Below are 121,896 nucleotides of genomic sequence, written 5' to 3'. Positions count from 1 at the left end.
CCCCCACAGTGACACACTTCCTGTAACAAGACCACTCCTCCTCCAATAATGCCACGCCTCCTAATACCCACATCCCATTGCCTAAGCATATTTAGATCACCACACACACACACACACACACACACACACACACACACACGCACGCACGCACACGTACACGCCTGGGGGTAGCTTCCCAACTGTAAAGCACACACACAAAGCTTTCTGACGTCACTCTTCCTAATCATCTCCTCACCCTCTTTTTTTTTTTTCAGGTTCTCACGAGGAAAGGAACAATTTCAGAGCTCACTCACCTGCCGTTTTGTAGAGATCCCCAAGCCTGCATTTTTTTTTCTTTTTTTTTTAAATTTTTAATATTTTTTATTGCATATTTTCCTCAATTACATTTCCAATGCTATCCCAAAAGTCCCCCCATAGCGCCCCATTTTTAACGGGACTTCAAGTGTCTTTACTGGGTTAGAGTTAAGAGTCACAGGCAAGAGTCATTAGTGGTCATCTCAGAGGGCACACTAGCTGGCTGACAGTATAGCCACCTGCTCAGCAGAGTTTATTGCACATATGATACAGGGCCTGAGTTCCAGTACACAGAACAAGCCTATTTCCTGTCCCGATGCTGTGTCTGTGTTATGGGCAAGAGGAGATTTTGCTCGTTTTCTTATAGAAGGAGAGAGCTAGACTGTTTAATTGGCCAAACCCACGTGATTTGCTTAACACAACTCAAACGTGGTTGAAAGCAAAGAAATAACCACTTTAGGAAGAAAACCTCAAGAGAGTGTTCAGTTCCGCAGTTGTCATCAAAAGAGGCCCTCTCTGTCAGCAAGAGGGCACAGAGGCAAACTAGAGCACAGGTGAGCTCACATGGGCCCAGGTGCTTAGAAACCATGGAGACCCTAAGACAAGGGGGAAACCGAACTTAAAAAGTCCCACGCAGAAACGCTGCCACTCGTGGCTTAGGTGATTGCGGATGGAATTTGTTGAAGTCAGGCAGGTGACAAGGCCACAGTGCTGTGAACAAGGCTCTTCTCCTCTCCAACTTCGAGTGACCCCGGAGCCCAGACGCCATCAATTAATTGAGCTCAGGCCTCTCTCTCCTGGGAGGCAGAAGTACGATAGCACTAACCACTAGCCTTTCCAGTTCAGCAACCTGTGCAGGGAGGACTAATCTCTGGAGTCCCTGGAGCCTTGGGGATCAGGTGCTGGGAGGAGAGTTGAGAGGAGGATGCTGAATGGTTCTTCTTGGTCAGGTGACTACAAGCAGCCTTCTGATTGGTTAGGCCTGCAAGTGGTGCTCATACCCATGGAAGTGGCAGGTTGTGGCTTTTGTCTTTAAAGTTCTTGTCACAGCCTGCCTTGGTGAATTGTAAGCTTGTAAGAAAGAGACCCTGTCTCAAGAAACAAGGTGGATAGTTGCTGATGAACGACACACAAGGTTAACTTCCGATTCTACATGGCGTGTGTCTGATGCGTAGGTATACTGGAACACATACACACTCAAAGACTTTGTCAGCCTCAGCCTATCTGTGGGGAGAGTGCCGATCACTCTATTCCATCCGTATCCCCTCCCACTTTCCTGAGCATTCCACAGGATCTTCAATTGTCACCATATCCCATGTGAAATGTCTCCAGTTACCTTCTAGGTCTTTCCTAGTCTTGACTTAGCTAACACATGATTGTACCATGATGGGCTGTTTGTGAAGGTTGGGGACAGTAAATTACGTGTCAGAACGTGTATTTACCCCTACAAGGAAGGAGAAAACACACAGCCCACCAGATGTATGGTAGGCTAACCCTGGCTTCCCATAACCTCCGCCATCTGGTGGCCGTGACCTTGTATGACCATCATGGTCATATCCACGGAATAGAGCTAAGGGATGTGATCAGTTAATGTCTCACATGGACGTTAACATTAACACTTTGTTGTGGAATTGTGGTGTGTGACTGAGTTTATGGTTGTGAGATCTTTTAAGACCTCAGACCTCATGTGGGGGCCTTTCAGACGACAGAGTTTACAGGAACTTTGGGCATGGTCCCTTAGTGGTCTGGGCAGCTGTTCCAGTAGAACATTCATCTCAAAGAGATCTGTGGGTGACACTTTTGTCTGATTGGACGAAGGGCAACAAGACTAATGGGAAACACAGTGTTCAGAATAATTCCATTTGTAACGAGCACTGTCAGGTCTACTGAAGGAACATGGAACGTGAAGGGGTGTCTGGAGCAAGCAGGATGCAGGCCATCCTCAGTAACCTGCAGATACAGGTTACTGGTCCTGGAACATCAGTGATGTGGTGGTGGTGGTGGTGGGGGGGGGTCAGAGCCCAGACTCCATGACGGTTCCCAACACTCCCAAGACACTCCTCTCCCACATGGGATAAGACTGATCTCTGCTGCTACTGGTGTGCATGTGTGTGTGTGTGACAGTTTGTGACACTTAAGACCCACCTCACCCTCCTGGATTACCTGTTTTAGAGGACACAAAAAGCTACATCATGACAATGTTCAGCAGTCATATAGAAATGTTCCTATGACATGTGAGACCTTCTCCTATGTCATGTGAACTTTCGGGGCATCCCGAAAGTTCTAAAAATGAGATGCTATTTAGAACACGTTCTGAGGGGGGCCCCCCCGAGGTGGTGCTCAGCGACAGTGGTAACGGCCTCATGTGTCAGTAACCCTCTCACACAGACATCTTGTGGTACTCCTAGCCTGAAAGCCTAAGATAGTTGAGCCACCTTCCTCAGAGAGCCTAGAGACAGGCTACAAACACACTGCTCTAAGAGCACTGTGGCCCTCGTATTTATGGGGAAGATTCTCGGGTAAGAGCACCCCAACACTCCATCCTTTATGTTCTCAACAAGCCACTGTGAGGCTGACTACTTCACAAAAAGGGCCAGTGTGGTTGGTTCCATTTCTCAGACATAGACAACCAAGCTCTCCAATGGTTGCAGGTACTTGGTAAAGACAGATGATGTATGCCTTGTAGCATTAAGTTCAGGACATCCCTCAAAGTATCCATCCTCCATTCAGCAGGGACCATGCAGCTATTAGATGCTCAAATTCTCCCAGAATAACTGTGTACCGTCCACTGCAACACCCCACCATGCCTCACTACTGCCTTCCTGCAGATGAGACTTCGGCACAGCAAAGACTTTCTTCTCCCTCCTCTGGTTCCTAGGCAACCGTGCAATGTAAACATCTTCCATGGCAGTTCACTGGGTGGCCAGACAATGTGGCTGCTGTTCCTCACTGGAAGCTGCTTTGAGAGCCCACACTCTCCCCAGCAAGCAGACTGCAGGGGAGCTGCCACACTGTGATTTTACACAGTGCGCACTGCGGAGGGCTCCCGGGGGATACTCACAGACATTCCAGAAACTTCAACAACAATAGGCCCTCTGAAGAGACCCATCGGAAGAAACATACCGTGACAATACTGGTAACAATGGTGACGTGCATACATGTGTGTGTGTGTGTATGTGCCTGTGTGTGCATGTGTATGTGCGTGTGAGTGCTGTAAACATCTAATTTAATCTTCAGAAGGGTCCTAGGCAGCAGGCTATCGATCTCTCTGCTTCAACACAAATGCCCTTGTACCACCAAGGGCAGAGGTTTTTAGAGGATCCTAAAACCTCTGCTCTGCACAGCTAGCTACTCCCTGCAATCACCACTTTCCCCTGAGATTGGTCTGCGAGGGATGAGACCCAAGCCTGAGTGTGGGTTATTCCATATCAGTCTGACTCTCACTGCTTTATGCACACGCAGTGTAGGAGATGAACACAGGCTCTTCTTTGGCCTCTGAGACCTCCAAGCTAGAGTTCCTAACCCATCTTATACCCTTTCCTGGCTTCAGGGTGTCTTTCTGCTGCACTTGGCTGGGGTTCAAGGACATAGAAACCAAACTCCCAACTTACCTTTGTGTCTTCTTGTGTCTCAACAGGATCAGTTGAGACAGAGGAAAGTAGTGAATATTTAACTCAATAAGTCATTTTTCCTTTTTATTTATTAGCATGGGTTAAGTATATAAGAATTTCATTATAACATTTTTGAACATGTATATAATGTAGTTCGATCCGATTCACCCCCACACCCTCTTTTGTCCCATTCCCAGTCTCTTCCTAACTAGATTCCTGTCTAAACTGTGTGTGTGTGTGTGTGTGTGTGTGTCCCAGAGAGTTTCACTAAGCTTGCTTACAGGGGCATGGGGCAATTCAGAAGTTACTAAACCACTAGAGAAAGTGTCTCCCGCTCCCCAGAAACCACCAATCACCTTCAGCTTTTCAGGGAGGAGTAGGTATCGTGAGCTTCTCCCCTTCCCATGGCAGGATGGTGATAGGCCTCAGCGTATGGAGTCTAGTAGTGCATCACAGTTACCGTTAGGTCACGAGGACAGTAGTCATTTCATTCTCAGCAGACAGATTCCCCAACACCCGCCCCCTACCTTCCTCCAGCTTTTGCATCCTTCCCACCCCTTTTGCTACAGAGTCCTGTGAGGCTATGAGGGAGGCTAAGAGGATGTCCTGTCTATGGATGAACACTCAACACTCAGCACTTGAACCGGATATGAATCTCAGAAGTCTAACTGGTGCCCCTACGGCAGAGAGAAGCATCTCTGATCACAGCTGAGAGTAGCACTAATCTACAGATATAAACGTATGAACTTAGGAAGCAGCGTCATGGGCACAGCTTCTCTATCCGGCAAAACTAACAGCGGAAGGCCACACTTGGCCTATGACCTCTCTATCCATGAGCCTCTGGCCAGGTTTACAGCACCAGGAACAAACTCTCCCTCCCATGGAGCCAGCCTCCAGTTCAATTCTGAAGTAGTTGGTTATTCCCCTAACAGACATACCACTGTTGCACTAGAGGGTACACCTTTCCCAGTATTGGTAGTGCTGTATGCAGGGTCCACAGCTGAATAAGACTCCAGCAGCTTGTATAGACCCTTCTGGAACTATGAAATCTAGCAAGCAGGCAGGAGGTTTCCAGTTCAGTTCCAGCTGGATCTCTTTATGTGCTTCAGTGAAGGTGTATGGCACCTTAGGCAATAGAGTTTTACTAGCTAGTTGCTGGTGGGCAACCAAGAGCGTTGGCCACAGCCAATACTGCTTTGGAGGTCTCAGGAGTCTCCCTGAGCAACCACTCATCGGGAGGGAACCCATCCCTGGCCACGAAGTTTAAAGACTCACTGTTAAGAAGTAATGTGAGGATCCAGGAGCGGTACCAGATCCTTGTGACACATCTTTCCGAACCTGCATCTTTGAGCCCCATCCCAGGAAGGAGGTTCAGCTCCCGTGGATAGCTTTCCTCTTCACATGGACAGGATGGTGGAAGGAGGGACCCAGGTAAGAACAGAAAGCGCCAGGAGTAGGATCAGAATTCCATCCCACAGCATAAACTCGGAGTCTTGACCTGCAGCCCCTCGGCCGTGACCATGGGCTTTAAACCACTCTACTACCTCCTGCAGGTCAAACGGTTGAGGCTCAAAGCCTAGCTCTTTCTTGGCTTTCTCTAAGCTGAAGTAATGTGTGACGCCAGTTTTATAAACTTCGGTGCGGGTGAGGAAGGGCTGGAAGTTGTAGAGCCTGCCCACAATGAAGTGGGTCATCTCTACCAAGAAAGCAAGGTAGTAGATGAGGGTTAGGGGCAGGCGGGTGGATGGGAATGTGTAGCCCAGGCCCTCGACCAGTGGCCTAAAGAACTCAAAGTTATTGACCGGTCTACCATCTGAGATGAAGTAGGGCTGACCGGAGGCAACATGGCCTTTATCGGCTTTCAGAGCCTCAGAGGCCAGAATGTGAGCCTTCACCAGGTTATCCACGTGGACAAACTCAACCAGGCTCTGAGGATCCCCATACACAAATCTGAACAGGCCCCTCTCAATGTAACTCACTATCCTGGGAAGATGCCTCTGCTCCCCAGCCCCGTAGATGCCGGCTGGCCTGATGGCGCAGGTCCGGAGTATACCATCACCCTGCTTGAAGGCCAAGCCATTGGCTTCCAGGACCTTCTTCTCTGCGATGGACTTGGTCCTGGAGTAGTGATCCGGGTGTAGGTGAAGAGGCAGGTAAGGCAGAGACTCGTCCCCATTTCTGATGACTTGACCTCCAAAGATGACATTGAATGTGCTTGTGTAGACTAATCTGGGCACTCCTCTCTCCAGGCAGGCCCGGAGGATGTTCTCTGTGCCACCCACGTTGACCTCTTCGATCTGGGTCTTGTTCAGTTGCTCCCTCCCAGACATGCCGTAAGAGGCGACGTGGAACACGCACCCAACTTTCTCAGCATCCTGGAAAGCCGTCTCCACGTCAGCGAGGCAGCGGATATCTCCGCAGATGAATTTGATTCCCTCTGGAAGGTTCTGGGCTGGTTGGGTGATGTCAAACAGAATCACACGGACTCCTTTCTGGTTCAGAGCGCAGCCGAGGCTGAGATGAGAAAGATCAGGGTTAGGTCAGGTCAACCTTTGGCTGTGTCTAAAAAAAGTGTAGGAAATGACTTACCAAAAGGTAGGGTTCACCCGTGTCATGTTAACTCATCCTGAGTCACTTAGCATATTCATCGCTACAGGTCTTATTTAGATTCTGAATAAACAGGGATCTCCCTCAACAACGTGAGTCACAACAATGTCTCTGTGATAGAGTGCCTTCTGTGATTTAAAGGTGAGCCATCTCTCCCACAGGCTCAGGTCATTAAGCACTTGGTACCCAGATGGTGGCGCTGTTTTGCGGGAGAAAGTAGGCTGTCGGAGGCGGGCCTTGGGATTTGATAGACAGACCCAGCCTCCTGTTGCTTTTCTGCTTTCTCATTTCAGGGGTGCTGTGAACAGTAGCCTTACATTCCTGCCCTCGTGACCTGTATTCCTTTAAACCATGAGTCCAGCTATATGATTGTCTCTTAAATTGCTTGTTATATGTATATTTGATCACAGTGATGAGAAAAAGAAATGAATACAGTTGTCTTTAAGAATATGATCGATTGCTGGGCAGTGGCACATGCCTTTAATCCCAGCACTTGGGAGGCAGAGGCAGGCGAATTTCTGAGTTCGAGGACAGCCTGGTCTACAGAGTGAGTTCCAGGACAGCCAGGGCTATACAGAGAAACCCTGTCTCCAAAAACCAAAACCAAACAAAAAAACGAACAAACAAACAAACAAGAATATGATCGAGCTGGAGAGATGACACAGAAGTTAAGAGCACTGACTGCTTTTCCAAAGGTCCTTAGTTCAATTCCCAGCAACCACATGGTGGCTCACAACCATCTGTAATAGAATCTGATGCTCTCTTCTGGTGTGTTCGAAAACAACTACAGTGTACTCAAATAAATATAATAAATAAATATTTAAAAAAGAACATTATCTTTGGTGACATGAATAGTCACCATGCCCCAGTTTACAGGTTTTAAAAATAATGTTTCTTAAAGTGGAATAAATCTGTTTTTCATTTTCAAGCCTGAGCAGTGAGTACAAGAATTCACTTTTGTTTTAGAACGATCTAAACAGATACATGCATATAAACAGGAGAATTGAAATCTATCCGACAGAAGAACTCCATGAAGGTATTTTGTAGTTGAACTGACCGAAAGCCAAAATATCCTCCTCCTCCAGTGATGAGGACGGTTTCCTCTGGGAACCTTGGGGAGTCCATATGAGACGGCGAAGGGACAACTGGACCTGCAGGACGATGCCACAACATTATGACCCTGTATAAACATGCTTCTCCTTTGTGAACAAGAACAAGGTGGTTAGCCTGCTGCTCGGCGGTAGCTCATGTATCCAGCATGTGTGAATCTCTGGTTATATGGCCAGCACTGAGAAACCCAGACCTAACAACGGAATACATGAGTGCAGGAGATACTCCGAGACTCGTAGCTCCAGTCACAGGTCTGCCACACTCCCTTATTCCTTGGCTTCCAATTCCTTCCTGTGTAATATAAACATAGATGTGTCTTCCTTGCCTACCGGGCACAGTTAATGTGAAGGTTAAATAAATACACAAAGTGTGTGTGTGTGTGTGTGGGGGGGTACTCTTGAAACCACGAAGCGCTTTTTGGACACGAGGCATTACTGCTGATTTTTGGAACAGATCGGGGCCTTTGGGAAGAATCACTTTGAAATAGGTTGAGAGAAGGGGTTTCTCCTGTGCATTAGAAAACCTAAGACAGAACTTGGGTAGAAGCTTCCAGCATCTGCAGTGCGCTTTGTTTTTGGTTGTTTGGTTAATGCTTCATACTTAAAAACAGGGAGAAAAATTCCTTGCTGTAGCAAATCATGCCCTCCACCCTAGATACCTTGGGAATGAGTCAAGGGAGAGCACTCAGTGCATTTGATGGGGATTGGGGTGGGTGTCTTGCTTCTATCTCCCTCTTCATTTGCTGACTCTCCAGCAGGTTCATCTCAAGGCCCCAGCACTACTTCCTCTCAAGAAAGTGACAGACAGAAACCGCTTAGAGAACTCGTCCCACACAGCAGAGAAATGGTCCCAGAAGTACACATTTACAAAGAACTCCCCAACCACCGCCCCTTCCCAACCACCTGCCATGTTCTGTTTTGAACAAGGACACCACAAGGATTTCGTGGAGCCGCATGGGCTGGGGCAGCACAGGAAGAAGGGCGCAGGTGCGAAGAGCCACGTGACAGTCAGTCTGAATGCACGGGCCAAGATGAGAGCAGTGGTTACTCAAGGGTGGAGGGAGGGAGCAGCTAGGAGTACGGGGGCAGGAGCATCAGCCTTGGGATGGTCTTGGGAGCTCGTCTGGGACACTTTACTTTTTTGAAACCTTACTTTCCTGTAAGCTGTGTTCTGTTCTATTTCAGGACGTCTTTGAGCTGCTAGAAACGCAGCAGTGTACAGGAGAGGCGGGGGGGGGGGGGAGGAGGGGGAGGGGAGGAGAGGGAAGAGAGACAGAGGAGAGGAGAGGAGAGGAGAGGAGAGGGGAGGGGAGGAGAGGAGAGGAGAGGAGAGGAGAGGAGAGGAGAGGAGAGGAGAGGAGAGGAGAGGAGAGGAGAGGAGAGGGGAGGGGAGGGGAGGAGAGGGAAGAGAGACAGAGGAGAGGAGAGGAGAGGAGAGGAGAGGGGAGGGGAGGGGAGGGGAGGGGAGGGGAGGGGAGGGGAGGGGAGGAGAGGGGAGGGGAGGGGAGAGAAGGAACAGATGTGCTTTGGCACTCACCAGAGCAGCTCACAGGGAACTTTATGCGCACACCGAGCTACCAACAAAGCGCCCCATCACTGTTTTCCAGCCAAGAGTAAATAACTCTCCCACACATTTCCAATGGCTAGTGGACACCATGAACCCATAGTCTTTAACAGCCGAAACAGGGACTTTGAGGAAAAAGAACAAGCAACTGGGCCCTTTTTAGTTGTGAGCACTGAGTGCTCTCCCTTGACGAATTCGCAAGGTATCTAGGGTGGAGGCATGATTTGCTACTTTGGATCAATAAATTGCTCTGAGCCTGTGGGGCCATCCAAAAAGTTGAGCTCACAAATTTATAAAGATAAGATGGAATAATGTACACAAAATATCCCAGACATGGTATGGTTGCCCCACAGATGCCATTTCTCGGGTCCTTTCTTTCAAGCTCTGATGGGTATCCATTCAATATTTCCTATACAGCCATAGTTAGAGCTCTCAAGACCCAGGATAACAGAGACCAACATGTTCTAGAAATCTGTGCAGTATATCTCTAGCCAGTGAGGCTAACTGGATCACTCACAGAGAGTCACAACTGGAGAGAAAGCTTACCCATAGTCTCAGAGGTGTGGGGCTACATGGAACAGGACCAAAAACCATTCACAAAACTGGGCAAAATGGTGTGGAGGATGGCAGCTGAGTCCCATGAAGCAAGAGCCATCATTATGCTACAAGAAAATCCGTGAAGACCAGGACATGAGAACCTCTTTAATATATCAAATGGTGACCTTAGAATAGTATATGTGTCTGTGCACATATCTATATGCACGTATTGATTTCTATGTGCATGCGAGTTTTGTTCTTATGTATTCATCTATACATGGGCATGAAGTACCAGAGAGGGTCAGAAGATGTCAAATGCCCATGAATAGGAGTTACAGACAGTTGTGAGCAGCCATGAAGGGGCTGGAAATAGAATCTGGGTCCTCTGGAAGAGCACATGGTGCTCTTAACCTCTGAGCCATCTTATCTTTTGCACTGCTTGGGTTTGGACACAGCGCTCACACAGGTGGGGCACGTGCTCCGCCACCAAGTCACACCCCAGTCCTGTTTTCTGAACACACAATGCTCCCACTTGGAACTGGAGTGGCCATGGAAGCAGATGTCCCTCATGCTGGGGACTACGGACTGATATGTCTGTCCAGACTTCTGACCTTCACGCCATGACCTGCCTCAACCACCCACTCTTCTGCCATCCATGCTCCCTGCTTGAGCAATGCAGATCTTTTCTTCTTCATTGCCACACACTAGGCTCACTGGTATATCCTGTTCTTAGCAGTGTGACCCATGGCTCCTACAGGTCTGGGCTGGGTGTAGCATACACAGGAGTGAGGTTTTCCCCAGAGAGGCCTCAGCTCACACCACCTCGGCTCTCCTCACCCCACAGCTGCTCTGCCTTCTTCAAGGCAGGCTCCATGTCTAACTGGGTGCCTTTAAACTGTTGTGCCTCTTTCCCTAGAATGAAAATTCCACGGAAAAGGGGTCCTTCCCTATCCCACAGGGGCATTCCTTCCCCGAACCCAGAAACTGACAGAGTTACCAGGAAATGTTTGCTAAACTCTTGGTGATTCTTATCAACACAAAACATATCCAGTTTAGTAAAACTGTGACAGACACAAGCGAGCAGGGCCCTGAGGTCTCAAAGAGGCATTATCATCCATGCTGGCTAATGCTACCACTTTTACCTTAACTTCCTAAAGGGTGTTGAGTTACAGAATGGGACAGATGCCAGGCTCAGTGACACAGGGTGCTGGCACTGTGGCACTCGTTATGGGGACAGACTTCTGCTGACATCTAAAGAACAAGTGTGAGACCCCGACTTAGAGCGTCTCTCCCTGGAAGGTAAAGCCCCTGGATGTTCCCCAAGCTTGTTTTCCCTGATCTTTAAAAATACAGCTAGAAAGAAGCTCTTTGTTCTCTATAGCCAGCAAAAAGCCTTTTTTTGTTTCTATACTGTACAACCAGAGATGCCTGCCTTCCTGTGCCAAGGACATGGAGATAGATGCCAGAGAGGAGGCTGCAGCCCCCCCCCCCATCACCAGAAAGGAGCTATAGCCAACTCTCCTCCCAACTCCTCCCAACTCTCCTCCCAACTCCTCCCAATTCCTCAGCTAGCTGTTAAAAGCCCCCTACTGTCACCTCTCCGGGACTCCCTGCCCTGCAGAGGAGGCAGAGGGACTTCCTCCTCAGCTAGCTGATAATAAAACCTCTTGCAATTTGCACCAGGTGTGGTTTTCTCTTGGGACACTGGGGTGCTGGCCAGCTCATCCCGGGACTTGAGCAGAGGCCCAGCTTCGGAGGTCTTACACAAGATAAGTACCTGAGACTTCTCAGGAGGAAAGCTCGGTTTTAGCTCATAGCTGTAAGAATGTAAATCTGAGGCCAGCTGGCTCTGTTGTTCTGGAACCTGTGATGATTCAAACCACCTTGCCAGGGAGTGCACAGGCTCAACCCATGGTGGATGAAAACCAAAGCAAGAGAGGAAGAGGCTGTGAAGGATATACCCCCAATGACCCAACTTCCCCGCTCTGGGTACTGCCTCCCCAAGGCTCGTCCACATCCCTACCATGGTGCCATTGGTGGGATGGAGCCTATAGCATTTTGGACAATGAAAACACAAGTCGTAACACAAGATCTATGGCGAAACAAAATCACCTTTCTGAGAGATACAAGCAGGAAGACAGAAGGTGGGGGCTGATTCGGAGTCACTTCCTGGAAGAGGGAGCTCAGAGCTGAGTTTGGACCACAGGAGGACTCAGGAAGACTCACATGAAGTAGAGGGTTTGTACAGTCTTGGGCAGATCACAAATAGATCAAAGTGTCCTGGGGGAGGCTACGCTAGACAAGTGATGTGGGACCCCATGTAGCTGGGATAGCTCGGATGTCCCCAGAGGCTATCATGTCCGGGTATACTTGGGGAAGGAGGCTAGTTGGAATTGGCACAGAAACAACTTTGTGTCCCCTTCTGAGGAGTCTCAACTCCATTCTGTAGATAGCCGGAAACTTATTGGTTTATAACAGGTTATCCATGCTTTCTGATAAAGAGTGGGCTTCCACTGAGGAAAGAAAGAGGCTTGGGACAGGGTCCGGACAGGGGGTGACAAGGGGCTACATTGGAGCGGTGTTGGCAAGGGCTGAGGGCCAGCATGCTCAGCTGGGACCAAGGAGATGAGATGGAAAAGCCTAGCACATAGGAGAAGCTGGAGGAAGCTGGTGATGGTGGGATCCTGGAAATTACCCACCTTGTATGAAGAGCTTCCACTATGGGGGCTGGGGAGATGCTCAGTTGGTACAGTGTTAGCCTAGCAAGCTCGAGAATCTCAGTTTATACCTAGATCTCATGTAAAAAAAAATAATAGCTGGGAGTCATGGCATGTACCTGTGATGCCGGGGAGGTAGAGAGAAGATCTATGGGGCTCTCTTGTCAGTCAGCCTAGCCTTATTGATGAGCACCAGACCTGGCAAGAGATTCTGCCTTAAAAAAAAAACAATGTGAATGGGACTTGAAGAATGGCACCCAAGGACAGGGAGGCAGGCAGCTGTGCATGTGTAGGACACACACACACACACACACACACACACACACACCATGGCCAGATAACAGGGTTCAAAAAACTATTTTAAATTTCCCCATAGAATACCACAGAAAGGGACTCTAGCAGAGGTAAGGCTAATCAAAACCTTGTAACAGAGAAATAGTTGGGATTGCTCCTTGCTTTTATAGCCACACATTCCAGTTCTGTCAGAAGGTGGAAGGGGGTGGGGGCAGGAATGTCCAGTCACAAGCAAACTCAGAAATTTGCCAGGTCTATTGATGTTACCCCTTGTTACCTTCCAGGTAGTTCCAGAGAGATCTGAGGCAAGAACCTGCTGAACTGATCTATGGGAGGGCCGGAATAGAAAGGTTAAAAGCATTTGTACTTTAGCAAGACAAATATCATTGGGGACAAAGCTTGCCTCCAGGTCTAGAAAGTCTTCTGCGGTCAGGAGCCAACAAAGCAGAGGTCTAGGGAGCGACCTCACCCATAACAATAAGAACATTAAAAAACAGAGAGGGGAGGGGCTAGAAGTAAGAGGTTTGCTATGCAAGTATGAAGATCTGAGTTCCAAGTTCAGATCCCCAGTACCCACCCAAAAGCCAGGCATCCTAAATGTGTCTGTAAGCCCAGTATAGGGAGGCAAGAGACAGACTGATCCTGGGTGCTTAACGGCCAGCCAGGCTAGCTGAAATAGGGAACTTCACACCCAAGAAAAGGCTCTGTCTCAAAATAAGAGGATGGAGAGTAGTGGATACCGGACTCCTTCTGGTTTCCATATGCACACGCATGGGCACACACCCATACCCACACATGCACACAAAACCAAAATCATGTGTGCATATGCCACACATTACATAAATCTCACATTAAGTGTGTGCCCTTTCACACACATGCAAAAACACACACACACACACACACACACACACACACACACACACACACACACGAGAGAGAGAGAGAGAGAGAGAGAGAGAGAGAGAGAGAGAGAGATCTTAGCAAAAACAGTCCATAGAAAATCCAGGAAATCCCCTTGAGAGATAAGCCAGGAGGAGAAAGAGTGTTCAGCATCTCTCCATCCACCTGATGCTTAGGACTTCTGTTTTATGACTTAGCTTCCATCTGACTCCTCCTGGGGAAACACTGTATCGTTGCAACTGCTGGGAGACTCTTCCAAAATGTTGCTTTGCTCAGTAATTGCTTTTCTGTTGGGATGGGGGAGGCAGCATCTGACCGGAGCTGTCTTTTCTTTTTTTTCTCAGGAGCAGGTTACCGTTAAGCACATGATTAAGGAAAAGGAATCTTAATTACGAAAGGGAGGCAGAAAGAGAGAGTTTCAGATCTGCCTGACCTCCTGATAACTAAGGGAAAGCAGGGGTGACAGGGAGTTAGAGGTAGAGGGTGATGAAATATGACCCAGAGTGGTTTCCATTTACAAAGACCTAATTAAATCTAAGGATTGGCAATAAAAACTGGAGATTATGCTCACTGTTCCTCCAGCCTGTGGTTCAAAGCCATGATGCCGCCTGCCCTCTGGCACCTCACCTCAGTGCAGACGTGGAGGCACAATTAGCATTTGGCTAACAGCAACTAAAGCGGAAAGAGTTTAAGATGTCCTCCTAAGGGCTAGATATTTTGTTTTTGTAGTGCTGCAGGGGAAACCCAGGTCCTTGTATGCTAGGCAAATACTCTACCACTGAGCTACGCTGCCTTGCATGCTAAAAAACAAAACAAACAAACAAACAAACAAACAAACAAACACCCCTGGCTACCAACAGAAACTGGGCTGGAGATGAAGCTCAATAGGTAAAGGCTTGTCTAGTAGGAAGCTCCAAATTCCCTTCTCCTGCAATGCATAAACTGGCCATAGCATGCAATCCTGAAATCCCTGTTCTCAGGAGGTAGAGACAGGAGATTCCAGCTACAGAGTTCAAAGTCAATATGTTAAACAACAACAACAAAGACACCCACTCCCCAAAACAATCCATGCATCCATACAGATAAAACATCTACCTGTTATTCTAGTGCCAGGGAGTCAGAATCAGGAAATTCACCACTTCAAGTACATCCTGAGCTACCGTGGAACTGTCATCACCTTATACGGGTCAGGGCTTTCTGGCCAGCCACATGCTCCCTTCACCTGGACAGCTGTTCCACAAAAAGCACTTGCAATTCTTTTACAGCTGACAATAGTGGGATGAGATGGAGTGCTCTGTCTTCTTCTTGTACTTCTATTTCAAATCGTCCTCGTCCTCTCTGCTACACTCTCTGAGTGTCTCCTTCCATCTTGAAGTAAGCATGGAAGCCACTCCATCCTACCTTAGTGGTGTCCCCTGTTACTTCTTAAGCCCTTAATGTGTCAGGCACTACGCTACAATTTGTTTATAAATTATGTCACCGAGTGCTCATCACTGATCTAATTTCAGAGCTCACCCTTAGCTATCCTCCTCCTCCTCCTCCTCCTCCTCCTCCTCCTCTTCCTTCCCTTCCTTCTTTTCCTCCCCCTCCTTCTCCCCTTCTTTCCCCTTCTTCTCTTCCTCCTCCTCCTCCCTCTCCTCTTCCTCCTTCTCCTCCTCTTTCTCCCCTTCTTCAATTTTTTATTTTATTATTTCAAAAAAAGTATGTGCTTGTGTATGTCTATGTGAGTGTCTGCCATGTGTGTATGTGTTCACCAGAGCCAGAACAGGGCATTGGATCCCCTGTATCTGGGGTTACAGGGGCTGTGAAACACTGAAATAGGGTTTGGGAGCTGAACCCAGATCCTCTGGAAGCTGAGCCATCTCTTTTCAGGCCCAGACATTTGTTGTTATTGTTTGTTTGTTTGTTGTTTGTTTTGAGGTAGGGTCTCTCACTGCCTGGATTTATTTATTTGGCTCAGTTAGTTAGGCAGTAAGTCTCAGAGATCCATCTGACTCCACCTTCCTAGGGCTAGGACTTCACATACATGCCACTACGGCCAGCATCCATCTCACACTTGCACGACAAACACTTTATGGCAAATGCGAAGCCATCTTCTCATCCCATGAACATTTTAATAGTCACCATAACCAATCTGTGTTTCAAATCACCATGGAAACTCTATGTGAATGTAGACTCCTGGTCTAGAACAGTCTTCAGGGACAAAGAGCACCTGGTAAACTGGAGCCGAGTGCTCTGGATAGATGAGCACTCCACAGCCTTCTAACTGCCCTCGTCCTCTCTGCTACACTCATGCCTCCTTCTGTCTGGAAGTCAGCATGCCTGACACTCCATCCTACCACCGTGGCATCTCCTGCCATTTCCTAAGTGCCAGGCGCTGCGCTACAATGTGTTTATAAATTATGTCACTTGAGTGCTCATCACTGCCCTAAAAGAGACAGTGCTAACCAGTGGGTCCCCTTTTGCATGTGAATAAACTCGGGCCCAGAGACAGAATGATCAACAGCTCCAAGTCCCATAGGGAGTGAGTGGATTACAGGGTTCCATGTATCCACTAGGCCAAGGGACACCTGACTTCATCACTCATGTCCCAACCACAGCAGTCCCAGAGGGCTGGGCAGAGTCTCTGACCTGAAGCAATAGGTATGGAGTGATCTGGACTGTGTACCGTTTCACAACTGGCACATTCTGTAATGGCTCAGAAAGGCAAAGAAAGAACTACCTCATCTACTCCCATGAGGCACTAGGGCATGTGACACAGCATTAAAACTCTTATATAGGGAATCATGAAATTGGGTCCTGGATTTAGATCTACCATCAGCTACTTGTGTGACCCTAGACAACTTTTTCCAATTTTTTTTTAGGTATTTTCTTTATTTACATTTCAAATGCTATCCCAAAAATCCCCCATTACCACCCCCCCCCTCCCCGCTCTCCTACCCACCCACTCCCACTTCTTGGCCCTGGTGTTCCCCTGTACTGGGGCATATAAAGTTTGCAAGACCAAGGGGCCTCTCTTCCCAATGATGGCCCAACACTATGAACTAACCAGTACCCCAGAGCTCGTGTCTCTAGCTGCATATGTAGCTGAAGATGGCCTGGACAACTTTTGAACTTTGCCTCCTCCTCCCTTAAAATGCAAATCACAGCAACCGTGGTACACTAGTTTATTACAGGCAAGGAGTTTTAAAGGTATACCACTGATGCTTAAACACAGTTCTGAGATGGCGGCAATTAGACTCATCCAATTTGGTGATACTTACAACCGTAGTCCATAGATGTCTCTTGTCACCCTCAAGAACCATCCGTCACCTTCAGCAACTATTAGTTATCCTCAGCTGTCATTTGTGACCCTTAACTACCAGCTATCATCATCACCCACTACTTGTCATTCTCAAATGACACCTGTTACTCTCACTGGACATCTCAGGCTCCTTTCACCCTCAGCCGGCTCGTCATAAGCCCGGCAAAGTGCGTTTAGGACCGCCCTGCCATCCCAGAATAGGGACCCCGTGGGTGACGACAGCCCTTGCGACCCCAGACCACTCACAGAGGCAGACGACAGCGTGGCTTGTAGAAGCAAGACGAAAGAGCCTCTGGTGCCTTACTGCCCCCGCTCTGGAGCAAAAGCTGTCAAACTGGCTCCTAAAGCCGCTTCCGGGTCTCTCTAGGAAGCCCGGAGGTTCCCTCATCTCTATGATGAGCAAGTGGTTTCTCAGTTTTAAACTGTGCTGAGGCAGTTCCCGAGTTTCAGAATCTTTTGAGAGGGTCATCTAGACTCCTCTTCCTACCTCCAGCTTCTGCTTCCAGGCTTCCACCTCTCTGTGTACCCCTATTAAGGAGTGCAGAACTGATCGAAGAAGGGGTTTAGCTCAGCCGGTTTCCTTGGATGGGTGGGTGGGCGGATGAATGGACAGACGGGTGGGCAGGTGAGTAGATGGATAGATGGATGGGTGGGTGGATGGGTATGTGGGCAGATAGAAAAATATATGGGTGGATGGGTATGTGGGTGGATAGAAAGATGGGTAGATGGTGGGCAGATAGAAAGATAGGTAGGTGGATGGATGTGTAGGTAAATAGGTATGCGGGTAAGTATATGGGATGATGGAGAGGTGGTATATGGATAAATAGATGGTGGATAGATGGATGAGAACATGGATAGATTGGTGTGTGGGTGGATGGATTGATGGACTTCTGGCTGGAGAAAGGACAGACGACAGATGAAGGTCTGTAAGTAAGGGAATATTCGCTCTCCATGTTTCTTTAAAAATATTTTATTTTAGCCAGGCAGTGGTGGCACACACTTTTAATCCCTGCACTTGGGTGGCAGAGACAGGCAGATTTCTGAGTTCCAGGCTAGCCAGTACTACACAGAGAAACCCTGTCTCAAAAAACAAAACAAACAAACACACACACACACATATATATATACATATATATGTATATATATAATATTTTATGTATATGAGTGTTTTGCCTGCACATATGCAACCACATGCCACAGATCTCCTAGAATTGGAGTTGCAGGCCAGTTGTGAGTGTTAAGTGTTAGAATGTAAACCTAGGTCCTCCTCTGCAAGAGCAGGAAGTGTGTTTATCTGCTAAGCCATCTCTCCAGCCCCTCCACTTACTTTTTCAAAGCCGGTTTTTTTCCCCCTGACCTTTGGTATCTATATGTGGATACATTTTGTTGTGTTCCTGATTTTGTTTTCCCTGGTCCCTGTTACTATGGCCACTGACTATGTAACAAGCGAAGCCCAACCTTTGTTCCCGAAGGACTTAGAAGCTATGAGGAGAGGAAGTTAGCTTTCTCCCTGTTAGGAACACCGTATGCCCTCTCATTAGAGCTGTGGGCTTAAAGAAAGCTGCATAGTATGTGCATATAGCCCAAAGAGACACGTGCCTTATACGGGACCCAGGATCAGAGAGTTTTGATCTGGAAAAATGAAGGTTTTTGACTCCAAGTGCTTTCCTTGTCAACAGAACTGGTCCCATATTCAGACTCACTCGAATGGGCTCACATGAATGATGTCATCCATAGCTTGGTTTTCCTCATGTATATACATAAAGTAACAAAGGTAGACACAAGCCCCAGGACATAAAAATAAATGGAGGCCAGAAGAAGAAAGCCAAGATGCTGGTGAGACCCTGACTTTCTTGGCTGCCTGGTCTTCAGCTTCCATCTGGCTGTAGGCCTCAGGAGAGGGAAGATAGGGTTGTATTCAGTGGTCTTTAGGGACAGCTTTTCTGTGGCTCCTTGGGATATTAAAAAAAAAAAAAACTTAGAAAAGAAGAAGACGGATACTCAGGAGCTAGGAGCCCAGCTATGTCCTCTTGAGACCAGCAGCCGTGGAAGAAGGGGCCCCTGAGATTTCAATACAGGAGATTGTTTTCCTGTGAGCAATCCCAGGATCCTCCAGGGGATGCCCACATTTCCTGTATGGATAAACACGGAGCGTGCTATATTAAATGTTAATATAATCTTTTGTCCCCTGAGGACTCTAAAAATATAAACATTTACATCTGAAAGGAAAATTACAGACTTTGTAATTACTCCCCGAGTTCTCACTGCTGGTTTGTAGATTTTGTAAAAGCCTAGAATAGGAAATCTACGCTAAAAGTGACCAGAGAAAGAAATTCTCTTAAGCATCGGTTTTCAGGGCAATATGCATTTTATAGGGCATTTAGGAGACAAATGGTGTTGAATGCCAAATGGGGGCCGTGACTTAACTCTTCCTTGTTTAATTTTATAGAAAACGGAATGAGGTGGGGCATATCTTGTATTGGGGCATAACCATCTATGAATATTTTATTTATTACACAAACGAGTATTTACAAACTCTGGCTTTACATAATGACCCCTAAAGAGGAAAAGGGAGAAAAAGAAGGTAGGGTTAGACTCTAGATCAAGGAAAAAGATTCTAGTTCGAGTCTGGAGGTGGCTGTTGAGGCAAATCTGGATCAAGGTGAGTTTCAGAAGGATCACATTTCTGGCAGGCTTCCTTAGAGCTGTGCCTCATTTTCTGTGTTGAGATTTCACATAAACATCCATTAGGACATTGGATTCCCACATGCGCGCTCATGTTAAAGCTCTGGGATAATGAGTGAATACAAGACGCCAACCCCGGGGAACATTCTAAGTATAAATAGGCCAGAGGGTTGAACAGCCGTATGTGTTCCCAGCAATTATTATGGGATATTCCGTAATATCCCCCACATTTTAGTGGCTTCGTGCAATAATAGTGTATTTTTTCCCCCTCTCATCAGCACCAAATTCAGCCTGCAGGAAAGGAGAGAGTGCTGTGAGAGCTACATAAGATTCATTCAGGGACTGAGCTTTCTCCCCCTGCTGTGTTACTCTTTTCAACACACAGCCTCCCCAGTCACTGAGGCAGGGGAAGCACAAACATGGCTCTCCCCAATAATCCTAGTTAAAAGTCTCAAAATTGTCCAATCTCTCTCCTGCTCTTAGGCCAGTTTTCAATTTTGTGAAGCACATACACACACGTTGTATTTCTGTCTGTAGCTGTTTAAATCTCCAAGCAGGTCAGGTATTCCTCTGACCCAGCTTGGATCTGACCCTCTACTGGAATCTGCTGCGACAAACCGGTGCTGGAAGAGGGGTCAGGTTGAGCAATGGGAGTAGGCTGTGAACAGCTACTCTGAACTGGGGCAGTTTCTAAAGAAATCATTGTGCGCACTGGATGAGAGGCATCTGCAGGGAAAGCATACAATGTGCAGGCCTGAGTACCTGGATTTGATTCCCGGGAGAGAGAACAGGCTCTCGAAAGCTGTCTTCCATGCAGATATCCACACGTGCTCCGGAATACATGTGTACCTGTACCCACATAACAACAACAAAAATACAAACGAGATCTTAGTAGGCTTGGTTGACACCTCAAAATCTCAGTGAGATTCTGGTTCAGTGAGAGAGCCTGTCTCAAGTCAGCAAGCCCAAATCCACACACTCACATGCATGCACTCTGGACATGTGCGTATGAGTGCATGTGCACATGCACACATGCATGAATAGAAATAAATAAACTTCCTTAAAAATAGTAACCTTCCCCCAGGCCCCTTGAAAATCAATCAAGTTCAGTGTCTGGTCCAGACACAGAAATCATGAATGATAGGGCTGGGACGGAAAGTCACACTCTCAGGCTCCAACTCCCTGTGCTCGGAGTCCTGTCCTTTCTGCTGCTCTATCTCTTGGAAAAAATTAAAGGGGGTGGGGGGGAGAGAACAAATAGACAAAAGTCAAGAAACATTTAAAGAGTGGTTAATGATTTCAAGAACGAGTTTGTTTTAGGAAGGGAAATAAGCATGTATTACTTACAGTGCGTTTGATAAAATGATTTTCCCCACCACATATTAAAGAACTCTCCGAGCAACTTAATGAATGTTTATATTTCATTTACTCAGCAATTAAGCATCTCCACATTCTTTTATGAGCATTTATAGCACTTATTAAGAATTATCAAGCATCCTATCTGGGTCAATGACTGTTCTTTTTCCTTAAAAAAAAAAAAACAGCTTTGCAATATCTTATTATTAGAACCATTGCCTTTCTCAGCACAAATTAAATGACGTGTTTAAATAGTGCTGATTAAAAACTTCATAAGATTAGCTTAGCTCTCAGTACCCCACTGGGAAGTCTCTTTTGCAGTGGATGACAGTTAATAGAGATACTTGTGAATGGTCAAAGCACAGAGAGTCAGTAGCTCTGGGGTGCTTGACCCTATGCAGGGACATCTATGTAATCCTCTCCAAGGCTCAGGGAATATCATGGAAGGGGTGGGGGCAGAAGATTATAAGAACCAGAGGTTGGGGAGGACCGTTGGAAAACAGTGTCTTCTGGACCTGACTCCGGAACTCAATACAGCTTCCCTGCAGAAGACACACACTAGACCAGCACCATCAACGTTTCAGCATAGAAAGGGGAGGGGCTCATGAGGACCCACCCATCCTTGAGGGACTGGCACTAGTTAAGGATGGCTGGGGGAAGAGGTGTGACTTTTGTTAGTCATGTAACCACTGACAAGTTGCTTATGCAACCACCGACCCATGCAACCATGACACTAATGTACAGACACACACATGCAAGGGAACACACACAGGTACACACTCGCATGGCACATGCACACGCACGAGCACACATGAGAGTAGAAGAGTACTTTTGAGAAGACAGTTTTCACTGGGAGAAGGAGGGGGAAGATAAGAGAAGATTGTGGGCTAAAATTCATTATATTCATGCACAAAAATTTCAACAAGAAAATAGGAAATTTTATGTTATCCCAAGTTTCCTAGCCAGAGGTCCCTCATTTCATACTTACAGTGATTGGTTGAGATGGTCACATGACACATGTCCGGATAGGATCTTTCAGCATCAGTATCACTTATTTCCTAGGAAATAAGGCCACTCAAGCTTTTGGAGTTCTCTGAGGGCACTGCTGAAGCCCATGCCTGCCTCTTCACCCTTCAGTGCTTTCAGGATTTGAGGAGCACAGATACCAGCTATGTTTCTTAGTCAATTTTGAATTGACAATCATACAAATTCATCCTATTACTGGAAAAATCAAAGAAAAAAGAAACATTTTAGGCTCCTGTAACTGGAAACTCAAAAGGTGGATTTAGCCGTCTCTTAGTTCAGCTTGCTAATGTTTGGCTGGCCTCTTTACTGTGGCAAGAAAAAAAATAAATAAATAAAATTTCTTGGTAGCCAAAGCCAGCACCTTCTTCGCTTCCTGGACTCCTCAGAAGGGAAGCCTTCTGTTCTAGTGTAAGTCGCAGGGAAGATTCTGGTTGGATAGCCATGGGTCATGTGACCATCTCGTAATCAATCAATATAGCTGGAAGATATCTCCTGCTGAGTCAGAACTGGGTTATTATTCCTCCCTGCGTCTGCTGTTACAAAGTAACATAAATGTGGCAGCTTACAGCCCTACGTCTAGTCTCTCATAGCTCCAGAGGCAGTCATTGGAAGTCATTCTCACCTGATTAAAGTCCAGCTGTCGATGTGGCTACCCACGAGGGACAGCGGGAGGATTTGCTGTGTGATGTTTTCCAGTTTCTAGAGTTGTGCTCTTTAAAGTTTTTAGAATTACATTTAGCAAGTGTGTGTGTGTGTGTGTGTGCGCACACACATGTGTTTAGAAATGAGGACACCCAATGGGATCCCCCCCCCCCCCGCCCCGTCTTTCCACCAACATATAGGTCCTGTGAATATAACTCAGATAGTCAGGTTTAGTGGAAGCACATAGTTGCTAAGCTCTCCTGTCAACTCGACGCTTAGTCTTTGCATCTCTGGATTCACGGCAGTTTCACCTCGAAGAGCACAGAAGCTGAAATTCTTCTATTACCACATGGCACAGACTCTCTCTCCTTTGAGTTTAATCTCCCTTGTGTGCTCTTTTATTTAGACTTGTGAGTACATTTAGAGGCCATATTAACAACCCTCAATAGTCACTGGTCCAACTTAACCACGTCTTCAAAGGCCCTCTTGGCCATGTTAAGTTATATTTCTGGGTTCCAGACCCTAGGGATATGGATACTTTGGGGGGACATTTTTTGGTCTGACACAGACAGAATTTGCACCCATTCAATGTCAAGACAGAAAAAATATTGTAGAGCATGCCAGAGACTATACCCCCAAGAAGGTGTTTTGGGCACACATCAAAAACACTCTATCAACTAAGGCAACCATTTTGTACTTTATGGAACATCGTTGGTTGTTACCCAAAGTGTGTCTCTCCTTTCTTGCACAGTGATAGTGTGAGACCCCGACTTAGAGCGTTTCTCCCTGGAAGGCAAAGCCCCTGGATGTCCTCCAAGCTTGTTTTCCCTGATCATTAAAAATACAGCTAGAAAGAAGCTCTTTGTTCTCTATAGCCAGCAAAAGACCTTTTTTTGTTTCTATACTGTACAACCAGAGATGCCTGCTTCCTGTGCCAAGGACATGGAGATAGATGCCAGAGAGGAGGCTGCAGCTCACTCCCCTCCTCACCAGAAAGGAGCTGTAGCCAACTCTCCTCCCAACTCCTCCCAATTCCTCAGCTAGCTGTTAAAAGCCCCCTACTGTCACCTCTCCGGGTGGAACTCCCCTGCCCTGCAAGGCGGAGGGACTTTGTCCTCAGCTAGCTGATAATAAAACCTCTTGCAGTTTGCATCAGGTGTGGTTTTCTCTTGGGACACTGGGGTGCTGGCCAGCTCATCCAGGGACTTGAGCAGAGGCCCAGCATCGGGGGTCTTACAATAGTGTTTTACTGCCCTGCATGGTCATTTATATAATAGTCCTCTGCTTTTCAGGCTTCACTGTAGGTAAGTGTGCCCATGTGGCTAAGTTCTTACCACATGGTGTGATTGAAATGATGTGTTCAATTCTTGCATCAGATGTTAAAAAGAGTTGATTATCCCCTACCCCCCATACCCTTTCCTTTTTTTATGGGCTGAAATTCAGCAGTCACTGTGTTGGTTAAGTCTCTGTTATCAACGTGGTGCATATCTAGAGTCACCTGGGAAGAGAAAACCTCAACTGAGGAACTGCCCAGATCAGAGTAGCCTGTCTCCATGTTTGTGAGAGGTACTCTGTAGTGATTGATGTGGGTGGGCCCAGTCCACTGTGGATGGCACCATCCTTAGGCAGGTAGGCCTGCATTGTCCAGTGAGTAAGCTAGTAGGGAGCCTTTGTCAGTGGCTCCCTCCTCCAGTTTCTATCTTTATTTCCTGTCCTGTCTTCCTTCACTGATGGATCATGACTTGAAATAGTAAAGTGTCGCAGGTCCTCCGAGCTGGTTGCGACACCAACGACACAGACACCAAGTCGGGTTCACGCAACAACTTTACTTCGGGCTTTTTCTTTTACAGCTCCCTTCCCCAGCAGCTTCTTCTTAGGGCAAGGACTAAACTACTCTTACTCGCGGCAAGGGCTAAAACTCTCCACTTCTCTACTTCTAGCTTCTACCTAGGGCAAGGGCTAAAAAAACAACTCTCCGCACTACTCGCGACTCCTCCCCTTCTAGCTCCACCCCACCTCATCCAATCAGAATTCACACACGCTCCAGGCAAGAGCTTAGGTCGTTCACAGATAGGCTGACAGGTCTGGATCGCGAGGAACTGTCCAGCCTGCCAGGCAGCTAAGGCATGCAGCCTCACTGCGCATGCTCAGACAAGGCAGTAAACAAGTGGGTTTCCCAGGGCCACCCGCTTCCCACAGTAAAGTGACTTTCTCTTCAAGTTGTTTTGGTCAGTACTTTACCACTGCCAACAGAAAGGAAAACCAGAATAGTTGTCTACTTGCCTTCAACTGTGTGTGTGAAGATAGCAATAAGACAGAGAAGCCTAGACTCCCAAATGGCCTCATGTAGGACAGCCCCCTCATTAGCTTTGCTGATCCAGGTAGTCTAACTGCTATGTAAGAACATATATGTAATATGCATATTATATATAATTTGGATTTTTATTGGAATAATTATTAAGAAATAATACAAAGAACTCCCTATATGTTTCAGTTGGATTCCTTCAGTAACAGCTTCAGTAAAACTATAGAATAGCATTAAAACCAAAATATTAATATTAATATAATCCACAGAGATTAAAATGTATTTTATTTTATAAATTCAAAAATAACATGTATATTATAATACAATATATTTATTTCTATATTTTATAATAAATATAGTATTTATATTATATTACATATGACATTATATTACATGTTATATATAAAATTTATCATATATTATTATATTGTATTTGTATTTATTATAATTTTATATTATATTACATTACATTATACATTATAATGTACTATATTATATCATGTTTTACATTTTTATATTATAAATAAGTGTTTGTGTGTAGCTATGTGAACGTGAGCATAGGTGTCTGAGGAGGCCAGAAGAGAGTGTCACCTCCCCTGGGGCAGCAGTCATGGTTATTGTGAGCCACCTGACATGGCTGTTGTGAAATGAACTCTAGTCCTTTGCAAGAGCACTAAGCAGCCTTGACCGTGAAGTCACCCCCTCCAGCCCCACAAAGCACATATCTTATCTGGGTTTCCTCTTTAACTTGTACCCACTGGTACGTGTGCTTCTTCCTACCCATTACCACTTAAGGAGCAAATATTTTGGAGATTTTTCTGTTTTATCAGCAGTCTGACCTTTGGGCCAAGACAAAAGGGTAAAACAGCATCTGTGGAGAGAGGAAGAAGCATTGGAGGGAGGAAAGTCCTTAAGTGTTCTTTCCATTGCCCTACAGAGCATCCTTATTAAACAGTAGTCTATGCTGGGTACCCAACATCATCCTGAGAACTGGCACGATGCAGCTGGAAGGGAGACAGTCCCTTCTGAGTGACAGTGGTGGTGTTACGGCATGGGTTCTATCCCCCATTGCAATGGCTACATAGCAATGCAATACAAAGATGCTAGCACCACAGAGTATCCTCTGGGAGTCATCTGCTCCTCACTGCCTTGCTCTGAACCTCCTTTAGAAAAGGAGTCACGAGCGACTCTTGCCACAGTGGGAAGGTATATGGGTATCCCAACCAACTCACATACATGCACACTCTTGGGAGGGCATGTCCCTGGATAGTGTCTGCAATGAGATATGGTGCGATTGGACCTTGACCGCATCCCTTCCAAGCTCCTGACCATGTCTGAGTTCTCCTCTTTCCAGAACCAGACCTTGTGGTTAAGAGTCAGTACATAAGGGCTGAGGTTTGCTTGTGATATGTACCCCCACAGGCTGGTGGTGAATCTGAAGAGCTAGTGTCAGGTGATGGGGAGATTCTGGGAAGCTGCGGGACCATGAGGAGGTGAGGTCTAGGTTCAACTAAAGGCTACTGGGGTGGACCTTTGAGGAATGTGTTCTACCTCTGGCTCTGTGTTAGCTTCCTCTGCTTTTTGATCAGTCCCATGTGAGAAGTCAGTTCTAGCAGCTTCTACAACCATGGACCTCTTCTACCCACAATACCTTCTCCATCACGAGGGATTCCCTTGAACCATGAGCTCAAACAAAGCTTTCCTTACGTTGCTTCTCAGGTATGCTGTTGCAATGACAACCAAAGCTGGCAAAACCCTTGAGATTATCTCAGAGGAGATTCCAGAAGGAAAAGGGGACAGGTAACTACCCCGAGGGCTGAGGAGCTTGGTCTCTTGGGAGAAAAGCTCTAAAGCCAGGAACCAACACCCTTCTCAGAGCTATCCTACCTTACAGGTATGACCATTTCTAGTTTGTTCATCAGGATACTCTGGTTATCTTTGAAGGTGATCCTAAGGTGTACTTACCCTGCCAACTGTGGCATCCCACAGAAAACAATACACATACATGAAGGTGCCTGCATTTGAAAGCTGGGCATGAGTGCACTGGTTTGGCGAGTAGAGACAGGGCAGTGGGGGCACCTGTAGTCTCTGCTACACACGAGGAATCCCACAGTTTGGTGTCCTCAGAGGATATCCCTGCAGATCTGCTCTCCAGTGTCTCCTGAGGCTCCTGGTTTCTTTGGGCACAGATCCCTGGATTGTCACAGCTGAGGTGAGATCCAGTAACTGGAGTAGGTGGAGACCAAAGAAAGCACGATAGAAGCCAAGGGCCCAAGAGGCAGGTCGGAGTCTGGTTTGCGGAGTGGCGAGGTGTCATGTCTGCAATAGGAGGAAAGGGGAAGCATTTTTTTCAGCTAGTACAAGCCACACTGAATCTGAAGGGGAGGCCTTGTCCACATGCTGGGATGGTCCAGGAAGATGGAGGAGAGATGGGGACAGAGAAACACAATCCCTATTCCCACATGAGGGTTTCAGTGTATGATTTCGGAGGCAGCGTGAGTATTCAGACTACAGCTTCTTCCTCAGGTGAAAGCCCGATTGCTTCTCAATGCTCTTCCAAGCAACACCTGCCAACACTCTCCTGACAGGGTCGGAGAGGCTCCCTCCACCTGCACAAATGTTTTCTCCCATGGGTCATATGTTTGGGGATGGTGGTTTCCAAACAGGCTGGTGCGATCAGCTGAGAGATGTCACAACTAGTCTTACTTATAAAGAATAGTTCACTTGCAGTAATGAGTGTGTGTGTGTGTGTGTGTATGCATGCAAGTATGGTGTGAATACATATATATATATTCATATGCATACATATATATATGCAAATGTATGCAACCTGTGTACATGTTCACAGGGGCCATAGGAGGACATCAAGTGCTCTGCTCCATAACCTCCCCATCTTATTCCTTTGAGATAACATCATATACTGAAAACTGGGAATTATGCTAGCAACCAGGGATCCTCCTGACCCAATCTCTGCTTGCCCTTGCCCTCCCCCTCCCCCATTCAGATTTGTGTGGCCCACCTGGTCTTTTTCCGTGACTGTGTGTGGAGGATCTAATCTCAGGTCTTCAGGCTTGCGTAGAATGCACTCTTAACCATTGAAGCATCTGTCTCACCCCGTGACTTCCCATTTTAAACTTCTAAACATAGAAGAAATAAACCAAGATTACAAGCACGGGCTTTGTAGCCAGAGCTGAGGAGACATGGGTCCTCGCCCTGACAGATACCACGTCAACCAAACTTAGATGTATGTGTAGAGCCAGGTATAGTGGCACAAGCCTGCAATCGCAGCACTCGGGAAGAAAAGACAGGAGGATTGTTGTGAGTTCAAAGTGAAACAAAAGATTATATGTGTAAAACGTTCACAGGAGTGTTTATAGCAGCGTGAGTCTTTGCAGCTCCAAACTGGAAAGATCTAGAATGGTGAGTGACCAACAAACAAATACCTGAGTGTTTTCTGTTCACTTAGTAGGATATGTTCCAGCCGCAAAAAGCGACGCCCTGCCAGTGCTTGCTACCACATGGTTGGACGGGCCATTAAAAACATGGTCCTCACGCCCTCATTAGCCAGTTCAAGAGGCAAGACACGGAAAAACTACAGGCTGCATGATTTAACTTGTAGAATTTGCCAGAATTCCCCCCAGACAAATTCCCTGAGAAAGAAAGGACATGTCGGGGGGGGGGGGCGCTTGCGGGGAGCGGTGACTTGGTGAGTACAGTATTTCTTTCCTGGGTGGTGAAATGTAATTGTGGTTGCATAACTTTGTGAATGGGAGTCACTGAATTGAACATGCAGGGTGAATAGATTGCATAATGTGCAGAATTATACACCAATACAGCTGTCATAAAAACCTTACTCCAGTCTCATTCTAATTTTAAGGGTGATAGAGTGGAAGCAGGGCGGGATGGCCTGTCACCTTGATACGCCCACGGGAGGGTGCCAAGGGTGTCAGACTCAGCATGGGAAAGAGGGTAGGCGCCAGTAAGCCTACCTGTCCTGCTCTACTGTCTTGAGGTCACAGCTCCCCTGAGGCTCACCTCCAGCCTCCTCCTTTCTCAGGCTGAGGAGAAAAATGCGGGAGCAGGAAGCAGAGGGAGCCTTGAATAACAAGGGGCTTCTAACTGGCTGCATCAAAAACCTAGAGTTGGCTTGGATGGATTTTCACTATCAAATTACTTCCTTTTCATCCCTCTGCTGACTGCAAGGATCGTGTTTTTACACCACGAGTATTTTAGTCATTGCAGTTACGCACGCATCACCTCGCATGTGTTTACTTAACCCACCCCATAGCTAACCGATTTTCCCCCTTGCAGCTGTGACCATAAAACACAGTGTTAACAGATGGTGCGTGCCAAGAGGTAGCCAAGCTCCTTGGCTTTCTGCAAGCTCGTGTGTGAAGAGTTCAGGTGGCGTTTCTGGGGGAACAACGTGGGGACGACTCAGAGTCGATCTGTGCTGGCTCCTCTGTGCTGGCTCCTCGGCGCTCATGCCCGGCTCATTTGCAGCTTGGGTACAGATGTTTCCTGAGGGATTCAGCTCACTGAAACATCCTTGTATTGAGATCTCCATCTCTAGGAAGACTCTTGTCTCCTATCGAACTCTTTGTTTCTAAACCATATACTCTTACTTGTTCTCTCTCTCTCCTCTTCATCCTCCTCCTTATTTGTGTTATCACCTCCCTTCCCTTCCTGCTCTGAAGCCTTTCTTTGGTTCTTTGCCACACTTCCTAGTGGGTTAAAACCCAAGACTCAAACGTCAGCCTTTTCTCCTCATCCGTCAGCCATCCGTCCCCTTACGATGCCTTTGATTGTCTCGTTTTCTCTTAACCGTGGTCCCTAGGCAGATGTCTCCCAAACGCATTGGAGCTTGAGATGACACTGCAGAGGGTGGAGATGGTCCAGTTCATCCAGTATCCAGAGAAGGATTTCTAACCCCCACCCACCTGGGGTGTTGGCCACAGCATCTCCATACCCAGTTTTCATCTTGACTCAGATTATTTAGTTTTGTTTTGTAGTTGTCTTAGTCAAGGTTTCAATTCCTGCACAAACATCATGACCAAGAAGCAAGCTGGAGCCGGGCGTGGTGGCGCACGCCTTTAATCCCAGCACTCGGGAGGCAGAGGCAGGCGGATTTCTGAGTTCGAGGCCAGCCTGGTCTACAAAGTGAGTTCCAGGACAGCCAGGGCTATACAGAGAAACCCTGTCTCGAAAAAAAAAAAAAAAAAAAAAAAAAAAAGAAGCAAGCTGGAGAGGAAAGGGTTTATTCAGCTTACACTTCCCACACTGCTGTGGATCACCAAAGGAAGTCAGGACTCAAGCAGGCCAGGAAGCAGAAGCTGATGCAGAGGCCATGGAGGGATGTTACTTACTGGCTTGCTTCCCCTGGCTTGCTCAGCCTGCTTTCTTATAGAACCCAAGACTACCAGCCCAGAGATGGTCCCACCCACAATGGGCCCTCCCGCCTTGATCACTAATTGAGAAAATGCCTTACAGCTGGATCTCATGGAGGCATTTCCTCACCTGAAGCTCCTTTCTCTGTGATAACTCCAGCTGTTGTCAAGTTGACACAAAACCAGCCAATACAGTAGTCTCTTGGGCTCTTTTGAAAAAGATTTATTTTTTTCACTAATACGTATGTATGTGTTTCTGTGTGAATGCATGTCATGTGTGTGCAGGGGCCCTGAGAGGCCAGAAGACAGGCTAAGATCTGCTGGAGATGGAGTTACAGGCTGTTGTGAGGAACCAGATGTGGGTGTTGGGAACTGAACTCTTCTGGAAGAACAGCGAGCACTCTCACGGGCAGAGCCGTTTCTCCATCCCTCACATCGCTTTAGAAAAATGTTTTATTATTTTGGGGGGGGTTGGGCACATATGCTGTGGTGTGTATGTGGTGGTCAGAAGACAACTTGGGGGAGGGAGGTCCAGTTCTGTCAGGCTTGGCAGCAAGTGTCTTACTCAGTTATCCCCCAGGCCCCATCTTCTCTACAACTTCTCTAGTTTCACAATGGCTTCCTAAGCAGGGGGACACTTCAGAGTGTCAGCAAGGTAGATAAGAAAGAAGGCAGGGCCAGAGTCTTTTAGACAACCCATCCATAGGCCACACTTCAGCTATGTCTTCTTGTTCCTTCCTCCACTCTCAGGTGCCTCCCCTTGCCTCACTCCCCTCAAACTATGGGATGAAAGTAAAGTGAGGCCAAGAACTGGATGAGAGTGAGCCAAGGAATGGGGTGATTCCCAGGGACCAAGAGAGGGCCACCAGAAGCCACCAGGTTTTGGAAATGTTAAAGGGATAAGAGAAATAGAGAAAAGGCATTCTGTCTTGCTATGAGTGGTCATGTGGAGAGAGAGAGAGAGAGAGAGAGAGAGAGAGAGAGAGAGAGAGAGAGAGAGAGAGAGGCTGGAGGTCCAGAGAATACTGCAGCTGGTGCTGAGGGAGGGGAGGGAATCCTAGCATCTCTCGTCTGCTGATGCCAAGGCTTTGTATCTAGGGCCAATCTAGATTATTTTGAACTTATTTAGTGTGTGTGTGTGACACACACTCTATTGATTTTGTGGTCATCTTCCTTATTGAACCTGAACTTGCCATTTCAGCCAGCCCGACTAGCCAATAGCCCCCTGTATCTCTCTTATCTCTGCTCTGCAAGTATTGGGGTTCCGGAGCTTCACTGGCATGCCTGACTTTTATGTGGGTGTTGGGATCTGAGCTTAGGTCCTTATGTTTGCACAGCAAACACTTTATCCCGCCCCAAGCTATTTCCCCACCCTGACAGAGACTCAATAGTTTGTTCTGTAGTGTCTCACCCATTTACTGCCTCCTGGCTGCTGGTGAACTGACCAGCGTGGTTACTTAAGTTGTGGCACAGAACCAGCGTTTATAACCGTAGCAGGTTATATGGGGCAAGAATTTGAACATGCTACTGCATACCAGGAACTCTAGGTGTTGAAAGATTGTGTCAAATCGAAGACCTTTCTTATAAAGTTAGAGTGATTTATAGCTTACACTATCAGAGGTTATGATAGTTTCTGGTACATAGGAATAAAACATTATTGCATGGATAGAGACCAATTCCAACTAAGGAATGGGACTGGTCACATAAGCCCCAACATAGGAGGTAGTTAAAATGGCAGTACTGGCATATCTCTCTACACATAGATGAGAATAGTGCTCAGTCCTCACTGAGTCTGGAGTCATAGGTGATAATAATATATCCGTGCAATATATATATGTATATATATTATATGTATATACACACATATATGTGTGTACATATACATATACATATACATACTTAAACTGGGAATATTGAATAGTTAAGTGATATTGGATAGCTTAAGCGATAAGTTTGTACATTCAACGTGCATTATTCTGAGTGCTTCCTGTGTTCCAGGAAGTGTTCTTGCTGCCGATTTCCTGTGTCCTATAACCAGCATATATGCTGTCTTCAAGTTCTAGTGGGCAACCAAGAGCAATAGTAATAGCCTATATTGGTTTTTTTGGGTGGGGGCAGGATACTCCTAACTAACACCTTGAGGGGAGGTATCCCACCCCTGGCACTGGGCTTTTAATTTAGTGACAAAACACTTAGGAGAGAAAGGGTTTATCTTGGTTTGTGATTTTGGTAGTCCTGCACAGCTGGGGGAAGGGGCAGGGGCAGGGGTGGGGCTCACAGTGGTGGAGCTTGAAGCCAGAAGTCTGCAGCCACACTGGAGAGCAGAGAGAAAGGCGTGCACCTTAGCATTCAGTGCAAACCAAAGGACCGGAGGCCAAGTCTTCCTACATCAATCAACAAAATCAAGATGGCAGTCCCCCAATGATGTGTTCTCAGACCGACATCATCTCGGTGATCCTTGCTGAGACTCTCTTCTGGGGTGGCTAAGTTGTGTCCAGTTGACAGGATGATGTAATGTGATGTAATTATATAAGGATGTAACCGTGGAATTGGGGAGTTGTAGAAAGTGGCTACAACCCAAGCAGGTGGTGGCTCAGGCCAGAAGAGCTGCCATGGAGGTGGGTGGAAATGGTCAGGCAGCGGCTACCAAGACTAGTTGAAGGACCAGGTGTGGGCCAAGTCACTGAAACACCACACTTTGCTGCTACAAGGAGGCAGGCAGCTGCCTTTGCTGAGGTGGGGGAAGCTGTGGGTGATAGCAGCTCAGAACATGGTGGGGAGAGGGAGGGTTGGGAAATAGTAAATTCAGAATAAAGGGGGAAGAGGAACATATGGACAAAAGGGAGGGAGCTGAGCGAACTGAGGGATGCTTAGGAATGTACCTGGGTGGTGATGGAGACTCCACAGAGGTGATGGGAGGGACTAAGGGCCTTGTGAGAAGGTAGGGCTTTTTCTTTTCTGTATCTGCACTAAGGTGATTTTGTGAGTTTCTAGGGATGCTATATCCACAAACCAGGAGGCTTAAACATCTAGAATACATCCTCTTACAGGCTGAAATCAACAGGATGGCAGGGTCATGGCCCCTCTCAAGGTTCTAGGAGAAGCTACTGCCCCATCTCTTCCAAGCTGCAGGTTCCAGGAATCAGATTGAGGCACTGTGTCTAATCTCTGTCTCAACCCCTATGCAGCGTTTACTCTGTGTCTATCTCTGTCTTCTCTTCACATTCATCATTATTATTACATGAGTGTTTTGCCTACACATATGTATGTATGTGTGCTATATGCATGCAGTGCACACAGAAGTCAGAAAAGGTCACTAGAAATCAGAAACCCTGAAAATGAAGTTAGGGATGCTTATGGGTCACCATGAAGGTGTTGGGAACTGAACTCTGGTCCTCTGTAAGAGCAAGGAGTGCTCTTAACTGCTGAGCCATCTCTTCTGTTCCCCTGCAGACCCTTGTGAAGGAACATGTCATTGGGTTGAAGCCACACTAATCAAATGCCATGTAGACCCCTAATTATATCTGCACGATCCTCTTTATCCAGTAAGGCTCCTGGCATAGTGAACTTTCCATTCATGTTACGATCACCTGTCAATACCTCTCTCATAGCCTTCATGAGTCTCATTCCAACTCGCAAACACCAAAGCCAGGAGGAACAGCAGTGTGCTTGGCTTTGCACCTTAAATTCTTTTTTTTTTTTTTTGATTTTTAATATTTTTATTACATATTTTCCTCAATTACATTTCCAATGCTATCCCAAAAGTCCCCCATAGCGCCCCCCACTTCCCTACCCACCCATTCCCATTCTTTTGGCCCTGGCATTCCCCTATATTGGGGCATATAAAGTTTGCAAGTCCAATGGGCCTCTCTTTCCATTGATGGCCGACTAGGCCATCTTTCGATACATATGCAGCTAGAGACAAGAGCTCCGGGGTTCTGGTTAGTACATCATGTTGTTCCAACAATAGGGTTGCAGATCCCTTTAGCTCCTTGGGTACTTTCTCTAGCTTCTCCATTGGGAGCCCTGTGATACATCCAATAGCTGACTGTGAACATCCACTCCTGTGTTTGCTAGGCCCCAGCATCGTCTCACAAGAGACAGCTATATTTGGGTCCTTTCAGCAAAATCTTGCTAGTGTATGCAATGGTGTCAGCGTTTAGAAGCTGATTATGGGATGGATCCCTGGATACGGCAGTCTCTAAATGGTCCATCCTTTCATCACAGCTACGAACTTTGTCTCTGTAACTCCTTCCCTGGGTGTTTTGTTCCCAATTCTAAGAAGGTGCACAGTGTCCACACTTTGGTCTTCATTCTTCTTGAGTTTCATGCGTTTATCAAATTGTATCTTATATCTTGGGTATCCTAAGTTTTGGGCTAATATCCACTTATCAGTGAATACATATTGTGTGAGTTCTTTTGTGATTGTGTTACTTCACTCAAGATGATGCCCTCCAGGTCCATCCATTTGGCTAGGAATTTCATAAATTCATTCTTTTTAATAGCTGAGTAGTACTCCATTGTGTAAATGTACCATAATTTCTGTATCCATTCCTCTGTTGAGGGACATCTGGGTTCTTTCCAGCTTCTGGCTATTATAAATAGGGCTGCTATGAACATAGTGGAGCATGTGTCCTTTTTACCGGTTGGGACATCTTCTGGATATATGCCCAGGAGAGGTATTGCTGGATCCTCCGGTAGTACTATGTCCAATTTTCTGAGGAACCGCCAGACTGATTTCCAGAGTGGTTGTACAAGCTTGCAATCCCACCAACAATGGAGGAGTGTTCCTCTTTCTCCACATCCTCGCCAGCATCTGCTGTCACCTGAATTTTTGATCTTAGCCATTCTGACTGGTGTGAGGTGGAATCTCAGGGTTGTTTTGATTTGCATTTCCCTGATGATTAAGGATGTTGAACATTTTTTCAGGTGTTTCTCTGCCATTCGGTATTCCTCAGGTGAGAATTCTTTGTTCAGTTCTGAGCCCCATTTTTTAATGGGGTTATTTGATTTTCTGGAGTCCACCTTCTTGAGTTCTTTATATATATTGGATATTAGTCCCTTATCTGATTTAGGATAGGTGAAGATCCTTTCCCAATCTGTTGGTGGTTTTTTTGTCTTATTGATGGTGTCTTTAGCCTTGCAGAAGCTTTGTAGTTTCATGAGGTCCCACTTGTCAATTCTCGATCTTACAGCACAAGCCATTACTGTTCTATTCAGGAATTTTTCCTCTGTGCCCATATCTTCAAGGCTTTTCCCCACTTTCTCCTCTATAAGTTTCAGTGTCTCTGGTTTTATGTGAAGTTCCTTGATCCACTTAGACTTGACCTTAGTACAAGGAGATAGGAATGGATCGATTCGCATTCTTCTACATGTTAACAACCAGTTGTGCCAGCACCATTTGTTGAAAATGCTGTCTTTCTTCCACTGGATGTTTTTAGCTCCCTTGTCGAAGATCAAGTGACCGTAGGTGTGTGGGTTCATTTCTGGGTCTTCAATTCTATTCCATTGGTCTATTTGTCTGTCACTATACCAGTACCATGCAGTTTTTATCACAATTGCTCTGTAGTAGAGCTTTAGGTCCGGCATGGTGATTCCACCAGAGGATCTTTTATCCTTGAGAAGAGTTTTTGCTATCCTAGGTTTTTTGTTATTCCAGATGAATTTGCAGATTGCACTTTCTAATTCGTTGAAGAATTGATTTGGAATTTTGATGGGGATTGCATTGAATCTGTAGATTGCTTTTGGCAAGATAGCCATTTTTACAATGTTGATCCTGCCAATCCATGAGCATGGGAGATCTTTCCATCTTCTGAGATCTTCTAGAATTTCTTTCTTCAGAGACTTGAAGTTTTTATTATACAGATCTTTCACTTCCTTAGTTAGAGTCACGCCAAGATATTTTATATTATTTGTGACTATTGAGAAGGGTGTTGTTTCCCTAATTTCTTTCTCAGCCTGTTTATTCTTTGTGTAGAGAAAGGCCATTGATTTGTTTGAGTTAATTTTATATCCAGCTACTTCACCGAAGCTGTTTATCAGGCTTAGGAGTTCTCTGGTGGAATTTTTAGGGTCACTTATATATACTATCATATCATCTGCAAAGAGTGATATTTTGACTTCATCTTTTCCAATTTGTATCCCTTTGATCTCCTTTTGTTGTCGAATTGCTCTGGCTAGGACTTCAAGTACAATGTTGAATAGGTATGGAGAAAGTGGACAGCCTTGTCTAGTCCCTGATTTTAGAGGGATTGCTTCAAGCTTCTCACCATTTACTTTGATGTTGGCTACTGGTTTGCTGTAGATTGCTTTTATCATGTTTAGGTATGGGCCTTGAATTCCTGATCTTTCCAAGACTTTTATCATGAATGGGTGTTGGATCTTGTCAAATGCTTTTTCCGCATCTAACGAGATGACCATGTGGTTTTTGTCTTTGAGTTTGTTTATATACTGGATTACGTTGATGGATTTCCGTATATTGAACCATCCCTGCATCCCTGGGATGAAACCTACTTGGTCAGGATGGATGATTGTTTTGGTGTGTTCTTGGATTCGGTTAGCAAGAACTTTATTGAGGATTTTTGCATCAATATTCATAAGGGATATTGGTCTGAAGTTTTCTATCTTTGTTGGGTCTTTTTGTGGTTTAGGTATCAGAGTAATTGTGGCTTCATAGAATGAGTTGGGTAGAGTACCTTCTGTTTCTATTTTGTGGAATAGTTTGTGAAGAACTGGGATTAGATCTTCTTTGAAGGTCTGATAGAACTCTGCACTAAACCCATCTGGTCCTGGGCTTTTTTTAGTTGGGAGACTATTAATGACTGCTTCTATTTCTTTGGGGGATATAGGGCTGTTTAGATCATTAACCTGATCTTGATTCAACTTTGGTACCTGGTATCTGTCTAGGAACTTCTCCATTTCATCCAGGTTCTCCAGTTTTGTTGAGTATAGCCTTTGGTAGAAGGATCTGGTGGTGTTTTGGATGTCTTCAGGATCTGTTGTTATGTCTCCTTTTTCATTTCTGATTTTGTTAATTAGGATGCTTTCCCTGTGCCCTCTAGTGAGTCTGGCTAAGGGTTTATCTATCTTGTTGATTTTCTCAAAGAACCAGCTCCTTGATTGGTTGATTCTTTGAATAGTTTTTCTTGTTTCCACTTGGTTGATTTCACCCCTGAGTTTGATTATTTCCTGCCGTCTACTCCTCTTGGGTGAATTTGCTTCCTTTTGTTCTAGTGCTTTTAGGTGTGTTGTCAAGCTGTTAATGTGTGCTCTCTCTAGTTTCCTTTTGGAGGCACTCAGAGCTATGAGTTTTCCTCTTAGAAATGCTTTCATTGCGTCCCATAAGTTTGGGTATGTTGTGGCTTCATTTTCATTGAACTCTAAAAAGTCCTTAATTTCTTTCTTTATTCCTTCCTTGACCAAGGTATCATTGAGAAGAGTGTTGTTCAGTTTCCACGTGAAGGTTGGCTTTCTATTATTTATTTTGTTATTGAAGATCAGCCTTAGTCCATGCACCTACAAATTCTTAAAAGGTGAGTGAGGTTAAGTTTCACCTTCAACTCAGGGTGCGAGGGAAGCCACGGCAAGTAGAGATGTGCAAGGACTCCAGGAATCTTGGGACTTGAGCCAGAGAGTCCCGTGACTAGGAGTTTGAGCCAATCTTAAATGGCAAATCGGAGGAACCCCAGCAGATCGTCTAGGTTCTAAATATGTAAAATATGATCTAGCCACATACGCTACTTTGTAATATGCTTTTCTTGCTTTAAAAATATGGCCAACATTTTCTCAGGTCATTAAATATTCTTCAACAATTGCGCTTTTTTTTTTTTTTTTTTTTTATGGCCGCACAGCCGTCCATCAAATGAAAGTACTGCTGTTTATATAACGAATCCCTTATGGCAATCCACTGGGGCTGTTTCTACACTATACATATGATAAATACCACTGAGATGAACAACTTCTGTGATAAATCCCCATGAACATCTTTGATTATTTTCAAATGAGCTCATTTTAAATAACCATGAGCCGTGAATTGATGATTTGCAATAACAATTTCTGCTCACTGTTTTCTTTATGAATGAAAACTTCTCCTTCAGGCAGAAATAAAAAAAAAAATGGGCGAAAAGTTCTGGGAACATCTGGCTTATGGTCTGATACAGTTTTGGTATTCAGCTGGGCTCCCAAATTTTGAAAAGTCTTATCTCTAATCATTTCACATCAGGTTTCATCTTCCTTCGGGAGACACAGGCATGATGCTTCCTAGTGGCCTGGGGCCGCAGCTACCAGAGAAAAGCAGGCTCGAGGTTTGGTTTCCCTCAATGCAGCAATATTTCCTCAGTGTGCAGGAGCAGGAGTTTTTGTTGAAACAGAAAGGACTCCTGAGATAAAAGATGCTTTTGAAATGGTGGCATCCTTTGACCCGGACCATAAGATAAGGTACTTGTTTGTGTTGTGTTGGTTACTATCTTATCTCTGTGAAAAACATTACAGGGAGAAGGGAAAGGAGGGATGGAGGAAAAGCCAAGCAATCAAAGGAAAGAAAGAAGGGAGAAGGGAGGGAGGGACAAAGGGAGAGAGGGAAAGGGGAAGAAATGGAGGGAGGGAGGAAGGAAGAGAGGGGGCAGGAAGGATGGACAAAGGGAGGGATGGAGGGAGGGAGGAAAGGAGGAAGAGAGGGAGGGAGGAAGGAAGGGAGGGAAGGAAGGAGGAAGAGATGATAGAGGAAGGAGGGAGGGAGGGAGGAAGAAAGGGAGGCAGGAAGGGCTCATTCTGGCTCATTGTGTGAGGATAAAGTCTGTCATGATGGTGAAGCCATGGCCACAATCACATCAGAAGGAGAGAGAGAAAGAGAGAGAGAGAGAGAGAGAGAGAGAGAGAGAGAGAGAGAGAATGCTGGTGCTCATCTCTCTCCTTTTTATTCAGTCTAGGCCTCCGTCTCATGGAATGATGTCACCTCCCTTAGGATGGGTCTTCCCTTATCAACTCATCCTTACCAGAAACATCTTCATAGATAAACAGGATGAGATTCCAAAGCCAGTGAAGTTGAGCCATCCTGATGCTATTGTCTCAATCGTTGCTATGTAGGCTGGGGCTCACAGCATGGAGTGAGGTCATAGTGTCGATCAAGTAGCAGAAATGGAAGCTTACAGAACTTGAACCCACCATGGTATATGCCAGTGAGGGCCGCCGTTATCTCTGCAGTTTTGAGCACTGGTGATACGTCAGATCACAGCTTACGGTGTCATTACGTATGCCAGCATTCAGTTTTGTCAAGTTTGTCAGGTTGTCAAGGCAGCAGTGACACTGGGCAGTGGTCTCCTATTCCTGTGATTTCATATATCCAAAGGTATTTGGGGGCTATAGAGATAGCTTAGTGGGTGAATTCTTACTGTTCGACAATGAGGATCTTAATTCAAGCCCTTAAGTTCGGTGTGAAAACTCAGACGTGGCTAACCTGCACACACAACCCCAGCACTGTAGGAGGTGGGGACAGAAGGATCTGCCTGCCTTGCTGGCTGCCAGGTTCACCGAGAGACCCTGTCTCAAAGGAATACGGTAGAGAGGGGTAGAACAGAACATCTAATGTCTTAATGTCTTCTGGCTACTGAATGTTACACACACATCCACAGGGGGAGGGGAGAGAGAGAGAGAGAGAGAGAGAGAGAGAGAGAATGAATGAGTTTCATGTCAAAATGAGGAGGAAAGCTATAAGCTCTGAAGACCATCATTGTAATAAAGTCAATGCTGTCTTAGAGAAACCCAGGACAATGCCCTGAGCAATATCTTCATCTTTCCAGGGGCCAGTGAAAAATAGAGCCTGTGACCAGAACTTCCAAGATGGAGAAGTCACTGTCCCTTTTCAGTGGCCACAACCCATTGACATCTCTGCCTGGACAAATGGCTGCTCCGGCATGGTGTGGGACACAGAAGGAGCTTCTAATCTACTTCTCTGTCCCCATCACAGGAAAAGGCTAGCAAGATGTCCAGCCCATCTCCTTCCTCCATCCTGGGTAGAATTCTAATTCTCTCCTCACGTTCTTGGAAGGAGAGACCGTGGATATAAAATTCAAAAACCACAAGGTGGAGACTAAGAAGCATCTGAACATGCAGGCAGAACATGTGTGTGTGTGTGTGTGAGTGTGTGTGAGTGTGTGTGAGTGTTTGTGAGTGTTTGTGTGTGTGTGTGAGAGAGAGAGTATGCGTGTGTGTGTGTGTGTAAGAGAGAGTATGAGTGTGTGAGTGTGTGTGAGTGTGTGTGAGTATGTGTGAGTGTGTGAGAGTGTGTATGAGTGAGTGTAGGTGTGTATGTGTGCGAGTATGTGTGTGAGTATGTGTGAGTGTGTGTATGTGTGTGTGAGTGTGAAGGTGTGATAGTGTGAGTGTGTATGAGTGAGTGTGAGTGTGTATGTGTGTGAGTATGTGTGGGTGTGTGTTGCTGTCCTCTTGTACTCACATGAAGTGGCAGCAGGTAGGTGACAAAGCCTTGTTGGTCTCCACATGGCTAAGTCAGAATAGAACTGGAGGTCTTCAGGCTGGTCTTCCACCAATACCTCTGTGCTGACTGGTGACATCGGTGTAGCACTGCCGCCTTGCTCTCTCACATACTTGAGCAAGGAGGGACTATGATTACACAACCTTCGGCCTACAATGGGGCCTCAGTAAACCTCCTGATGGAAAAGGCAGGGGATTAAAAGCTGATGAACTGGTGAACAGAATTGCAGAGCCTTGTCCCACCCCTTCACCATGGCTTTACTTTTGGGTTAACAGAAATATTCAGCGCACAGAGGCAAAGTTCACATGCGTGGTCTCCACCCAAAGCAGTTGCCATTCACATGAAGAGGATGCAAGTCGGGGTGATGTTTGCATTGGATCTGACTCTCCAGGAAAGATGATGTTTCTGAAGTTAGAAGTCATCTACTGGGGCCCGAGCTAGACCCTTACTAAATGTTTAACCATCTCTGGAACATGAGTTCCATCTTCCCGGCAGGATCAAAGTTGAGTTCAGGTTCCCAGGCCCCAGAACCAACTCCTAGCCCACTTGTTCAGATGCTTCATGCTGGTCTGTTAGCCAGTGAAGGCTGTAAAGAGGGGTGATGCTGTGATCCCGTCATCTATGTTAAGGCACACAGCTCGTATGTGTGCTGCTCATCTTGACTTAATTGACTGTGTGTGGCTTGCCCTCTCCTTGTTCCCTGACCATTCTAAATTCCAGGGCAGCATCCAGGAGGGGACCTGAATGCAAAAGCTGATTCAGGAACCTGAAACCAGGTGACCTGGAAAAGGCCCAGTCACCAATGTTAACTTCCTTGTTTAAAACCCCTTGTGTCAAAATGTGATTGGTTAATGCAACATCCCACCCTGATCCCTCTTGCTTTGTGTTTCCATTCTACTAAAATGTAGCACAATTTCCCTTAGGGGGCGCTGTTCAGATCCCGAACTGAGTGCCTCTCTGAGCGCTCAGAAAATAAAGCTTTCATTTTAAAGCTTCCACGTCTGAAGTGAGTTTTCTCGGCTTCCACCCTGAACCCAACAGTCTCAAGTGACAAACATAAACATACATCTAATCCCGCCACCCACACATACACACCTCTAGCACCCAGGTTATGTACCGATAGTCATTGTCTCTATGAGTGTAATCACACTTGTCACTTCTGGGTTCTTCGGTCACCTCACTCCAGTGTTGACTTCAGATTCAAGCAGGTGGCATCTGATTGTGTATCCTGGAGTCCTTGGGTCCTGTTGTGGAGCCTTGGGACCACCTTAGTTGGGAGGGAAGCCCCGGTTTTTGGTGCTTACGCTTCTCCCCCCAGCTTCAATACAAACACCCACGTTCTCCTCCCCATCCCTGCTGTCCCCAGTTGAACGAGAGTATCCACATCCATGGTTTTAAAAGTCAGGGAGAAGCCCCAAGTGATAGGGTGGACAGGCAGAGATGGAATGAGAAGTGCGGTGCAATGAGTAGTGCAGAAAGTGACTGGTCCCCAGAGATACTTTCCTGTTCAGATGTCCCCTCTCACATCCACAAGCGCCGGCCCACACAGCATCCTCATCTCACTAGGATCATAGGGGATTTCTTTATTCAGCTACTTAGTTAAAATCCAGGAAAATTATCACCTCAAATCACAGCAAAGATTCCTAGGAGGAATAGACAGACAGATGTCGGAAAACTAGAAAGTGACCGTATAAATGGTCACCAACCTTAAAGAAAGGACACCTCCTGTCTCAGTCAGGGTTTCTCTTCTTGCACAAACATCATGATCAAGAAGCAAGTTGGGGAGGAAAGGGTTTATTCAGCTTACATTTCCACACTGCTGTTGATCACCAAAGGAAGTCAGGACTGGAACTCAAGCAGGTCTGGAAGCAGGAGCTGATGCAGAGGCCATGGAGGGATGCTGCTTACTGGCTTGCTTCCCCTGGCTTGCTCAGCTTGCTGTCTTATAGAACCCAAGACTACCATCCCAGGGATGGTGCCAACTACAAGGGGCCTTTCCTCCCTTGATCACTAATTGAGAAAATGCCTTAGAGCTGGATCTCATGGAGGCATTTCCTCAACTGAAGCTCCTTTCTCTGTGATAACTCCAGCTTGTGTCAAGTTGACACACAAAACCAGCCAGTACTCCTCCCCTTATCATAAGTGAATCCCGATTTGGATTTCATCTGCAAACATCCTTGGTACCATGCACACCTCCATAGGTTAGCTTCTGAACACCAGGAGCCCCAGTCTCTCAACTCCTGTCTTTTTTCAGAGAGGAAGAGAAAGAAAGGAAAAATAATCACATATGGACACTATAGGCTGCAGGTGAATCTGGTCCCCACAGATGAGCCCACAGGCACATATTATAGAGGCAATTCCTCATTGAGACTCTCTCTTCCCAGACATTAATTAGGTTTGGGTTGAGTGAGGACCTGAGTTTGGATCCCTGGGATCCACACAAAGCCAGATGAGGTGGTGCATATGTGTAACTCTGGTTCTTCTACTGAGAAATGGGAAGTAGAGAATTTCTAGAAGTTCTTGGGCTAGCCAGCCTAGAGTACATGTCAGATGAACAACAAGTAGACTGTGTCTCCAACAAGGTAGAAGGTGAGAATTGACATTGGAGGTTGCCCTCTGACCTTTACTTTTATGTTGTAGCTCATATCCACCAGCACTTACATACATGAACACGTGTACATACAAACACATGCATGTGCACAATACACACACACACACACATATATATATATGTATATATACATGCATGCCTGCACACACATACACAGATACCTGCACACACATATACATGCACACATATACATATACATATACACATATACATGCACACATGTCTGCATGCACACACATACACACATATACATACACACATATATACACACATGCCCACACACAGATTTTCAAATGAGCTTGTGAAACAAAGCAAATTCAAGTATTTTAAAGTTTTCCTCAAAAAGCATAAAAATGCTGCAAGAGATCAATTGCCAACTGGGAATTCTATACCCAGTGAAAATATCCTTCAGCAGAGAAGACGAATTGTCATTTTCAGCAAAACAAAAACTGAGCAGTTTAATCTCCAAGGCCTAACCTTAAGGAAACACAAAGGGAAAGTGGTTTTGACAATGAGCTTGGAGACAAACAAGGAAATGAAAGGCAATAAGAAGCAATCATTTGATAGGAAAGTAACAATTGTTGGCTGTATACAAAGAAAGACAATAAAACCAAACAGATTTGATGTATCTGGATAATTAGAACTAGTGACACAGTGGCATGTGAGAATGGCTTGGTGATGGAATGCCTGTCCTGAATCCCCCAATGAGGGTCTAGGGGTTTGGCTCAGCAGAAGGGTATTTCCAGAGCCTGAGTAAGGCTCTGGACTCTATTCCTAGTACAGTACAGAACAGCAACAAAGAATGAACCTGTCTTCTCTGACTGGTGTGTGTGTGTGTGTGTGTGTGTGTGTGTGTGTGTGTGTGTATGTGTGTGTGTGTGTGTGTGTGTGTATGTGTGTATGTGCTTTATCAGATCTTCTTCATTATTAATACACAAAAAGAAAGAAGAATTTTTCTGTGTTGGTGTGTTGTGCTGGCAGGTGTGGAGAGGGAAGTTAGTGCTCAGCACCTGCTGGGCCAGTGCTGTTTTGCTGGTCAGCACTCCCATGGCTTCTAAATGTCCAAAGGTCCTGTCTTATCTAGGAATGGAAGAAGCAAACCAGGTCATGATGAACTTTGACAAGCTTCTCCACAATCATTAAAAGAAGTGCAAATAACTCAGAAATGTCAACATAATGAGAGAAGTGAGTGGAACATAGAAAAAAAAAAACTCATGCAAGGGAAGGCCAGAAAGAAGAAAAGTCATAGCAAATGTTCAAACAGACAGTGGATTTAAATTAAATACACTGCTATTTACATTAAGTGTAAAGGAATCAATTCAGTGCAAAGACCATTATCATTTTTTTAAAAAATATTTTATTTTAATTTGTGAATGATTGTGTGTGTGTGTGTGTGTGTGTGTGTGTGTGCGTGTGTGTGTGTGTACACATGTGTGTGGGTGCCTGCAGAAGAAGATTTTGGATCCCCTGGAGCTGGAGCTACAGGTGGTCGTGAGCTGCCTAATGTGGGTGTTGAGGATTTAACTTGGATCCATAAGAGCAGCAAATGCTCTTAACCACTGGACCATTTATTTAGACCCTCAAATTGGATTTCACAAAAATATTTTTGGAGGGGAGGGAGAGAGCACATGGATGCATAATCATTTATCCACCTATATTTTGGACACATTTTTATATGCACTACAGTTTAGAGTAAAAAGTTAAAAATGATATGAAAATACCTATAACACCTGGAGTTTCACTTAGATTTTTTTTTGTGAGTAGTGGTGGGTGTAACATACGTGTGTCTATGTGTCTTTTGTGTGTGTATGCATGTGCACGTAAGGATGCACAAGCATCTATGTACACATGTACATGGAGGTCAGAGACCAGTGTTCAGGTCTTCTTCAATCATTCTCTACATTATTTTGTATGGAAATGTCTCTCACTGAGCCTAGAGCTCATTAATTTGGCTGGACTGACTGACCAGTGAGATGCAGGGATGCACCTATCTCTGCCTACCCAGTGCAGGAATTACAATCACATGGTTTTAGGTCAGTTCTGGAGATCTGGACTCAGGTCCTCGTGCTTGTGTGGCCAGCTCTTTGCTGTTGGAGCATCCCTCTCCTGTTATTCCTCACTGTGTAGAATAAAGAATTATGCAAAATATGATATTTGTAAAATTATCGTTGAACATGCGAAATATTCATCATCCCCTGGGTGTTCAGAAGGCACGTGTTCTCAGCAACATTGCCCTCAGATTTCTGAGATTATGTTCTGTCCCGTACCAACCTGTCCTTGTGTTAACCATTGGGTCAGGATCACAGTGATATATACGCATGCTATGCTCGGTGAATTACCATGTGCCACTCACTGTATCAAATGCTACCCAGCGCCTGTAGCATCATTATCTCAGTGGTGTTGGGACTTTGGGGCATGTGGTTTCCTGAGAAACTCAACTCCAGAGCAAATCTATTCTACCTTGTCTAAGGGACATTTGGGAGGATGAAGGGCGTCATCTGCTTGGACCAGCTGCTGTGTTCCAGCCTCTGGAAGATGTCTGTATGTGGCTCCCAAAGGGGAAAGGAAAACAAGTGCCCAGATCAAGTGCACCAGAGGGAACTCTGTTTTGTCCAGAGTCACCTGACAGTAACGAAGATAGCCACTTGGTGGGGCTGTTTCAGAGGGAATCCCCACTCTAGAAGGGAAGTCACTTCTGCACACTGCCATCCACACCCGAGAGTCCTGGATACTAACCAACTGTACATTTGCAGATTCTTAGTGTTTTTGTTTGTTTGTTTGTTGTTGCTCAGTTTGGGAAATCCTCTCCTTTGGTAACTGTGATGGTTAAGTTCCATTGTCAACTCTGACAACTGTGGAAACACACTTCTGGATGTGTCTATGAAGGTGTGTCCAGGGAGGTTTAGCTAAGGTGGCGAGGCCCATCCTGAATGTGGGCTGTATTATCTCTGAGCTGGGGTCCCAGACTGAAGAAAAAGGAGAAGGTGATCTGAACATCAGTGCTCATCTCTCTGTGTCCTGGCTGTGGGTGCCATGTAACCAGCTGCCTCACACTTCTGCCGCCATGTCTTCCCCCGCCCACCCCCTCCATGACACACTGTATCCCCTCAAACTGTGAACCAACATAGACAGTTCCTTAAGTTGCCTCTTGTCAGTTATTCTGTCACAAACATGAAAAAAAAAGAAACTAATTATAGTTAAGTTATCGTCTTCAGGAAGTGTCTTTTTAAAAGGCTTCTCCACCCGCAGAAAGGTCACAGGGCACTGACCCTGGGACATCATTAACAAGAATGACGTGACTCATCCATTCCTTTTCCTTGGGAAGATGGACCAAAGCTTGCCAGATATAGGTCACTGACCATGTCTTGAGGGCAGTTCCAGGTTAAAAAAAAAATGGGGACAAACTAGAAATCCTGATGTCACAGGTGAGAAGAGGAAGTCCTGGCTGAGGAGTTGTGTGATCTCAGATAGACTAAGACCCTGACAGTCCCCAGGGAAAGAAAGAATTCTAAGATCAGAGGGACATAAGTTAGGTTTTTGCCTGGTAACTCCACAATGACACAGTGCTCACAGCACTGGGGGCTTGTCCTTGACCTCGGGAATCACTTTCTAGAGCAGCAAATCTCAGCCTTCCAAATGCTGAGTGAGAGACCCTTTAACATAGTTCCTCTTACTGTGGTGACCTCCAACCATAAAATTATTTTCGTTGCTAGTTCATGACTGTAATTTACTACTGCTGTAAATCATAATGTAAATATGTAAATATCTGTGTTTTCTGGTGGTCCCCGTGAAAGGGCCATTTCATCCCCAAAGGGTCCGAGACCCAGAGGTTGAGAACCCCTGCTCTGATAGAAGAGACAGAAGAACATTTCTCAGAATAAACAAACCAGTCCAGAATTGTTAACTGACAGAAAGGATGGGACTCGGGTGGGGTCTGAGCAGGTGACCCTCGAGCTGACCTCATGGGAAGGGTGCCAAGGGAAGACTTGGGTGACAAAGTGAGTGGAGAAACAAGGAAACAAGAAGAGGCTGGGAAAGGCATCTCCGCTGCCCAGCAGTAAGGGCTGAGAGGAGGTGAGCCTCTGAATGAGCGAGGGAAAGCGGCCTCTGTTCATAACTGTAGACCAGAGCCAGGCTTGGTGGAAGAATCAGGTCAGTCCTTCGCTTTTCGGAAGATCCCTATGGGAGAGGACCATTCTATCGAGTAGGAAAGAGTCTAGAATGGTAGGCAACCTGCTCAAACCTTTAAATGGTGGGGCCATTGTACAGCTCCCCCCCCTTTTCATCTTAGGTTGAGAAATATCTCTGCTTCAATTTCTGTGTTGTACCAAGTCAGCTTTCCCCTGTTGTGTGAGCCACCCAAAGAAAAAGAGTCGCCTGGTCTCAGTTGAGTATGAGCCTGTCGGGAAACCCACACAAGCATGTTTGGTCCCCCTCTGATACAGAAGTCACAGTGCTAACGTCCTGACAAAAGAACCAAAGCTAGCCCCGTATGCCCACATGGGACTGTCCCCCAACCCATCCTAATGCTGTCTGTGCAGTCAGCATTAGGATGGGATGGGATCTGTGGGTGAGAGAGAACATGCTTAGAGCTGCTCAAGAATTCCACAGTCCCCCTGCCCTAAGCTTGCGGGGATGGAGCCAAGTGTCCATGAGGCTGGCTGGGATTGGAGGTAACTTGCTACCACCCCATTCAGGTCTCCTATACATGCTCTGTCGACTCTCAAAATGCTCCCACCCCACAGTGTAGCTCACAGATTCCGGCTTCTTAGCCTGTTTCCCTTGGTTCTTGAACTAGCCTGGGCCTGGGGCTGTCCTACCTCATCCTCCCTTGACAGCTGCACTGCCCTAGACTTATACTTGAGCTGGAGGCTGGTTTCCCTGACTCCCCATCCAAGGCCCCACTGGTCTTCCGACAGCCTGTGCCACCACTGTGTTAGGACCTGAGCAAACCCTGCTTCCCTCTATGTCTGGAGGGCCAGACTCCTCCCACCACCTCTGTCTCTCTGTGCACCTTTGCTCTAGAACAAGTCTGTAGTCGGAGGGGCCCTGGGTTCTACCAGACCTCCTGCTTAGTGTCCTCGTTCATTTAAACATGCAACCCTGTAGCCTTTCTGAGACCCCATCGAGGGTTCCAGGTGGGGCACAGTGTATGGACAGGTAAAGAGACAGCATCCCCCAGCCAAGATGACCTCATCCTTAACAAGTGTGGGAACTGAAGTGGGTTTAAAATGAGCCATCTGAACACAAAGTGAGAGCTCCTCTCTCTCCAGTTTTCTCAGTGTCTAGCCTTTATTAGAATCCTGCTCCATCCTAGGCAGACACCAATAAACACCACATCCATCAAATCCCGTGGGAGCTCCCCTTGGGTGTCAGTATTGGAACTGGTGGTCTGAGTGTGTGTGTGTGTCTCACATGCACACATGTGCAAGTGTGTGTTCGCGCTCATGGTATATAATACCCAGATACCTATATATAGGAACTGAACTATCTCCCCAGTTTTTACAGAAGGGCTCTTGAGCTGGTGAGTCACAGGTGTGTGGATTCAGATTCCTTGCTCTTGGATAAAGTACAGCCTCTCCCAGCCTGAATTTTCTAGTTTACAAGCTGACTCTAACAAAGGATTGTGTAAGATGCAAGCTGGGCAAAAGGAGGAACTAGCACAGGAGGGGTTGCTTTTCTGTGTTTGACCTAAAGCAGGCAGTGGGTGGTTCAAAGGGCAATGCCGGGGATTGACACCCTGCTGCGTTTCGGCTCCTAATCTCTCTAGTCTCAGACTGATTGCCTCTCGCTATTGCCACACGAATAGAAATGTTGTAAGGACATCCCATTCGGAGACTGAGTCCTACTATCCAGAACAGAGCCTCCAACAGGGTAGACTGAGTCAGAATTGAGCAGAGCACTGGTTCTGACAGCTTCTCTCAGTCTGATTGTCATTGCTATGGTCTCTCCCTGGCACAACTGTCCTCTGGGAAGACACAGGCACCTCCCATCTGCCTCTAAGGTGAGCCTTCTTTTGGCTCATTGAGCCCTTAACCTGTCTCCGTTGGCAGTAGTCCTCCAGATGCAGGCCAGATCGGGGATGCTCTCTTCTTAGAATCCACTTTCCAAGCTTCACTGATTACTTGGATAACACACACACACACCCCCACACACACACACTCACACCCACACATACAGATACACTCGGAGTTAGCAAAAGAACTCAACCAACACAGAGAGGGCACATCCAAAGGAGATTGTCTTCTTGTGATTCCAAGTCTGTCAATCATTATTTGAGTAAACATCTGTCAGGTGGGAGGGTGCGTGTGCACGTGCGTGTATGTGTGTATGTGTAAGTGTGTGTATGTCTGTATGTCTGTATGTGTGTGTATAATTGTGTGTGTATTATGTCTGTGTGTTATGATGTGTGTGTGTGTATCTATTTGTGTGTATGTGCATGTGTGTATGTCTGTATGTCTGTGTAGGTGTGTGTATGTGTGTGTGTGTGTGTGTGTGTGTGTGTACGTGTGTGTACGTGTGCTCATGTGTAAGTGTTGAGTGCCTTAGGGGAATGAGCAGGTATTTATATCACAGTGCACAGTTTAAATTACCTCCTGGGAGTAATCTTCCCTATCACTACCTTTAACATGCTTGTTCAAAGGGTGCGGGGGCTGTCGTCCCCCCCCCCTGCCTCTCCCTTCATATAAGCCTGGGCTGCCTCCAGCCAGCTTCTGCACTCACAGTATTCACTGGCCCAGAGCAAGTGAAGGCCAGTGGAGAATGAGCCCGTTTGCCTCTGAGTCAGCATGGCTCTGCTTGGCTGCCGCTGCAGTGCTGGGGGGCACGCTTCTCTGCAGATGCCGGAGTGGCGGGCAGCTGCGGAGCCAGGCGGTGTGTCTTGCTGGCCTCTGGGGAGGTGCCTGCCTGCTCAGTCTGTCCCTCCTCTGCACCTTGTTCCTCTTATCGGTGGCCTGCTTCCTTCTTCTGTATATGAGTTCATCTGACCAAGACTTGTTACCTGTGGATCAAAAGGCCGTGCTGGTGACAGGTAAGTGGCCAGCATTCCTGTGATTGTCCTGCGGAGAGGAGTCTGATCCTCTCTGTCCTCAGTGGGGGGACACTGCCAGTTTTGGCTTGAGTGGGAAGTGCTTAGAGTGAATGACAGGCAGCGCATACCCTGCCTTTTTGGGTGTTCTTTGGTTTGGATGTGCTTTGGAAGGAGCCAGTGGTAAGACAAAACGTGACAATTGCTCAGGGCCACAGATCTATACCACGAGTGTGTTAATTTCCTAGGAATAAATATTAATAAGCAAAACAGCATCATTTCACGAGTGTTCTTGTACCAGGAAACACCTGACAGACTTCTTCAGGCTTGGTTGCTATTCTGTTCTGAGGTGACTATTTATCTAGGTCCTAGGCCTGGTCACCCCTCTATGTATGGAAGGAAGGTTGCCAGCCAGCTTTAGCACAATACTGTGTGTCTAGGGACGCCACTGTACTTTGAGCCTTTGCAATTTGCCAGGCTGCTGCCCCGAACCATGAACCACCCTGTTGTCCTGTTTGAACCTTTTCTCTATGTGTCATTAGTGTATTAGTGCTTCTTAATTAGATCAAACTGGCAGTGCGTGCACATGGAGCTAGCTGCTTATTAGCTGAGCTGCCAGCCTCTCACTTCTTCTGCGTGCTATTCTGCAGTAAGCGCAGGGCCAAATTAGATTCCTTGGAGTTGTAAAACGGGTTTGTTTGGTGAAAGCTGCAACTAGAATTCCCTCAAGTGATCCTAACCCAGAAAGACCTGGAAAGAAGAGGAAAGGCCATCGGCAGCGTCACCTTGTGAGGAGGGTGTCACCCCTGCATAAGGAAGTCGTGGCCTGGGGCTGGGGCCCCTGGCTGTGGTCAGCAGAGGACTCAGTGACTGATGAATCACGGAGAAACAGGCTTGAAACTTTTCTTTCTATTTTTTACCTTAAATCCAGTAACAAAAATTCTTCCTGTGAGCACGGTTTGGTTCTGGCTGGGGTGTGGAAGGGCAGGACATCAGCGTCTCTGAGTTTAAGATCCAACAGTGAAGTCGAGTAGTTAGTGTATTTCCCAGTTGTACGAAAGAACACAGAACCATTAAGTACACTTCGGTCTCTGTCTGTCTCTGTCTCTGTCTGAGGATCAAAGGTCGATCCTGGGTGTGTGCCTCAGCCACTCCCCATTTTATCCTTTTGGTGGTATTTCTCCCCCACCCTGGAGCTCCTCGAGTGGCTAGCCTGGCTTGCAAGCAACCTCCAGCGATCCTCTTGGTTTTGGCTCCTCAGTGAGGAGCTGACAGCATTTCCCACAGTGCCCAGCTTTTTCCGTGGGTGCCACGGATCTGAACGTGGGCTCTCATGCTTACACAAGTCCCTCCCTCCCTGAGCTATCCCCAGCCTCAGAAACTCTGGAAATCAATGAGGTATGGCATCCTGCCCATCACAGAATTTCCAGGAAATGCAGACACTCGGGAGATCAATTCAAGGTTTAACACTTTTTCAGTTGACCTCTGAGAAGGACCGATTCCAGCAGATCCCAAGATAGAGGAGAAAGCAGGACTCTGCTCCCCACTTATTTGGTCTCGTCAACACCTAAGTGAGGTGAGCAACACAAGCTCAGGGACTAAGCCCTAAGGGAACTCTTCCGAATGTCAGAGCCGGGCTGGAGACATTTGAGAGGCACTGAAATGCCATTTCCCATCATTTGCACAATGAAAACACAAGGTTGGCATTATTCCTGGGAAGGCTCAAGATCTTTGCTAAAAGTTAGGGTGGAGCCCAGGGATAGAGGAACTTGTCTTGCTTGTGCTAAGGTCCAGAGTTCAATCCCCAACACCACAAGAAAACAAACCAACCACTGCCAATACCAAAGAAAGAGAGAAAGAAAGAGAGAGAGAAAGAGGGAGGGAGGGAGGGAGGGAGGGAGGGAGGAAGGAAGGAAGGAAGGAAGAAAGGAAGAAAGAAAGAAAGAAAGAAAGAAAGAAAGAAAGAAAGAAAGGAAGAAAGAAAGAAAGAAAGGAAGAAAGAAAGAAAGAGAAAAGAAAAGAAAAGGGAAACAAAGCCCAACACCCCCAAGTCCCAATGTACAAACAAACAAACAAACAAACAAAAAGCCAAACCAAACACAAAACCAAAATAAGCTCAAAATGAAATAAAAAAGTTGAAAATAAATTTGTGATACCTGAACTCATTAAATTTTAAAAAAAGATTTATTTTTAACTATCCTCCCCCCCGTGTATGTGTGTGTGTGTTTGTGTGTGTGTGTGAGTGTGTGTGTGTGTGTGTGTGTGAGTGTCTGTGAGAGTGTGTGTGAGTATGTGAGAGTGTGTTTGTGTGTGAGTGTGTGTGTGTGTGTGCACATGCTGAGATCAATAAGCACCTTTGGCAGTCAGTTCTCTCCTTCCACTACATAGGTCCAGGGACTTGAATTGGTGTTTTCAAGTGTGTTTTGCATCTTTACTTGCAGAACCATCTCCCTAGCCCAGGACAATCTACCAAACAAACAAACCAACCAAGAAACCTCCCTGGGTTTAAAAATCACTGTTTTAATGGCTGTGGACGAGGGGAAGAAAGTGACACTGAAGTCACAGACATGGCCGCTTTACTAGAAAACACTCTTCAAGAAATGATGGCATGGGTGGTGGCTGCAAAGATGGCTGGGTGGTTTAGAACCAGAATTCCTGCAGGGGACCTGCGTTTGATACCAGCATTTGTATGGAGCAGTCCACATCTGCCTGTAACTCCATCTTCAGGGGGTGTGATACTCTCTCCTGGGTCCCACAGTCACCTGAACTCACACACACATCCCAGCACACCTACGCATTACTACTACTACTAATAAAACAACAACCAAATTTTAGAAAGAAATAAGATGGCAGGTGGGGATCCAGCTGCATAGTACAGTGTCTGCCTAGCATCCAGAGGCCATTAGTTCAATCTCCAACAGTGCAAAGCAACCAAACTAAACCAACTGAACGGTGTAAAAGAGTAGACAAAAATCTAGAGTGTTTTCAGTCCAATCTTCCTTAAGATAACTGCATTTACAAAGCAGCCCAAATCCATGATAGCTCCTTTGAGTGGAACAATATACAGCCGTGAAGGGTGACAGCAGCAGCAAGAGGGGCGTTTGTGATACGGAAAACTGAGAACAGTACAGGAAAGCACAAGTGAGGTGAGTGTCTGGACCATGTCACATCCTCTTCAGATCTAGCTGGTGGCTGGTGGGAACACTGGTAAAAGATTTCAGAGGGGGTGGGGTGGGGAGGGAAGCATTTTGTAAAAAGTATTCATGTAAATGAAAGAAAGGGACAGATTGTAAGGGAGTTTGCAAACGGCTGGAGTACACAGCTGCTTTGTGTGTGTGTGTGTGTGTGTGTGTGTGTGTGTGTGTGTGTGTGTGTGATGCTTCCATATTTTTCACGCCATAAAAATTTTCAAAAGAGAGTCAAGGCACGGTGGTGGATGGCGGTGGTGGATGGCTGTAATCTCAGCCTGGGTGTTCAAGGGCATCCTTGGATACAGAACAAAAACGAGGTCAGCTACCCAAGGCTCTGTCTCAGATAGACAAACAGAAAAGTTAAAAGAAGTTGGGTCTGGTGTTACAGGCTTGTAAGCTCAACTGTTTGGAGGCAGGAGGATTAAAAGGTTAGTAAAACCTTACCTGGAAATAAAAAGTAGAAAGGAGCTGGGAATGTTGCAGAGGCCCCAGCTTCAATACCTAGTGGCAAACAAAGGAAAGGAAAAGACAAACGCGGACTCTTTAAAGAAATGGATCCGGTCACTTTAGCTTCCATTTGATTACGGTCCTATGGGAAGGACGATTACAAACTGAAGTTTGAAAGAATACCTTCTTCCTCTTTGAGTCATGCCTTGCCTTTCCTTGTGATGTTCAAAGCTGTGTTGCCTCTGAAGCAATCTAATCATGTCAACATGCAGAGAATGTTTGAACCTGTTTGTCTCCAAGGTATCCTGAAACGGTAATGGTCATTCGAGTTTGTAAATGACTGTAAAAATAGTGACGTGATCGGTATGATTGACAAAATAAAATAAAATAAAAACATCTCAAGCACCAGAAGATAGGAAGACATCTGAAAGCCAAATCTACCTCAATTGACTCTGGGATTCTGACAGGAAGGCCCTGAGGCAAGGTTTAGAAAGGTTTCCAAGGAGCAAGGTAAGACTGGGAAAGGGTGAGACCAAAAGAAGAAGTCCTCTGAGGGTCACTTCCGCTTGGCCACCCTGCACAGATGTGAGTCACATCTTGGAGCCGCCCAGACTGGCTAGAAGGAAGCTGTAGTCTTTGACATCACCACACTTGTCAATCATTTGATAAGGGTAGTGTGTCCTCTGCCACTTAGCTTCTGAGCACTTCTGGCTCCAGTGATCACTAGTGACAACTCTAACACCTGGGGACATCCCTCAGACTTGGGGTGCTTGGTGTTGGCTGTGGGGAGAAGACGTGTACCGTGAACCCATGCGCGTGCACACACACACACACACACACACACACACACACACTCACTCCAGGAACATCTCACACAAACATGATTTGGATCATGTGTCTTTGGGCTTCTGTTAGCAGCTTTTGATCTGCTTTCCCACTGGAACTATCACATAGATATACACACAGCAAAATCTCACAGGTTGTTAGGGGTCAGGGGGAGCGTAGAACAGTATCCTGGGCTAATGAGAGGCAGGCATGAGGGGTGGCTAGGAAGAGCAAAAGGAAGGAAAAAAAAAACCCAAACAAACAAAGCAAAAGGAATAGACAGAGAGGGACCAATCTTTTATCTATTAAATGTGTGTGTGTGTGTCTGTGTGTGTGTGTGTGTGTGGTGTTCACATGTATGTGGGGCACATGTGACTGAGGTCAAAGGTCAGCCTAGGATGTCATTCCTCAGTAGTTCTTTACCTTTTAGAAAGATTTGTATCTACCTGGTGTGTGTGTGTGTGTGTGTGTGTGTGTGTGTGTGTGTGTGTGTGTGTGAAGGTTTCTGGCAGAGGGCCGAAGAGGGCATCAGATTCCCTGGAACTAGAGTTAAAAACTGTTGTGAGCCCGCTGACCTAGGTGCTAGGAACCAAACTGGGGTCCTCTGGAAAAGCAGCTCGCTCTTAAGTCTGGCGCCATCTCCCCAGCCCTTCAATAAATATTTACTGAGAATGAAGTGTGGCCCATCTATTTGTTAGGAGCCATGGGGCAGAAGATTTTGAAGGACGTACAGTCGATTGACCTTGGATCTACTTGGGGCTGGGGCTTCCCTCCCTTGTCACGTGAGGCTGTGGTCTTCGGACCCTCCCGGGCTTGGTGGCAGAGATCAAGGCAACTTTGATTTTCACCTTCATGCTCTCTCGGGTCAGACACATCTGCCTTCCTCAACCACCTTGACTGCTCCCTGCTGAGTCTGTGGAACAGAGATGCTTTCAGGTCCTGTGAAGAGACACAGCTGTCCCCAACTGCAGCCATGAGATGAGCATAGGTGGTACCACAGGGGAGTACCCAAGGTGCTTTGCAGAGCCCTCCATGGGGCAGGTTGCAAGTTGTGTGTGTGTATGTGTGTGTGTGTGTGTGTGTGTGTGTGCACACGCATGCAGGAGAGGGAAGCTGGGGAAGGCTTGACAAAGACAAAGAGTCCTTAAGAATCCAAAGTGGCTCATAGAGTAGTCTAAATTGCTTCAGTAAGTCATGTATCCAGCTAGCTTTCCATAAAGCTTTTTATTTTATTTTATTTTACATATTTTTAAATTGAAAATTTTAAAAATTTGATAGACAGCAAGGTGGATCCAGGAGGAGGAGTAGATTTATCTTAAGCAAAGATCTTTATTTTATGCTCCAAATGAAGGGTCCATGGACAGTGACATCTTCTAGGAGTTACTGAATAGTCCAGTGGAGGTTCTAGAAGTTGAATACTTTGGGGTTTGGGCTCTTTTGAACTTAAAAATAGATTACTAAGAGGTGAAACACTGACTGAAGCAAGAATAACAGTCTATGATCAGAGCTTTCTATGTTCTTTTGTGTGCAGTGATGGGAATTGAACCCAGGGCTTCATGCTGGAGAAGAACTCGGCTGCCTGAGCCAAAAGGCTCTTGTGGGGTGTGCAACAATCCCAATTTAAGAACAAATAATGTTCTTGTGTAGCAACTATCCCAGTCTTTACTCAAGGAAATCCTTGTTTACCTAGAAATGTCTTTTGGATACCAATTAAAAATGTTTGTCATGACTGTTCTTAAAAAAAAAAAGAATTTTACTATGCATTATTGTTGTTTCTTTGCGTGTGCGTGTATGTGTGTGTGTGTGTGTGTGTGTATGGGATCGAGGAGTAGTCTTATAGAACCAAATCTACCTAACTGCACTGTATGCTGCCTGAAGGCAGGACCCAGGTCCCTTCTATGTCTGTGCCACCCTTTTCAGAGAGGAGCCCATTAGACCCAACACAATGACAACAAGCCAATGACTGTGAATGAATGGCCCCACCCCGGTGACATGTCCTCCACCCTTTGGTCATAGCGTTGCCCTGTTTGACCACTTGCTTAGGTACTTAGGTACTTATCTACTGGTTCTTCTAGCTGGGGTCACCTGTACAGAAAGGGCAGTGTGACACGGTCTAAATATGGAGGCCCCATTGTTCTGAGGTGATTTAATTGTTGGCTTGTTCCAGACAAGATTTGGTGTGGGCTTGGTCTTACCCAGGTTGTGACATCAATTGAAGCTCTGTTGTCCCTCACGAGGCTCTGAAGATGTCCCATCCAGTTGCTGGGGATATTCTACCTTGTTATGTATGACTTCTGCTCTAGCTCTGCCAACCATATTCTCCTTCCAGGCATGGTTGCCTCTGCCTACCAGGACTCTGCACTTCTCTGTCTTTCCACTTCTCTGCCTCTTGACTCCGAGGTTCTTTCGACTTCCTCTGAGGTAATCTCTGTGGCTCTGTCCTTTGTCCTCTGATTTTCCTGAATTCTCTACCAGGCTATGTCCTCAGGAGCCTGGTCAAGCTGAAGCTCTGTGCACTTAATGCTGTGTCTTCGGAAGTCATATGACCTAATTACACCCCACCCCCGCCCCTGTGACGATCCTTGAAACACAAGGTCCTGCATTGTAACAGCCACATCTATTTGCACTAAGTCTTTCTATCTCCTTATATATCATGTCTCCACAGTCTCCAGAACCTTCTCCATTCTGTCCCATTTTCTCCAACCCATTCCTTTGAGATGGCAATTCAGACTTCTCAGTGTGTGGCCTCTTGGTATGAACTATAAGAACACAGGAAGATGAAACTCACCAGGACCGATGCATGAGTCTCCATGGGAAGCAGTTGTCTTTTTTTTGCTGGGATCCATCCACAGCTTATCTTCCTGCTGAGTGAGTCTTAAGCCAGTGGCGAGGGGCTGACCAGGCAGCTGGATCAAGATGTCAGCCTTGTTCCTGATAGGAGCAGTGGAGGACGTCTCTATGGCATGTGGTGTTAGTGGCAGAGACGGTGCAAGCAGGGTGGAGAAGTCTCAGGTTTTACTCATCCATCTGTGGTTACTTCTTGTATAGGAAACAGGATCTCCCTTCCTTCTATGGATTAAGCAGCTATGAATATATATTACCATCTAAAACAGATCAGACAATTCATAACATATTAGTACCCCTGCCCCCTTTCTAAGTTTCTGCAATCCAGTCGAGCCTTAGACCAAGAAGGGTGAAGGACAGTAGGAGACTGTCTGGGTCACTCATTGATGCTTCTTGCATATTGGTTCCATTTATCTTTGCCCTGATCCATCATCCTCCCACATCCTGGCTGTTACTTAGTTGGCAAGCTCTCTTTCGATAGCTAACTTGTTTCTTCAGGTCTTGGTCCAATCTGAGCTTTTGCTTACGGATGCTTTTCTTAAATGTCCAGGGTTTAGATCCCTGCCTTTGTGCTGTGTCTATCTTTGGTTGTTTTCTTTTTCTTTCTTTTATTTTCCCCCTTTAAAAAAATTAATTATTTTATTTATTTACACCTCAAATGTTGCCTCCTCCAGGTCCTCCATCCCAGAGTTCTTCACTCCATCTCCCCTCCCCTTTGCCTCTGAGAGGATGGCCCCCACTCTGAGAGGATGCCCCCCCCAACCTGAGGCATCCCCCTTCTCTGGAGCATCAAGTCTCTACAGGATTAGACACATCCTCTCCCACTGGAGTCAGACAAAGCAGTCCTCTGCTTCATTTGTTTTTTGTTAATCTTTTTTTAAAAATATATTTTATTACGTATTTTCCTCAATTACATTTCCAATGCTATCCCAAAAGTCCCCCATACCCTCCCCCCTCTCCCCCATTTCCCTACCCACCCATTCCCATTTTTTTTTTTTTTTTTTTTGGCCCTGGCGTTCCCCTGTACTGGGACATATAAAGTTTGTGTGTCCAATGGGCCTCTCTTTCCAGTGATGGCCGACTAGGCCATCTTTTGATACATATGCAGCTAGAGTCAAGAGCCCCGGGGTACTGGTTAGTTTATAATGTTGTACCACCTATAGGGTTGCAGATCCCTTTAGCTCCTTGGGTACTTTCTCCAGCTCCTCCATTGGGAGCCCTGTGATCCATCCACTAGCTGACTGTGAGCATCCACTTCTGTGTTTGCTAGGCCCCGGCATAGTCTCACAAGAGACAGCTCTATCTGGGTCCTTTCAGCAAAATCTTGCTAGTGTATGCAATGGTGTCAGCGTTTGGAAGCTGGGTATGGCAGTTTCTAGATGGTCCATCCTTTCGTCACAGCTTCAATCTTTGTTTCTGTAACTCCTTCCATGGATGTTTTGTTCCCAATTCTAAGAAGGGGTACAGTGACCCCACTTTGGTCTTCATTCTTCTTGAGTTTCATGTGCTTAGCAGATTGTATTATATATCTTGGGTATCCTAAGTTTTGGGCTAATATCCACTTATCAGTGAGTACATATTGTGTGAGTTCCTTTGTGATTGTGTTACCTCACTCAGGATGATGCCCTCCAGGTCCATCCATTTGCCTAGGAATTTCATAAATTCATTCTTTTTAATAGCTGAGTAGTACTCCATTGTGTAAATGTACCATATTTTCTGTATCCATTCCTCTGTTGAGGGGCATCTGGGTTCTTTCCAGCTTCTGGCTATTATAAATAAGGCTGCTATGAACATAGTGGAGCATGTGTCCTTCTTACTGGTTGGAACATCTTCTGGATATATGCCCAGGAGAGGTATTGCTGGATCCTCCGGTAGTTCTATGTCCAATTTTCTAAGGAACCGCCAGACTGATTTCCAGAGTGGTTGTACAAGCTTGCAATCCCACCAACAATGGAGGAGTGTTCCTCTTTGTCCACATCCTTGCCAGCATCTGCTGTCACCTGAATTTTTGATCTTAGCCATTCTGACTGGTGTGAGGTGGACTCTCAGGGTTGTTTTGATTTGCATTTCCCTAATGATTAAGGATGTTGAACATTTTTCAGGTGCTTCTCAGCCATTCGGTATTCCTCAGGTGAGAATTCTTTGTTCAGTTCTGAGCCCCATTTTTAATGGGGTTATTTGATTTTCTGGAGTCCACCTTCTTGAGTTCTTTATATATATATTGGATATTAGTCCCCTATCTGATTTAGGATAGGTAAAGATCCTTTCCCAATCTGTTGGTGGTGTTTTTGTCTTATTGACGGTGTCTTTTGCCTTGCAGAAGCTTTGGAGTTTCATGAGGTCCCATTTGTCAATTCTTGATCTTACCATGCAAGCCATTGGTGTTCTGTTCAGGAATTTTTCCCCTGTGCCCATATCTTCAAGTCCTCTGCTTCATATACGCCTGGGCCATGGACCAGCCCATGTATGCTCTTTGGTTGGTGGCTTAATCTCTGTAAATTCTGAGGGGTCCAGGTTAGTTGATACTGTTGGTCTCCCTATGGGGTTGCCATCCCCTTTGGTTCCTTCAGTCCTTCCCCTAACTCTTCCATAGGGGTCCATGACCTCAGTCCAATGGTTGGTTGTAAATATCTGCATCTATCTCAGTGAGCTGTGGGTAGAGCCTCTCAGAGGACAGCCATGTTAGGCTTCTGTCTGAAAGCACAATATAACATCAATAATAGTGTCAGGGTTTGGTGCCTGCTCATGGGGTGGATCCCAAGTTGGACCTGTCACTGGTCAGCCATTCCTTCAATCTTTGCTCCATTTTTGTCCCTGCATTTCTTCTAGACAGGAATAATTCTGGGTCAAACCTTTTAAAGGTGGGCTGGTGTACCTATCCATTCACTGAGAACGCTGTCTAACTGCTGGAGGTGGGCCCTTAAGATTTCATCTCACTGTTGAGCATTTTGGCTAAGGTTACCCACATTGAGTTCTGGGCGCCTCTCACATCCCAGGTCTCTGGGACCTTCTAGAGGTTCCCCCAACCCTTCCACCCCGGTGGCAGCAGCATATTTCTATTCAATCAAGAAATTAGGGAAACAACACCCTTCACAATAGCTACAAATAATATAAAATACCTTGGTATGACTCTAGCCAAGCAAGTGGAAGACCTGTATGACAAGAACTTCAAGTCTCTGAAGAAAGAAATCGAAGAAGACCTCAGAGGATGGAAAGATCTCCCATGCTTATGGGTTAGTAGGATTACCATAGTGAAAATGGCCATCTTACCAAAAGCAACCTACAGATTCAATGCAATACCCATCAAAATTCCAACACCTCTCTTCACAGACATAGAAAGAGCAAATGCCAATATTATGTGGCTGTTTTCTTTTTAAGCCATGGTTCGTTTGAGAGGTCCTGAATGAGCAGAGTTATAAACAACACCCAACATGGAGGAGAGAATGAATGGGCTGAGAGAGACCTCTGGATTTCATTCGTGCATCAAGAAGTACTCACCAAGGAGACCTGCTCCCATCAAGTACATAGGAAGAAGCCTCAGAGAAAACCCAATGCAGCCGGTTGGTTCTGGACCATATGGAAGTGTTGAGAACAGCAGGGGAAAAGAGAAGGACCAAGGTGGTAAATTCACTCCAGGGAGCAAGCTGAAAAGAAAATGTTTTGGGGAGGGGGGAAATTTTGGAGGTGATTTGGAGAACCCCAGAGAAAGGACCTAAGTATGCCAAAAAGATCTTTGGTAACGGATGTAGCAGGAAATGAAGCAGGAGCTGCAGGTTTCTCCGTCTTCGCTCTACTCAGCTCACAGTGCAAAGCTATGAGTTAGAAGGGCAGAGTGTTTATAAAACGTGTCTCTACCTTATTCATGGTTATAAACTATTAGGAGAATAAGTTAAATTGGAGTATCTCAGATGCTTTGTACAGTACAGTACAGTAGCTGGCCATACAACACACAATCAGAGAACACTATCACAGGCAATCAAACAAGACAAAGGATGGTAAGTGGGGTTGGGGGGAGAAAGAGAGACAGAGAGACAGAGGCAGAGAGTGAGGCAGCGAGAAAAGCAGAGACAGAGAGAGAAGCAGAGTCAGAGGGAAGCAGAGAGAGAGAGACAGAAAGAGGGGGGGCAGAGACAGACACAGATACAGACACAGACACAGAGAGACAGGAAGAGACAGAGACAGAAACAGAGACAGAGAGACAGAGAGAACAAAAACGCTGGCTGTTTTCAGGGCTGAGAAGGTAGCCTCCTGTGCTTAGCATGCTCTCCCTGCCAAGGTCAGTTAGAGCATTCCTGCTTCGTCCCTTCACTCACTCACCACCTGTATCAACATTCTCAGAGCGCTGGCTTGTCCTTCTCTTTCCTCTTGAGCACTTCTTAGGGACTTGGGGGAGGTTTGGCTCCCAAGGGAATGTTTGGTAACTCGAGGTTAGAACTGAGAAGCATGGACGGAGGCATGCCGCATCTGGTGGCAAGGCTGGACCACTGCCAGAACCTCCCACAGCAGCACAGAGTGGTCCCCACCACAAAGAACAATGTGATCTCAGCTTTAAGGCTGAGGCTCTTTGATCTACAGTAGGAGTCCCGTAGACCACAGCCCATGGCATGCACATGGACCGTGGTATCCCCAGGAGCCAGGAATAAAACAATCTCACGATGGGCTCCCTAACACAACGAAGAATGCAGAAACCAATTGGCATTCAACAATAGGCCAGACAGCTGGGACAGTTGCTGCCTTGAGTACTCTGTGGTCCAGGGTGCATGGGAGATTCGGAAAGAAAGCTCACAAGTCGGGTGTGGTGGTGGCTTGTGCCCATAATCCTATCACACCAGAGGCCGATGCAGGAGGATTACTTGTAGCCTGGGGTCAGCCTGATTTAGAGTAATTCAAGATAGTCTGGACTGGAGAGGGGTCGGGGGAGAAGCGAGAGAGAGAGAGAGAGAGAGAGAGAGAGAGAGAGAGAGAGAGAGAGAGAGAGAGAGAGAGAGAGAGAGAGAGAGAGAGAGAGTGGGAGGGAAAGGGAGGGAGAGAGGGAGAGGGCAAGGGAGAGCAGGATGAAGCTGTGGGGCTTCACTATAGATTGGCATATCTATAATCAAGAAAGTCTAAGAATTGAAGGTCTACATTACAGGCAACACCAGAACACACAAGACTCCGAGCAGCTCATTGTTTTGACATCCAAGAGCTGAAGCAGGAGGCAGCATTTTAAACAGCCACAAACCAGGCATCACTCCTCTGTAAGCACATACAGATGAGCCTCTCATCCCATGGTAGTTCAGTGAGAATACTGCAATCATCCTGGGACATCTCAAAGCATTCTGGGCATCAAACCCTCAGCACGTGTCAGATCAGCGGTTCTCAACCTGTGGGTCATGACCTTTTAAGGGGTCATACATCAGATATTCTGCACATCAGATATTTATATTACAATTCACAACAAAAGCAAAAATTAGAGCTATGAAGTAGCAACAGAATAATTCTATGTTTGAAGCACATCACTACATCGGGCACTAGGAAGGCTGAGAACCACCGTGTTAGACTCACTGTGTAGGCTAGTCTTTAAGCCCTCTTGTGTTTGCATACCCAGTTCTAGAAGTCCAGCGTACCTGATCTCAGGCATAAGCCTGGACATGGTTGTTGTTTCTTGCAAATCCCTGGTAGGGAATTAAAGATAACATTAGGCCTTCACAGAGAACACAGCAGTGCTCAAAGTCCTGTCCAAGCCACTTCTCTCCCTAACACCATGCATACCCAATCTCACTGGGTAGGTGCAGCTATTCTTGCCTGAGGCTGAGGTCATGGCTTGCTGCCCTCCCTGTCATGGCTAGCATTAACAATCCACTTGAAATATCTAAAATTACCTGGCAGTTGGGCCACTGGGGGAATCATCTTGGACTGTATAAGAAGCAGAATTCAAGCTTAGGACACACTCATTACTTCTGGTTTCTTATCTGGGGACCAGTGAATTCAGGTTCCTACTTCCTTGACAGCATCATGCTGGATGTCCCCTGGAAATGACGGGCTACGGTCAACCCTTCCTCCTTTCTCTGGCTTTTGCTAGAGGTTATTTTTGTCATGGTACACTAGTTGCTGTTGCTAGGATAAAACACTGTGACCAAAATCAAGTTCTAGAAAAAAAAAAGAGTTTATTTGAACTTACAGTTCCTTAAAGGTAGAGTCTGCCCCGACTGGGGAAGCATGGGAGCAAGTGGCTGGAGCAAGGAGCTGAGAGCTCACACCTCAACTGCAAGCATGACGCACAGTGTGGACTGGAAGCTGGGTGAGGCTTTAAGCTCTCGAAGCCTGACATACTTCCAGTGACATACTTCCTCCAGCAAAGCCACAAACAGCACAGCCAACTGGGGACCAAATATTCAAATACCAGAGCCTGTGGTGGGAGGACATTTTGCACTCAAATGACCACACACACACAATAGGGAAAGGAACGAAGCCACTTCCTCATGAGGATTTTAATTAGGGCTCCCTCCCTATGCAGTGGGTCTTGCTGCCCAGTTACCTTCAGTTCCTCTTGGTTTACTCCTGGGCAGTAACCATTATTCCCAGAATGCATCTGGGTTCACCTCTGCTTTCCATCTTCATTGCTTTTGGTCTAGTCAAACCTTTCTCAGATTCCCCCCTTGGATCATTAGAATCCCATAGTTGCCTCTCTAACACATTCATTCTATTTAGAGTACCTACACTGTCCAATGTCAAAGAAAAAAAAAAGGCTTCCTTATCTTGAATTCCCTCATGCCTTTCATTTGGGTTTGCCATTGCCCAGGGCAACCTGGTTGGCTCGAGGCCCTGGCTCTAAAGCCAGTGTGTTCTGCTCCTTTCAGCCGAGTGTTTCTTCATCCCTTAGAGCCCTGGCTTCCTCACCTTCTTATCATCTTCAGAAATCGGGATTTCTCAACCTTGGCACCGTGACTATGTTGAACTGGAAAGGGCTTCACTCTTGAGGCTGTTCACAGTCTCTTTCAGTTAGATTCCCTGGAGACCAGTCACACCCTGCTTCCCAGTGGAGATGGTCAAAAAGCCTTCAGACAATGTACAGTGTCATCCGATTGTGGCTAGTTGAGACCTAACGGCATATGCATGGCCTTATTGAACAAGCGTCCTTTGATCTCTAAGTGTCTAAGCTTCTCGCTTGCTTTTTCTCTTTCTGTACAGTTCCTGTTTATTATGGTTGCAGGACCTGGTTCACTCTGAAATAACATCATGGGCAAGAATCTTGGAGTGGTCAGTGCCCCATTCCATGTGGCTACCTTGACTGCTACCTTCTTTTCCGTAAGAAAACCATTGAACGCACAACCTGTTCTAGCTTCATTTCCGCTGCGATGGTAAAAATCTGACCAAAATCAACTTAGGGGAGGAAAGGATTTATTTGGCTTAGATTTCTGGGGTCTCAGTCCATCACTGAGGAAAGTAGGGGCAGGATTTTAAGACAGAAACTTGAAGCAGAAAGCATGGAGGAACATTGCTCATTGGCTTGCTCTCTGGCTCACTTGGGCTTCTGCTCTGCTAGCTTCTTTACAGAACCATGGACCACCTGTTTAGGGAATGATGTTGCCCACAGTGGGCTGGGCTCTTGTACATGAACTAACAGTCAAGACAATCCCCAACAGACATGTTCACAGACCCTTCCCGCCCCCTCCCCAAGGACAATTACTCCACGGAGAAATGATTCTAGACTGTGTCAATTTGGAAGCTCATGCTGACTACAACACTCCTTGACACACAGTAGGCACTCAGAACTGGGTATCCTTGACACACAGTAGGCACTCAGAACTGGGTATCCAATTAACATGGGCATACATACATGCTGACTACAACACTCCTTGACACCCAGTAGGCACTCAGAACTGGGTATCCAATTAACATGGGCATACATAAATGAATGACATGGCACTCAGAGACGCCTGAGTGGTCAGGAACATTTACTAGGTAGTAATAGTGATCTTCTACAGCACAGAGGGCATGCACTGTGGAGTCATGGAATTCCAGTTTCACAGCTTTGCCACCTACACCCAGGGGTGTGGCCTGGCATGACTTAAATAACAATCCAGAGTCTCCATTCATCTGCAAGAGGCAGTAGCTTTGAATGTGCCTAGCTGGTTAGTCTACCCTGCTGGCTCCCAGACCCCAGGTCGTTTGGCTGAGCCCTCCTTATGTTTCTCATCTTGATTTGCCAATGCCAGGAGCAGGCTCACACTGTACCCTCCGTGCCGTGGACACACAGTGCCAAGATTCTCAGGAAATGCTCGTGATGGATCACAATCAGGATCAAGTACTGTTTGTTACTTAATGACATCACCGTGGGCAATTCTCATGGGGCTGGTCCTGGGAGAAATGACCAGCACACATCCTCCTGTGACAAGCCTGGGTCTGGAGAGTACAGGTTACTCTAAGCTCTCCGTGTGGACATTTTGGATTCTTGCAAAACATTGGGAAGCCCAGGGTAGGATCTCTTTGCCTCTCCATTTTCTTCTTTTCTGCATCAGATTTTGAGAATGGTAAATTTAGTAAAGACCGCCATCTGCCCACCTCTTAGATGCAGGGACTTTTTCTGAGGAGTAACAGCCATCCTCTTGACAGCACAAAGGGAACTTCAAGAACCCAAAATTCTGGTGAGGAATTATAGGAAGAACAGCTACCAGTGGTTCCAGTGGGCTCACAGCTTAAGTGTCTGAAGAGTCTGCCACCCTCTTTGAGTTTTTCTTTCTGTTCAGAAACCTGGCCCAGGAACCCAGTGTCTCAGACATGCTTTTCCCTTAGATGGGCTCACGCAGCTCCCACTGGGCCGGTAAGGGTCAAAGCTGGGGTTTGCACTGAGGCCCTCCCATCTCTCTAATTTTTATGGTTGAAGTTCATAACCCATTGAAAATAAACCCATTCCCTTGGCTTGCATGGAATTTATAGTCTACCCGGCTCCGTGTGGTAGGGAAATGCAAGGTCTGAATTCATTCCCTACGATGCACAACAGGTGTCCCTCATCAAAAGACGGTCTCAGAATATTTGTATACATACACAATAAGATATCTTTGAGGTGGAAACCCAAGTCCAAGTGAGAAACTCATTTATTTTTCCTATCTGCCAGATACACAGCCCAAGGGCAGCTTTACACAATAATGCATTGTGCACCTGTGTCTGGGCTGCCATCTGTCACAGGAAGTCAACTGTGACTCTTCCCACTCGTGACTTTATGTTGATGTTCAAGAAGTTTTGGATTTTGGAGTAATTTGGATTTCTGCCTTTGAGACTGGACCTGGCCAACCTGTACCCCCAAATAGCTGGCTTAAGACAATAGGAATTCTTTTCAGAGCCCCATGGGGGGGGCAGGAAACCTGAAATTAAGTTATTAAGTTATTGGCAGAGCCACATGCCATCTGAAAGCTGCAGACAGGAGTCCTTCCCTGGCAGCGCCAGTTTCTGCCCTCATGGACCCTCACTTAGAACTGCAGCTGTTCAGCCTCCATCTCTGCCCCCCCCCCCCGGCTGTCTTCCCCACAGGTCTGAGGAGAACTTTCCATCTTTTTTTTGTGGTAACAAGGTCTCCTGTAGCCCAGGCTGGCCTTGAATTTGCTGCATAGCCAAGAATGACCTTGAACTTTTGGTCCTCCTGCTTCTAACCCTCTGAATGCTAGTGTTTCAGGAGTGTGCCATCATACCAACTATTTGGCATTCACGATGGAACCCAGGGCTTTGTGCATGACAGACAAGAGTCCTACTAACAGACACACATCCTCAGACCCCATTCTTCTTTTTTTCTCATACAGATACCATATTTGAGTAAAGACTCACTCATTTGCAGTAACATTTCCCTCCAGGATGAACCATGACCTCAAAGGGTAACCCCTTTCCTCTTCTAATTATGATAGCAGCCACCCTATTCCCACCTAAGGTCATATTCTTTCTTTTTTTTTATATGAAGTAAATCAACCAAGAAGTGTTTTATCAATAAAATTTCATTTACACTTCACATGCGTATCACTCAAATGACAAAAGCAGTCAGACACCTCCCATCTTCTTTAGAACATATGTCATTTATTTTCTATTAATAGAGATCAGACCCCAAACCCTTGTGGACTTAATATGTGTTATTTGAAGATGGTGGCATCTGTTGATTTGAATTCATTCAGTTGGTTTACAAAGGGTTCTCTTTGCTCCATCTGACTTAATGTGACTCAAACCATAACCTTTTTCATGAGGAAAACATGAGGTATGGTACCAAATTGTTATAAAATCCATTTAAATAACTAAGGTTATATTCTTAAGTATTAAGAGATGCCGTGAAACTTACAACCCTTCCTCCCAGGGCATAACAGGGTTCTGTTACCAGAAGTGTGGAGGTGTGTGTACTCCTGGGTTGAGGGGTTGATTCAGGACAGACCCGAGTTGTGTTTGTACATCTCTGCCCTCTTCTCCACCCTGCTTTGTGTGTTTGAGATTGGCCTCTGCCAACTGGGAACACAGGGAACATTTGACTCTAGACTGTAAACAGGGAGGATCAAGAAACTCAGAGTGTTTAACCCTCCCCCTCTGGCTTCCTGTATCAGTGACTCTCATGTAACCTCCAAAAGATCACGGGAAAACACAGATGTTTACATTATGATCTGGTAGCAACATTACAGTCATGAGGTCGCAACAAAGATAATTTTATGGTTGCGGGGAGGGGGGGGGTCACTGCAACATGAGGAACTGCACATAAGTGTCACAATGTTAAGAATGTTGAGCAATATGACAGCTTCTATAAGTAAGGTGTCTCCCCTGGAGGTTATACTGAGGTTTCTCTGGGTCCCTTCTATTGCCTCTGTAGGACTTGGAAAGGAGAACCAGACTGTGTGTGCCTCCCCAACATTTCCTGCTTGTCCTCTGACCTCTCCAGCCTTTGCTGTTACCATTGAGACGGAGGTCTCATGTAGCCAAGACTGGCTTTAAATTTGCTGTGCAGTTGAGGGTAATCAAACTTCTGATTCTCAACCTCTCAAGTGCTTGGTCTATAGAGCTGTGTATAGTACACCTGGTTTACATGGTCCTGTGGGGTCCAACCCAGGGCTTTGTTTCAAGGAAGGCAAGCCCTCTGCTGACTTGGCTACATGCCCAGCTCTTCCTGCAGCTTGATGCCCCTCCTTCTCATCCTTCTCTTCTTCCTCCTCCTTCCCTCTACTCTTCCTCCCTCCCCCCCTACACTCCCCTTCTCCTGTCTTCTCCTCCAGCATCCTTCACTAAACTTCCTTCAAGTCATCCAGTCTAACTTTATTTAGGACAGAGACTCTGAGCAGGCCAGCAGCCAACACAAGCATCAACTGCTATACTTCCAGGAAAGGTTGATTCTGCTGGTATTCCTTGGCTGCATAAGTGTCTTGTGAATGCCAGGGCAGTGGACAGTGACCTCTGGTTCTCATTGCTCTACCGGTGCAGAGGCAGGCTTCCCTCACCAATCTAACCTGCTTTCTAAGCAGTTCCTCTCTTAGGAGCACAGCCCCTTGGCTCTATAGCAGGCACTGAAGTCAATGGAGGGACTTCACACAGCCATGGACATCAGGAGGCTGAGATAAGAGGAACCCATACTTCATAGGAAGGAGCCAGATGCTCAAATAGTCAAGGCATGGGTGAGTGGGAGGAAGCTGCGTTCCCAACAGGTTAAAGTTGCCCCGTCTCTTGTGTAATGGACAGTGGGGATTAATGACTTCTCATGGCTTTTCATCGTCCTGAGTGAAAAATAGCATAGACTGACAGCAACGAAGACAAGGTAGAGAATAGAGGTGGCATGACAGCTGGACCGAGAACCAGTGGGGCCACATTGTATCCCTAATTGGAAGTGGAGCCAGACTGTAAAAGCCTAGACTGTAAAAGCCAGACTGTCAGAGCCTAGTGACCCACTTTTCTCCATTAAGACACTGCCTCCTAAAATAGCTTCCACCAGCTGGGAACCACATGCTCAAACTCCTAAGCAAATGAGAGACAATTTACGTTCAAACCACAACACTGGGAGCTGGGCGCACTCTTGTGATCCCAGCACTCAGAATCCCCCATTGAAGCCGGAGACCCAGGAAGTCAGAGCTCCAGGAAAGGGCTTAACTTTAGACTAGAAAATGGTGGGCCCTAAGATAGTACTACTGCCCCTTTAAGGAAGACAGACACCAGAAAGCACTGGTCCTCTCTCTCCCCCTTCCATCTGAGGAGGCTATTTGTCATCTCCAGGGTAAAAAGAGATCTTGTACCAAAACAATCATACTGCCACCTATTTTTTTTTTAAATTGCAGTTGGTGTCAGTGAATACACATAGAGTCACACCTTCCTGAATCCTAGCATCTAGCATGATATCTGGCATACAGAGCTCAACAGCCATTGGTGAACAGATATATAAGCAGAGGTCAAGGATGTTAAGATGTAGCAATGACTTCGAAGAGATGTGAAAGTGTAGCAATGACTATTCAGATACCACCTCTTGATCTTATCCAATGAGAGGTTTCTGGGGATGGGCTGTCAAGCACGGGTTTGCACATCCCTGAGGTTTAGAAAGAAGACTGAGTTCTCATGTCTGAAGTGGGGATTAGCTCTGCCTGCTGGATATTCATGCAACAGAATACAGCAGTGGTTCTCAATCTGTGGGTCATTTGGGGGTCACCTAAGTCCATGGGAGAACACAGACCTTTACATTGCGATTCACAATGGTAGCAAAATGATAGTTATGAAGTAGAAGTGAAAAGAATTTAACCCTTGGGGGTGTCCTCAACATGACTAACTGTAGAGCATTAGAAAGGCTGAGAACCAGTAGAATTCAGGGTTCCTGGATGACATCAGCCAGGATCCTGGGAAGCTGAATTCCACAGCAAGGTCCTTGTTCTCACTGGGCTTGTATCAGAGGTTGGAATTACAATGTTACAGCTCTAGTTACATTGGTGGGGGGGTGGGGGGTGGGTGGCGGCTGGCGGCTGGCAGATGGAAGGGCAGAACAGCTTCAAAACATCTTTCCCCTCTGTGTCCATATCCTGGCCTCGCAGAACTGGTTCATACTGGGGCTGTTACATTCCTTTGATAATCCCATTATCCAGAAACATCTCAGCCTTTCGATGAGAATGTCCCTCAAAACTGTTAAGACAACACAGGCTGAGATGGTGAAAGCTCACAGCAAGCTTTGAATGAATAATATACCTGAGGGCCCTGGTGTTTGTTTTCTGATATTTTGTGGGACCCCCCCCCCTGTGCAACATTGTGCAGGTGAGGGGTCAGGAGAGAACACACGATAAGTTTTTTAATGGGTAACATTCCCGAGTTAAAGTTTTGTACCTTTGTCCCCACTGAGGTCCCTTTCTCAACTGTGCGGTAGAACCCTGACCCATATTGCTTCATTCGAGCAACTGAGATCAAAACAAAGGGGTTGGAATGACAGCTCACTGGGTAAAGTCCTTGCTGAATAAATATGAAGATGTGAGTTTAGAACCCAGGCACATTCTTGGACAAGGTGCTGAGCAGCTACTGCTCAGGGTTAGGAGTAGGGGCAGACACAGGTGGATGCTGGGAGATCACTAGCCATCCAGTTTCACCAAAACGGCAAGCTCCAGGTTCACTGAGAGACCCTGTCTCAAAAACAGGGTGGAGAAAAATAAAGACCTCCAACGCCTACCTCCCACACATGCACACACAGGCTAACTCATTTGTGTACGTATGTGCACATACAAGAACACACTACACACATAAAATGGTGGAATCAGCCATCACAATCCCATTAATGCTATGGTCTGTCTGTGTGGGTCTACATGTATGTAGATGCATATGTATGTAGATGCACATGCATATGCATGAGTGTGGATACCAGAAGACCTCTTATTGCTCCTCAGACACCCTGTTTTTTTTTTTTGTTTTTTTGTTTTTTTTTTTTTTTTTTTTGAGACACAGCTTCTCAAAAGCCTGGAGATCACCAGTTAAGGTAGACAGGCTGGCCAGGGAGCCCCAGGGATTTGCCTGCCCGCCTCTACCAATGCTGGGCTTAGGAATGTGTAATCCACACCCAACTTTTTGATGTGAGCATTTTGCCACCTGACTCATCTCCCCAGCTCTGCTATAATACAACTTGATTAAAAGAATATCTTACTTTTGTGAGGGTTTCTTTTTCTCCCAAACCCAGAGCCCCATAAGGCAAAGAAAAAAAATCCAAACATCAAACAGTTCTAATAAAAGAACATTTCACAGTAGCCCTGTATAGCTGTCCTTCAAAATATCCAGAAAAGGAAAACAAAGAAAAGTCTGAGAAACAGTCACAGCCAAGAGGTACCTAAGGAGTCACCGTGACTCAGCGTAGCATGACCTGGGATCCTGGAGCAGAGGAAGGATGTTAGATAGAAAGAAAGGAAACTGGAGGCTGGAGGGACAGAGGGTGTGGTTGTTAGGTGAGCATGGGGACCCACAGTTGGATCCTGTATATCTGTAATCCCAGTGTTGGGGAGGCAGAGACAGGAGGGTCCTGGTGGGGGTAGCGGGTTGTTGGCCTGCTCGGCCAGCCAAAATTGGTGGGTTCCAGATTGAATGAGAGATCCTATCTCACAAATTAAGATGGAGAGTGATTGAGGAAGAAGACAGCTGACAGTGACCTCCGGTCTCCACATGTGCATGCCTCACTCTGACCCCTGTGTGCTCATACAGGAACAGGAGACAGGGAGGGGAGAGTGACTAACTGAAGAATTTAGTTAATTATAGCACATTTTTCTTACTTGCCTCTTATTCCTTTTATGGCGAGAAAATTCCCCTAGTGGTGTCAGGAGGTGTCCAGGGACAGGCTGGCCACTGACCTACATCATACACGGGAAAATCCCTTTTAGGACACACCTCACACACACTGCCAGAGGCTAACATCTTGCCTCTCTCTTTTCACAGGGTGGCCTGAATTTCCCATAATACCCTTTCCCACCACTTTTTCCTTTCCAATCACATCTGTCTCCTGGGCATCCGTGCAAAGTCTTGGTCTAAAATTCCTACCATGACTGAGACGAACTGTTTTATGCTAGGTTTCAGCAAGATGTAATTGATGGGAAATTGTATGTGAAACATATGGGGGAGGGGCCTCTGTATGGCCTTCCTAATCTTTCTATAAATGTAAAACTTTTCTAAGTGATGAAATCTATTTTAGATTTTTTTTTTTTTTTTTTTTTTTGGTTTTTTGAGACAGGGTTTCTCTGTATAGCCCTGGCTGTCCTGGAACTCACTCTGTAGACCAGGCTGGCCTCGAACTCAGAAATCCGCCTGCCTCTGCCTCCCGAGTGCTGGGATTAAAGGCGTGTGCCACCTTGTGTATGAGTACACTGTAGCTATTTTCAACAGACCAGAAGAGGGCATCAGATCACGTTATAGATGGTTGTGAGCCACCATGTGGTTGCTGAGAATTGAACTCAGGAACTTTGGAAGAGCAGTAGGTGCTCTTAACCGCTGAGCTTTCTCTCCAACCCCAAAATCTATTTTAAAAGTGTGTGTGTGTGTGTGTGTGTGTGTGTGCTTGCCCTGGCATGTATGTGGTAGTCAGAGGACAACATGGGACAGTCAGTTCTCACCTTCTACTATGCGGGTCCCAGGGATAGAATTTAGGTTATCCGATTTGGCTGCAAGCACCTTTACTTGCTGAGCCATCTTGCCTGCCCTGAAATCTATGGCTTGAAACAAAGACCTGCCTCACCCTGACATCTCAGGCATGAAACAGCTCATGTGACTTTTTGGCTGTGGTCAGACTGAGTGGCCTCCTCTCCAGTGACTTCACCATTCCCACACCAGCATTGGGTTGCTTCATACCTGTGCCCTGAGGACATTGCAGAGTTTCATGGTGACCAGGTATCAAGATGACTCTGTACAGCTGATCACTTGTACCAGAGATTGGTTTCAGCCTGAAAACACTGGAAAGAGATTGGGCGTGTTTCACTCAGCCGCCATCTGTTGCTATTATTCTTCAGGTGATACTGGGTAACAATAATTTACAAGGTATGTCCATTTCTTGCATGGTACCGAGAGATGCGATAAAACTCACAGGAGGATGGACCTGGGGTGCATGTGAGCATATGACGTTTTCTATGACCGACGTGGACATCTTGAGACTTTTAAGGTCCATGAAGGATCTAGAGCCCCTTCTCTATAAACAGCTAGCATGAGAAATGGTGACCCCCTGTCCCGCAATAGCTGTTCTGAAGACCCCCAGCCTTGAAAGCAAATTGGTTTATCTTACGGCCTTGCAAAACCAGAAATGAGCTCAGAGAAAAGCCCAGAAGGGCTACAGCATCCACTTGGCAGGAAACAGTGCTTTTAATACTCCGATCATATTTTCCTGCCCCCTGAATTCCTCACTGGCTGAGTTATTCCGGAAGGTTCCATCTTTCTGGTTTGTCGCACACGCCCCTAATCCTCATCCTTCGGATGCTCAGGATCCCCACCTCTTTCGAGATACGTGAACTCAGTCACATAGAAGACTGTCCCTAACTTGTCACCCCTAAGATAAGCTAAAGAGTCCCAAGCTAAAAAGCACCATCTGGTACCTAAGGAAGACAGGGGCCCAGTGCCTCCTGCTCATCTGTGATTCATCGATGGGCTCTAGGATCACCCATACTGAAAATGGTCCGTAATAATTTGTTCCTTACGCTAAAATAGCTCTACTCCAAATTTTCCTTCTGAATTGGGAAATGGTTAGTAGGAACATGTGAAAAAAATCAACAGGGCTATTGAAAAAGAAAAGGCCTGGGTCTGGGGAGATAGCTTAGTTGGTAGAGGGTTTGTCCAGTAGCACTGAAGCTGCCAGGCACGATGGTACAAAGTTGTAACCCCAGCACCATGGAGGCAGAGACAGCCAGGTGCCTGGGGCTCAAAGGCCATGTGACCTAGCCTGCTTTGCCTGGAAGAGACTATATATCTCATTGTGATAGTCCATCAGATTGCCATCTTGTCAGCCTTTAGAATCGCCATGGAAACACATCTCTGAACGCGTCTGTGAGGGAATCTAGGCAATCTAGATTAGTTATTCGAAGGTGGGTATAACCCACTCCAATCTGTGGTCTGGATTGAGCAAGCTAAGTTGTAACATTCATCTGGCTCTGCTTCCTGACGGTGGCTGAGGAGACAGATGAGAGCCGTTTGTTTACCACATCTGGACGTGGGATGTGGGACTATACCAGTTTCTGTAGGCAATGGCAGAAAACAATACAGCATAAAGGACATAAAGACCAAGAGCTACGTGCCTACCAGCAAACAACAAGTCTTGGATTGGTCTGATGACATCTCAGGGGGAAATTGAGTTGGAAGTCCTGACTGGCTTCCACCTGCTAACATTGAGGAGCTCTGTACCCCCCTCCCCCACCAATCTTGGCTAGGTACATCTGGAATTCGGCATGTGTCAGCTGGTCACACACAGAGCCCCCACCTCCATCAATTTTGGGGACATCAGTAACAGGAGCCATGTACATTGTTGCTTAGCCGATGTCACGTGACACTCTTGTGTATACCTGTGCTATATAGAACATGGAAATATGATGGACATACGGCCATGTTGTGATGCTAGTTTCTGCTACATTTGAGAATGTGCATCTCTGGTGAGTGGCAATGTGGGGACCAGTGGAGTGGAGCTGAGCATCCTCCACCCCCGTGTAATGTACACAAGAGGGAAAACAGAGACAAACAGGGAAATCTTTGGATTGGAATGTGTGTGGTGGGGTACTGAATGACGGTGAAGACTTCGAGAAGGTTCTGGGTGATCGATAGGTGGGCGTCATTGCACAAGAAAAACAAGGAATTTTCCACCATGAAGCAATTGAGGAGATAACCAGCGAACAATTGGCTTTAACTGGAGAAGGGCGGGAAGATTTCAAGCTTCTGGGTATCTATTCGCTTTTACCGACTTTCAGTTACTATAATGAAATACTGGAGACAATCAACTTATAGAGAGGAAAGGTTTTGGATGTTTTGGAAGGAGTTTTCAATCATAGCAGCTTGGCCCCACTGCTTTGGGGTTGGGGTGTGTACTGGCTAGTTTTGTGTCAACTTGACACAGCTGGAGTTATCACAGAGAAAGGAGCTTCAGTTGAGGAAATGCCTCTATGAGATCCAGCTGTAAGGCATTTTCTCAATTAGTGATAAAGGGGGAAAGGCCCCTTGTGGGTGGGGGCCATCTCTGGGCTGGTAGTCTTGGGTTCCATAAGAAAGCAGGCTGAAAAAGCCAGGGGAAGCAAGCCAGTAAGAAACATCCCTCGATGGCCTCTGCATCAGCTCCTGCTCCCTGACCTGCTTGAGTTCCAGTCCTGACTTCTTTCAGTGATGAAATGTATGCTGAATAAACCCTTTCCTCCTCAACTTGCTTCTTGGCCATGATGTTTTGTTCAGGAATTGAAACCCTGACTAAGACAGGATGTCACATTGAGAAGGAAGTCCGTGGTAGAGCAAACTGCCAACCTCATGGCAGGGGTGAAAGGGAGAAAGGACGGGAGAAAGGAAGAGGGACAGTATCACACAAATCCCTTCTAGGGCATGACGCCATGACTAAAGATCTCCCTCTAGGCTCATCCACCTCTGCATGGCAGATTTTTACCACCAGATGACTGAGGGCAGAGTGCCGAGCCTTTAATACACACATTGTGGAACATTCCAGATACAAACTACAGCGTCATTTCTTGTTCAAATCCAGCCAGGCAAGGCATGTGGCTCAGCTGGCACACAAAACAAGTCTACTGGTGTCTGCCAGCAATTCCCGCAGGTGGTAGCAGGAGAATCAGAAGTTCAAGGTCATACTTGGCTACATCTCAAGTTTGAGGCTAACCTCCACTATAGGAGACCTTGCCTTAAAAACAGCATCTAACTGGACCACATCGGCTGCTTGGGGTTGTTTTTTTGTTTTGTTTTGTTTTGTTTTGGAGAAGACCATTTTATTCTTAGGCTGGCACAGAGGTAGGAGGGAGTGAGGCAGGTGGACCCCTTCCTGGGCTGCTGGGATTTGGCACAGTGGCCAAGTCTTACAGGTGAGAGATACATTCAGCCAAGCCTTGAGGGCAGGTCTGGGATTTTTCCAGAGCTGGATATTGGGTGCAGTGACTTCTGGAAGGGTCCAGGGGTATCTCTCAGGTCCTGGGCTCAGGCATTGACCCTTTGTTACCAGTACACAGTTAGTTTAGTGGCAGCCTCCGGAAAAATAATCAGAATTCCTCGGGGTCTTTGCAGGGAATGTCTAAGAGGATCAAAAACTGGAGCTGGGGACAGTCACATTGCTATACCCTCCATGACATGGCAGAGAGGGGCCTGCTGGAGTTTGGTCCTGTGGCCCATAGTGGCCACACAACACACGAAATTTGGCTACACAATAGGCTGACACTGAACAAAGAGAGGTTCCTGTCACCACCTTCCAGGAACTCAGATCCAAGGGTGGAAGCCACAAGTGAATTCATTACTGGATTCCAGGGTGGACTGGACACTGTTCTCAGGAGGGTGACCACTAGAAACTGGTTAAAAGTAATCTTAAAAATTTCCAGATTGGCTGGCTGACCCTTGGGATGCAGAGGCAGGTGGACCTGTGAGTTCGAGGCCAGCCTGCTACACAGAACAAGTTCTAGGACAGCCAGGGACACACAGCAAGAGCCCACCTCAAAACGAAAACAAAGCCAAACAAAACCAAAATATTTCTGAATGAACTGGGTTTGGTGTCTTACATCTTTAACTAAGCACTTGGGATGCAGAGGCAGGAGGATTTCTGTGAGTTTCAAGCCACTTTCAAAAACCCTGTTTCAAAAACAAAACCAACAATGGAAAGAAAGAAAGAAAGAAAGAGAGAGAGAGAGAGAGAGAGAGAGAGAGAGAGAGAGAGAGAGAGAGAGAGAGAGAGAGAGGAAGAAAGAAAGAAAGAAAGAAAGAAAGAAAGAAAGAAAGAAAGAAAGAAAGAAAGAAAGAAAGAAAGAAAGAAAGAAAGAAATGGAGCCAGCAGTCCTCACCACAGAGCTGGTCCACGTGTGTGTTTGTGTGGCTGTGCCCCAGGGCGGACCATGGCTGTCTGATTCTCACCGTCCCCCCACCCTCCATGTCTGTCTGCCTCTCCTAGGCTCCTCCACCGGTGTGGGGGTCACACGTGTGTACTCACGCTCATGCGGCAAACACATCCCCACCGTGCAGATCCTTATCAGTTTTGTTTTGTTTTTCTGAGACCGGGTCTCCCCGTGCAGCCCTGGCTGCCCCCAAACCCAGAGATCATCTTCCCGCCTCTGTCTCCTGAGCACGAGGATTAAAGGCTTGTGCCACCTTGCCTGGCTCCTTTACATTTTAATTATTTTCCTTTTCCTTTTTCTTTTTCTTTTTCTTTTTCTTTTTCTTTTTCTTTTTCTTTTTCTTTTTCTTTTTCTTTTTCTTTTTCTTTTTCTTTTTCTTTCTCTTTCTCTTTCTCTTTCTCTTTCTCTTTCTCTTTCTCTTTCTCTTTCTCTTTCTCTTTCTCTTTCTCTTTTTCTTTTTCCCTTTTTCTGACAATCTTGTTATGGGACCCTGGCTGGCCTGACCCTTATTGTGGAGGTCAGAGGGACCGCAAGTTTGTAGCATTCGCCCTTACAGCTGCCTACAGAGTTCTGGGATCACAGGCATGCATTGTGTGTGCTCTTTCCTGACCTCCAGAGATCTCTCAGAACACCCAGTACTGGAAGTCCTGTCCTGGGGATGCTGGAGGGTTGCGGATTGGGGATGGGGGTGGGGTGGGGGTGGAGGATGGGGGTGGGGGGGTAGGGGAGGAGGAGCATGGCACATTAGTACATCTTTGGAGGTATGCTGGTTTCGGCTGCTTGTTTTATGCCGGGGCTGGAAGTATGCTTATGCGCATACACAAAGCCACTGCATTTGGTCCTTCCAAAGAGCAGGCATGGGCGCTCAATACTGGCACTGCAGATGTGTCCAGGTGTCAGCCCTTTGTGAAGGGGGCTGGGGCCACTGTTGCTACTTTCTACCCCACCCAAGGTGCTCAAGGAGAGCGTGCTTCACAAAGAGAAGGTCAGGTTTCAGCAATGACTCTTGCTCATCCCCTCTGTATGCACATTGCTCTCTCGGCATCTCAGCTTCTCGTATTTTCACAGGAATAAGAAGGTTATGGGAGAATTATTCAGAAAGTTCACGCCACAGGAAAAGGACCGTTTACAAAGTAGACTTGAAACTGTAGCTGTTTTCAAGGTTTTCACTAAGCTACTGTGTGTGTGTGTGTGTGTATGTGTACGTGAGGTGAGGTGTGACACCTTGCTATGTGGAGCTCAGAGGACAGCTTGTAAGGCTTGGTTCCCCAGGGATGGAACTCGGGTTCTCAGGCTTGGTGGCACAGCCTTTATCCACGGATCAATCTTCTCAGTCCAGCTATTAGCATCTCCTCAGAGTGTTACAAACAAGGGAAGTGGGTGTCTAGCGTCTGCTCCTCCTAGAGCAAGAGCTGAGTCTAGTCTGGGCCTCAGGGAAGTCTCACTGGTGTTTTAGTTTTTATCTGTCATCTTAGGATCACTTAACCTACATAATGAGGAACAAGCAGTGTCCACCCAAGGGTGGCAATCTTCGCCGATTGCCCAAGTCTCAAACTCAAGGGAGGGAAAGTTCTTTCTTCATGCATTTCCCACAGACTCCCAACCACACAAACAACTCTCAGGAGATGCCCTCATTAAAGGGGACAATGCCTTTCAGGGCCCTCAAGTCAAAAGTGCTCATGCTCAGGGCAGGTCACACCACAGAAATGTTGGTGACAGGGATAAACTTTGTTCCCAGCTGAGGGGATGACCACAAGGAGTTTTATTTATTTATTTTTTTAGGCCAGCTAATGATTGCCCCTTCTGTGATGAATTGAGGCATATCTTTGAAATGCAGTGTGTGTGTGTGTGTGTGTGTGTGTGTGTGAGAGAGAGAGAGAGAGAGAGAGAGAGAGAGAGAGCTCGTATGTGTTCCTGTTTGAGAGAGTGTCTGTATGGGAGTGTGTAAGTGTATGCTGTGTGTGTGATTGTGTTTAGAGACCATAGGAGCCATCTATCTGTTTGGCTTTCGTTTTCACTTTTTTTTTTTTTTTTTTTTTTTTTTTTTGGTAAAGGTTTCTTACTGGCCTGGAACTAGGCTAGGCCAACTGGCCAGCAAAGCTCCAGGACTTGCTAGCTCCCCCTCTGTCGTGCTAAGGTAAAAAGTGTGCACAACTCACCTGGCTTTTGGTTGTTGAGTCAGGATCTCACTCTGAAGTGTGAGCCGGCCTAGAACTTATTATTTAGCCCAAACTGGTTACGAACCCCCCAAGTGTTGAGATTAGGACATGAGCTGCCATGCCTGGCTGCAACTCTTGGCTCTTTCTTGTGGGTCCCAGGGATTGAACTCTGGTCCTCAGACTTGCACAGTAACCATTTACCTACCATATCCCAGCTCTCTGTGACAATCGACAATCAAAATAGAAACCATCGTTGTTCCAGAAGCTAGAGATAGTCAATGAAGGCTCAGCCTGGGATATATACACAGGCTTTTAAATTCTTGTCTTTGGAAGCAGTTCCCGAGGGAGCCTAAAAGCACACATTTCGCCCCACAGCTCCATATCCAAAAGCTGCATGCATTCCATTCAAACATCCTGGCTCCAAGAACTCCCAAGCCAGTGCCAAGTACCCTTTGGTTAAACTAAACACTTCGTCCTCAGAGTTCAGTTTACTAACATACCTCAGGCTGGGCTATGTTGTCTACTGACTGGCTCATACAGCGCCCCCATGTGGCAGTGGGAGGGATACGCTTTGAAACTTGATAAATTCTTTTGTCCATCTTTAAAAACATATGCTACTTGAGAATGTCCTAGGTTCATACGATAGTTACATAATTCTTTACATGCTCAACTCCTTCTGTGTGTCCAGGTCACTTCATCTCTTAAACTCAAACTCATGGCTAGGCAAAGTTACTTTTCTTCAATTACTATTGTCAGATGTATGCATAGGTGTATATATATATATGTGTGTGTGTGTGTGTGTGTGTATGGGTATGTGTTTATGTTTATACGTGTATGTGCATATGTGTATATGTATGTGTGTATATGTATATATGTATATGTGCATGTATATATGTATGTGTATATGTATCTATGTGTGTGTATATATATGTATGTGTATATATATATATACATATACATATATATGTATGTATATATATATTTCAAAGATTAAATTAAGAAAAGCACAAATAAGAATCTAGGGACACAGTCAGGGATGTAGTGAGTCAGATACGGGAAGGAAAAACACAGACAATGAAGGAGACGGTTGAGCAAGGTGTGCCCTGCCACAGAACAGAGTGCACACCACTCTTATGCAAGGCATCAGAAACTCCAAACAGCCGAGAGACTGAAGTTAAGGTGAAGAACAATGTGACCTTGGGTAAGCAGCAGGATTGAAATTGTTCTGTTTTGCTGTTTCATCATTTTACAAGCTACAGTTTAACCGATGGGATAAAAGTATATCCCAGAAGGGACACAATCCAGAACGGAGAGGACAGGAGAGGACAAGGCCCACACTCAGAGAAGTTATTGGCAATTACAGATGCCAAGAGAGGGAGAGTCAGTTTTCCTTAAGGGTGTGGCTCAATGGATTGGTTGTGCTTCAGTGGATCGCCCTACCCAACAGTGCATGGGCAGCATGGATGAAACTTTGCTGGGTTAAAATAAAGAAGGGCGGGAGATAGGTGGGCCAGGAGGGAGAGTGGATCTGGAAGGAATAGGGGAGGGTGAACAGGATCAAAATCATATAAAATTCTCAAAGACATAATAACAAGTGTTACATGGCCATTTGGTATTGGACAGATAATTAGGGGTTGATCCTTGAGAGGGAGGGGGAACATGGAAGGAGTTGGAGGGAAGGGACGTGAGAGGCGGCCAGAGGGAGGAAGGGGAAGGAGAAGGGGATGTAATTATGTTTGAATTAAAGTCTATTTTAAAAGTTATAAAATAAAGTAAGTCAGGGCTGGGGAAAATGTTGGCAACGTTCCTTAATTTTCAACCTATATAAGGAAACCTTTGGACTGTGTGAACACGCTAAGTGTGTATGTTACAGAACAAAGACAGGGCCAAAACTCTTCACCATCTTGACAACAAACACCACCATGTCAAGGCATGCTGAGAGCACATAAGACAAGTAAGGAATATATGACAGTTACCTCAAAAAGGAAGGTAGAGATGAACAGATCCATAGGTGTATGTGCGTGGGTGTGTGTATACGTATGTGTATGAAAGCATGTGTGTGTATGTGTCTCTGTGTGTGAGTGTGTATATGTGTGTGTGAGTGTGTATAGGTGTGTGGTTGTGTGTGTGTGAGAGAGACCATGTGTGTGTTTGTGTTTGTGTGTGAGAGTGTATGTATGCGTGAACATGTGTGTGTGTTTGCGTGTGTGGCTGTGAGAGCATGTGTGTGTCTGTGTGCAAGCATGTGTATCTGCGTGTATAATATGTGAGTGTGTGTATATATATGTGTGGTGTATGTATATGTGATGTGTGTATGTGCCCTGTGTCTGTGTGCGAGGGTGTGTGGTATGTGTGCTTGGTGTATGTGAGTGTGAATGTGTATATGTGTGTGCATTCAAGAGCATGTATGTGTGGTATATGTGGGTGAGCATGTGTATATGTGTGTGATGTGTAGTAGATGTGTGTGTGAGCATGAGTATGTGTGTAAGAATGTGTGTATGTGTCTGTGTGTGAGAGTATATGTATATGTATGTGACTGTGTGTATGGTGCATGTGTGTGTGGTGTGTGTATATGTGTGTGAGAGCATTGTGTGGATGTGTCTCTCTGTGAGTGTGTGTATGTGTGTGGTATATGCATGTGTGAGCATGTATATGTGCTTGTATGTATGTATGTATGCATGTATGTATCTTTGTTTGCTTGTAAGTGTGTGTTATGTGTGTGTGTTGTCACTTTTGATTCTTACAAGCTTTTGGAGGAACAGTGAACTGATGAGGTGTTATTTTCCACCACTATAACTTAGTTCATAGTCAACACATTATTTCAGGAGATCATCTGTTGTCATAAGCAAGAGACACACACAACCTTATTTCAATTGCACCAATGAAGCTAGAGTGCAGGGTATTTTCATGACTAACCTATTTTCATCAATTCACTGAAGATCTCATAGGTGCACACAGTCTGTTTTGATCTTGTAGGGAATTTAAGTGAAACAGCAGAGAGCAGAGGTGCCTAAGGAGGAAACACCCAGGATAGGACGGGTTCATCTTAGGTGATTGACACTTCATGCTTGTAAAACTTTACACACACACACACACACACACACACACACACACACCCTTCTTTCCCTATTCTGGGCATTGAATCTAGGGCCTTGAGCATGCTAGACACATGCTCTACCACTGAGCTATAGTCTAAGCCTCCTCCCTCTCTCCCTCCTTCCCGTTTAGACAGACTCTCACTGAGTTGCCCATTCTGTGTTGAGCTGGCTCTGCACCCCAGAGGTCTGGTCCTTTCTGTCTTCCTGCCCTAGTCTCCACAGTAGCTGCAGTAACGGGTCAGTATCACAGGACAGTTCTGTCACCGTACAACTCTTAATTCTTAAAGATTCCTGACAATTTACATGTTTCCCTCTGGCATATCAGGTTTTCTCCCTTCCCTTCCCTTCCCTTCCCTTCCCTTCCCTTCCCTTCCCTTCCCTTCCCTTCCCTTCCCTTCCCTTCCCTTCCCTTCCCTTCCCTTCCCTTCCCTTCCCTTCCCTTCCCTTCCCTTCCCTTCCCTTCCCTTCCCTTCCCTTCCCTTCCCTTCCCTTCCCTTCCCTTCCCTTCCCTTCCCTTCCCTTCCCTTCCCTTCCCTTCCCTTCCCTTCCCTTCCCTTCCCTTTCTTTCCCCTCTCTACCCCTCTCATCCCATCCCCTCCCCTCCCCTCTCCTTCCCCTTCCCTACCTTCTCTGTCTCTCCCCCTCTCCCTTCTTTCCTTTCTTCCTTCGACATGGGAATCCTTACATGGCTGTCAGTGATGCCCACTGGCACCTGGCAATCATACTGTGATCTTGCTTAGGAAAGACTGTTCTGAGCAGTCTTTGTACACAGTCTGCCCCATTGTACACAACTCTGAGAAAACCCTGGGCCTTCCTGGACTGGCTTGACTCAGGAGCATAGAGAGGTTATCTCATCTCAGCTTCCCAGCTTCCTGCTCTCCTAAGGTCTGCTGACCTCTGTGTGGCTTCTGGGCCACCGCACAGATGAGAATCAGGGCATTCTCGCTGTGAGGTCAGCACAGCAGGGTGTCCACTACTGTGAGGGCCAGAGCATGTCACGTATGACACGCTAGGACTTCTGAGCAGCACTGGGCTCCTGACTGCTCAGGTCAGCCTAGGAAAAGGCTGACTAGAACCTTATTTTCCCCCATGAGGAGGTGGAGGCTCCAGATGGCTTGGTACACTCTCCACGAGGTTCATCATGGACGACAGAGTCACATCACTGTTCATTATTAAAGGAAGTCAGGACAGGAACTCACACAGGGCAGGACCCGGGAGGCAGGAGCTGATGCTGAGGCCGAGGAGAGGTGCTGCTTACTGGCTTGCTCCCCAGTGGCTTGCTCAGCCTGCTTTCTCATAGTACCCAGGACCACCAACCCAGGGATGGCACCCACCCACAATGGGACAGACCCTCCCCCACTGATCACTAGTTGAGAAAATGCCTTACAGCTGGATCTCATGGAGGCATTTCCTCAAGGGAGGCTCCTTCCTCTCTGATGATTCTAGCTTGTGTCAAGTTGACACAAAAGCAGCCAATACATAATAGAACTACATTTTCTGCTTCCTTTTCCTCCTCCATCCACACCTTCCCATGAACCTTCCTTGCTGTCTTTCAAGTTTATGACCTGTTTTGCTTTCATTGTTGTATGTATGTATGCATGCATGCATGTAGATAGATATGTTCCTAAGTACCTAAGTATAGCCTCCTCACTCTGTGTATGTTACTTGTGTGTATCTGCCTTTAGGGTTAAGCTTGCATAATATTTTCTGTTCTCCTCCCAGGGAAGGCGATTTCTCTTGCTCTCAGCATCCCTTAGTTGGCTGTAGTTCTTTGTAATAGTAGGCATTTAGTTTTAAGACAGGGCCTTTCTCTGTAGCTCAGGTCAGTCTGAGACTCATTATGTAGCCTGACCGGGAACTCGTAGCAATCCTCCTGACTCAGCTCAGTTCACAGCCTTGTGCTGCCATGTTCACCATTTTGTTTGCTTTTTAGAGACAGGGTTTCTGTCTGTAAGGAGTCAAATAGCTCTGGCTGTTCTGGAACTCACTCTGTAGACCAGGGTGTCCTTGAACTCACAGAGATTCACCCCACTTCTGCCTTTGGAGTGCAGGGATTAAAAGTGTGGGCCACCACAAACCTGGCTCAGTCCAACTTATTTTTAAAAACAGACTTCCAGAGCTTAAACTCAGCACTGTACAAGCACTTCACAGACATTAGTCTATCCAACCTCTCTGTTAGGCCCATTCTGTAGATCTGGAAGCTTCCACTGAGAAGACTACACAGGCAAGGGGAGGGGCAGGTGAGCACCTGGCCTCAATGCTGAATTTCATCACAGCTGAGCATAGTGGTCTCGCACAAACAGGCTTTTGTAATCCACTGGCCAGGTGGCTCAGTAAGATGGTAAAGGTGCTTGTAGTGCCAGCCAGGAAACCCCAGTTCAAACCCAGGAACCCCAGGAAAGGCAGAAGGGGGAGGTGATTTTACAAAATGGTCTCTTGACCTCCACATGCATGCTATGACACACACGACCACAATTTTTTTTAAAAAAAAAACGCAGTGGCCAATCCACAGGAGTCTTTATACATGGGAGAGGCCATTCTGCATGGTTATTGCAAGGGTCACCCAGATCAGGCAGGGACAATTGTAGAAGGGAGCACACTTGGTTCAAGTAGCCTGCACGTATCTCAGGATGGGTCATAAGGGGTGACCTGGTGGCGCAGATGAAGGGTATCCCAGGACCCACGGAAAGGGCAGAACCTTTACCAAAGTTGGGTATATGTTGCTGCAGTTTATCAGTGGGACAGGCATGTCAGTTAATCAATAATGAGGCACAGAAGGGATTCGGAGGCTCTGGGTCTGACTTTATCCTAGGTGAACAAAGGACGTTCCTGAGTCTCATCTCACCCGTATGGGGAAGGGGCTTCCTTATTTTTTGGAGGGGGCTTCTGGGTTATCATAGTTGGCTTTTTCACACTGACAAAAGAAACTTGGGGAAGAAAGGATTTACTTTCCAGGTTTACACTTCCAGATCACAGTTCCTTATCAAGGGACGTCAGGGAAGGACTCAACACAGGAACCTGGAGTACGAACTGAAGTCAAGGCTATGGAGGAGTGTTGCTTATTGGCTGGCTTGCTCCATATATCTTGCCCAGCCTGCTTTTCTATCCAACCCAGGACCCTCTGTGCAGAGGTGACAGTACCCACAGTGGTCTGGGCCCTTCCACATGAATCACCCACTAATGGAAAAAATGCCCCTCAGACATGCCCATGGTCTAGTCTGATGGAGGAAACATCCCTGTTGAGACTTACTCTTCCTAGCGTCCACAGACCAGGCAGGGACTGTGCCATTAGCCTGTCTCCCCAACCATTTTATATTGACTTCTAATTTTTCAATATCTTATTTTTGAGACCGTGAGTTACCCAGGCAGGCCTTGAATTTGCAATCCTCCTGTCTCAGTCTTCCAAGAAACTATAGTCACAGCACTGGGGCACCACGCCCAGCTGGAAGGAGGACCACAGTTGTGAGTCACTTCCCAGAGCAGGAGAGGGGGGGGCAGGAGGATTTCATCCTCCTGTCTTCACAGTTTATAACTCACTCCTGCTCAAGGCTGGGCTCTCCCTGGGACCTTTCCTGGTCTAGGTAGGTCCCAAGCTTATGAGGACGGCTTTAAGGTCATTCTCTGCTCTGAGAACTGTGGTCAAGGTCAACACCTTGAACTCCTTTACCTGGCATGCATGTATGTATACATATGTATGGATGTATGTGTGTGTATATATACACATACATCCATACATACATGTATCACACATGCATAGGTGTATATACATACACATACACATACATAATGGCTTTCCTTGCCACATTCATTTTTTTGCCTGTTACCCCTGAATCACCATCCTCCAACCCCCTTTCCATGTATGCTCACTAAATTTTCTACCAACATCTCTTCTTTCTTTACATAGAGTTAGTTGTTTGTCTTAACATCCCCAGCTATTTCTTAACAGCCTATCTATATTTCTCAGGCTCCCTCTCTTCAGGGAGCAGAGATCATCATAAACATCATGTGACGTTATCCTCATGAAGCAATCTTGCCTATTGCATTGGTTTGAACTCACCCTGTTGTCTCAACTCTTGCAGGTGCTGATTCCGGTTTCGGTCACGGTTTGGCCAAGCACCTGGACAAGCTGGGTTTCACAGTGTTTGCTGGAGTGCTGGATAAAGAGGGCCCGGGAGCAGAGGAATTGAGAAAACACTGCTCTGAGCGCCTTTCAGTGCTCCAGATGGATGTCACCAAGCCAGAGCAGATAAAAGATGCTCACAGCAAAGTCACAGAGAAGATACAAGACAAAGGTACCAACTTCCTTGTTTCCTCCTCGCCCCACTCACCAAACCCAACATCCCAACATGAGATGAAAGTTAAGATGGTGCCATCAAGGGGTTAAACAAGTGTGAGTCCTTTCTGAACTTCCAAGTCCATGACCAGGGGGTGGCCATGTCTGGGTGCCTCCAGCCCAAAGTTTTATTATTGCAGTTTACTTAAGGACAGTTTCTGAGGCACGAGCATCATGTGTGTGTGTGTGTGTGTGTGTGTGTGTGTGTGTGTGCATGTACATACAGGTCAGAGGTCAAAGTCAGGTGTCTACTATCACACTCTGCCTTGTGTTTTTGACACAGAAGAGCATGTTGTTTCGACCAGTCTGGTTGGCTAGCAATCCCCTGGGATCCCTCTCTTTCTCCGCTAACCCCTTAGTGCTGTCATTACAGCACGGCTTTTGTGGGCATTGGAGAGTCAAACGCAGGTCCTTAAATGTATGCACTAAGCAGCTTAACCAACACCCTATCTCTCCAGCCCCATCAGCAGCTTTTAGTTTTTAAAGCTCCCTAGGTGACATTAATGTTTGGTCAGGGTTGAAAAACTAATTCACACTAATTCCTTCCAAAGTTATGCAGCCCACCTGGCAACATTCTTCCTTAGATCAGGACCTAAACACACAGAATTGTCTTCCAAACATTTCCACTCATATCCCAGAGGTTCGACCTCATCGAGTTCAGAGCTGACCTTGTTATCTTCCCCGCCAATGCCAGCCTTGTTTTGTAGCTTAGGGATTATTATAGAAAGGAAATAAAAGAGTCTGGAACAATGCAAGAGGTGCTCAGGAAAGGCCACTCTTTCCCCCAACTCAGCATTTAGAACAGTGAGTTACTCATAAATGCAGTGGTTCTCAATGGTTCCAATGTGACCGTTTAATACAGCTCTTCCCATTGTAGTAAAGCCCCACCACCGCCACCAGAAGATTATTTTCGTTGTGACTTCGTAGCTGTAATTTCACCACTGTTATGTGTCTTAATGTCAATATCCGATAAGTGATCCCTGTGAAACAGTCACGACCCACGTGTGCAGAACCGCTGCATAGACGAGATAAGGAGACGCAGAAGAGTGTCAGTTATGTGGGAATTGTTTCTCAACCAGTGTAGCATGGTGTTGTCATCGTTTTCTTTATATAAAAGGATTGTGTGTGTGTGTGTGTGTGTGTGTGTGAGAGAGAGAGAGAGAGAGAGAGAGAAAGAGACAGACAGACAGACACACAGAGAGAGACATAGAGACACAGAGAGAGGAGAGAACCACAGAGGTCAGAAGAAGGCATCAGATCTCTTGGAGCTGGAGTTACAGGCAGTCATGAACCTCCCGGCCTGGGTGCTTGAAGCCAAATTCTAATCCTCTGACAAGAGTATGAGTTATTCTAGAACGTTTTCCCAGCCTGATCTCTGACCATACAATAGGCCTCACATGTCACTCATAAGTCTGACTTAATGATGCCTTATAGAAGGAGACATTGGATGCAGAATCCTTTTGTGATACCCAACAGGGCAGCACTGGCCATCTGTAGAGATGGAGCGATGAGTTCTAGACACGGAAATGTTGTAGTGGTACCCAGGCACGAACGGACATGGGAGCTCAGTTTTCATGTTATGAGTTCCTGTCACTTTTCAGTTAGCATCCTGAGAGGCAGCTGTCACCTAGACCAGGACAAGCAGCCTGCCTGCCTGCACACTCCAGGTTTCTCCAACTTCTGTCTTCAAGAGACACAGAGCCACAGGATCACCACAAAAACCCATCTAGAATCTGCAGATAAACCGGCAGGTCTCCTGGAGGACTGGTGACCATGTTGTATTGCTGCACAGCATATTGTTGATTTCCTGCTAACCTATTGATCATTGCTAACTGATGTTAATTAGTACCAAGCTAAGATCCACTGGTGTGATGCGCTTATTGGCCAGTTTAGAATTCTCTGGTAGGTTAAAGGTATCCGGACATGGTTAGATATTAGCAGTAAGTTCTGTTGATGGCACAATAGTCCCCAGTCACCTATTATATATTTTAATGAAGATCCAGAAGATAGGACCTCCAAACACAAAGAGACAATGGAGGCTGTCATCATGATGTGCCACCTACTCTGGTTGGCTCATTGACCCATGAATGAAGAATGACCTTTGAACATGAAAATTACCTGCCATTCAAACGTCAGGGTTCATAATTAGAAGCTCACATGAATGTGACCTCTCCTTTTTGCTTTCACACAGCCTTTACCTCTATACTCACTTGTGGCATGATGGCAGAGGCGAAGCCCAAGGGCTCACAAGAGGTTTGGCCTTTACACTCTGAACTTTGTCATTGTGGCAAATGCCAGAGAGGAACAGTTTAAGGGAAGATTTACTGGGTTCATGGCTTCATTGCTGCTGGGCCCTGATGAGGCTGGGCATCCTGGCAGGGAACATGAAGCAGGTCAAAGCTGCTCACTTTATGGTGGACAGGAATAGGAGGGAGAAGGACAGAAAGGGGGGGGGGGAGGTGATCACTTCTAACAAGGCCACGCCTTCCATAGTGCCTATGGTGGATAGGAATGGGGGGGGGGAGGAAGGAGAGAGGGAGAGGGGGAGGAAGGAGAGAGGGAGAGGGGGAGGAAGGAGAGAGGGAGAGGGAGAGGGAGAGAGAGAGAGAGAGAGGGAGAGAGAGAGAGAATCACTTCTAACAAGGCTGTACCTTCTACAGTGCCTACTCTGTCCCCAGTAGTCTGTATAGTTATTAACCCATTGGTTAGTCAGACCCTCCTCATGATCCAATTGTTTCTGTAAAGACCCACCTCTATGCACTGGGGAACTAAATGAGTCCTTGGAGAGACAGTTCATATCCAGACCACAAGAACTCTCGACAGAGAAAAGTCGGACGATACCTGTTCCAGAACATTCTCTCAGGCTTCATGTTGACTGACCCACATCAGGCAGAATGGTGCTGTACTCATCCCTGTCTTAAGAGCTGCTGCTTTTTCTGTGTGATCAGGCCTCATCCCGGCTAAGTGCTCACAGCCTTTGGTGCCTGCCTGTGATGGCAAACTCTGGCTCTCAAGAAACGTAATTTTATTACCCAGTTTGGTTTTGGCTTAGAACCATCTTTCAATGACATGGCAAAAGAGATGCCAGGGTTTTGAGGCTTCTGTCATATCTTTGGGGCAGTATTTAGATTCCTTAGGATGGAACATCTGGTCTTGATGGACAACCCTTCCTCTTGGCCCTCCCTTTGGTCCTCATGTGCAGCCTGGCTGCAACTACCTTGTCTCTGCCATCAGACAGGCACTGTGGGGATGTGATCCACTCCCTTTCAGACTACAGCACTGACTTTGAATAAACTTAACACAGTAGATGCAGAGGCTAACAAACTTACTAGTGGGAGGTTTCTGCAGGCCTGAGTCAGGCTACAGAAAGTGCATTGAAATGACTCCTAATGACATTCTGCTGTCCTCATAGATCAGTGCCTTGCTCAGCCATCATTCGAGAAGCTTCCCCCTGTAGCAGAAGGGGACAAATACAGGGACCTACAGCCAGACATTATGCAGAGAGTAAGATATCTTTGCATATGCAGTCCTAAACAAGAGTCTCCTGGAGGACTGGTTGTATTCCTGCACAGCATATTGTTGATTTCCTGCTAACCTATTGATCATTGCTAACTGATGTTAGTTAGTACCAAGCTAAGATCCACTGATGTGATGCGCTTATTGGCCAGTTTAGAGTTCTCTGGTAGGTTAAAGGTATCAGGACATGGTTAGATATTAGCAGTAAGTTCTGTTGTTGGCACAATAGTCCCCAGTCACCTATTACATATTTTATGAAGATCCAGAAGATGGGACCTCCAAACACAAAGAGACAATGGAGGCTGTCATCATGATGTGCCTGCCACCTACTCTGGTTGGCTCATTGACCCATGAATGAAGAATGACCTTTGAACATGAAAATTACCTGCCATTCAAACTCGAGGGTCACCAAATTCCATCCTTAGGGCACAGGGAACCCTGGAAGAGAAAGCAGAGTGTAAGAGTCAGAGGGGATAGAGGACACCAAGAAAACAAGGCTCTCTAAATCAGCATGAGCATGGTCATATGAACCCACAGACTGAGGCAGCATGCACAGGGGCTGCACGGGTCTGCACCAGGTCCTTTCTGTATATATGATGGCTCAGCGGGTAAGAGCACTGACTGCTCTTCCGAAGGTCTTGAATTCAAATCCTATCAACCATATGTTGGCTCACAACCACCCGTAATGAGATTTGACGCCGTCTTCTTGTGTGTCTGAAGACAGCAACAGTGGACTTACTTATATGATGGCTTCCGGTTTAGCATTTTATGGGATTCCTAAGTGTGTGAATGAGTGGGTCTCCGTTTCTTGTGCCTTCTCTTGGGCTCTTTTCCTTCTGTCTTTTTTTTTTTTTTTTGCCGATTCAAATATGTTAGTTTTTATTTTCTCTTATTACTTTATTTTGTTTTGTTTTATTTTATTATTATCCCTTAGAGTGTGTTTTCGAATGAGAGACAGAAAAGGAACGGATTTGCATGGATATAAGGGGAAGAGGGAAGGAACTGGGAAGAGGGGAGGGAAAACTGTAATGAGGATACACATTATGTGAAAAAAAACCCATTTCCAATAAAGAATGAAAAAGAAATCGGGGAAGACAGGGAAAGTGAATGCTTCAGGCCACAGCAAGGAAGTGCACATCTGAGTTCTTATAAAAGTTCAAAGAGGTGTTGGGAGACAGGATCTCACTATGTACCCTAGGCTGGCCTCAAAATTCACAATCCTGCTGCCTCCAGAGTGCTGGGGTCACACAGTCAAGAGCTACCAAAGCCAGCTAAAGTATGATTCCCCTGCTTTGCACATCTTTAAATGTGGAAACTGACCTTGCAGCCCAGCACCAAGAGGTTTGCTATTGAAACTGCAAGATCCCTTAAAAATCAAAGTCTGGGTCCGGAGAGATGCCCAGTGGTTGAGAGCACTTGCTGCTCTTTCTGAAGACCTGGAAATATCCAGGTTTCCAGCACCACATCGTGGCTCAAAGCCAGTTGTAACTCCAGTTCCAGGGAGCCTGACACCCCTTTCACAGTGCACGAAGCCTCCCTCCCTCCCTCCCTCCCTCCCTCCCTCCCTCCCTCCCTCCCTCCCTCCCTCCCTCCCTTCTCCCCCGCCCCTCACCTCTGTCCACCTCTGCCTCTCAGTATCTCTTTCTTTCTCAAACACATAAATAAATTCTCTCTCTCTATCTCTTCCTCTCTCATTCTCTCTGTCTTTCTCTCTTATTTTTTAGTTTCATTTTGTAATTGTGGGGTCTTAAGTATCCCAGACTAGCCTCAAACTTTCTGTATAGACAAGGATGGGATTGAATTTCTGATCCTCCTGCCTCCACCTCTCAAGTACTAGGATTAGAGATCTGCACCTCCCTATCTGGTTATGAAGTGCTGAGGATTGAGCCCAGGGCTCTGCGTATGCTCACTGAGCACTCAACCCACCCAGCCACATCCCTAGCCTCCAAGTGTACATTTCTAACAAGCTCTGAGATGCCAATGCTGCTGAGGGTGAGGGGTGAACCACACTTGGAGATCTACTGCCCACGCCATGCTGGAATTCCATGAACCTAGAGGGTCTGTTGAAATCTCAACACCCCCAGGTCCTGTCACCCCTGCTCCTCTTAGGTTCCACTTGTTCTCCAGAACCCCATTCTTCAAATCCTTCTGGGATTCTTACTGGGGTGTCGGGTCTGGCCTGGGTGTTTCTGGGCTCTTGTCCTCTTAGCCAAAGAATTGAAAATAAAAGCTCAACCGAATTTTCAGATCGTCAAACTAATTTTATTGGGAACGGAGTGGCGGCTCAGGTTTCAGAAGGATACACCGTCAAGACTGACACATGAGCGGAAATATTCACAGGCCCTGGGCTATGGCTTGACATCTCTTTTTAAGAGGCCTAAGCGAAAGGAAGGGTTGGTTACTAAGTAACACGGTGTGGGTGCTTCTCTATTTTGATTGGCTGGCTAAGTTACAGTTACGTAACCACTTCAGTACTGTACATGTTCCTTCCCATAATGCATCTGACATTTAACCAAAACCACACCCAATTGTGATGAGGCATGAAGTGATAAATAGGGGATTCTTCCTAAAAGGTCACTGCATCCACACCCAATACCAGTTTGGGCTGAATCAGCCCTTCCATTCTTCCGTTCTTTGTACCTGGATGTGTTGAGAATATGCATGAATAGAAACTGTGTGAATATGATCATTGCCAGGGGTGGGAGTTTATACTGATGTTGGGCAATGAGACTACATGTAGAACTGTGCAGGTGGAGGGTTTCTGACGTTGCTAGGTGTATTGTTTGGAGATGTGTGGGGGGGTGTGGGGGTGTCTGTGTGTAATATGTGCAGATAAAGAAACTAGGCTTCCAAGCTCATTGTTACAAGAGGGGAGGTGTAAATAACACAGAGCGAATGGAATTTTCATGCTAAACTATCTCCTGTCTTGCCTGCCTTAGAACTACTGTACTCGTTCATTCCCACCCTTTCCTTAAGGGACAGTTCCCAAGTGTACTCTCGACAGGGTTTAAACATGGCTCGTCTTTGGGTCCTTCTCTTCCCCAGCCACAGGTTGATCAAATAGGCTGGAAGAACAGTCTGAGCCAGAAAATGCTAATGTACCCAGAGGGCTAGACAGTACTGCTGGGGGTAGGGGATGGTACAGAACTCCAGCATTACATCTCTTGGAACTTGGAAAGGCAGATGCTCAAATCCCGCTTCATGACCACTCAGAATTCCCAGTGGTGGGGCCAGGTATACGTCTGAACCGGCTGTGCTGTGATTGTGTTGTTCATCAGGGTGATACACTGTCCTAGCCAGGAAGCAGGGCTCATGGTGCTAGGACATCACAGTCACCCTGCTGTTGAGACTTTGCTTCTTGTTGCTAGGCTTTTAGAGATGAGGAAAGGATGCAGGCATGTCATCCTGAAGTGTTAATGATGTCTTCCTATACTCCTTGGAGGAGGTACTAGGCAGTGGCTCTCAATCTTCCTAATGCTGAGACATTTTAATACTGTTCCTTGTGTTGTGGTGACTCCCTAACCATATAATTATTTCAGTGCTACTTCATAACTGTAATTTGGCTACTGTTATGAATAATAAAGCAAAAAATATGATATGCATGATATCTGATGCATGACCCCCGTGGGAGTTAAGACCCACACGTTGAGAACTACTGGTTTAAAACCTGGCACACTGTGGCACTATGACTCTCATCCTGCAGTCCCACTGGTTGCCATAAATAGTGACTATCCAGTTTCCTTCCTATAGGAAGGGGGCTACCAGGCAAGAGAAGAACTGGACTGCCAGGTCATCTCAGTGAATAATGGTAGCTGCAGGAACGGCTGATGATCTGAGTGCAGTTAATCCACAAAGTGGAAGGGCAGGATCAACTCCTATAAGATGTCCTCTGACCTGGACATACCTACCATGACATGCCTGCTCTTCTCTCCCACACAGAATAAACAAACTTTAAAGGTACAGGATCTCCAAAATCATTGTTTAATATGATATGCGTTTGTTCTCTTCACGTTGTCCCACCATGGGGGTGGTTTGCGTACATAGGAAGAGACCAAGTTTGGAAAGTTTGTATTGTGCCTGAAATCTACTTTTAAAGAGGTTTGGCGGCTCCAGAACTCGATGTGTGAAGCTAGCCACATGTTCCAGCTCCCATCCTCACAGATATGTCTTTTTTTTTTTTTTTGTCTGTCCCCAGGACTGTGGGCCGTGGTTAACAATGCCGGGGTCTTCCACTTACCCATCGACGGGGAACTCATACCCATGAGCATCTACAGAAAATGCATGGCTGTGAACTTCTTCGGAACTGTCGAGGTCACCAAGGTGTTTCTGCCTCTACTTAGAAAGTCCAAGGGGAGGCTGGTGAACGTCAGCAGCATGGGAGGCAAGTCAAACTGTTGGCACGCAGCCACTGGGCACCTGTCACAAGACTTGTACTGCATTCTTTGCGGGCTACCCAAGAGAGCAAGACGCACAAAAGCAGGGCTGGGTTGCAGTGAGTCAGCCTATGTATTCAGGGTCAGCTGACCTTCCTCTCCTTTCAAATTCTCTCATGCGAAAGCGCTTCTCCACTTTCTGTTAATTACCATGTTCATCACTGGAGAGTTTCCAGCACGTAGGACAGCTAGGACTGGAGAGTTTCCAGCACGTAGGACAGCTAGGTTCACGGTCCAGGTTACTGGGTGCTGTGGGAAGCCTGTCTTTGGCCCTCTCTGAGCATAGCACACTGCTATTTCCTGTAAGCTGAAAGAGTGAACAATGTCACTCTGTGTGTGCCCTGGGTACCCTGAGTCCATCCGCTAGGGTTGAACCATGATGTTGTCCTTGCCTTTCTTGGTTGGGTCCAAGATGTGTCAACAACCCGGCCGTCTCGTTTTCCATAAGCAACAGCCTCTGACCAGGCCATCACGCCTTGCCTTCTCCCATAGACATTTTTTACCAGGAGTTCCCCAGGCCTACCTCAGCTTTGGGAGACTTTCTGGAGTTCTTTCTCAGGTTTCTGCATGGATAAGAAGGAAATCTAAAGGGGCTGGGCTCTGGACTCCCAGATCCCTCCTCCTGAGATTGGTGCTAAGTCAAGTTTGTAAAAAGAAAAGGTGCAGCCAGGTTTCTGATACTAGTGTGTGTGTGTGTGTGTGTGTGTGTGTGTGTATGTGTGCACGTGCACACACGTGCGAACTCATGTGTGTACAAATAATATAGAGGCTGGAGGTATTTTCCACCTTTTTTTGGGGGGGTGGGCAGCAGGATTTGTCATTGAACCTGGAGCTCACTGACTTAGCTAGACTGGCCAGCTAACAAACTCTAAGGATCTCTTTTGCCTCTACCTTCCTAGCACTGAGGGATGTGCTATCATTCTCCTCCCCCCACACCCCCCCTTTTTTTAAGTTGAGGGGGCTGGGTTTGAACTTGGATCTTCATGCTTGCACAGTGAGCACTTTCGCGGCTAAGCCATTTGCCCAGCCCGACACAACAGGCAACACTTGACCTTTGTCTTCATTCTGAACAACTTGGCCTTAATACCTGCAGACACTTTGGAAACCTCATCCCTCCCAGTTCCAGAGCGCTCTCTGCGTTCCTGGTGTGGCTGATCGTAGCCCTCTCCTTGGCACACCGACGGGCCTGCGTTTCTCTTTCCTATCTCCAGTCTTGCAGTCCCTTCATTCATAAGAGTTTAAGTGCTCTCTAACACCTTGCATGTGCTGTACACCCAGTACCAGGCAGGAAGTAGCATCCATAAACAGGTGAACAAATACAGTCGTGCCTTGTGGTGCCTGCCCGCATCCTTCTACCAGAGAGGCTGAGGAAGGAGCATAATGAGCTCATCTGGAACTTAATTGCCTCTACAGTCAGCTTGGGTACCATAATGGTTCAAGATCAAAACAAGGGCCTGGGGAGGTGGGCTTAGTCTGTCAAATGCTTGTCATACGGTCATGAAGACGTAAGGTCAATCCTCAGAATCTACATGAAAGAGCCAGGTGTGGTGGCATTGCCCTTATAACCCCAGTACTGGGGAGGAGGCAGATGGAGCCCCAGGGCTTGTTGGACAGCTAGCACACTCTACTTGATGAGTTCCAGGCCAGGGAGAAATCCTGTCTCTTGCACACACACACACACACACACACGCACACACACACACGCACGCAGACAGACATGTTATTCACCTGAGGAATGACACTTGAGGCTATCCTCTGCTCTCCATATATGTGTGCACCCGGGAGTACCTGCAGACACAGGAAAGTGTGCACATATGTGCACATACACACAAAGCAAAAGAAGAAAAGACATGCCAGCTTGTGAATGAGTGAAAATGGAGCCCGGATGGGGAAGCTTAAAAGCTTGTAACAGGGACGGAGGAGATGGCTCAGTGGTTACAGACCTTTCCTGCTCTTGAAGAGGACTAGAGTTTGGTTCCCAGCGCCCATGTAGGACAGCTCACACTCAGCTGTAACTCTAGCTCCAGGGGGACCTGACACTCCCTTCTGGTCTTCACAAGTTCCAGATTCAGGGTCACCTGTCCATACACATGTACATAATTTAAAATCTTTTAAAAGAAAGAAATCACACCCCTGCAGGCTGCTTTCCTGTGTGCCTTGGGCTTGGCTTTGATACCCTGATGGCCAGAAGTTCTTACTGTCTTCATAAATTTCCAGAGTATTAAGATGAACCACATTATCTCCCTCCTATTCTAGACCTCCAGCAGCATGGAGTTGCACCTCACTTTACCATTACATTTTCTTAGCATCAGTACCAGGTCATTGTGTTTGGAATCAGATGGACTCGGGGCCTCCCAAGCTTGCCTTCCTAATATCTGTCTGTTCTGTTTCATCTTAATAGTCTCTGTAAATGCTCCAAGGCATGGAAATCTATGGGATCAGCCTATGGGGTTTTCCTGAAAAGGGCACAAAATTTCATCCATAATGTATTGATAAGGAACAAAAGAAATTCCGCAGAAGCCACAAAGAGGAATGAATGTCTGGAACCATCACGGAGAATTTTGTAATATAATAAAGACTATTTTGAGGGGAAAAACAAAAGAGCCTAGGGCAAGGGAAATAACCTATTCTATACAGTCTTCATTCGGATCCTCAGTAGCCAGCCGTAGCAGCATGTACCCAGAATCCTAGCACTGGAGAGATAGAGGCAGGCTCATACCTGAAGCTCATTGGCTAGCCATCCTAGATGAACGAGCAAGCTCCAGATTCAAGGAGACCATGTCTAAAAAAATAAGGTGGAAAGAAAACCGAGAAAGACACTTAGTGCTGAGCTCTGGCTTCCATAGGTACACACGCTTGTGTGTGTGTGTAGGGGGGAGGCTGGGGAGGTTGTACAGTGGTTAGAGCACTTACCACTCTTATATAAGACCTGAATTTGACTTCCAGGATCCACAGGGCAGGTCGCCGCCCCCCTGAAACTCCAGCCCCAGGGGATTTGATACCCTCTTCTTACTTCTGCAGGCTCCTGCATGTATGAGGTGCATAGAAATTCACATGGGCATATACAAGTAAATGGAAGCTATTCTTTTTTTTTTTTTAAAGAAAAGAAAAGATAACTCATGGTTCTACATATCCATGGGAGTCAGTCCTCCTTATGACATCAATTTGGTGGAGTTCTTGGCAAAAGTGATAACAAAAGTTATCTTGGAAAAGTCCGTGACTACTGGTTTCTTGTTTTGAAGCAGTGATCATGGAGGGAGGAATAGGGAGCCAGGCACCAGCATCTTCTCTCCAAAAGGGATCCTAGCTATCTGGATCTATCAGACTGGAGTCCACCATCTCTGTTATCGTTGTGGATCTCTCTACAAGCCAGCAAGAGCTGAGCTGGAAGGCAGGAAGTCGATTCAAATCGTCTGTGGCTGCACAGCTAAGAGCACCAAGGAGACCAGAGCTGCTCTGAGGAGCAAAGGAAGACCTCTCCCACAGACATCGTCTAGGTTGGTGCTGGTTTGCTATAGCAGCAACGGATGCTCATACACCCTGCTTGATGTGGGCAGCAGATCCAATGCCTCTTAGGCCTGGCACTGCTTCTTTTCAGGAAAGATACATCTATACTTTCTACCAAAATGATGGACACAGTCCCCTGGAGTAGCCTATCTATCACCTCTCCCACATAAGTTTAGCTCACCAACTCTAATCCCAGCAAGGCAGTTGGATCGATATTTAACCAAGTATTTAAAGAATTGGGAAAGAACTGTAATTGTCCAGGGGGGAATCTAAAAGTGTTTCCTGGCTAGTTTTCTTTTTAGGAAATCAGAGTCAATATTTGTACACAGATACACAGTCTGTGACCGACAGCGATTGAGCACATCCTTTTCTGGAATGGACTTGGGCTTCAGGGGTCTTGAGTCAATCAGGCTCTGAACCTTGCTCTTTTGTTATCAGCTGGTGACAAAGGGGCAGGCTGCTCACTTATCTCAGCTTTTACTCTCAGCTGTCACAGGGAGATGATGGAGAACCTGGGAAGTCTCAAAGACACTTGGATGTGTAGGCAAGCTACTCCCTACCTCTGATCTCTTGACACTTGGAACAGGAGTCTATGCTCGCTTTGTGGGGAGTTTGGAAACATCCCTGTCCTTGAATCTCTACTAATAGCGATTCCCATCTCCTCTTGGTGACAAATCCGTGTGCTCTGCCACCCGTCCATATGGTGGCTACCTTGTTCAGGGGACATTTGCTCCCCCCCCCACCCCCCACATCCGTAGAATGGGGAGGATTCAAAAATACCCAGGCCTAGCAGCTCAGCAGAATCTCAGATCTTCAAATGACGAGGATACCATCAAATGCTGTTTGAAGTTTCTGCTGAGGTTCCGCAGAGGGATCAGCAAGCCTGACTCTCCGGAGCTCAGGGGAAGAGGTTGGAGTTCAGTGTGGGAAACTGGGCCACAGGAATGGACTCTGTTCCCAGAATCAGTTTCAGCCCCTCTTGGAAAAATGAGAAGCTACGTGAGAGATGATAGAGACCTCGTGGTGCTCTCCTGAGATTAGGTCTGGGTAGCTCTGGCTAGGAGTCATACCAGGGTGTGAATGAGCCATGGTGGTGACCTTAGAGCCTTTCTCCTGTAGTCTCTGGGAAAGGCTGCTGTGTTCTGCCCCCTGCTGTGTTAACAGGGAATGTATTTGAAACGCTTAATTCCCATAGAAACACACACACCTTAGCTTCAAGCTTAAAAGGGAGTGGGGGTGATTCCGGGGCTGGGGAGAGAGCTCAGTAGTTAGGAGCTCCTTTTGCTCTTGCAGAGGATCCAAGTTAGGTTCCCAGTACCCACACTGGGCAGGGGCATCTCACAACTGCCTGTGACCCTCGGTTCAGGGTGACTGTCTGGCCTTTAGGGGCTCATGCACCCATGTGCGTATGCCAATGCCAACACACAGACACACATACATAATTAAAGACACCAGAACAAATCAAGACTGGCCAGTAGGACCTTTAGGGCACATTACTAACTTACCAAGGGCATTGGGCAAGAGCAACTTCCAGCTTATTCGTAGGGAGGGGCAAATTCACATCCTCTTGATGAGCAGGGGACCCAAGACGGGAGACAAGGTCCTGAGTGGGTCACAGAGGCAGGGGTGGGGTGGGGCCGAGGAACTGGCTCAGTTGCAAGCACAAGTACCTTAGTGTGGATCCACATCAAAAACCAAGGTGACAGTGGGCAGTGACCCCAGTGCTGGGGTGTTATTGGAATTTATTGGTTGGCTAGCCTGTTGGCCAGTCGGTAATCTCAAGTTCAATGAGAAACCCTGTCTCTAAAATCAATGGGAGGAGTATCAGAGGAAGCCTCCAAGACACACGTGCACACATGTGCAAATGTACCTTCAGGCATATGTGCACAAACACACATATATACACCACACACGCTGAGAGAAAGAGGGAGCTACAGTGAGAGAGGTGGGGAGAGGGAAAAAGAGAGGGAGAGGGGGAGGGAGAGGTAGAGGGAGAGCCAGAACCGAGACTGAGAGGATTGTTGCGGGAACCATGCTCCTAGTGTGTACATAAATAAGTTTGCTATCATGACTTAGGAGAGGTGGGAAGAGTCTATGGTCCTGTATGTGGCTGATTTAAAAAAAAGTCATCCTGTTGACAGGATGTATTAGTCAATCAGAGCTATCATCATGAAATACCATAGGTCAAGTGGCTTAAATAAGAGAACTGTGAGAGTCCTCTTCTCAGCTTGAAGTTGGTTACTATCTCTATATGTTACCAGTAGGGATGGGGGTGGGGGTGGGGTACACCTGATATCAGGAGGTTAGGCTCCCTCCTTGTGATCTAATCGGAATTACTTCCTTTTCCCATCTCGGAACACAGCCACATTGGGGTTTTCCGCTTCAATGTAACATTTGGGGAAACACATTTAGATCATAACAAGGGATGTTTTGTTTAGCCAGCCAATAACAATTTTAGTGTCCCCGTAATGTAGGAAGGACAAGTTCTATAAATCTGGTGTGCAATGTTAATCATATCACCAACACTCTACCTTGTAAAAGTGGCTCTTAGAGCATTTAGCATTTGCCTGTCAATTTGACACAGCCTGGAGTTATCTGGGAGAGTCATTGTGTAGATCAGATTGGTCTGTGAGCATGTCTGTGTGTGTGTGTGTGTGTGTGTGTGTGTGTGTGTGTGTCTGTGAGGGGGGATGTGTTGATTATCAATTGATGTAGGAGGGCCTACCCCACTCTGGGCAGCAGCATTCCCTAGGCAGATGATCTTGGGTTGTACAAGAAAAGTAGCAAAGGATGAGTCAGGAAGCAACTGCTTGCATTTCCTCACTGACTTCATGCAATAATGGACTGTTACCTGGAAGTAGACACCAACAACCCCTTCCTTCCCCTAAGCCGTCTTTGCTCAGAGTGTTTTATTACATCCACAGAAACAGAAGTAGAACAGTGTCTTTACTACAATAAAATCTAAATTAAAAATTACAAATTTAAGGTCAGGTGAGAGAGGGGCATGTGACTTCAGACTGGGAACATGCTGTGACTTTGTTTTTTACTCTTGGCCCATCCCCCTCGGATCCTGAGTTAGTCTGTTTTCTGTCACCAAGACAGAATGGCTGACAGTTTATCAGGAAGAAGGCTTTTGTTTGTTGAGCTCACGGTTTCAGCCCATAGTCCCTGGCTCTGTTGATTCCAGACCAGTGTTGAGGCAGAACAAACACCCTGGCAGGAGAAGTCTGTGGGGGAAGAGGCTGTTCCCTTCATGGTGTCCAGGAAGAAGAGAAGATTATCAACAGGAAGGGTCAAAGGCACGATACAGCCCCCAGATTACCCTCTGAGTGACTGGCTTCCTCCTATCCGTCCCTACATTCCACAGTTCCACTGTCTTCTGAAATCCATTCAAGCTTTGAGTCCCATGGATGAAATTATTAATTAGGTCAGAGTCACCTAATTAATTAGGTCACAGTCAACCATCTCTGACCCCAACAGGGGTCCTCATTACTAACATGGAATATCCATGCCGGGTTGGATCTATGATGCTGACCACACAACCCTGCCATTTCTGTGGCCTACTAACCACGTTGCGGGGCTTAACGTAATATAACAGGCACATATGGCTAGCTTTCGTTGCTGTTGCTAAAATGTCCACAGGCTGTTGAAGCTTTCCCCTCTCTAAGTTGTAAGAGTTGCGATGTCATGGATGTACAGTAGACAGCTAATATTTAAATTACTCATTCAGGAAACTTTAGACATGCGCACATCCCCCATGGTACCGGCATTACAGCCAACCTGCTTAGAGGATCTTTTCTATGCCTTTCCAATCCCCTTCTCTTGCTCCATGTCATCTCCTGAATTAGCCTGCCTGGGCAGCCATAACATAGTGCCACAGACTGCGGGGGCTGAAGCAGCAGTACTGTATTTCTCTCAGTTCTGGAGGCTGAATTCTGACGTCAAGATGCTGAGAGGAATTGGTCTTGGTGAGGGCTGTCTTCCAGGTTGCAGGCACTACCCTCTCACTGTGTTCTTTTAGTGTGGACACAGACAGACAGACGGACAGACAGATGGAGAGACAGAGATAGAAACAGAGACGGAGAATGTGAACAAGGAAACTACTACTGTCTTGTTTTAAAGGGGCACAAACCACCCCATGAGGGATCCATCCTTCTGCCGTAATCGTGTTCCAAAGTCCCTATCTCCAAATACAATCCTACAGGGGTCTACTGGTCCAGTTGAAGGTTTTGCTTTTATTTTTAATTATGAATGTGCCTGTGTCGATGTGTATGTACATGAACATGTGGGTATCGTGCCCACAGGGGTGAGAAGAGGGCATCAGATTCCCTGGGGCTGTAGTTACCAGCAGTTGTGAACAATGGCCTAACCTAGGTGCTGGGAACTGAACTCAGATTCTCTTAACAGCTGAGCTATCCCTCCAGGCTTGAGGTTCAGTACCAAAATTTTAGGGAACACAGCCAACTCTGTCGCTCTTCCATCTTGCACGTGACCAGGGATATGTTTCTCCCACTATAGATTAGTTTGCATCTTTTAGAATTTACATGAATACAGTTATAACCAAGAATGCCCACTCAGATTTGCTTGGCTCCCTCCCTTGCTATAATTACTCTGAGACCTCCCTGTGGCTACACATACTAAGTTCATGTCTTTTAGTGGTTGAGTTGTAGCCTACTGTATAAATACATCAGTTTTAGCCATTCACCAAGTGGAACTCCTTTGGCCACGAGGATCCTCCACAATGTGTTGTGTTCTGGTTTCCGTTTTCCTGGGTATGCTGTCATGCTTCCTTAGTGTCCTGCTATGCGACTTGGATGTTTGCATTCCCCCCACGGTGCCATTTCCCCACCTGGAACGTACCTGGATCAGGTTCCTATAACAAGCCAAGTGACTTAAAGGCAGACATGTATTCTTTCATGGTTCTGGAGAGCCACACGTCAAAATGAAAGACTTAGTAGGGCTGCCTCTCCTGAAGTCTCTGGAGGAGAGTTTAACTTTACTGCTTCCATTTTCTGCTGGGCTTCTCCCAGCAGACCCCAAACCTGTGCCTCTGCCCTCACAGAGCCTTCCCTTCTGCACCTCTGGTGTCCCATCCTTTGCTTTCTTATAAAAACACCCCTGTATGGACTTAGGGCCCATTTCATTTTGTTTATTTATTATTTGTTCACTGTTATTACTTATTTGTGTGTACATGTGTGGGAGGTGTGTGTGCATGCTCATATGAGTGTGTGTATCTGTGTGCAGGTGCATGAGGAGGCTAGAGTTTGTTTTTTGCTTTTTTTTTTTTTTTTTTTTTTGAGACAGGGTTTCTCTGTGTAGCCCTGGCTGTCCTGGAACTCACTCTGTAGACCAGGCTGGCTTCGAACCCAGAAATCTGCCTGCCTCTGCCTCCCAAGTGCTGGGATTAAAGGCGTGCAGAGGCTAGAGTTTGATGTCAGGGCTCCTCTTGGCTCATTCTCTACCTTATGTTTTTGGAGACAGCATCTTTCACAGAACCTGGAGTACATCAGCTCCATCGGGCTGACTAGCCAATGAATCTTAGGGATCTGCCTGCCTCTGCCTCCCAAGTGCTGGGATTAAAGGTGTGCAGAGGCTAGAGTTTGATGTCAGGGCTCCTCTTGGCTCATTCTCTACCTTATGTTTTTGGAGACAGCATCTTTCACAGAACCTGGAGTACATCAGCTCCATTGGGCTGACTAGCCAGTGAATCTTAGGGATCTGCCTGCCTCTGCTTCTCTGGTACTGCAATTCCAGACACGCATCATCACACATGGGTTTTACACGTATACTGGGGATCGGAATTCAGGTTTCCATGCTTGCATGGTAAGCGATTTACCAACTAGGCCATCTCTCCAGCTTCTCAAAGCACAGTTCTAGTCTGACAACTTTGGCTAGTGATCGTAGCATCTTAATCATATCTTCAGGGCCCTTTATCCCAAAGAGACAACTCACTCTTTCCTCGTTCTGCTGAGACTCCCTTGTAAAGCTCCCTCCTTGCCCTGCAACCCGACTTGCCTTAAGGCTCAATGTACTAAGCTCAATGTGATATAGGCAGGGCAATGACTATTTGTTCCATCACAGACTAAGATATTTCTCATGTTCTTTTCAGAAATGCCCCATAGTCCACCATAGTATACGTTGCTCCTTGTTTCGACTAGTATTGAGTCTAACTTGGTGGATATTGCCATGGTGGGCTGAAGGGTGGCCCCCATCCTCCCCCAAAAACGATACATTAGGTAGAACTTCGGAATGAACATAGGTAGAACTGAAGGCTGTGAGCTAGTGGGCAAATGCTATCATTCCCACACCAATCACCCTTCATTTAGATATAAATACGTCCATGCCATAGAACCCTGAAAGGTCCCGTGATGTTGTAATCAACCAAGAACATGTCTTCACCTGGATTCGGCAGGGCCGTGGATGCCTTTCCCTGACCTGGTCACTGTTGACATACGTTCCTGGTAGACCATCAGATACTTTCAATATTTATTGGGAGAATGAATGAAAATATCAACCCCTTTTAAAATTTTATTTATTTATTTATTTATTTATTTATTTATTTATTTATTTATTTATTTACTTGTTTGTTTGGTTGGTTGGTTGGTTGGTTGGTTGGTTGGTTTTTTGAGACAGGGTTTCTCTGTGTAGTCCTGGCTGTCCTGGAACTCACTCTGTAGACCAGGTTGGCCTTGAACTCAGAAATCTGTCTGCCTCTGCCTCCCAAGTGCTGGGATTAAAGGCATGTGCCACCACTGCCTGGCCAAACCCTGTTTTTTTGTTGTTGTTGTTGTTTTTTTTAATCTCCCATTCTTTCCATAGGCACGGTTCCATTTCAAATGATGTCCGCTTACGCAGCCACAAAGGCAGCTCTAACCATGTTCTCAACAATCATCAGACAGGAGCTTGACAAATGGGGAGTTAAAGTTGTGACCATCAAACCCGGAGGCTTCAAAACAAGTAGGTATCCGAGGTGTGTGTGCATGCACATAGGTGCAGGTGGATGGGAGGCCGGAAGAGGATGTTGGATCCTCTGGAGCTGAAATTATAGGCAGTTGTAAACCACCCTATGTCAGTGCTAGGGACTGAACTCTGGCCATCTGCAATAGCAACAAGAACTCTTAACTGCAGAGCCATCCCACTCTCTGGTCCCAACTTGGATGTTTGAATGGGGTGGGAGGGATGGGGAGAGCAAGGCTATGCCAAGTCAGACAAACACAAAAGTACTAAGGATTGATCAGTGTGGAGGGGGAAACTTTAGGACTCGGCCCCTCGACAGAAGAACTATATCATAAACATAGGAAAAGGTATGACACTGACCATTTAACAACTTAACACAAGCACTTAAGTACTTAGTTCAGCACCTTGACACAAGCACTCAAGTACTTAGATCAACAAAGAAACTAGCACCTAGGAGACCTTTTACAACTCTTTCCCTTCTCCAGAAGTTACCTAGCTCCTCTCATCTTGTAACAGCTATGTGTTGGCTTTTCTTTGAAGGTTTAAGACAAGTTATTCACCCTCAGACAGAAGTTTGCCTTCACTGGCTTGGAGGAGGGTCAATATGTACATTGCTATTGTTGCCTAGATTCTTCTGTCCAACATTGTAATTTTATGAGTCATCTATGTTGGGTGTAGCTGAAGTTCACTGTGCACATGCAACTGTGTGTGTGTGTGTGTGTGTGTGTTGTGTTGTACAATGAGCAAATTGGTGAACTCAGCACTTTCATCTTCTTAAAATGTAATTGTGCTGTTGGGAATCTCATCTAGTTCTTTATTAATTATATACAGGACAGGGTTAATTGACACGCTCCAGGTGAGAACAGTGAGGCAAGGTGGGTAACATGTCCCAGTGCAGGCTCTGGGCATAACGTTGTAGGGAGGAGTCGGAGGACAGATCTCCAGGGCCTCCATCTGTGCTCTGTCTTCCATACCAGGCTATCTCCTTTTGTAGTTGCTAACTGATGAACTCACTGAAGGTAGGGAGCCAGAGAACAGAGGTTAGTCTACACGGTTATGCCCCAAGTTCTTATTTAACTGAAGGTGAGAGCATGAAGGGAACTTAGAAAGAAACTGGCGTGGAGCTTCTGAAAACAGTCAAGGACACTGATCGTATTTTTTTTTATAATGCCCTACAATAAAAATAGCCAAGACATTGCATGCCAGCATGTATTAAACATGGTAATTTCCTGTACCATTTCACTCAGTTCTCATCTATGAAGAAGGCAATGGAATCTCTCCTTATTTTTCTTGTAGTGAGAAAAATTCCAGCCACAGAGCTGATATAAAGCAAAGAGGGGATTTTGATGCAGGTTGGGTTGATAGCATGTGGCTCCACAGTGCCAGGGGATGGATGGGTGATGTGTGCCTAAAGTAATAGGCGATGGTTGACAAAAGGCTGGTAGCTTTGTCACCGAGAGGGAGTGGGGTTGGGGGCTCTATACAGTGTTTTCTCAAACATGGTTAGTCCAGGAAGAGGTGGGAGAGATGAATCTGTGGGTAAGGCCATTTGATACCAAGCCTGATGACTTAAGTTCTAACCCCAGGACCTGCATAGTGGTAAAAGAGAACTAGTTCTGCAAGTCATCTTCTGGTGTCCACATAAGCATTTTGGTACAAGGGCCATCCCCACCCCATATACAACACTTAGATAGAATAGATAGACACAAAGACACATAGATACATAGATAGATACATAGATAAATAATCCCTACCCTATATGCAACTTTCAGATAGATAGGTAGATAGACACATATATAGATAGATATATAGATACATATATAGATACATAGAAACATAGATACATAGACAAATGATCCTTACCAATATACAACATTCAGATAGATAGAAGATAGATAGAAAGATAGATAGATAGATAGATACATACATACATACATACATATATAGATACACAGAAACATAGACAGATACATAGAAACATAGATATATAGATACATAGATAAATGATCCTTACCCATATATAACATTCAGATAGATAGATAGATTGATAGATAGATAGATAGATAGATAGATAGATAGATAGATACATACATACATACATACATACATACATAGGTCATCCTCACCCCATATATAACATATAATTCATATATATTCATATATATTGGAATATGTATATGGATTGATAACTGTAATTTTTAAAAGTCAATGAAGTGAGGAGAGACAAAAATTCTCTGTCCTTTGATCAGGGCTTGGAGAGCTGTGTTAGAGTAGACGTGACACACAAGCAAGAGGGTTGTGCAGGGTTCAACCCACAGATCAGTTGTTGGGTAATTATTTCTCTGCCTACAGTGCTGTGCCTTCATGAAGAGAAATAGGCCACTGGATGCTCACTAACCTTCTCCCAGAATCACTGGGCTTCAGGGGTTCAACACTTAATACAGGCGCTTCACACGCTAGCAAGTGAAGGTGCATCCCACTGCCAGCCAGCTAGCAAGACAGAGTGTGAGGGTCCATGATGATTGAGGGGTAACCTGGTAGTAGCTATTCTAATAATAATAATAATAATAATAATAATAATAATAATTAATAATAATTAATAATAATAATAATAAACAACTGTCCGAGCTTTTTAACCAGCTATCTGCACTTTGGAGTGTTCTTTGGAGACATTGCAAAAATAAAGCAATGTTGTGTTGTTTGTGAACTTCAGCGTTGTAGCAGCAAAACCTAGCAAGAGCTGGCTGGCAGTGCTGTAGAGGGAAATGGCTGCCTGAAAGCTGTTCAAAGAGAAGTCTATTGCTCTGCTTCAAACTACAGCTCAGATCTACAGCCCTTGACCAGGAAAATGTAGAATACAACCTTTTTGTTGTTGTTGTTGTTCCTTCCTGATAAAAGAAACTGTAGGCTTCTGTATGCATAAGTATATGAATAAGGAGGAATTGCAGAGGGGCATGCAAAACTGTTAGTCCCATCAAAGAAGACTGATTTTAAGCATGCACGCATCTCCTCATTACTCACTTATGAAATAAGCAAGCATCACTGCTATGTTTTAAAGCAAATTTATTTAATTTCATGTAACGAGCAAGCATGTTAAGATATATTTCTATCTAATCATGTCATTTACATAATAAAATTCAAACATGTATTGAACTTATATTAAAAACATATTTAATGTTTAAAATTACACACAGAAGATATTTTAAGCTGCGTACTAAATTCTCAGTACAGAAGTAGGTACTGTTTGTATACTTAATAAGTTATATGTGCATGCTGTGTGTGCATTTGCATATTTATGCACACAGAATAGATCATATATTAGCTACTACATTGTAGACATTATGTTTTACACATATAATCACCATCAAAAGGCACGTACTATAATGCTCCAATCAGCCATATTGGTAAGAGCTGCAAACAGGAAAGCAAGACAAAGTTTCATTGTAATATAGTATATCTAGAAGTTTTGGCAATATTTTTACAATGTAAAGCTATACAATAAAAAGAATAGGCAGCCAGGCATGGTGGTGCATGCCTTTAATCCCAGCACTCAGGAGGCAGAGGCAGGCGGATTTCTGAGTTCGAGGCCAGCCTGGTCTATAGAGTGAGTTCCAGGACAGCCAGGGCTATACAGAGAAACCTTGTCTTGAAAAACCAAAAAAAAAAAAAAAAAAAAAAAAAAAAAGAAAAGAATAGGCGTTTCACATGTGAATGCATCACACACACACCCATACATATACACATTACACACACACAGATACACACATATACCACACATACACACACACATTACACACAGAGAGATACACACATATACCACACATACACACACACATTACACACAGAGAGACACACACATATACCACTCGCACACATATACACATTAAACACAGAGAGACATATACATACATACCACACACACACATATATATGTGTGTGTGTGTGTGTGTGTATATATATATATATATTACACAGACAGAAACATACACATATACCACACACACAGATACAAACCCAGATACACCACACACACACACACACACACACACACACACACACACACACACATATATACACTTGTGTGTGTATATATATATATATATATATATACTTATACACAGAGAGACATACACATACAACTCACACGCATATATACACACTACACACACAAACACTACACACACACACACTCCTGTACACAATGTTGAGCAAAAAAGTTAACACCAGACAGTTAAGTGCTCAGAACAGGCGGAATGAACCTGCCCTTAGTGAGGACAGCGCCACTTGAGAAGGTTCTCAGAGGGGACCTTGAAGGGAGCACTGCTCTCATTTTGTCTCACTCGCTGGGCTCTTCAGTTTGTGAAACTTCCAACCATCCACCTTCATTCATATGTAGGTTTAGAAGATTTATTTTATGTGTGCATGTGTGCGCGCGTGAGTGTTCGCATGTGCACCCCCACACGTCTATGCCTGGGGAGATCAGGCGAGGGTGTCCGATGTTCTGAAGATGGAGCTATAGGCAGTTGTGAGTCACCTCATGTGTGTGTGCTGGGAACCAAAGGTCACCTGCAGAAGCAGGAAGTGCTCTTAACCACTGGGCCATATCTCCGGTGTCACAGGCAGGTTTCGAACCATTCATCAATGGTATTTCCAAGCACTCACTGTATACGGAATGCACAGAGACGACCATTAGATGACTGGTTGGTGTGTGCTTCCCTGGCGAACGCTCTGTCCCTCACTCTCAGCATCCCTTTGTTGCCTGTAATTCTTTGCATAGGTCTGGGCCCTCGTGGGCTTTCCCCCTCTGCTCTGGCATGTCTAAGTGGTCACCTTTGGAAACATACATAGATGGAGTAGCATTATATGGACTCTGTAAAAAGAGGCTATAAATCTGGAAAAGTTCAAGGCGAGGCATAAAGGAGGGACTTAGAGGGAAGAAAGGGGGAGAGGGAAGTGGTGGAACTATATTATAATCTCAAAAAAAATAAAAGAAAAGTGGCCTTTCAAAAGGGCCTTCACAAGCACCCATCTTTCCTAGCAGGAGGATTTCCTGGTTCATGATCTCCTGTCTCCCCAGCATCTGAGCCTTGCTTTCTTCTTGTGTTCCAGACATCACAGGCTCACAGGACATTTGGGATAAAACGGAGAAGGAAATCCTGGACCACTTTTCCAAAGAGATTCAGGAGAACTATGGCCAGGACTACGTCCATACACAGAAGCTCATCATCCCGATATTGAGAGAGAGGTCCAACCCGGACATCACCCCTGTGCTGCGGGACATCCAGCATGCCATTTCTGCAAGGAACCCCTCTTCCTTTTATTACCCAGGGCGACTGGCTTACCTGTGGGTCTGCTTAGCAGCCTACTGCCCCACCAGTTTACTTGACTATGTTATAAAAAGAGGTTTTTATCCACAACTCATGCCGAGAGCTTTAAGGACTGTGCACTAGAAGCACAAGGCCCCCAGTGGGGTGGGAAATGTCACATTCTTAAGATGAAAGCAAAACCTCTTATTAAACTAATTTTCTACCTCAGATTCTTATTTTGATTTCATTTGTGTTGGTTCCCTGTGACTTCGTGGGAAGAGGACTAGAGGGTAGCAGGGAGCACCATGGCAAGAGCCACTAAGACTTTTTATCACCAGAGGCACCAGAGGTACCTATCAGAGACAGGCTTTCCTCTCAGATGCTGCACACGAGGTTCTAGACCACTTCAGGACAGTTACTATAATGACCAAGCCCCAAGAAGTTTTCCCTTTCCCAGCATAAATATACATTTGTATATAAGTATATATTTACATACATATATACAGATATACACATATGCACACTTATATGTGTGTTTATACATATATGTGTATGTGTTCACATCATACCGAATTCTATTAAGTATGTACTAGCATTATGTCTCAACAAATCAAAGCAATCTACCCAAATAAATCATTTCTTCTTGCTCAAAGACACTGACAGCTACTCCAGCCCTCGGCAAATGTAACCTTTCTGATACTGGCTAGTTTTGCCATGCGCCACTGGCTGCTCGTCAGGGTGAGTGGCGACTTAAAGTTGGGGTTGAAGTGGCAGTTCATTTTTATTTATTTTTCCTTTGAAATAGGTCTCGTGTAGTCCTTGCTGGCCTCAGAAATCACTACGTAGCCAAGAAGCCAAGAATGGCTTCAAACCCCTTATCTTTCTTCTGCTGGTACCTCTCACATGCTGCCACTATGCCCTGCTTGAAATTTTTGTGTGTATGTGTGTGTGTGTGAGAGAGAGACAGAGACACAGAGACACAGAGTCAGAGAGACAGAGCATGTGTGTACACAGGTCCATAGTGGCCAGAAGAACATACCCAGTGTCTTGCTATAACATCCTCTGCCTTATTCCCTTGAGAAAGGTCTCTCCACGAACCTGGAGCTTGAGGTCACTGCAGTATATTTATGTCGACTCTAGGTCCTGAACCCATGTCCCCATACTTGTGCAGAGAGCACTGCCGCCCATGGAGGTATCTCTCCAGCTCCTGCCATCTAGCTGAATCAAACAATGGGGGAGTTTGTGCCAAGGCTTGCCTCTGCTTCCCGTGGCAGAGCTCTCTGCAACATGTGTCGCTGCTCGACATTTTACTCGTCGGAGAGCTGCTTTCCAAACTGGAGTCTCTCCTGCCTGTCTCTGTTGCTGTGTTCCTCTATTCTTCACCATCTCACTGTGGTCACAGCATCCTCATCAAGAGGAAGTGCCGTCGAGAGAATCCACTTCTGTTTATCCACGGAAAGCAAATTCTTACTGGGTGTAAACGTTTGCCATCTGAGGGCAGCGACTCGGTGGCGTCTTCAGAACCCTCTCCTAACCAAGTCTTCTTGCTGTGCTGCCATGTGTTTAGTGACTTCCCTCAGCGAGTCTCAGAGGGCTCAGTCATCAACGGGACTTGGAGTCTGCCTCTGGTAGCTCCTCTCCGACCTCTTTGCTTGAATCACAAATGTTCTCGAGGAGATCTAGAATGGTGACTCCTTCCCAGAACGTTCCAGGAAACCCCCCCTCATAGCAGTTGTAGCCTCAAGAGGTGTATTCTTATTTTGAGATTGAGTCTTGTTATGTTATCCAGGCTGGTTTCCAACCCCCAAGCTCATGTGATCTAGCCTTTTGCCTCAGACTGCCGAGTAGCTGGGACTATGGCTAGCAACCACTGTGCCTTCTCCTAAAATGTATTCATTAATTGACTCCTCAATCTAGGAACTGAGGGATGCATGGTGTGTTGGCATCAAAACAACTTAATCTCTTTGCAGAACTGTATGGGCCTCTAAGGTGACCAGGCACAAGTCAGTGAACAGTAACATCTTGACAATAAATCTTTTATTTACCCAAAATATATTAATTTTTTCATAATTCCCACAGTAGATCTTCATATATTAGCCAGTCACGCAAGATCTGCACTTTGGAATCAGAGCTGACTGGATATTGGTACAAATGGCACTGTGTCTAACGTGCTTAGGTAGTCTGTCCTAGATCATCCAGTGGCTTATTTATCATGTTTCCAAGTGTAGAGACAACTGAAAGGAGAATGTGAGGTACTGGCCCGGGAAGACCAGCAAGCTGCTCATGGCTGTGTGACCTGTTCTTCCCAGCATCCATCTGAGTGAAGTGCTCCAGCTATGGGGAATTTCCTTGGGAGATTGGCAGATTTGTCTTTAGTTACAGTCGTTGTCCTTTGTTATGTTATCCAGGCTGGTTCCCAACTCCAAAGCGCATGTGATTGATCCTCTTGCCTCAGACCACTGAGTAGTTCCTCAGCCTTCTTTTAATAACAGGCTGTGCCATTGCTGGGCATAACTAACCTCTCTGTTTGGCACTATCTTGTGCTCTCCTCCCTGGTGGCCTGAGGCAAACGGCTTTCCATACAGAGAAGGCTCTAAGTCAAAACATTCTAGGTTTTGGCCTGGGTATGTTTTTGTTTGTTTGTTTTGCTAATATTTAAATGCTTGGCCAAAAAAATTTCATCAGTGAACTTATGATTTAATAATCTTTTTTAAAAAACATATCTGTATCTCATGCCATGGTGATCACTCTTTTTTTTTTTAAAGGTTCATTTATTTATTTCATGTATATGAGCACACTGTAGCTGCCTTCAGACACACAAGAAGAGGGCATTGGATCCTGTTACAGATGGTTGTGAGCCACCATATGGTTGCTGGGAATTGAACTCAGGACCTTAGGAAGCACAGTCCGTGCTCTTAACCACTGAGCCATCTCTTCAGCCCAATGTAATAATCTTAAATCTTGAATATCTGTAATGAAAAGACAAATGGGCCTGACAAGAAAAAGAAAAAAAAAAGTGTGGTCAATAAAGGCCAAGGCACTGTTATGCTGGATGAACATGCATACACACACACACACACACACACACACACACACACACACACACTCGAAAGGCTGCCCATCGTCATCCTTAACCTCCCTGTTTGAAAGTCATGACCTAAGTGTGCGATGGATGGATCCTCTCTTCACATCTATTCTGTCAGTTTGTGTCTTTTTAGTGGGAATTAAGACAAGTGATACTGACATACATCAATAACCAATGATTGTTGATTCCTGTTATTTTGTTGTTGTTGTTGTTGGGGTGCTGTTGTGGTGGTGGTAGTGATGGAGGTGGTGGTGTGTGGGTGTGTTTCCTAATTTTTCATGGATGTAGTTAAACTCCTTGGGCTGGACTTTTCCTTGTAAGTCCTTCTGCAGGGCTGGATTTGTGGATGGATATTATTTAAATTTGACTTTATCACAGAATATCTTATTTTCTCTGTGTATGGTGATTGAAAGTTTTGCTGGGTATAATAGTTTGGGCTGGCATCTGTGGTCTCTTAAGAGTCTGCAACACATGTGTCCATGACTCTCAGGCATAATTCTAATAGGTCTGCCTTTATATGTTGTGGCTCTCAATAGTCTTTCTTTGATCTGTATTTTAGTGTTTTGATTATTATGTGGTGAGGGGCCTTTCATTTTTGATTCGATATATTTGGTGTTCTGTGTGCATTGTGTACCTTTATAGGCATCTCCTTTAGGTTAAGACATTTTTCTACTATGCTTTTTTTTTTTTTTTAATATTTTCTGGACCTCCGAGCTGGGAATCTTCTCCTTATTCTATTCCTATATTCTTAGGTTTGGTCTTTTCATAGAATCCCAGATTTCCTGGATTTTTCATGTCAGGAATTTTTTAGATTTAACATTTTCTTTGATGCACTCATGTTGTCAACGCCCTAGATTCTCTCTTCCACTTCTCGTATCCTGTTGATGAAGCCTGCTTCTGTAGTTTCTGTTTAAATTCCTTTTTTTTTTTTTTATTTTTTTATTTCTAGAATTTCTTCAGTTTGTGTTCTCCGTATTACTTCGATTTCATTTGCAGGTCTTGAACAGTTTTATTAATTTCTTCCAACTGTGTTTTCCTGGCTTTCTTTAAGGGAATCTACTCATTTCCTCTCTGAAGACCTCTGTCCTCTTCACATAGTTGGTTCTAAGGTCTTTGTCTAGTGCTTCAGCTGTGTTGGGATATTCGGGTCTGTTGTGGTAGATAGCTGAGCTCTAGAGGAGACATTGTCCTGCATGTTGTTGATACTGTTCTTTATCTGATTCCCAGGCATCTGGGTTTGGGGTGATTTCAGATCCCGGCGCCTATGTCTGGGTTTGTCTTAGTTGAGTGTGTGTTTTGTTCCTCGGTTTCTGAGTGTGACAGCTCTGTGTTGCCTTTTTTATTGTCCTGCTCCGCGGGTGTGTTCATAGGGAATGCTTGCTGGTGATGGAGGCTGGGATGCAGAGGCCAGTGAGGAGGGAGGCCAGGAAAGAATTGCTCTGAGGGATCCACAGGAGACTTGGGCGGGGTTGGGGGATGGCGAGCCAGGGAGCTGGGAGTGGGTTGGGGTGGGTGGGGGAAGGCCACAACTGCTGTTCTGTGGCAGTGCTAGAGAGGAGCCTGAGGGGCTGGGTCTGGGGGAACAGACAAAGCACCCAGCAATTTCGAAAGTCCGTTTCTAACACCCAGACTTTCATCTTCATAAGCTCTCAGGGTAAAGAGCTCCAAGAAAGAGGCATATAGTGGATGCTCACAGTCAGCTATTGGATGGATCACAGGGCCCTCAATGGAGGAGCTAGAGAAAGTACCCAAGGAGCTAAAGGGATCTGCAATCCTAGACGTGGAACAACAATATGAACTAACCAGTACCCCCCACCCCCGGAGCTCGTGTCTCTAGCTGCATATGAATCAGAAGATGGCCTAGTCGGCCATCAGTGGAAAGAGAGGCCCATTGGTCGTGCAAACTTTATATGCCTCAGTACAGGGGAACGCCAGGGCCAAGAAGTGGGAGTGGGTGGGGGAGCATGTGGGGGACTTTTGGGATAGCATTGGAAATGTAAATGAAATAAATACCCAATTTAAAAAAAAAGAAAGAAAAAAGAAAGAGGCATATCCTGAATGATATAGTCCCATGCATGACAGTGAGGGTAGGTGAATTTCCCTGTGTATGTGATCCTAGTCGTCTATCCCCTCCTCTCTCCTTCCTTTCTCTCCCCTCCCTTCCTCTTTCTTCTCCTCCTCTCTCTTCTCACCTCCTCTTTTTACTCCTCCCCTGCCCCTCCCCACACCCATGACCTCCCATGTTGGGATACAGTGTGATGGGGCCATAGGCAGACGCTAGATTCTTTTCTCCGTCTACTTGTTTTTATTGGGAGAATATCTCCACAATCAGCTCTCAGGTTGCCTCCCGTGTATGACATGTATGACAAGATGTGCAGGCTGGAGAACTGGAAGGGAGTGGAACCTTTGAGGGAGCCTCAGGGAGGCTCTTAGGGGGATGCAGACACAGAACTGAGAGGCGCCCCTGCAGGCTTTCCTCGACGAGGGCAGAGCACCTCATTCTGACACTCACTGAGCTTTGCTGTTGTTGGTAAGGGTTTTGAATCCCAGTTGGCATTGCTCCAAGCAGGACTGGTGGCAAATAAGCAGGGCAGCATGGTGTAGATACTGTGGCGTTAACACAGCATTGTGAACCAATGTGCCTCCTGCAAATGCCTACGCTGAAATCAAGCCTTCAAGGAGAAGGGGAAGAGTGGAGGCCTTCGGCAGGTGAGGAAGTATGCGTGTGCGCATGCGCCCACCATTCTCTGCCCGCAAAGGTGAAGAAACAGACAGACGCCCACACATCACGAAGCAGGGTCTGGCAACTGGACTTTGGACTTCCCCGCCTCCAGAAGGGGAAGAAATGAAGTATTGTTTAAGCCAGCCCACCTGTGATTTGTCATAGCAGTTGAAAATGACTAAGCCTTATAGATTTGGGTTCTAACCCAGGCATCTGTGGATCAAAAAGGGGTGAGGTGTGTGGCCTTAAGCAAGTTCTTACGGTACTTAAAAACAAACCAACCTACAAACACAGGGATGGCAAGTGATAATCTCCCAAGGATTAAGAGCGAAGGTGTTAGCCAGCACTCCCAGGCAATACTCAGTGAACGTGGGCGGGAAGCCAGCTCTTTCCTCCTGTCCTGTATCTGACTAAGAAGGAGTCACCCAGGGCAGTTCTTTCTAGGCTGAGGTAGCACAGAGGGAAGAGCACATGTCCCTGGATCTCCAGGACTTCAGGATCCCCTTCACCCCAAATAGCAGCTGTGGTTGTGATTGGCCTAGACTCCTCTGTTGCTACCAATTAGCCACGACTGGCTATTATTTCTCATCTGCTGCTCATTGGCTAATACTTACCCCCACAGTGCACTGAGGACTTTGTCATAAATACACGGTGAAACTCATACCCATGACCCCTGACAAAAGTCCCCATCACCTTGTTTTTTTGTTGTTTTTGTTTTTGTTTTTTTGTTTGTTTGTTTGTTTTCCCCTATATGGACAATCAAGAAAGTTGACAAGCCTCCTCCTGTTTAAATCTCTTCTGTCTTTTGTTTGGAGACTGAACTCACAGGGATCCTCCCTCCTTAGCCTCCTGAATTTTTTTGCTTTAAAGGCAACAACGACTTCTGACTTAGGTACTGAAATGACAGTGCCAATGAAGTGTAGCGAGTCCCCCCCAAAAAACAGACAGGAGCTGATCTGATACAACTTATAGCAGGGTCTTTATTCTGTTCCAGCTAGCTCACTCCCCCCCCAATGCACCCCCATCATGCAGGATGGTTTTGGTGGTGGGGGAGCCCCGACTATAGTAAGCAGCAAGCAGGGGTACGTGTGCAAGCATCTAATTGGAAAGCTGCTGTGGCCTTTAACAAGATTGGCTGGTGCTGGGAATCATATCATAAACTTAACTTCTGCTCCCCTCTGCATTGGCGGTTGCTAGGCAAGGGGTGGGCTTGTAACCTGGGGTGCAGGTTTGTTGGGGGAATAACCTGGAGACACTGGTCTTGTTGAGGGTGTAACCTGGAAACGCTGATCTTGTTGGGGATTGGTCTTAGAGACTGGAGCTAGGCTCAGGTTTTATTGGGGGCAACTTGGAAACTAATGCTCCATACCAGCCTGTTCCTTTACCTGAGTTCAAACTTAGGTCAGGTTCTCTAAAATGGAGTCTGAACTTAAAAGATTTAGCCTCTCAGAGATCTCCCACTTGGTCTCTCCTTCCTGCCCCCCTCTGTTTATTTTGCACTTCTAAGGATTAAGGTCAGGGGACTTGCCTGTGCTAGACAAGCATCCTGCTGCTGAGCAGCATCCTCATCCCTGGCTAGGCAAGCATCCTGCCGCTGAGCAGCACCCTCATCCCCGTGCTAGGGATTCTGCCAAGCTATTCAATTGCATTTAGCAAATCTATCCTTACAGTGGCCACACGGAGTGGTTGTCCTTATCAGCTCCCATTTAGATAAGACTCAGGGTATACAATCGCAAAAGAATACACACGGTATGCACTCACTGATAAGTGGATATTAGCCCAGAAGCTCAGAATACCCAAGATACAATTTGCAAAGCACATGAAACTCAAGAAGAAGGAAGACCAAAGTGTGGACACGTTGATCCTTCTTAGAAGGGGGAACAAGATACCCATGGAAGGAGTTACAGAGATAAAGTTCAGAGCAGAGGCTGAAGGAATGACCATCCAGAGACTGCCCCACCTGGGGATCCATCTCATAAACAACCATGAAAACCCAGACACTATGGCAGATGCCAACAAGAGCTTGCTGACATGAGACTAATATAGCTGTCTCCTGAGAGGTGCTGCCAGTGCCTGACTAATATAGAAGTGGATGCTCACAGCCATCCATTAGATGGAGCACAGGGTTCCCAAGGAAGGAGCTAGAAAAAGTACCCAAGGAGCTGAAGGGGTTTGCAGCCCCCTAGGAGGAACAACAATATGAACTAACCTGTACCCGCAGAGCTCCCTGGGACTAATCCACCAATCAAAGAAAACACATGGAGGGACCTGTGGCTCTAGCTGCATGTGTAGCAGAAGAAGGCCTAGTCAGTCATCAATGGGAGGAGAGACCCTTGGTCCTGTGAAGGTTCTATGCCCCAGTATAGGGGAATGCCAGGGCCAGGAAGCAAGTGTGGGTGGGTTGGGGAGCAGGGGGAGTGGGGAGAGGATAGGGGATTTTCAGAGGGGAAACTAAGAAAGGGGATAACATTTGAAATGTAAATAAAGAAAATATCTAATAAAAATTATAACAAAAAGAAAATAAAAAGACTTAGGGTATAGAAGGATAATTTACCCCAAATAATATGTGCACTGTGTAGTACAGTTGAGCTGCTGAGATATTTAGTCTGTGTCAGGATGTAAAGGGACTTACAGTGTGCTGCTTCCCTTCTCTGTGGAGCCAGCCTCCTGGGGTTGTCATAGTTTTGATATGGATCAGTTATGAGGTCCAGAGGATGTTACCTATTCTCTCTCTCTTTCTCTCTCTCTCTCTCTCTCTGTGTGTGTGTGTGTGTGTGTGTACTCGGCACTTATCTGTGAAGTGTGTGTGTCTGTACATGCACACACATGTGAGATCATTAATGGCGCTTCTCTCGTGGCACAATTATAAAGTCAAATAGCTTAAGGCTGTCTAAGTACTTAGAACTTACCTGAGACGGTAGACTCTATCATCAAGTAGTAGCATACATCGAGCCCCTGACACATAGACGTAAAGTAACCTCTGGTGATTATCATTCCATATAGCTAGTTACGGGAGGGATATGAAAAGTTGCTGAGGTGTGGAGAAGGTTCCAGACTTCTTTGGGCTGTTTTGGGGGGGGGTGGTACCTTACTTCCTTATAAGATGTTGGTGGGGTTCCACAGCATCACCAAGCTTTCTCTGACTCTGAAAGGCAACACGCTCACTTGTTCTTTCTCACTAGGGGGCAAGCAGGTGATTCCAGCAGACCACTGATAACACACAGGCATCCTCCATCCGTACCTATCAGGATGGCTACCTAGCAGATGGGGAGACTGGGATGAGCTGCAGCTTGCAAGCCTGCGTAAGGCCCCACTCTCAGACCTGAGAGGGGAGAGCTATAGCTTCTACGCCCCTCGCTTCAACAGTGTCAGGGACTGACTGACTTTCTAAAATGCTAAAGTCTTGTACAAACGCACAGTGCACGCACATGGATGTATTATTGAACTCAGAGATGAAAGAGCCAGAATGATGAGGTGGGCTCAGAGAGGACAGGGGCAATCGGTATGCAAGACATAATGCTCTCCAATAAAAAAAAATGCTTAGAGGGGCTGGAGAGATGGCTCAGCGGTTAAGAGCACTGCCTGCTCTTCCAGAGGTTCTGAGTTCAAATCCCAGCCACCACACGGTGGCTCACAACCATCTCTAATGGGATCCAATGCCCTCTTCTGGTGTGTCTGAAGACAGCTACAGTGTCTTATATACAAAATAAATAAAAAATTTTAAAATAAGAATGCTAGAATTGGGTGCTAAGCTAAAGGCTACAGAATTAGTCATGGTCACAGGGAACATCACTGATGGTCTTTGATGCTGTATTCTCTGTTTCTACTAGAAATCCCTTGTACCCACTGGGTTAAAAAACAACTGTGCTCTCTGTTTTCTCCAAATCAATGGCTCCCTTGACAGAAACTAGGCCATTCGTAAGTTGTAATGGGCAAAAAGCCATGGTTCTTTCATGGGTTTTTTTTTTTTTTAGACATTGTCAGAGCATGCTGAAATATCATTCATGTGTGTGTGAGTGTGTGTATCCAAGTTCTGGATGATTGTTTTTGTAATGACAATTAAGGTTGGGGCTACTGAGCAAATTCTTCCACCAAGCGGAGCTAGGACCCAAGCTCTCTCTCGCCCTCTAACTCCACGTAAGCTTCTTCTGATTGACAGGAACCTGGGAAGGAGACGGCACTAATCTGCCCTCTGGCCCTTGGCAACAGCAGGGAGTAGGTCGGAGCACCAGGTAGCTTCTCCCATGACTGACTCATGACACAGTTTCTCTGAGTCACTCAAGGAGCCCTCCAGCTGAGCCATGGGGAAACTCTGAAGAATTGTTACCTCTCTCAAGAGAGAAAGGAAGTGAAAAGAAGTGACCACAGTCCCATCATGGGTGGGCGCCGCTTGCCTTCCAAGTCCAGGTTTCAGAGGACCCGGCTCAGAGCTCTCTACCTCACGTGATGGGCTGTTAGGCACAGCAGGTATAGACAGTTCCCTGTTAAGTGAGCAAGGTGCTGGGAAGAGGATGAAGATGGCTTCTTAGCCAAGCCAGCTGTCAATGAACTACAGAGACTGAACAGTCTGTCACACTGTCAAGAGATAAGGTATAGCCTAGAGAAATGGGAAAATGTAGAAGCCAGGAGAAGAACTAGCTTTTCCCTCATCCTAAGCCATGCACAGACACACTGTGCGCTAGGTTTCATTACAGTGTACTGGCAGCTGTCAGGAAATCTCCTTCCCAGAAGGCCTCTGGGCACTACACATATAACACATTTCCAATAGAGGTGAGGCCATCTGCAGGAAGGGAGGAGCGGCTGTGGGGTGCCAATACCCTTCGTGGAAATGTTCCTCTTCACAGTTACCCAGTGTTCAAATTGTCAAGATTTCTTGTTTGGAAATTACACTCGATATTCATATTTCCTTAGGAAATTGGGAGGAAGATGGCTCATTAGCGTTCCGAATAATCTATGAGAACAGTAATTCTGTCCCATCACAGGCCTTTCTTTCTTGTCCTCGGTGAAA

General features: G+C 46.1%; 2 protein-coding genes and 1 long non-coding RNA gene across 10 annotated transcripts; 1 reads left to right on the top strand and 2 right to left on the bottom strand.

Moving 5' to 3' along the window:
- Positions 1–3,962: 3,962 nt before the first annotated feature.
- Sdr42e1 (short chain dehydrogenase/reductase family 42E, member 1) lies at positions 3,963–22,423 on the bottom strand. 6 transcript variants are annotated; one of them, XM_021170380.3, is made up of 5 exons: positions 22,366–22,423; positions 21,967–22,199; positions 20,385–20,471; positions 7,570–7,663; positions 3,963–6,419 (listed from the first exon to the last, which is right to left on the bottom strand). In XM_021170380.3, exons 2-5 carry the CDS (start codon positions 21,995–21,997, stop codon positions 5,303–5,305), a joined length of 1,329 nt encoding a protein of 442 aa, XP_021026039.1. In that variant the 5' UTR covers positions 21,998–22,199; positions 22,366–22,423; the 3' UTR covers positions 3,963–5,302. The 6 variants fall into 6 exon arrangements, with proteins under 6 accessions (XP_021026039.1, XP_085699676.1, XP_021026040.1 ...); XM_085843550.1 differs by lacking the exons at positions 21,967–22,199; positions 22,366–22,423 and adding an exon at positions 20,606–20,783; XM_021170381.3 differs by lacking the exons at positions 20,385–20,471; positions 21,967–22,199; positions 22,366–22,423 and adding exons at positions 9,732–9,847; positions 17,184–17,221.
- A 15,278-nt stretch (positions 22,424–37,701) lies between these two features.
- LOC110299664 (uncharacterized) lies at positions 37,702–51,467 on the bottom strand. Of its 3 annotated transcripts, XR_002378507.3 has the most exons (5): positions 51,389–51,467; positions 41,926–42,473; positions 40,792–41,005; positions 39,332–39,942; positions 37,702–38,716 (listed from the first exon to the last, which is right to left on the bottom strand). It is a non-coding gene; the product is annotated as an uncharacterized LOC110299664 (long non-coding RNA). The 3 variants fall into 3 exon arrangements; XR_015048592.1 differs by having other exon boundaries at positions 39,332–41,005; XR_015048593.1 differs by having other exon boundaries at positions 39,332–41,005; positions 41,948–42,473.
- Hsd17b2 (hydroxysteroid 17-beta dehydrogenase 2) lies at positions 50,143–111,309 on the top strand. Its single transcript, XM_021169405.3, has 5 exons — positions 50,143–50,471; positions 87,109–87,321; positions 95,074–95,259; positions 105,638–105,775; positions 110,885–111,309. Exons 1-5 carry the CDS (start codon positions 50,204–50,206, stop codon positions 111,223–111,225), a joined length of 1,146 nt encoding a protein of 381 aa, XP_021025064.1. The 5' UTR covers positions 50,143–50,203; the 3' UTR covers positions 111,226–111,309.
- The last annotated feature ends 10,587 nt before the right edge of the window (positions 111,310–121,896 follow it).

This window comes from Mus caroli, unplaced genomic scaffold (genome assembly GCF_978045245.1).
Source record: "Mus caroli unplaced genomic scaffold, Mus_caroli_1 scaffold_10, whole genome shotgun sequence".
Taxonomy (NCBI): Eukaryota; Metazoa; Chordata; class Mammalia; order Rodentia; family Muridae; genus Mus; species Mus caroli.
Note: the sequence above shows the minus strand (reverse complement) of the source record. Positions and strands in the feature narration are given on the sequence as shown.

Bases quoted from the DNA above. Each gene is read 5' to 3' on its own strand.
- Sdr42e1 (XM_085843550.1), bottom strand. From the start codon at position 20,660: ATGCATGTGTGCATGTGCACATGCACTCATACGCACATGTCCAGAGTG. The intron at 20,472-20,605 runs GTGAGTGTGTGG...ATGTGGGTACAG, and splicing joins CATGTCCAGAGTGCATGCAT to GTACACATGTATTCCGGAGC. The intron at 6,420-7,569 runs GTCAGTTCAACT...TTCTCATCTCAG, and splicing joins GGAGGATATTTTGGCTTTCG to CCTCGGCTGCGCTCTGAACC.
- Hsd17b2 (XM_021169405.3), top strand. From the start codon at position 50,204: ATGAGCCCGTTTGCCTCTGAGTCAGCATGGCTCTGCTTGGCTGCCGCT. The intron at 95,260-105,637 runs GCAAGTCAAACT...TTCTTTCCATAG, and splicing joins GAACGTCAGCAGCATGGGAG to GCACGGTTCCATTTCAAATG. The intron at 105,776-110,884 runs GTAGGTATCCGA...CTTGTGTTCCAG, and splicing joins ACCCGGAGGCTTCAAAACAA to ACATCACAGGCTCACAGGAC.